This window comes from Microtus pennsylvanicus, chromosome 13, assembly GCF_037038515.1.
Source record: "Microtus pennsylvanicus isolate mMicPen1 chromosome 13, mMicPen1.hap1, whole genome shotgun sequence".
NCBI classification, from domain to species: domain Eukaryota; kingdom Metazoa; phylum Chordata; class Mammalia; order Rodentia; family Cricetidae; genus Microtus; species Microtus pennsylvanicus.
The window spans coordinates 54,778,063-54,920,246 of NC_134591.1; the positions used below are offsets into that span (position 1 = coordinate 54,778,063).

At 47.6% G+C, this 142,184-nt stretch overlaps 3 protein-coding genes, 1 long non-coding RNA gene and 1 pseudogene across 9 annotated transcripts; 3 read left to right on the forward strand and 2 right to left on the reverse strand.

Moving 5' to 3' along the window:
* The first annotated feature begins 1,491 nt into the window (after positions 1-1,491).
* Ppt1 (palmitoyl-protein thioesterase 1) lies at positions 1,492-23,513 on the forward strand. The gene is made up of 9 exons (XM_075946356.1): positions 1,492-1,896; positions 8,685-8,794; positions 9,136-9,263; positions 10,337-10,407; positions 12,061-12,163; positions 17,678-17,768; positions 18,599-18,697; positions 20,193-20,264; positions 22,121-23,513. Exons 1-9 carry the CDS (start codon positions 1,773-1,775, stop codon positions 22,241-22,243), a joined length of 921 nt encoding a protein of 306 aa, XP_075802471.1. The 5' UTR covers positions 1,492-1,772; the 3' UTR covers positions 22,244-23,513.
* Positions 23,514-23,570: 57 nt separating this feature from the next.
* On the reverse strand, positions 23,571-51,982 carry Cap1 (cyclase associated actin cytoskeleton regulatory protein 1). Of its 5 annotated transcripts, none has more exons than XM_075946354.1 (13): positions 51,741-51,982; positions 37,719-37,840; positions 36,740-36,840; positions 34,998-35,075; positions 32,885-33,028; positions 32,712-32,797; positions 30,245-30,350; positions 28,971-29,148; positions 26,650-26,834; positions 26,355-26,478; positions 26,148-26,230; positions 25,688-25,831; positions 23,571-24,663 (listed from the first exon to the last, which is right to left on the reverse strand). In XM_075946354.1, the coding sequence occupies exons 2-13, from the start codon at positions 37,828-37,830 to the stop codon at positions 24,580-24,582; spliced, it is 1,425 nt and encodes a 474-aa protein (XP_075802469.1). In that variant the 5' UTR covers positions 37,831-37,840; positions 51,741-51,982; the 3' UTR covers positions 23,571-24,579. The 5 variants fall into 5 exon arrangements, with proteins under 5 accessions (XP_075802469.1, XP_075802467.1, XP_075802468.1 ...); XM_075946352.1 differs by having other exon boundaries at positions 51,722-51,979; XM_075946353.1 differs by having other exon boundaries at positions 37,719-37,843; positions 51,722-51,861.
* Positions 51,983-100,167: 48,185 nt separating this feature from the next.
* On the reverse strand, positions 100,168-115,649 carry Mfsd2a (MFSD2 lysolipid transporter A, lysophospholipid). Of its 2 annotated transcripts, none has more exons than XM_075945929.1 (14): positions 114,902-115,649; positions 113,207-113,338; positions 110,271-110,395; positions 105,189-105,327; positions 105,003-105,081; positions 104,364-104,521; positions 103,844-103,934; positions 103,601-103,722; positions 103,342-103,425; positions 102,882-102,965; positions 102,667-102,779; positions 102,318-102,461; positions 102,049-102,225; positions 100,168-100,627 (listed from the first exon to the last, which is right to left on the reverse strand). In XM_075945929.1, the coding sequence occupies exons 1-14, from the start codon at positions 114,992-114,994 to the stop codon at positions 100,564-100,566; spliced, it is 1,605 nt and encodes a 534-aa protein (XP_075802044.1). In that variant the 5' UTR covers positions 114,995-115,649; the 3' UTR covers positions 100,168-100,563. The 2 variants fall into 2 exon arrangements, with proteins under 2 accessions (XP_075802044.1, XP_075802045.1); XM_075945930.1 differs by having other exon boundaries at positions 113,207-113,335; positions 114,902-115,137.
* A 15,241-nt stretch (positions 115,650-130,890) lies between these two features.
* LOC142833899 (uncharacterized) lies at positions 130,891-133,327 on the forward strand. The gene is made up of 3 exons (XR_012907465.1): positions 130,891-131,120; positions 131,741-131,803; positions 132,109-133,327. It is a non-coding gene; the product is annotated as an uncharacterized LOC142833899 (long non-coding RNA).
* A 223-nt stretch (positions 133,328-133,550) lies between these two features.
* Positions 133,551-135,017, forward strand: LOC142833326 (cytochrome c, somatic pseudogene; annotated as a pseudogene).
* Positions 135,018-142,184: the final 7,167 nt, after the last annotated feature.

Below are 142,184 nucleotides of genomic sequence, written 5' to 3' on the forward strand. Positions count from 1 at the left end.
ACAAAAAAGAGAGAACTGAATGGCCAAGAGTGAGGTAGGATCAAGAAAAGAAGAGAAGACACTTGGGGCCAGCTGCCCAGCCGCACGGCCACCAAGCCACACAGCCATTCAGCCACACAGCCCCCAACCACCCAGCCACTCAGTCACATAGCCACACAGCCACACAGTAAGAGTGAAAGTAAGCTATACAGAAGTAAGAAAAGGAAAAAGCCCAGAGGCAAAAGGTAATTTAAGTTAATAAAAGCTGGCTAGAAATAAGTCAAACTCAGGCTAGGCATTTATAAGTAAGAATAAGCCTCCGCATGAGTGTCTTTTTTGAGAGCTGAGTGGCAGCCGCCCCCTCGCCCCCCCAAAAAACCTAAGAAGCAAAGAGTAATTCATGAGAGTAAGAGACAAACACAACATCTCCCTAGCCCCAAGGCTATTTTCCTTTGTATTATGTTTTGTTTGTTTACTGTATGCGTTTATGTGAGGAGGGAGAGGGTCACTGTGGGTTTACAGAGGTCAGAGGACAACTTGCACAACTTGCTTCTTTCCTCAAGCTATCATAGCCCCATGAGGAATGGATCAGGTCACCAGGCTTAGTGGCCAGTGTTTCATCCAGCTGAATCACCTTGCTGGACCGAAGCCTATCAAACTGTGCACTGTATAATGCTTCTTAATCCTGTATTTAATTGGCTTCTCAACTACCTAGTAACTACTAGTTTCAACGGTGTGGAACAGAAGGGTTTCACGTGGGTGTGCGACCGGTTTTTCTTCCAGATTTTTCATGTCACTCTCTGTAAGACGACTTCATTCTCTACAAAGCTGGTGCCAAAGAGCCCACTGTAACCTGGACACATCCTACTTGACAGGTTCATTTGAACGTTTTCATTGTTTTTCTAGGGGGGAAATGTTTGACCCCATAATTGAAATGCTGGGGCTGGACTGAGAGAAGCTAGAAAAGAGGTGGGGGCAGAGAGGGCAAGAGCCTCTGGCTGTAAGCCAGGGTGTAGCTTGGCTAGGAAGTGGCCATGTTTCCATCTTCCTGCTTCACCCCTCACCTGACAGGCCACGCCAATCTGGAAGCCCTGACTGGATTCCTGAGAGCTTCCTTTCTCCCCGCAGGAGCTAAAACCTCTTCCTCCCTAAGTACATCTTTGTCCCGTTGAAATCCTGTATTTCCTTCAAGACCCAGAAGAAAACCCACCATGATCTAAAGAGCAGTGGATGAAAATCAAGTCTCTCTTCTCCAGTTCCAAGACACAGCTTTCCTCCCAAGGGCAGTGGGTACAACACAGTACTGAATAGTTTGCTGCCTCTGTGGGCCTCCTTTCTTACACAGATGCACACGTGCTAAAATAAAATAATCTCCTCTGGGAAAAGCTCCTGCAGCCAAGCCTGATGATCTGAATTCTGAGTTCAAATCCCAGGACTGACAGTGAAAGGAGAGAACCCACTCCTGCAAGCTGCCCTCTGACCTCCACACGCACGCTGTGGCACGCGTGCCACACACCTATAAACGCCCCCACACAAAATAAAAATAAATTAAAGCAAAAATGAGACCGTTGTTAGAGAATAGACATGTTTTCAAATCCGTGGGGAGAAATCGTCACCTGGGTATCCTTGGGTGTAAAATGAGAGCAGTGCATAGAACAATTAAAAGATGGAAAGCCGTTGGACAATAGCAGCGTCTGGTTCGTGGTAGACACTGCCCGGCGGGGGCGTGGTCACCTGGGACCCTGAAAGCCTTGGTCCTGGGCGCGCGCTCGCGGTCATGTGACTGGGCTAAGATGGCGTCCCCCGGTTCACGGTGGCTCCTGGCTGTGGCTCTTCTGCCCTGGTGCTGCGCCGCCTGGTCGCTGGGGAATCTGAATCCGCCTTCGCCGCCACCGCTGGTGATCTGGCATGGGATGGGTGAGTGAGCGTGGAGAGGGGCATCCTTTCCCCGCCTGGGTTCACATCGCAGAGCTGGAAGGGCGAGGACAGTGATTCCACGGCACCCGCCTGATCTAGGTTTTGGGATTTGGGGGCTCTCTGCACAGGAAGGAAGGGAGCCAGGTGTCTTTAGTGAGCGCGCAGGGAGAGCTGTGCACTGCTAGGGTTTTAGGATGAACTTATTAAAATCCTAGCAGCAATGGCATCAGCTATCAGCAACTGACATCGGACCATCGGTCCCTGCAGAGCTGGGCGGCACACTCATGCTTTCATTCCTTCACTCTTTGAATGGAGATCTACTAGGCACCTGCACGACCTTTTTACAGTTACTGTACAGCAGGACTACATCTGAGCATGAAACAAACTGAATTCTTCATACTTCTGGAGCTTACTTTCCAGTGGCGTGGGGGGGCATACTATAAAGAAATAAGGGAGATGTGTTGAATGTTGGTGAGTGCAGTGTGGACAGACAGAAAGCCTAGAAGATAGAGCTGGAGGTGTGAGCATGCGCTTGAAGAGAGCACTGTTAGGAAAGGAGTCACCCAGAGAGAGAGGCAACCGAACCCGTCTAAAGTGGATAAAGGAAGATGCCTATATGGATGTGTGGGCAGAGGCCCCTTGCTGAGCGTGTGAGTGTCCAGATCAGGGTAGCAGGAGCAGAGGGAACAAGAGAAGAGGAATGTGAACCACCATTCTAGCACACCATTCTAGCACTAGGAATGTACCCCGCAAGAACAAACCACTGAGCCTTCTCTCCAGCCCCCTGACTTACATTTTTAAAAGATTGTTCAAACGCAACACAGTGGGAGCCTGTAATTCCAGCACTCAGGAGGCAGGCAGGAGGATTTCTGCAAGTTTGAGGCCTGTCCTATATGGCAAGTTCCAGGTCAGCCAGAGTTACATGGGGAGACCCATAAATAATAATATATATTTAGCTAAAGTTAAAAGTGAAAACAAAGGGTTGTTCTGTTGGTGACCCTAGATGGTCATGCGGACCCTTCTATTGGTCACTAACACAAGCAGTGTGGCTCAAGAGTCCTGGGGAGAAGCTGTCATTAGAAAGAAAGGGACAGAGGAGAAGGGTTAGCTGTGACCACAGGGAATCCAGGCTGCTTGTCCACAGAGGTGACAACCGGCGAGTCCCAGGGTCTTTGGGGATGTGGATTTATTAGCTGTGAAGACTGACTTTCTCGAAGACTCCTCTTAAGGAGAGTCCACATGTAAGATTCAGCTCAGCGGCCTGTTTGTCCTGGAGACCCCCCTGACTCTCCTGTAGCTAGTCAGCTGTTCTATTCCTCCTGTGACAAGGTGAACAGGGATCAGGGCCAGGACAATTCCACAGACTGAAGAAAAGGAGAAGAGAGACTCCGTGGGTCAGACCTTATGGATTCAAGACATGACAGCCTGTCTGCCTTGTCCCACTGTGCCCTTATTTTTCTGGTTTAGTTTCTGTGCTGAGAAGAGATTGTAGGTGTCACAGAGCTCTGCAAGGGGACACTGCAGTCCCTTAAACCTAGAGATGGCTGTGGCTCAGAGCCGTGTAGCGACAGATGTTTGGTAACAGGAAGTATAAGGAAGGCTGGAACTTTGACACACTTGAGGGTGGCATCGTGGGATTTAGATATGGTGTGAAAGACCAAGGGGACAAAGATGACGCCATCGTTTCTGGCTTGAACAACTTGAAAGTGAAGTTGTCTTACCAAGAAGGGGTAGCTTGGAGGGGAGCACACTTGGGGTGTATATACGTAGTCAGAAAACCCAGTAAAGTAACGCACACTGGTGCTTGGAGCCCCCAGGAAGCTGAAAGAGTAGGGTCTGAGCCCCAGGCCAGCTGAGGTACATAGCCAGACCCTGTCTCGAAAGAAAACAAAAGCAAAAGCTTTTGCTTCTTTAATGTAGGAATTTGAAGGGTGTGTTGTTATTGTTTTAGTGTATTGCTTAGTTTCATATGGGGACTTTTTATTAAAGTATTTTTTATTATTGTGGGGGGTACCACCTACACCATTGCGCACACGTGGAGGTCAGAGAACAGCTTGCAGCAGTCGGCTCTCTCTCCCACCGAGTGGGTCCCAGAAATCAAACTCCAGTTGCTTGGCAGTGGGCATCTCTACCCAAAAGACATACATCCAGACCTAGTTTTTGACTGAGACAAGGTTTCATGTAACACAGGCTAGCTCAGAATGTGCATTTGTTGTCTAGACAAGAATGACTTTGAACTTCTGATCTTCCCCTACCCCTCCCACGCGCTAGGACTACAGGCATTTGCAAACAGGCTGGGCTCGTTTGGTATTTTGAGACAGTATCTTTCGTAGGCCAAGCTGTCATTGAACTAGACATATAGCCAAGGCCCCTTTTTGTCCCTACTTATTACATGGTGGATGTTGTTAGGAAAGAAAGAAGTTTCTCTGGGGCGGGGTGTTTTCTCCTTACATTTCCCGTCCAGCTGAGATGCTGTGCTTTAAGTGTAAAGTGGACACTTCTCGTCTTGGTGGCTAGTTGGCTTCCTGTTCTTAGGTCTGATTCTTTGCAGAAAAGGGAACAATTCCTGGGCTAGGTAGAGGTGCTGAGGTTCTCGCTCTTGATTTGTACAAGTGGGAGGTCAACCTTTTCTTAAAGCTTGTAGATCTTTGGGCCTCCAGCTCACACACACACAAAAATGACATGGATACTTAATTAGGAAAGCTCAGCCTATAGCTTATGCTCGCCCCACTAACTCTTATAACTTAGATGAGCCCATTTATATTAATCCTATGTTTTGCCTCATGGCTTTTTACCTCTCTTCCATCTGTACCTCCTGTTCCCTCTCCATGTCCTCTGGCATCTCCCCTGCACCTCCTCCTCACCTCCTCTTCCTCTCTCTGCCTGGAAGACCCACCTAACCTCTTCCTGCCTAGCTATTGGCACTTTAGATGTTTATTAAAAACCAATCAGAAGGTGCCTTGGCAAAGACACATCTTCACAGTGTACAAAAAGATTCTTCCACCACAGAAGCTCACAGGGCATATTTCATTGAATTTTGTGCCTCGGGTATTTCATTGACCTCCATCATGGTCCCTGGGGTTACAAATGTGTGGCACCACACCTGGCTTTTGATTTTTTTTTTCTATTTTTTTCTTTGGCTTTAAGACAGGGATTCATGCTGCTCAGACTAGTTTCAAATGTCCCTAAGAAGCCAAAGAATAACCTTGAAGTTCTAATCCTCCTCCCTCTGCCTTCCAAGAGCTGGGACCACGTGTGCTCAACTTTATACAATTTATACAGTCCTATGGTCCTGTCCTGGGCCTGGTGCATGCTGGGCAAGCACTCTATCAGTGGGATGACTTCTCCAGCCCCACGTGGCCCCTGCAGCTTGTTAGCACCTGACAGACAGAGCCATGTAGGAAGTGTTCTTTTATCTGTTCCTCCTAAGGGGACATTCCTGTGACATCAACTTCACCACTTTCAGTGCACAATTCGGTGGAGTTGAGCCTGGTCACAGCTGAGGCAGCCACAGCTTCCCTGTAGTTTCAGGACTGTCAGTCCAGGCAAACATCCGCATGGTTAAGTCCTTGTTTCCTCCCCTCCTCTCTCTCCTGATAACCTCCCGCCTGTTCTCTATGCTGTGGTTCCTTATTCTGACAGAACAGGTGAAGGAGCTGACAATCTGTCTATTGTGTAAGGCTAGTGCACGGGACATGCTCTGAGGGTCATCCAGGTTGTAGCATGCTTCAGTGCTTCATGCCTGTTCATGGGTGAACAGTATCCCATTGTGTGACCGCACCACAGGTGGTTCATCCAGTAATGGACATTTGCCCAGTTTCTGCCTTTGCTATGACCACAGTGCTACTGTAAGCATTTGTGTAAGGTTTATCTGGATGTTCGTTTTCACTTTTCTTGGATTTAAGGTAGCAGGGGAATTGCTGGGTCATTTTATAGTTACATGCTTAATTGTTTTTTCATTGCCATACTTCCCCGCAGGGATTGCATCAGCATAGTTCCACCAACAGGGTACAAGCATACCTCTTTCCCCAGGTCCTTGCCAACACTTACTTTCTAATTTTAAAAATGTTACTTTTTGCTAAGTGTGATAGTACACACCTTTAATCCCAGCACTAGGGAGGCAGAGGTAGACAGACAACTCTGAGTCCAAGGCCAGCTTGATCTGTGTAGGGAGCTCTAGGCCGTTCAGGGTTCTGCCTCAAGAACAATAACAATAAATAAGAGTTACTTTTAAGCCGTCCAGGTGGATACGAGGTGACACTTCACTGTTTAAACCACATCTAAACTACAGCGATGCTGCTGGAGACTTCCTGTCTTCTTGGAGAAACGTCTTTGCATCCTTTCCCGATTTATGTTTAAGATTTTTAAAAAATTCATGTGCATCTGTTTGACGACATATGTGTATGTGTGCCCATGGAGACCCGAAGAGGGCTTCACTGGCTCTCTGGAGTTAGAGTTGGCTGTGAGGTCCCAACATGGGTTCTAAGAACTGAGATCAGAAACTCTGGAAGTGCTCTCAACTACAGATCCTTCTCTCTAGCCTCTTCTTTCATTTTAAAAATATTTATCTGTATGTGTGTGCCTATGTAAGTGTATGTCAAGTACATGTAGATGCCCAAGGGGCTAGATGATGGATTTCCTGGATCTGGAGTTACATGTGGTTGTGAGCCATCTAACACGAGTGCTGGGAACCAAACTCGGGTCCTCTGACAGAGCAATATCTTGGTCAGTGTTCTGTTGCTGTGAAGAGACACCATGACCGAGGCAACTCTTAGAAAACATTTAACTGGGGCTGGCTTACAGTTTCAGAGGTTCAGTCCGTTATCATCATGGTGGGGAAGATGGTGACATGCACGGTACTGAAGTGGTAGCTGAGAGCTGCTACATCCGGATCCACAAGCAGAGACAGACAGACAGACTGCACCTGCTATGGACTTTTGAAACCCTCAGAGTCCACCTCCAACGACACACTTCCTCCAACAAGGCCACACCCCCTAGTCCTTCTAACCCTATCAAAGAGTTTCACAGCTTGACTAAGCATTCAAATATATGAGCCTGTGGGGCCTTTCTTATCCAGCCCACCACAAGCAGCGAGCATTCTCAATGGTTGAACCCTCTCTCCAGCCCGCCCCCATTTTATAATTATATTGTTCGCCTTGTTGAATTGTAAGAATGACTTGTGTATCTGGACACTCAGATACATGTTCCACAAGTATTTTCTCTCCTTCTGGAGTCTGACGTCTCAACTTTTGGCTTCTAACTTCTTACATTGTGGGTCAGAGACCCATATGGGATTATGTCACTAAATGCGGGGATCTCGAAAAGTGTGGCAACAGTATTCTGAACCCTCAATGAGCAAAATTTCATTCAATATCCAAGGATGAAATGAGTCAAGTTATTTCTGGCCATGTTAGCCTCTCCCACTCCACTGGGGCCTTGGTTCTGAACACAGAGCATGTGCACTTGGCAGTGTACATGCCGTCCTGCTGTGAACACCAACAAAATACCGCCTTCAGACACTCTGCTCAGACTCCAGGCTGCTGGTGTCATGAACCCCAGTGCTCTGCTGTGCACACGTCTTATGCTCTTATAGTGGTTCTGTTGCCAGAAATGAAGACTTAATATTTCCTTCAGCATGTAAGTACCAAATCAGCTTATCTTACTATCATATTGTGTTCCAATGATTAATTTTAAAATTGCCGTTGGAGAGGTCTGGAGAACTTCTGATCTTCAGCGGACTCCAGTTTGGTTCCCAGCACTCGCATGGTAGCTTACAGTTGCCTGCAACTCCGCTTTCAGGGCCTCTGACCCCCTCTTCTGGTCTCCACAAGCACCAGGCACACATGCGATGCACTTACATGCAAGCAAACCTCATTAACATCAGTTAAAATAAATAAAAATTTAAAAATTGCTGTTTGAGTTGCTGACTTGAGTTTCATCTAAAAATCAGTAAGTGAATTTTGTTTGGGGATTAGGACACACTTCCAACAGTTTCTGAAACAAGCATGCTTCTGATATTTGTGCTATATATTTGTGTCAGCAGTTTCAGTATTAATGGTTATAAAATCAATATATTGGTTAACTATGAGAAACACCGAGGATGCTCTGTGTCTTTCATTATCAACTATTCAGCCAGAGCTCAATTCCTGTTCGTTTAAGATGGAGTCTCTCTGAGTAGCTCTAGCTGTCCTGGAACTCACTCTTTAGACCAAGCTGTTCTCTTGCCTCTGTCTCTGAAGTGCTGGGATTAAAGGCATGCACCACTACAGATAGGGTCTTACTATATAGCTCTGGCTAGACTGGAACTCAGCATGTAGACCAGCCTGGCCTCAAACTTACAGAGATCTGACTGTTTTTGCCTCCTGAGTGCTGGGTTTAGAGCATGATCCACTATGCCCAGATTAAAATGTAATTCTCTATGGAAATATAACCAAGTACCTCTATTTTATAATTTTGTAAAATTAATTTCTCCCTTAATAAATAGTCAAATTTGTGCCAAAGAATTGTCTTATAATAAACTTCTTTATGATTTATTAGTAGTAAATATTTGATTTGTATACATACTTCATGCACCCATATAGCCAAGATCTCGTAAGCATTTCTAAGCTGAGAAGGGCGCCGTGTGGGCACAGCTGGAGAAGCCCTGCGGTAGACCATCGTTTCCAGGTCTCTCCACTCTGTATGCCGCCCTTTCACATCCTTGATTTCACCCTTTGAGACATAAAATGTTTCTGTTTCTCGAACAACGTTTTGATTTGCGAATGTCTGTCACCATTTTCCTTGGCCAGGAGACAGCTGTTGCAACCCCTTAAGCATGGGTGCCATTAAAAAGATGGTTGAAAAGGAACTTCCTGGGATTTACGTCCTGTCTCTCGAGATTGGGAAGAACATGATGGAGGTAAGATGGCAGCTCGTTCCCTGGGGGGTTTGCTGCCGGGCTTAATAAAGTGTGCTATTTGAATACTTCACTTTGCACTTTTAGCAGCAAGCCATAGCCCCACTGGTTCAGTTTCGTTTTGTTTGGGGATGGAGGGTTTTGCATGTAGCCTAGGCTGGCCTGGAACGTGATCTTCCTGCCTCATTCTCCCAGGTGCTTCCCTGCAGGGTTGTTCCTGGATGCTCAGCTGACACTTGAACTCCAGTGGTCAGATGAGGGCGTGGATCTGGGTCAGCCCCTGCCTTAGAGAAGACGCTATCTGCATACCGTTCCTTCCTTTTACCTCCCTGCTCCTTTTTTAGGATGTAGAGAACAGTTTCTTCTTGAATGTCAATTCCCAAGTGAAGATAGTGTGCCAGATTCTGGAAAAGGATCCGAAGTTGCAGCAGGGGTACAATGCCATGGGCTTCTCCCAGGGAGGCCAGTTTCTGTAAGTACCCTCCTGTGCCGTGCCATTCCTCACAGGGAACTGATGTTTCTGCTCAGGTCAATTGGCTGCACTTATTTGGGGATCCCCCTGTCTCACAGAAAGAAGTCAGTCTTAAATTGTCACTGTGTAAGCAGCTGTGTGGAACTTCTTTCTCTTCCTTCTCTGTGTGTGCACATGTATGAGCATGTGTGTGGAGGCCAAAGGTCAATGTGCAGTGTGTTCCTCAATTACTCTCAATCTTATGTTTTTCAGAAAAAAATGTTAAGGATTTTATTTTGGTATTAATTATGTGTGTGCGGGGTATGTGAACATGTGACTGCAGTGCCCTTAGTGGCCAGAAGGGGCATCTGATCACCTCCCACCTAGAGTTAGACATTATTGTGTAGGTGGTGGGAGCTAAGCCTGGGTCCTTTGCAAGAGCAGCAAGCGCTCCACCACTGAGCCATCTCTCCAATCCTCTATTTTAACTCAAAAATGTCAAAACTATATTCACTCTTTGTGGGTGTGCCTGTGTTTGTGTATGTGTATACGCACACATGCCCACACATGTATGCATGCCTTGATGCTGTGTGTGTAGGTCAACAGACAACTTTGAGGAATCTGTTCTCCCCTTCCAACACGTGGGGCCCGGGAACCAAGTCTGGTCATCAGGCGTGGTAGTGAGTGTTTAACCCATCTCCCTGGACAGCACTGGTGCTGCTGCTGCTATTGTGAACCTGGAGCTCAGGATTGAGCTAGCCTGGCTGATTGACAAGCCTCAGGGACCCTTTGTCTCTACCTCCCCAGTGCTGATATTCCCGGAACTGCTGTACCAGGCTTTTTCTTCGCTCTTTTTTTTTTTTGTAAGGGGGAACATGCAGTCCACACTCAGGTCCTTATGGCTTCACTGAGTCATCTTCTCAGCCCCTCTTGCTGTGTTTTCTGTGAAGTAAGATTTATATACAGCTAGGAGGAAAACCCAGGAACTCCGTGGTTTGGGAACCCATGGTGTAGTAAATAGCTTAATCTGTGAAGTGACTGTTGATAATTCCAATCTGACCATCAGAGCTGACAGCCACCTTTGACTTCTGCAGGAGGGCAGTGGCCCAGAGATGCCCGTCGCCTCCCATGATCAACCTGATCTCAGTTGGGGGACAACATCAAGGTAATGTTCCCCCTTGTCCCATGGTTCTCCTCCTCTTTTCAAACCCGTATTTAGCTGATGTTTTGTATTTCTTTTTTCTTTCAGTTTTTCCCTTCCTTCTTGTCTGTCTCTCTTTCTTTTCCCTCCTCTTCCTCCCCCTTCTTTTTAGATAAGGTCTTGTTTGGTAGCCTAGGCTACGCTTAAACTCTTAGCAGTTCTTCTTCAGCCGCCTGGGTGATGAGATCATAGGCAGGCACCACCACGCCGTGTGTGTGTGTGTGTGTGTGTGTGTGTGTGTGTGTGTGTGTGTGAGAGAGAGAGAGAGAGAGAGAGAGAGAGAGAGAGAGAGAGAGAGAGAGAGAGAGAGCGCTGCTGAGTCCATTTAGTGTTGCTCATATGTATATGATCACTTGGACTGGGTGACCCACCAGGGACTCATCCTGAAGACTGCTTCTCCTTCCCTCTGCCATCATTAACTGCTTCTGGTTCTTCATCTAGGGGTGGGGCCCTGTGTGGTTTCTCCCACCTGTGCTGGCACGTCAACTAGTGTTGTCATTACGCAAGTCTTGTGTAGGTGACCATATTGCTGAGATTCCATGGGTGTAACATCCCTGTCATATACAGATGACACTCTAACCAGCAGCTGTGCTGGCCCTCTGGCCCTTACGCTCTCTTGCCCCCTTCTTCCCTGTGCCCTGGATGTGTAGGGCTGGAGATGTGTCTGTTGCAGTTGGGCACCTCACAATCAATTGCTCTCTGCATTTTGACCAATAGAAATGGAGATTGCTACAGAAAGAAGTCCTTGTGATGAAGGGCGAGAGCTGTCCTTACCAAGAGAAGCAGGCGCTAAAGTCTCATCTCCAGAACAGGGCCTGGGCATGCAGAGATGGCCTAGATGTAGGCGCAAACGTGTGTGTACCCATGTGTGTATGTGCGTGTGTGTGTGTGTCTTCACATGTAAGGCAAGAACTCTACCTCAGGGCTGTACCCCAGCATACATTTGGCCTTCTGAATCCATGCATGAGTTCCCTGTCTGTTGATGCAAAGATCCACGGATGAGACCTCTTCTGGGAAAGGCCATGGTGGTTGTGTGTGCCTAGAATCCCAGCATTTAGGGAGTGAGGGCAGGAGAATCATCCTCAGAGAGCTTGAGTTCAACCTGGGCTCTCTTAGACTCTGCCTGTCTTCAGAGAGAGGGACAGGAGTGGGGAGGGAGGATATGGGAACTATCGCATCTGCACTGAACACGTAGAGACTTTGCTCACTCCCCAAACAATACGGTGTAATGACAGTCCAGGAAGTGCTTACACCGTCTTAGGTGTCAAAAGTAATCTACACAGGGATTTAAAGGAAGGGGAGGTGCATGGATGAAAGCATGACCTGGGAGGGGGAGGGGGACAGGGAGTCAGATGATTCCCAAGAAAGCGGATGAGGCAGTCATGCGCTGTGTGTAGCAGCCACACGTGGGTGGGGCTGAGGCAGAGGTCCCCGGGGGAGTGCCAAGAGGAAGTTGGTGGTGGTGTTAGTCTCAGCACTTGGGCTTTTTTGTTTTTTTGTAAACGAATTCAGATTCAAGCTCTTTGTCATTTTGTTTTTGTTTTCACGGTGCCTGGTACAGTGGGCATTCAGTGCATGATTACTGGAGTAATGCATGGTTATCTTTTACCTACACAGGTGTCTTTGGCCTCCCTCGATGCCCAGGAGAGAGTTCGCACATCTGTGACTTCATCAGGAAAACGATTAATGCTGGTGCTTACTCCAAAGTTGTCCAAGAACGGTGAGTGCGGCTAGCTGTCCGGTCCAGACTGGGGGAGTACCTTGCTGGCATTCACACTCGGTGACCCTAGGAATAATGCTAATGATGTCACAACTGTGCATAACTCTAGTCTCAGGAGATCTTGTGCCCTCTTACGGCCTCTGGGGGCACTGCCTGCATGTGGTGCACAGATATGCGTGCTGGTAAAACATCCATATACATAAAAATATAAATCTAAAAAAAATTGTTCTTAAAACATGAGACCTGATGTGATGACGCACGCCTTTAACCCAGAACTGGGGAGGCAGAGGCAGGTGGATCTCCGTGAGTTTGAGGCCAGCCTGGTCTACAAAGCCAGTTCCAGGCCAGTAAGAGTGACAGACACAGTGAGACTTTGTCTTAAAAAAGTAAAAATAATAGAAAAATAAAATAAAAGATAATAAAGGACTTAAAAGGGATAAAATTCACAGGGCCAAGAGAACAAGAGCGGAAATAAGAAGAACCAGTCCAGGTTTTTGAGAGAGCGAACAGGAGGGTGTAAGGACCGTGGGAGAGCAGGTGGAAGACTGTAGGCTTTACCTCTGCAGAAGGCACACTGCCATGGCCCATGCTCAAGCCCCAGGAGGGCTTGGGAACTGGGGTGTATAGTACGTGTGTGGGGCCCAAGCCAGGGCCTTTTCATTGAAAACCTAAGGCAGGAGCCGTCTGACTCCCCAGTTCCCTGATGTGCACATCCAGGGAACTGCTATTCCTTTACCATAGCAGGAGAAGCAAAATCTACTCCTTGCAGCGGAACCGGGAGACCCGGACTCGGAGCTAACCTTGTTACGTACGAGGCAGGGTTTGCGGGGTCTCTCCCTGGAGGAAATGACTAACGAAGGCTCCTCCTAACTACTGGGTGCTGATGTCTCCAGTTCATGAGCTCCAGCTGAGCTCTGCCCGTGGAGGAAGGGCTTCCAGTCAGCCTCCCTCTCCTTCCCATGGTAGGAGCTGGTCATAGAGGAGCAGCTTGCCAGGTAGGCAGTCTACCACTGAGCCACATTCCTGGTCAGAAAAAAGAAATGCCAAAATTGTCTTCAGAGAGAGGAAGATGCTGTTGCATCTGTTCCTCCAAGACAGATCACAAATAAAAGCAACCATCAGAGTGAACACTTTCGGAAACTGAAAATATCTCAACCATTTTTTTTTTAATTGTTAGTTATGTGGGAATCTAAAGTTGGGGAATCTTCTAGAAGTTAAAACAAAGATTCAAAGAGGTTGTGGTGGCTTGAATGAAAATGGCTCCCATAGACTCATATTTGCATAAGTAGTCCCCCCTTGGTAAATTGTTTGGGAAGGATTAGGAGATTGGCCTTGTTAGAGTAAGTGTGGCCTTATTACAGGAAGTATGTCATTGGGGGTGGGCTTTGAGATTTCAAAAGCCCACACCAGGCCCAGTGTCTCTCTCTCTCTCTCTCTCTCTCTGCTCCTGTGAATCAGGACACCGAGCTCTCAGCTACTGCTCCCACTCCATCCCCATCTTCCCACCATGGTGATAACGGACTGACCCTCTGAAACTGTAAGCCGGCCCCCAGTTAAATGCTTTCCTTTACAAGAGTTGCCTTGGTCATGGTGTCTCTTCACAGCAATAGTACCGTAACTAAAACAAAGGTAGGAAAGAGAACAGAGAGAAGCGGTTAGAATGTCTGGTGTGACTAACGGAACTTTCCAAGCAGAGGAAGGGTGAATTGGAATTAAAGAAGTAATACAAGAAAATGTCCAAGCTGTTACATGCATGAGCTTCCATACTAAACGGGCTTGCTAAACACCCGGTCAAGAGCAGAAGGAAAACAAAGCCACCCTGCAGCGCTTTCCTGTGAAATTCACAGCACCAGGCATGGAGAACAGATCCCAGCCAGGATGCGGCTGAAGAGTTCAATCTTGGGGCAGCATACCCAGAAGGCAGTGGTGCGGAGCTTGTCCGCTTGAGTCCTGTGTGCCTGTACCAAGGAGCAACCCAGTATGAGGGGAAATGAAGTAAAATAAAGGGAAAGGAGATGGCTTCTCAGGTTCTCCTCTGGGGGTCGCTGGAGAGCCCTCATTCTGTCAACAGCTGGCAGTGTGGCCCTGGGCACTCTGAACCTCTGTCATGAGATCAGTAGCATGCACTGATAAAGAGTCATTTTTAGGGATAAGCAAGCTGAGTATAAGCTATTCAGTGCAGCCTGCGTTCTCACTGCAGAAAGGTTTGGGCCATTGTCGTGGTTGGGCTATATTTAAAACATTCCGCTTTCTGTTTCCTTTGCTAGTGGCATTTTGTTTTCTCTTTTAGTTGCAGCTGTGAAGTCTGTGATTCATGATGTCATCAAATACTGAGTTACTATTTGCCAGACCTGGTCACAGGCTCCATAGACACCATGGAATAGAAGCTAGTTGGGTGCCTTGGTCTCGTGCTTAGTTGGGGAGAGGGAACAGGCACATCAGATGGGATCTGCAGGCAAGAAGGTGGTTCCTCCACTGTACCTCTAATCTGGGTGTGAAGGAGGAGATGAAAGGAGCTTGGGAGAAGCCAAGCAAAGAACGGCCGGCACAAAGGCAGGGACAAGTCGAGCTTGTTCTGGGCCAGGATGACTAGAGATCTGTGGGAAGATTGAGTAAACAAGCCGGGGCTGATTGAAGAACTCAGCCCGGGAGGGAACTGGGACTCCGGGAAGGCGTGCGGAGCTGTGGAGGTTTGAAGTTGAAGACTCTACTGCTGTGTGGAAAGAGGATTCTGAGAGGGCTAGAAAACCAAGAGACGAGCGCGTTGGGGCCTGTCGCGATAGTCTAGCTGACAGACAGTGGTGGCCTGGACACTAAGGTGGTGACAACTAGACAGAAGGAAAGGTGGCTTGAGGGGTGTTTTGAGCTCTTACGGCCCAGTCTGCCCAGGCTGTGCGCTCTGCGCTCTCAAGAGCTCGGTTGTTTGCCTTTTCTTTTTAAACTGTGTTTATATAAGCAAAGCCTCATCGCACAGATGGCCGGTGGGAGGCATACAACATGGTGGGGGGCGGAGGGAAGAGCGCGAAAGGAACGTTTCTTCCTGCCGCCTCACCGTCAGGTTTCCTCTCACGTGAGAGAGGATTCTGATGACCAGAAAGAAGCCAACTCAGGCCGCAGTAAACTTAAAAGGACTTTCCTGGGGGCTGAGAGACGGCTGAGCGGATAGCATGCTTGCTGTGCAAACGTGAGGGCCTGGGCGCACACTGCCAGCAGCTACACGCAAAGCTGGGTAGCATGCGTCTGTAACCCCCATACTGGGAGACAGGCGGACCCCTGGGGACTTGCCTGTCAGAGCTGTAAACTTCAGGTTTAGTGAGAGCCCTGACTCAAAGAATATGGTGCAGAGAGAGAGGAGGACACCCGCTGTCACCCCACAAGAACAGGGGTCATCCCCATACCTTCCCATATGAACATATATGTATACACACATACAAACTAGAATAGATTAATGGAATTTTGGTTTCCAGCACCTCAGAGAGCATGGTGCCTCACACCTGGAATGCAGTTTGAGGCTGGTATTGGCTCCATAGTGAAGGACCAAGCCAGTCAGGGTTACATACATAGCAAGGCCTTCCATGATAAAAACAAACTGAAACAGTCCGATTGTGGTGGCGCATGTCTGTGATCCTAGCACTGGGGAGATGGAGGCACGAAGATCGTTCAGTTGGGTCTATCCTGGGCTACATAGTGAAACTCTGTCTCGGAACACCAACCAAAGTGCGTAGACGTTTCTTTACTGCTGTGTACTGCTTAGTCAGCCTTTTCCAGTCTACCCCGAGTGGCACAAATTGACAGAGAGGCAGTTTCCAGTCTACCCCCAGTGGCACAAGCTGACAGTGAGAGGCAGTTTCCAGTCTACCCCCAGTGGCACAAATTGACAGAGAGGCAGTTTCTAGTCTACCCCCAGTGGCACAAATTGACAGAGAGGCAGTTTCCAGTCTACCCCCAGTGGCACAAGTTGACAGTGAGGCAGTTTCTCTTCCGTCTGTTCATGAGCCTCCTTCCAGGCCCTCCGCTCCTGTTCATCCTCGGGCCTCCTCTGGGCTGTGCCCCTTACAATGGAATGTCCCTGGAATCTTCCTGCTGTCTCCTTTTAGCTGTCTCCTTTTGACAGCAGACGCGTCATGGCGATGGTTGCCCTCACTCCACCCTTAGCCACTGGCCTCCTGGAAGTCAGGCCACCGGGAAGCTGGCTTGACTGGGTCCAAAGGCCTTCCTCATCGTCTCTTCCCACTGTGCTGGTGAGCCAGGATCGGTCACCTCGGAAAGATGTCCCCCTACATTTGAATCTGTGCCCTAGCCAGTGTTCTCACTCTGTGGCCTCCCTTCTCCTCACACCCCTACTCCAGGCACAGTTTGTCTCATGTCCTGTGTGAACCCATCATTTAGCAGACCCTTAGGACAGAGCGTCTACTGCCTGTCAAGGGCGGCCCTGTAGGGAGCAATAGCGAGCAGTGATACTCAAGCATGGCAGATCGGTACTGATGGCACTAAATAAATTGTCCGCTGAACTTTTCTTTATCTAATTATTTTTGCAGTGCTGGGGATCAAAGCCATTGCAGGTCAGACAAATACTATTATCTCTTAAGAATACCTTTAGCCCTGAAGTTTTTATTTATTCGTATATTATTCTTATTTTATGTGTCTGGGTGTTTTGCTTGTGTGTGTACATGTACCATGTATGTGGCTGGTGCCCAGAGAGGCCAAAAGAAGGCATTGGATCCCTGGGAACTGGAGTTACAGACAGCTGTGAGCCACCATGTGGGTGGGGGGAGACAAGCCCGGGTCCTCTGGAAAAGCAGCCAGTGCCCTTAACCACTGAGCCATTTCTTTAGCCCATACCTCTGAATTTTGAAGTATCAATGAAATTAAACTTTTTAGAACTTCCAGATACATTTTTTGAGACAGGGTCTCATGTTAGCCCAGGCTGACCTCAGATTTACTACATAGCTGAAGATAACCTTGAACTTTTGACCCCTACCTCCCAGGTGTTGGTATTTCAGGTGGGTACTACACCTCTGGCTCCAAATACATTTATGAACAGATTAGAGAGTGTCATTCTGATTCCTGATAGTCGCACCAGGATGGCTAAATCTCCTTGCCTGGCTGAGGAAGGATGGGGGTAATAATGGGGAGGAAGGGGCGTCTTACAGGATGACTAGGAAGCAAAGGAGAGTAGGGAGGTGGGGCTGTGCCGAGACAGCCTGGGCCACTGTGATTAGAAGGAAGCCAAGTATTGATGAATATCAAAAGCCAAAATCTTTGGAATTTGGTCCTTGATAGACAGAGAATCCCCAAATATTTGGGCTTTCTCTATCTTCCAAATGGCCTGTCCCCCTCTCAGTAAGATAGATGTCTTGTTGACAGGTCTACAAAGTCATCCCTATGAGAAGGCAAGGTTTGGGACATAGGGGCTTTGATCCTTCATCTTTTTAAGTCTCTTGGTTGCCTAGGCACTGGAGCATGCCCCGGGCATGCTGACAGAGAAGCACCTTCGTTCCTTCTCTTCCTCAGCCTGGTGCAGGCACAGTACTGGCATGACCCCATCAAGGAGGATGTGTACCGCAACCACAGCATCTTCCTGGCAGACATAAATCAAGAAAGGGTAAGCACCCAAACTGCTCCCGTGGTTAGGCGTTTCTTTCTGGCTGTCAGAAAGAAATCAACCAGTGCCCATTTACGAAAAATACCCCAAGCAGAAGCCAAGAACCAAGCAAGGGTTTTGAATGTGAGAGGCAGTACTCATGAGTTCCATCTGGCCCTCCTCCTCCCCGAAGCCCTCCGCTTTCTTCATGTTGAAGCAGCAGAATGAGGCGACAGTAGGTGGCCTGCTGGGCAAAGTGGGAATTCACAGCTGCTGACTGCACAAAGCACGTTTTTTTGTTTTGGTTTTTTTTTTCAAGACAGGGTTTTTCTGTGTAACAGCCCTGGCTGCCCTGGAACTCGCTCTATAGACCAGGCTGGCCTTGAACTCACAAAGATCCACCTGCCTCTGCCTCCAAGTGCTGGGGTTAAAGGTGTGCACCACCACCGCCCGGCTTAGATGGGACTTAAGAAACTCTAGAAAAGGCAGAGACTGTACCCAAGCATGAGCATGGTTTGGGACATTCTGGCCAATTGAATGGTTCATTTTATATGATGGCTAAGTAGAGGGCATTTGTTGTTTGAAAGCAAAAAGTTGAAGAGGACAATAAACAAAAAAAAGTCAGGAAACAATGCTGAATCCGGTGACAGAACAACCCAGAATTCTGTTTGTTTGCCTTGGTTTGAAGCCTGTGACCGAAGTGACTAATGTATATAGAGTACGTGGGCAGAACTCACGGGAGAATCCAGCCTGGCTGATAACACGCCAGTCAGACAGCTTTTAAGGGAAGGCTGAACTCTGAATCGCTGCCTGAACTTGACAGTAGCAACCCTGCACTACTGCTCTTCCAGAGTGTCAACGAGTCCTACAAGAAGAACCTGATGGCCCTCAAGAAGTTCGTGATGGTGAAATTCCTCAACGATTCCATTGTGGACCCGGTAGACTCTGAGGTGAGACACACGGCCACAGTGTGCCAAGAGACTATAGGGAGTCAATGGCACAGGCGGCGGCTGCTTCCTGGGCAAACCTGTCCTCCCACCAACTTTGCACCCAGGAAATCAGCTGCAATCCCCTAGTTGCACCCAGAATTTTAAGTAAATTTGGTACACTTTAGTTTTAATCAGGTTCTCAGAGATATGTCCCAAAAGGGATTCAGAATGACTAGCCCCATATTTATGAACCCCTAAGCTTGATGTCCAGGTCTGCCTTGATTTAGAGGTAACAATCTTTACAGCTTCGTCTCCCATATTTTTGTTTCGAAATGCCCCGAACCTGTTTGGAGGCATCTTTCATGAGCCTTCGTCTTTTGAATGCTTTCCCCTGGCTTCTCTCCCTGACAAACTCCTGTTCTTTTGCTAAGGCTAAATACAATGTCACTTCCTTTAGGACACGGTCCTACTCCCAGAATTCGGCTCTGTTTTAGTGGAGCCCTCACTCTGTAGCCCGGGCTGGCTTCAAACTCGTACTGATCCTTCTCCCTCTCCTGAGTGCTGGGAAGACGGAGAGGAAGAACCACCAGCTGCCTCAGCTGAAGCTCTGCGCACAGTCAGATCACAGCTGGGAGGGGATGGCAGCCTGAGGGCCAAATCTCACCGTATTTTTGAGTGGCCTATGATCTCAGAATTTTTTTTCTTTTTTTTAAATATTTATTTATTTATTATGTATACAATATTCTATCTGCAGGCCAGAAGAGGGCACCAGACCCCATTACAGATGGTTGTGAGCCACCATGTGGTTGCTGGGAATTGAACTCAGGACCTTTGGAAGAACAGGCAATGCTCTTAACCTCTGAGCCATCTCTCCAGCCCCTGAGCTCAGAATTTTTACATATATAAATGACTGGAGAAAAAAAATCAAGATATTTTATGCTATGAAAACTAGATGAATGCCAAATTTCCAAATGCATCCCATTAGAAATCCTTGCTCGTGCTCATACCGTTGCTCCCTTTGCATCACAGTGCCAAGTAAGAAGCCACAACCACGTGATTCTCTATCCGACCCAGTGCTGAACAACGAACTGGTTCTGTGCCTGCTAGACTGGGAGTCTGGGGAAGGGGCTTATGTGTTTATCCTCGAATGACTGGGGCGGCACGGGGGCTTTCATCTGCCGTCAGTGAAGGAAGCAGAAGTGGCAGGGAAATAGAAAACCGGAGAAAGAGTCCTCCCTCAGGATTGGCTGTTAAAATGAGATGACACAATATACCCGTATGTTACCTATGCTGGCACATGGCTATAGTTCTAGCATTCAGAAGGCTCAGACGGATAGCTTGCCAGGTTAAGATCAACCTGGGCTACACAAGGGAGTTCCAGGTCCCTAAAACCAAAGCCCCACTCCCATTCTTCCTTCTTGCTTATGTTGCATATACGACAGTGTTCATTTTGCTGGTAGTTTCGGGTGCTAGCTAGCGTCGAATCTGACCTATTCTTTTTCCTTCTCTCCTGCAGTGGTTTGGATTTTACATAAGTGGCCAAGCTAAGGAAACCATTCCTGTCCAGGAGAGCACTATATACAAAGAGGTAAGAGAGGGGGCTGGAGAGATGGCTCAGAGGTTAAGAGCACTGACTGCTCTTCCAGAGGTCCTGAGTTCAATTCCCAGCAACCACTTGGTGGCTGACAACCATCCATCTGTAAAGAGATCTGGTGCCCTCTTCTGGCCTGCAAGTGTACATGCAGTCAGAAAACTGTACATATAATAAGAAAACATTAAAAAAAAAAAAAAAGAGGTAAGAGAGGGAGTGATCTGCCTTGGGAGGTTGACACTGTTTCTGTCATCAGCCCTGGCTCCTGGAGCTGCTGGGCCCTGTTTGAGGGCAGGCCCTTGCCTTTTTGTCCTAGAACACTCGTGAGCCATCTGACTTGGGCCTTACTGAGCTGTTGCAGCTGTTGCTTGTCACACTAACTTCCTAGGTGCTGGTTTACAGCTTTCTACTGCATCCCATTTTAAACACAAAGAGAAGCTGCATCTCTGTTTTACTTTTGAAGAAAAGGTTTGCAGAGTTTACTACAAATTCCAGAAGCCTCTAAGTAAATGCAGACATGGGCGAGGTGTCAGGCTACTTTAAGATCTGGACCGGGGCTGTTTCTCAAGCAGATGTTACAGTGTTTCACCACATCCAGTGTGGCCTGCCACAAACTGAAGAGTTTATACTTTATACTGGAGATGGACTCAGGAGCGCCCAAGAATCACACCTGATTCATATTTAGTTGAGTGTGTCCCCGCAATTTCAGAGGCATGGTTTCCTCTGCTTTTCTCATACACGTGGTGTGCCTATGGGTGAGTGAGGTCGGAAGAAAGGGAAGCTAGTTTCTGGCAGCCTTGGAAATTACAGCCAAGATCCTCCTTATCATGAAACTCAAACCCAGGGATAGACAGACAAGCAGCGGCTTGTTCTACCACTAGTTTCTTCCAGCAAGAGACTGACAGCCTGGCTATTGGGGGATGGCACTCTAAACTGCAAGCCACTAACAGGTCCCAAGTTCATGATCCTGAGAATTGGATATGCTGTATCTTAGAACATTTGACCAGTTTTCTCCTGTCTTTGGCTCAGTCCCACTTCACAATAGCTGTTCTGTGCCAGGTTTGCCTGGGGCTTGTCCAGCTGCTTTTCAGAAAGCTGACTACAGGCACTGGGGTAAAGCTCAGGTCCAGGGGTTATTTCTAGCACCTTGCAGGGGTTAGGAGTGCAGCAGAATCAGAACAATCTCAGCTGCATATTTTAAAAAAACAACAACAACAACAAAATACAAAAAACAGCATCTCTATGTAGTTCTGGCTATCCTGGAACTCTTTATATAAACCCAGCTGGTCTTGAACTCAGAGACCCACCTGTCTCTGGCTCCTGAATTAAAGGAATGGGTCACTATGCTGGCTTACCTCCCCCCCTCTTTCCCAATGCATACGGTGCTTTATCTGCTAGTACACCTGCATGGCAGAAGAGGGCATCAAATGGCATTATAGAAGCGGTGTGAGAGCCATTATGCGGTTGCTGGGAACTAAACTCAGGCCTCTGGAAAAGCTGCCCATGCTCTTAACCACTGAGCCATCTCTCCAGCTGCCATGTATTTTTAATGCTTAGAGGCAGCTGAAGGAGCCAGGCATGATAGTAAAACAGTAAAATCCCCCTTGCCACTTAGGAGGCTGAGGCAGGATTGCTGCAAGTTCGAGGCCAGCCTGGGCTATAAAGCAAGACCTTAGCTCAAAAAACCAAAACAAAATCCTAAAAGGAAGCATCCTTCCCCCTCCCCCCAACAACACAGCTCTATTTTAATACTGAAGGGAAAAATGTACTTTGAGACGAATGCTGTACACATTGTTGTTAGTCTAAAACCTTCCATTAAGCCCTCGAGTTCATTATGGCCTTTCTCTCTACAGGACCGCCTGGGACTAAAGCAAATGGACAAAGCAGGAAAGCTGGTGTTTCTGGCTAAGGAGGGGGACCATCTCCAACTGTCTAAAGAATGGTTTCATGCCCACATCATACCTTTTCTTAAGTGAAGCCCTTGCGTTTTGCAGCAGAGCTCAGGAAAGCCCAGCTCTCCATGGCCGACCCTGATCTCTAACCTAGCTTGCAATCAGCCCTCCTCTCCTGTTATCTAACATGCCCTACTTGGAAAGATCTAAGATCTGAATCTTATCCTTTGCCGCCTCCTAGAACCATATGGTGTTGAATTCAAATTTAATTAGCTAATAACCATGGCGATTGTTTTACGACCTTGTGATATGGTCAGGCTTCCTCTTAAGAAGAGAGTCTGCTGTTGCAGATCAGTGATTGTGCCCAAAGGGGACAAGAAAATGAAGCAGGGAGACAGGCTGAGGGCATAAACCCACACAAATTTGGAACAAATAAAAGCCTGATGGTGCCGTCCTCACACAGCACTTTCTTGGCGCTGCTGCGGGCGCTGCTCGGACAGCATCGCCTGCACGTTTCTGCATCATTTCCTAAGGCTGTCTTCCTATCTAAGGGTTGCCTTCTAGTGGCTCCTAGCAGTCACTCCACAGGCCTGCCTTCGTGTCCCCACAGAACTCGCCTTGAACCCTCAGTGATAGAATTAGTCACAAAACGAGGGAACGGCTAGCAGGGTGGCTTAAGAGAAAAAATGCACTTTTTTTGAGACAGAATCTCACTCACTTTGTAGTCCTAGCTGGCTGGAACTCAATATGAAGAGTGGACTGACCTTGAACTCACAGAGCTCCTCCGCCGTGAGTGTTGGGGACCAAAGGCCTGCACACCACAGTGTGTGTCTTATTTACCGTGAGACGGTGGGGAAGTGGAAGTGGACGCCAGGTGGTGACTGTTCTGTCACTCTGGTCTTACAAAGGGCCCTCCATAGCTCTAGTGGCGTAAGTGTCGCTCACACTATTGCAAACAGGAGGAAGTCTGAAAAGGTGGGACTTTTACACTTCTGCCCCAAATCCTATTTACCAGCATACTCCAAGCTGCTGCTGACTGGGTTCGAGAAAGACTGAAGAGAATTGTAGACTTCCTTTTCCCACATTAGTATCCGGCGATGACTCTGATGGTTAGAGAGACACTGCCCCCACTTCATGTGCCATCTGAGCTTGGACCCGTTAGCACTCAGGCTGAGGCCGTAGCACTTTCTGGATGATACTTTTCATGAAGGCACCCTATTAGCACTGCAGAATCCACCCCTTGCCAGTTTTTCCTTTTCTCAAATCTATAATAACAAGATACGGGGTAGGGGCAGGCAGTGGGAGGGTGTGGCGCTCACTTTACAGGCTGTCTGAAATAAAGAGTAGTTTCTTACCCTTGTGTCGTTTCCAGTGTTTTCACATCTCAGTACAGATGAGGTGAATAACTGAACAAGTTTGGTATTAACTTTATTCTATTTTCTGTATAACTTTAAGTACATAAAGGTTTATTTCCACAGGCCTCAGGAAACGGGCAGAAGTCACAGGACAATCTCTCTTCCCACCAAAAACAAAACAAAAAACGTTGCATATTTTGGTCAGTGTGTCCTAGAGGGAGAGCTGGGATTTACAATAGCAATGCTGTGCAAGATTCGTATCAAGACCCAGACAACCTGCAGTGGAGGTCTCGCCCTGCTCAGGGGCCCGCAGTGAGGCGCTAAGCTGCCGAGCATGACGGGCATGGGCAGGGAAGAGGACCGCCAGACTCCTTGGAATGGTGTGCTGCTTTGCCTTGCTTTTTAAGCTGGCCCCGTGAGAACCAAGGTGGTCATCCCAGAGGGAGGAAAAAGGGTTGAGACTTTTTCCCTCAAAAATGGTACTGCTACTGCAGCTGAGAGCAGAAAACCTGCTACTTTGTGGTTGAGGCTGACCCAGAATGGAATGCAGAATGAAGGAATGCTTTTAGGAAACAAGTCTGCTTGGAATGCTGAGTGGCAAGCCTTAGCCTTTGGTCCAGTGCAACCCTGGCCTCACTTCTCAACGATGAACAATTAGATTGGTTAGAACCTTACGGAGTCACACTGGCTCCTGCTGCCGCCATGCTGGCTGTTAGAACACATTCTGATCTGTTTGTTTCCAGGATGTTTCCCCCCAAGGATTGTTTGTTGGTAGAATGACCCTCAAAGCTGAAAGCTCCGGCCTGGGCCCGCAGCTCTTAAGCATGGACTATGGTGCAGCTGCGCTGGTGCGGAGCCATGCACCTTCCCGCCAGAGATCCACTGACCTGCTGTCCCGCCCATTCTCAGCCTGAGGTATATTCAGTGAAGGCAGGTAGCTGGGCTTCTCAGAGCAGAGAAGCAGTTTAAGAGCAGAAAGGTAGAGGAAATCTAGAAAAGAACCGTCTCCATACAGATGTATCCCATGGTGTGATAGGGGAGGGCGCAGGACCCGCGGACATTCGCTTATCCAGCAATCTCTGTCACTGTGGTGACCAACTTCTGCCCATTCCACAAGGTCTTGAACTGCTCAGGGACTGGAAACTCGTTCTGTAAAAAAGAGGTAACAAGTCGATGGAGGTAGAGATGACTCAGTGGTTAAAAGCCCTGGCTGCTCTTGGAGACCTGGGTTTGATTCCCGGCACCCAAGGGTGGCTCCCAACAATCTGTAGTTCTGGTTCCGGGTGATCTGACACCCTCTTCTGACCTCAGGCACCAGTCACACATATGGTGCAACTACATAATACAGACAAAACACTCAGCCACAAAATAAATCCAAATAAATCCACAAATCAACAGACTTAGGAGGTAACATGTTGGAATCCTGCCTATTGAATGAGCTGGGCAGTTTCTGTTTCACACTTCACACTTCTGCCAACGCCCGGCTTCCACTTAACCTTGAGAGCAGTGTAGGGTGGTGTGAGACAAACCTCACCAGCAGCCATGCCGCACTGTGCTGCCCACTCTCTGATTTACGACCCTGACAGGCTTAGCCCTAGACACCAGCTTGATGGGGGGGAGGGGCTGGGCTCTGACTCTCAGTGAGCTGAGAAAGGCAGGAATGACCCTCCCCTTGGAGTCACTTCACAGAACTACCTGGCTCACAGAACTACCTGGCTTCTGTGTGCACTGTTTTGGATTTACCTACAGAATGCAAAATGTCCATCAAATAGTTTTCTCTAATTCCATAAGTCTTTGGTTTCAAGAGACAGTTTACTACGTAACCCAGGCTGGCCTCGAACTCAAATCCTCCTAGCTCAGCCTCCTGAATGTAGGGAATACATGTGTATACCAAGAGGCTCAGCTCATTTCTTCCGGTTTTAATGTCAAGTTCCTCAGGGATATACCTTAATTGGTAGAGCGCTTGCCTAGCATGCAACAAAGCCCTGGGTTCAATCTTCAGCAGCAAAGAAACGGCCCTGTGCTATATCCCAGCATGTGGGAGGCAGAGGCGGGAGGATCACCAAAGAGCTCCAGGTCGGCCTGGAGTACAAGAGGCTGAGGAAGAGGCACAGAAAGAGAGAGAGAGAGAGAGAGAGAGAGAGAGAGAGAGAGAGAGAGAGAGAGGACTTACAAAATCTCCGCCTTCTGTAGGAATGAGGACGTTCATCTCAGAAGATTTGGCACTGACTATCTCACAGTCCAGGGAGTTCTTGCTCAGGTAAGCATGGCAGCCATCTGTTTTGTTAATGGAAATGGTTGGCACTTTTCCCATCACCTGTAGAGAAAACCAAGACAACTGAGTTCCGGCAGAGAAGGGTAGACTAAGCTGCGGAGAGAATGTTCACTGTTTTAAGTGATTGCACTATTTCAGAAAAGAGCCCCCCCCCCCAGCACAACAGCTACTAAAAATGGATGGGCCGGGCTAAGTCCTGGAAAGAGCTTCCTTAAAGAGCCGACTTCTGCCACATGCAAACCAGCTCAGCTTACAGACTTTGGAGAATCAGATTCCTGCCCAAGGAGCATCTGTGAGTCTGCTGTATCTATCAATTAATTCCTCAGGGACCAAAAGGAGGAGCCGAGATATCATTTACCTGAACTTTGACATCTCTACTATTGATTATCTCCACAATGCCCACCACGTCATCAAACACCAGGCCGAGCTTCTTACAGTTATCTAGGAGAAGCAGATCAAGAGTGTAACTGCAAAGGACAGAGCGGAAGGACTTCCAAAGAGGTGGAAATGACTCCAGCCCTCTCGGGCTCTAGGTCAGAACCTGCCTAGGGCAGCAAGGACTCACCTACTGTAATGGAGTTAATTTTGCCCTTGATTTGCAATGTCGTGTTGACACACTTGTATATGTAAGCCACCTGTTTCAGCTCAGTGTCCTCAATCAACAGGTTGGAAACGTTCTCCTGGTTTTCCTATGAAGACACAACCCAGGATTCTTAGCACAAAGCACACATCCACAAAACCAACACCTCAGCCCAAACCTTTGTTCCTCGCTATAAGCCATCCCCTGCACACTTCAGCTGAATTCTGGGTAAAGCACCACTGCTCTGCCCCCTCCCCAGAGTCCAGCCCCTTTAACTCACCACTCGCCACTTCTTGCCTTCCAGTTCCAGCACAGCTGGCTCCTTCTTTGGGGCTGGTTTGGGGGAGGGGCTGGTTTGGGGTTTAGGTGCAGAGAAGGGTTTGGGGCCACTCCGAACTGGACCACTCTGAGCTTTCAGGGCAGGGTTCTTGTGAGTCTTCATGTCATCAGATACATGTTTCAGGGCTGTAAGAACACACAACAGCTACCTTGTTCCTAGTCTTCATACCAGAGCTGGGGCCAAGGCAATAAACAAGGCCTGCTATCACTAGTCCTTAGCAGAAACTTCAAGAACCCAAACTCGGGAGAGGCCATCTTGCAAGCAGTTTTGGAGAAGTGCTTTTATGGTTTCTCTTGTCCTCTCGGTTATATGGTTTTATTAAAAAGCAAAACAAAGACAGCTGTGTGTGTCAAAGGTGAGGAAGGAACAAGAATATGCAAATATATAAAAACAATCTAGAAAGGTATGTGTCAAGTACATACACATAGAATATGTATGTATGTCATAATAAAAAGAGGAAATTATGTCACAGTGAAGAAAATCTAGGAAAAAAGCCTCCTATATAGCAACCCCTCCTAATCAAGTGTGGGCATTTTGGTGGGTTTTTTTCTTTTTTTTTTGTTTTTTTGAGACAGGGTTTCTCTGTGGCTTTGGAATCTGTCCTGGAACTAGCTCATGTAGACCAGGCTGGTCACGAACTCAGAGATCCGCCTGCCTCTACCTCCCGAGTGCTGAGATTAAAGGTGCCACCACCGCCCACTGGGCATTTTGTTACTATGTATTAATTACACATATTTAAAGGTTACACTGTGAGGTTTTCATACATGTATAAATATGTTTTGATCATATTCACCCCATTACCTTCTGCTGTCCCCCGCCACTCCTGCTGCTCCCTTCCTTCCCCACAAGCCCCTTCTACTTTCACGTCCCTATGTGTGACACATGAGCTTCATCAGGCTTGCCTACAGGAGCATGGGTAAGAGTTTATTTATCTATCAGCTCTTTTCTGTGATCTAGTCTTTTTCTACTCATACTGTTGTATTTGGTTACAGCCATACAAATTGTTAATATTCAATTCATAAAAAACAACAACTCATTTTTTTAACTTTTTTTTTTCTTTTGGTAAGCAGGCTGGCAAAAGTATGCTGACTACATAAACCAAAAGTGAGTGCCAGTTTTAGCTCTACCACTGCTTGTGGTTGTAATATATTCACTTTTGGAGGTAGAAGCTGTTTTGTGAGTACCTTACAGCTGGTGGGAGGACTGTGCAATCTACCTTCCTCAGCGGAGCTGGATCTATGCATCCCCATAGCTGTTCCAAGAGGTAGTAGTTACATACTAGATTGTTTGCTCCTTAAACATTACACGGTTCCTTTGGTGGAAAAAGTGTAACATGGCTGCAGTCTGCAATCAAGAGGCCACACCTCAGTTAACAGCATTTCCCTAATGCTGTGTTTCCCTAACCACATCACTAGTGGCTTCTATAAATAACAGTCTATGACTGTTTCATATATTGTTACGGTGCATTCTTAGTCAAGGGTTGTACAATTTAGAATTCCACCAGCTAGGTAGAGAAGTGTTCACTTTCTCTGTAACAGTAGTCCTTTGTATGCGAATTTCCCATGAGGCAAGTATAGATCCTCTGAGATGTTAGCATCCCGACACAATGACTTCAGAGACCATGCGGTACGTACCATGCGGCGCAGGCTCCGGGAAACCTGCTAGCGCTGAGCTGGCTAAGAAGGTGCCCTGGACATGCTGCTCATGCTGCCCAGTGACTCACTCTCATTACCCATGTTGAATTTCTACTCTTTAAAATTAAGTATTCACTTTTGCATTTATTAGAAGGAGGGAGAGGGAGTCAGAGGACAATTCCCAGGAGTCAGATCTCTTCTTCCACCAAGTGGGTCTCAGGGGTCACACGCAATCCATCAGTCAGGCTTGGGGGTGAGCTCTGTTACCCACTGAGCTAGCTGGTCTTTCATTAAGAATGATTCTTGTGGGCAGGAGGGACTCATGCACTGTGTGCCTGTGAGGGTGAGCAGACAACCTGACACTTCTCTTCACTTTGTGGGCTCCAGGGACTGATTACCAGGCTTGTGCTGCAAGCACCTCTACCTACTGAGCCACCTCACTGGCCCTTCAATCACAACACAATTCAAGTTTGATGTCCCTTTGGGTAACTTGAAGGCAAGTGGCACCCCAAAATGAATGTTCCCACATGCAAGCCAGAGTTCTGGTTTAGAATAGCTGTTGTGTCTGGTTGGTGGAGTCTAATCCAAACAATTTGCTTTAATAACTGCTCCTGCCAAAATACTCACCATGTGTGATGCTCTCCCCCTGATTAATCTGTGCAAACAGCGCTGAGCGGGAAGCAGAGTCGTCGGAGCTGGAACTGGTAGGGACTGGAGGAGGAGGTGGGCCTGGTGGGGGTGGAGGGGGACCTGATCCAACGGAGGGTCCAGATGGCAATCCACTTAGTTCTTTTGCCACAGGCCCCTGAATAGGAAGTGCAGGGAATACAGTCATCCTTCTTTATTTGTTGTGCTCTGGGTATTTATTATAGCATTCAGCTTAGTAATTTATAATAGAGGTCTGTCTTGGTACTTTTGAAATTTAATTTATTTTTAAATTACTTTTTGGTTTTATTATTTTATGTACATGGGTATCTTGCCTCATGCATATCTGTGTACCACATGTGTGCCTGGTGCTCAGGGAAGACAGAGAGGGTGTTGGAATTACAGACAAAGTTGCCCTATGGGCTTAGAGAATCAAAACCAGGATCAGCCAGTGCTCTTTACTGCTGGGCCATCTATCCAGCCCCATCTCTCCATTTTTTTTTTTGTTTGTTTGTTTTTGTTTCTCAAGACAGGGTTTCTCTGTGGCTTTGGAGCCTGTCCTGGAACTAGCTCTTGTAGACCAGGCTGGTCTCGAACTCACAGAGATCTGCCTGCCTCTGCCTCCCGAGTGCTGGGATTAAAGGTGTGCGCCACCACTGCCCGGCTTTCCATTTTCTTTTTTTTTTAATAGATTCTGACTGGCTGTGATATGGGCTGATACACTTATTTACACATTTTATTGCTTTTCTGAGACAAGGTCTCATGTATACCAGACTGTCCTGGAAGTTACTATGTAGCAGAGGCATAGCCTTGAAATCCTGATCCTCAGATCTCTATCCCCTGGAATAACACATGTGTGAAGTACTCTACCGACTCCCAGAGCCTTGCATTTGTAGTGTCTGTGAGTCTGTGTGTGTGCGCATGCACTCACATGTGCATGCAAGGGAGCAGATGCACCTTTATTATCTGTATGTTTTAATTCCTTGAAAGCTAGGATAGCATGACTCATTCATCTGTATCTGTCCTCCAGCACCAGCCATTGTCCCTGATCAGTATTTAGCATCCAGGCCTGGGGATGGACTTCAGCTGGATGCTTGCCTGGTGTACATTAAATACTGGGTTCAAACCCCAGCACTCTTTAAAAGCTGTCGTGGTGGGATGTACCTGCCATCTTAGCACTTGGCAAGGGGAAACATGAGGATCAGAAGTTCAAAGGTTATCCTGGAGAGAAAGAGAAAGGAAGAGAACTAACTAACCGTCTTGCTCCAGGCCAGGCTAGTGGTGTGGAACTCCTTGATATAAGCCTGCAGTTCTGTCCATATACTCAAGTAAGCTTTGACCCAGTCGACATGCTTCTTATCCCTGGGGAAATTGAAAAAAATTTCAGAGAATGATAATAACTCCAGACCCCTCCCGTCCATGAGTTCACATCTTCCTACTGGGGTATTTCTTAGGCTCTGCTCAATGGCAGCTTCCCTTTCATCAATAATAGTTTTGTTTTTAATTATTTTATGTGTATGAATGTTCTGCCTATATCTTTGTATATATACCACGTGTGTGCCTGATGCCAGAGGAGGCCAGAATAGAGTGTTGGATTCCCTGACTGGAGATATGGATGGTTGTGAGCCTCCAGGTGGGTGTTGGGAATCAAAGCAAGAGTCCTCCCCAAAAGCAGTCGGTGCTCAGAACTGCTGAGCCATCTCTTTAGCCTCTTATCAATGATGTTTATCTTAAAACAAAACAAAACAAACAAAAAAACTGGGCATGGTGAGCACACCTTAATCCCAGCACTTGGGAGGTAGAGGAAGTAGATTTTTTTAATTCAATGCCAGCCTGATCTACAGATCAAGTTCCAGGAGAGCAGGCCTGGCGATGGTGGCGCACGCCTTTAATCCCAGCACTCGGGAGGCAGAGGCAGGCGGATCTCTGTGAGTTCGAGACCAGCCTGGTCTACAGAGCTAGTTCCAGGACAGGCTCCAAAACCACAGAGAAACCCTGTCTCGAAAAACCAAAAAAAAAAAAAAAAGTTCCAGGAGAGCCAGGGTTTCAAAGAAAAATGCTGTCTCGAAAAAACCAAAAAAAAAAAAAAAAGAAAAAGAAAAAAAAGAAAAATGCTGTCTCGAAACAAAACAAAACAAAAGAACCAAAATCAAACCTTATTCTCTTATTCTAACTAGAATAAACTCCAGAACAGGGACAGTGGGTTTATTTCTATCTTTGGCAGCAGTGTTTAATCAGTGTTTTTTTAGGACCAGAAATGTGTTTCTAAAAATATATCATAGGCAGAACCTAGTAGCAAAGTGGTAAAGGCAGACATTTGTGCAGGAAGTCACAGTGGAGCCAAGATTACTCAAGTATTGCCATGGAATTGAAGGACTGCATGAGCCCAGTGCCTTCTGTCAAAATGTGCTCCCAGCTGGGCGATGGTGGCACATGCCTTTAACCCCAGCACTCAGGAGGCAGAGGTAGACAGATCTCTGTGACTTTGAGGCTAGCCTGGTCTACAGAGTGAGTTCCAGGACAGCCAGGGCTACACAGAGAAACCCTGTCTCAAAAACAAAAACGGAACCATCAGTGTTTATTATAGAAGACACTGTGTCCAGAATGATCTTTCTAAATGTTAGCTGGAAGACTGTGTGATTACTTAGCCCAAGACCTACTTTGGTCAACTATAAAATGACAGGGTAGATTCCAGGCAGAGTATGGGTAATTCCAGGCTGCTAGAAATATTAAAGAAAGTTGTGGTGTTGTGGGATACACTTCACACAAATGAAGGCTTATTTCTTACACAGCTAGTCAACAAATGTCTCCTGACTGATCGTGGTCTGGATAGCTATAGAGCTAGTAATTGTAGTCACTCCAGCTCAAAATTAGCAATGAGAAGTCACTTAGGACTAGCATAACTATGTGGTTAGAATGCAATAACTCCCTTCTACTTAACACCGACGTTGGCTAGGCAGCCTTACCTGAATATGTGAATATACAAGATAATTTTCTAGTTAAGTCCTACTGACCCCTTTGCCACAATACCACTACTGAGACACACCAACAGAAGAACAAAATCTGATTCAAACAAGCAACTCCTAGGCCTGGAGAGATGGCTTGGTGGTTAAGAGCAATGGTTCCTGCTCCAGAGAACCGAGAGTCAGTTCCCAGCACCCACAAGGCAGCTCACAAGGTCTGCAACTCCAGCTCCAGGGGATCCGAAGCTTTCTTCTGGCCTCTGAAGGTACCAGGCACATACAAAGTGCAGACTTACACACAGGTAAAACACCAAATCAGAATAATAATTAAAGAGGGGCAACTCAAGCCGGGCGATGGTGGCGCACGCCTTTAATCCCAGCACTCGGGAGGCAGAGGCAGGCGGATCTCTGTGAGTTCGAGACCAGCCTGGTCTACAGAGCTAGTTCCAGGACAGGCTCCAAAGCCACAGAGAAACCCTGTCTCGAAAAACCAAAAAAAAAAAAAAAAAAAAAAAAAAAAAAGAGGAGCAACTCAAAAGGCATTAATCCATGTTATCTCCAACACAACCCCTAAAACTAAAACTAAAGACTAGAAGCTGAAGCGTGTCTGCATTCAGGGCGGAAAAGAAATGAAGGCCCCTGCCTGCAAATGTACTTTCTATGAGCTGGGGTCCACCTAGCTTCCCACAGAACAGCCCTGAAGTGGGAGAGCCAGCTCGGAAGCCCTCCACAGGAGCCACCAGGGCAGAGGCAGACTCACACATCTTTGTACTCCTTGAGGACGCGGTTTGTGTAAAACATGGCAGCATCAGTCATCTCTTTCACAAAGGGGCCGGGCTTTGCAGCCTGCGGAGAAAGAAGCAGTCGGTGACCGGTGACCGAGAGCCCCGGCAGCTGTAACTCCCTGCCCTTAGTCGCTCCCTCCCCTCTTACCAGAGCCACCCAGCCCAGGGCCTGGATGCTTTCACTGACAGCTGACAAGTGATTGAAAAACTTGCTGCCTCGGTTCTTCTCCCGGAAGGTTATGACTTCTTGGATCTGCTCCGAGATGGGTGCCAACAAATCAGAAAGCTTATTCTAGGAGAGATGAGGAAAGACTGTGGTTAGTATTTCTATAAGAGCTGTGTGTGCTCATCAACTCTTGATTCTGAAGGTAAGCTCTCTCCCTCTTTATAGAGACTCTTCTACGTAGCCTAGACTCCAGATACTCCTGCCTGGAATTATAACCATGTGCCAAAATACCAGATGATGCAAGAATTTGTTACGGTCTACAAAGAGCACACAGCTAGGCTTCGTAGCCCTCCTGCCTTGAGTCATATCGCTAAGACATTGCTCACACCCTTCCTCTGCATAAAGTTTCAACTCCTCAGGAGGGACTTTGTGCTCAGGATCCATATTCTCTACCAGGAAAGCCCACCATTCCGGCCACTTGTCTCTTCTGATCCACTAAAAGAAGATGCCACTTTATTTTTTTTTTTTACTAATGTTCTTTTTCCACTTATGCAAATGCTTCACGTGCAGCCACTGCAAGCGTCGATATCATGTGTCCCTATAAGCAGTCTTGGCACCTTACCATACACAGCACTGCAAACTGTCACTGGACCCATGAATGTTCTTCCTTTCCTTTGTTTCTCTGTGGGACAGGGTCTTATGCAGCCCAGGCTACTCTTTACGTAACAAAGGGTGTCCTTAAACTCCTCCTGATCTTCTGTCTCTACCTCCCAAATGCTAGAATTAACAATGTAATACCAAGCCTGCTGCAAATATGCTTTCCTTTTTCTGTGGCTTTGTCTGGGTTCTCCTTTGTCCTCAAGGCACCCCGCGCCACACAGCAGCTGCTGAATAGAGATCTGGTGTCAAATGCTGTCAGTGATGCTGCCTCTCCAAGCTGCTTAGCAAAATGGATGAATCTCATGTTTCCATTTTTTGATCCTCCCTTCAAAACTAAGTTTCCTAACCACGTCAGTTCTCAGCTCCTACATGCACACAGCCTAACAGAAGCCTGAGAACGTCTTCTCTTCAGGACCAGTCAGTAAATATCTGTTCCCAGAAAACTTCATTTCCAGCCGGGCAGTAGTGGCCCAGGCCCTTTAATTCCAGCACTTGGAGGCAGAGGCAGGCAGATCTCTTGTGAGTTTGATTCAGCCTGGTCTGCAGATCGAGTTCCAGGCCAGCCGGGCCTGTTTCACAGAGAAACCCTGTCTCAAAAAAACCAAAAAAAAAAAAAGGAAACAAAAGAAACTTCTTTCCATTCATGGGGAGCAGGTCAGATTGGCTTGCAACCTGTGGCTTTGCTAACCCTTGTCTAAAACATTACAATCGTCTAAAACATTACAATCATCTAAAACATTACGATCGTCTAAAACATTACAATCGTCTAAAACATTACAATCATCTAAAACATTACAATCATCTTGGCTGCTTTATTTATTTAAGAAAGTATGAGCTTGGAGAAGACTTAGATAAGACACTCTCACTGAAGACAGATATTTAAATTACCCTGCATTATTTTCACATCACTTAGGCGTGGCATGGATCAAGCGTTTTACTCTAGCTTTTAGCAAGGTTTGTTTATAAGCTTCTATGACTAGGAAAGCCTAGGACAGAAGAATCTTTCCTTCTGAGAAGACCCTCATTTCTCTAACTTGACTTTCCACATCTGGTAGCACAAAATGCCGAAGTAAAAGTCGAGTTAAAGGGAGACTCTGAGAGCAGTAAAGGAGAAAGGGAGAAAGCAGTAAAGAAAGTTCCAGAGGCTTGGGTGCTCCACTGCAGCCTTGCCCACCCATCACAAAACATCTGTTTGCTGACAGAAGCAGCAACGTCCCAGGGGCAACTCAAGTTATGAACAAAATGGCAGAAAACAAAAGTCAGCAGGGACCGGTAACTACCCAAGGCACCTCCCCTCGAGGGCGCTCGATGCGGAATGACTGGGTATTACTACAAGTATGATAGGTCTATTAGAGCATGTTGTGACAGCCGCTTGGAGGTTTCTCAGTTTGCCTTGAGCCCTAGAACAAACTAAACCACCTTGTAATGAACTTACACCGGCTGGCTGCTGGCACTGAGAAGCTGTAACCAGGAGAGCTCGCTCCAACTTCAGGCCTGTGTGGACCATCTCTGCCTGCAGGAGAAAACAATCAGCTATCCATGACACATGACAACTGGAGAGGTCCTGCTAAGCATAACTTCCATGTCCACAGGCTCTGGCAGTATCCAAGCCTAGCATGCTGTCTGCCTTGTGGATTCTAGAGTTCAGGGACAGATACCAGAATCAGTTTACTACTGTTCTTGTTGGAACTGTCAAGGTCAGATCGCCAGGGCTAGAAATGAGGATAATCACGACAGCTTAGGTGAAGGCAGGTCAGTGAGTTCATACGAGGTGCTTTGGGGTTTGTTTGGTGAGGAGCTTGGCACAGAACCCAGGGCCTGTGAGTGCTAGGCAAATGCTCTACCACCGATCTAATAATATCCCAGGCCCATGAAAATGTGTTTAAATTTATTTTTATTTTTATCCATGTGTCTCTGTATGCATACACTTCCTTGTGTACAGATCCCAATGTAGGCCACAAGAAGGCGTCAGACCCCCCTGGACTGGAGCCGTAAGTGGCTGTGAACCACCTGATGTGGACGCTAGGGAGAGAGCTCGAGCCATCTGCAAGAGCAGCAGCATCTCTCCAGCTCCTTACTTTAATTTTGATGTTTTGAGATGGGGTCTTACTTTCTAGCCTACCTAAGGAAACCTAAAGACTGTGGCATCCTCCTGCCTTAGTCTCCCAAGACTAGGATGACAGGCAGGAGCTACTACATACATCTGGATCTGTACTTTCAAGGATAAAAGTGACATATGTTTTGAAATTTTGTTCAAGGGGCTGGAGAGGACTCAGCAGTTAAGAGCTGCAGCTGTTCTTCCAAGAGACCGACCCACAGTTAATTCCTAGAACCCACCGGGGCTCACACCATCCCTAACCCCCACTTCTAGGGGATCTGATGCCTTCTTCTAGACCACGGGCACCATGCACACAAGGGGTATACAGTCATGCATGCAGGCAAAACACCTGGATGCATTAAAAAAAAAAACAAAACTTAATTTCTTAAATTCCTTCCCAAATGTTACAGAACTGTCCAAAGCTCCACAGAGCTGAGAGTTCTATACACTGCAAACAGCTAGTGTACAAGGGGCTCAGGGCCAGCCAGAAAGGTCCTCATATGGTTACTGTTCCCAGATGATCATTCAGTACCCCAGCAGAAAGGTGCTGGCCCCAGAGAAGCGGAACGTATATGTGAGTGTGGGATGGGATGTATATGTGCTGGTGGCGGTGACAATGAGGGAGGCAGCGCATGAAGGGGCGTGGGAGGACAGGCATCTGCCACTGCCTACTCTGGTTCTCACAGGGGACTATAAGTGTGACAGTAACCCATATTAGCATTAGCTAATAACTATCAAGCATGGCTTCATAAGTGCTAAATCAGGATAATGAGCCTTTTGAGTAAGCCACCCCCCGCTTGGTTATATAACACGAAGATAAGACCACAAATGCGTTCTTCACCACAAAGATGAACACGGCTCTATTTATGAACAAATAAGCTTTCTCATAAAAGAAGCACACAGACTATGTAATAAAAACAGGAGCCTAGAAAAATGAAATCGTTTCTGTGCCCGGACCAAAGAAGGTAGAAGAAAAGGAGTCAGGAGGCTCCAGAGGGCTCGTAAGCCAAGGGTGAAGGAGAAGTGAGGAAAGCCGCCAGTCCTTACACAGGAAGGAAAAGAAAGGCCCGCATCCTTACGTGTTTCTGCACGTCTCCCCCAATCTCCTTACTCATCTTCAAGTACTCTGCCACGGGATTGGCAAGCAGCGAGTCAAAGGCTTGCACATATGGAACGGCTCCTGGGGAGGCAGACACACAACAGGAACCATCAGTCACGCAACAGAAGGCTTAAAAACTTCCGTGGGTGGTGTGTGCTGGCACGTATGTGGACATCAGAGGACCACTTCAGGTCTCTGTCCTTGCCATCTGCTTTGACACAGCAACCCTTCTCGCTCAGGACTGCACACACCTGGCTGACAAGCCCACGAGCTCCCAAGGAGGCAAGCTCCTGTCTCTGCTGCCCATCTCAATACGGAGTCCTGGGATCACAGACACATGCTCCTGTGGCCAGCACTAAGTGGGGTCTGAGGATCTGAACTCGGGTTCTCAAGCTTGTTTGGCAAGCATTTAACCTGCTGAGCTATCTCCCCAGACCGGAGATGGTTCTTGAAAGGGGAAAGTCAAGGAGACACAGTGCAGAAAAAACTAGAGCAGCAGTCGGGCAGCGGAGCTCTGTCTCTACCGCCATCACTAACGGCCTCTGTGACATCCTTCCTCTCTAGGCTAATGTTCTTCATCTATGAAGTGAAAAGAAACATAATGACCCCCCCCCCCACCCCCGGATTCCTTCAGCTCCAGCGCTCTGTGTCTGTTACTGTATCGGCAAATGGTTAATCGGATAAATCATTTAGAAATAAGAAACTTTAATATCATTTATCATTTGACAGAATGACTAAAGTCATTCTGCTAAAGGACAGGAACATCACACAAGCAGGAAGTTCTTGTGTTAAAACTACTTAACCACAGACCTCCCTGTGCCAAGTCACTTCCTTCCTGATCTGTTCACAGGAGATGAACTACCTACGTTAAGTCAGGGAAGTGGGCTCTAAAGAAGAGAGCTCACCAGGACAGAAATTGAGGCAGGGACAACACAAGCACCCCCACGGGTCTGGCTTACCTTTTGAAGAGCTGTCTCCGTAGCCACAGTGCATGTCCGAGGAGTGGGACACTGCCTCCAGGCGGCCCACTGCCCTCTCCAATCTTTCTACAAGATTTTGCATGTCGGCCATAATGTTCCACCTGCTGGAACAGATCAGATGTTATGTGCTATTTTAATATTATACCCACATGGGGTGAGAAGGATGCCAGTTCTGCAGAACAGGATAATTTAGTAATAAAATACAGTGGGAAAGTCATCTAGAAAATTTGCAAAACTAAGCAGACTTCATTACGTAAGAAAACAACTCAGGAAAAAGTGTCCACTAATGCAAATCTTATTCAAATACTTATTGAGTACTTAGCATATACTAACAAATATTTGTGTGGGAATTTAGAATTTACAAAGTATGGTCATACAAATTTTCTCAGGTTAAGCCTCCCCTACAACTATCTGGGATAATAACAATACTCCTTTGGGGGTGGGAGAAGCCCAGGTCTTCAATGCTAGGCAAGCACTCTCCCACTTAGTCATACCCCCAACCCATTACTGAATTCTTATCTACTGAAATTTAGTTTTGAGCGACAGTCAATGACATGTCTCCAGTCACTGATCACCACAGAAGCCAACATTCAGATCTCCTGCTATATGTTTGTACCCCAACCCCAACTTTCTGCTGTCTGCAGTGGGACGTCATAGACCAAGATAAATAGCATCCTTGCTGACTTGAAGGTTGAGAGAGGGTATTTAACGTATACACTAACAACTACCCAGCGAATGGGAAAAGCTGAAGATGACAAAAGCTGCAGACAGGGCGGCATGGGGTTTCAGAGGAGGGCGAATGCATCAGCTGGGAGATCAGATGAGGCCATCATGAAGCTGCCATCTGAGCCAGGCTCCAAAGAGAATGGGTAGGGTCTAGATATGCAGCCAGGAAGAAGAGGACAGACCTGACGGTTTGTTATAGACTTGTCCCTTCCTGAACCAGCCTTGTTCACTGTCTAAGACCGTAAAGAAGGAGAAAGTTGCTGATCTAATTGGACTCTTACTCTACTCTCCCATCCAGATCACTCACTCCCTGGCAGGTTAGGCTGGAGGTGTGCAGTCCTTCTTTATGAACCATACACACTGTGCAACCACAGAGGGACAAGGGCCCCGACTACACACCCACGTGTGAAGTATTTCCTATCTGCACCATATAAGGTAACTGTGAGTGCAGAATTTCAGCTAAAGCCTTGACTTAAATTCCGATTAATCAAAACATTAAGTAGTTCAAATAAATGAAGCTGACCCGACTCAGTGACTCCCACAACAATTGTGATTCTTCCACAAAATCAGAGTTGGCACACCAGGTATCTCCCTCTTCCACACTGGCCTCCCTGTGCAGGTGATAAGCAGCTCGCCAGACAATACAGCCCCTGTCTGTTCTGTTTACAGGTCCTGTCTCTCTGGACCCAGGCGCTTGTTACCAAACGTTATTTAAGAGTGTTAGTGAGAAATCAACGCAGCCTTTCCGTTTCCTGACCTGAAGAAGCGGATAAACCTCTAGATCTAACCCTACTCACAAGCAGAGACCGGGGACAGCAGACACTCGCTCTCCCTCACGTTAGCAAAAGCATCAAGCAATAGCCATCCTGCTTCCCTGCTCCATTCTGGGCAGGGCACTCACATATGATCCACACTATAAATCTAGGGGAAGAAACCAAATCCCGAAGCTCTCATCCATGCACAGCACTCAACTGTACAATGTGCTCTGTCACACACAAAGGCAACCAGTGAGGCCAGCGCTAATACAGAAAATGCAATACAAGCTGCGTAGGACTGTATGTGCTACCACAGCTCTGAAAACTAGTATCATTTTATTTTAAGATTGGTTTTTATTTTACATGAATGGGTGTTTTGCTTACAAGTACATTATGTATGTAGATGGCCTTCAGAGGCTACAACAGGGGGTCAGATCTCCTAGAACTGAAGTTACAGATAGCTGTGAGCTGCTATGTGGGTGGATAATTGAACCCAGGTCCTCAGGAAGAGCAGCCAGTGCTCTTAACCACTGAGCCATCTCTCCAGCCCTGAACACTCATTTTAAAAGTTCAATAACTCTTTAGGAGCTCCATGGTTAAAAGTGTGTACTTCTCTTTCACAGGACCTGAGTTCTGTTGCTAGCACCACTTCAGACAGCTCCTAACTCCCTGGAATTCCAACTCCAGAGGATCCAGTGACTTCCGGCCCCTGGGACACATACACAAATACACATAATTAAAGAAAAAAAGAAATCATTTTTCCTCCAACTCCCAAGTTGCTAAAGGTGACTCTAAACTCCAAGTTCTCCTGCCTGCACCTCCCACATGCTAAGATTACAGGCATGAACCACCTACCTGGCTAAGGCTACTATTTATAGCGAATCTCTTCCCACTAACCAAACACGGAACCCCAGGGCTTCGGGGTTGTTTCTGTTTGTTTTGTGGGAATAGGGTGAGATCTGACATGTTATGGGAAGGAATGTCCAGAAGCAAAAGGACTGAAAGACAAACCAAATGATACAACTCTCTCCTCCCAAGAGCTCAGATTACAGGTGAGCCACCACTTCCGGCAAGACACACTTCTCACCCTATACACCCCCTTCAGGGTGGCCATGTCCACTTGTCCCTCGCCTTCAACTGCTGTCACTGTAGAAGCACACCCAACCCACTCGCAAGCACCATCCGTTAAAACTTCCGAGCAGCATATCCAAGTCAGGCCATCCTTCTGGGACTCAGAGTTAACTCAGAGCCACCTTCCACTTAGACATCTATACCTGACTGTCCCTAAGGCACCTCAAACTGAAATACAACCCCTCATCTTCCCAGCAATCCCTGTCCACACTGTCTCAGTGATCCTGCACTGCCCGGTCAGTGTGCACTGCCCAGCAGTCACATAACTGCCCAAGCTGTAACCTGGAAACTGTCAGCTTCATGAAATATTGTCTGAAATAAACACATTACAGCCTCTATTTTGTATATCTAAAGAACAGATAGATGTCCCTTGCCTTCATCCTGACTAGGAGAAACCACTGAGGCGTTCCGTGACTGCTGCCGTAACCTCCTAGCTAGTCTCCCTGGAATTCAGCACCACGCACGTCACCCATCTCACAGGCACATGTCATTAGGACCTATTTTTTATTTTGTGTAGATGTGTGTGGATATGGGGGGTGGTTGCAGAGGAGAATTTTTGGGTGTTGATTCTCTCCTTCTAGGTAGGAGGTTTTGAGGCAGGGTCTCTCAGTGTTTCTTGCAGTTGCATCATGTATGTGATCTTTTGTTGACTCTCTTGCCTCCGCCTCCCACCTTGCTGTAAGAATGCCTAGATTACAAATGTGAGCTCCAGCATCCAGCATGTTTTTTTTTTCCAATATGGGTTCCAGGAGTCAAACTCAAGCAACAGGTTTGAGCAGCGTGAGCGTTTACTCACGAACTATTGCCCTGACCCATAAAACTAACATGTTTTTATTTGATCCCATTCAGCTTTGCCCTCAGCATCAGGCTGAAGTCCAAAGAGCCTTTCCCTAAGCAAGCCTTTCATTCTCACCTGTGCTCACCTGGTTTCATCTCACTCCACCTAGCTCGACCACACTACGGCAACCAGGACTTTCTTGCATTTCTATAAAAAGCCATGTCTTCTTTCATTTATTGGCCTGGTTGCACTTTGCCCTATCTCAGGAACTCTTATTGTCCTTTAAGACTCAGGTAAGCTATCACCTACCTAAAAGAGCGTGTCCACGTATGTACTTTCATGATACTGCGCACTTATCTCTGCCACCACACAGAGGTTTAAAACCATTTCTTGTGTGTGTGTGTGTGTGTGTGTGTATTTGGTTTTTTGAGACAGGGTTTCTCTGTAGCTTTGGAGCCTGTCCTGGGACAGCTCTTATAGACCAGGCTGGCCTCAAGCTCACAGTGATCTGCCTGCCTCTGCCTCCCGAGTACTGGGATTAAAGGCGTGCGCCACCACCGCCTGGCTTTAAAAATATTTTTAAGTATTTAGTTATTTATTACATATATACCGTTCTGCCTGTATGCCAGAAGCAAGCACCAGATCTCATTATGAATGGTTGTGAGTCACCATGTGGTTGCTGGGAACTGAACTCAGGACCTCTGGAAGAGCAGTCAGGCTCTTAATCTCTGAGCCATCTCTCCAGTCCCCTAAAATCATTTCTTTTTTTTTTTTTTTGGTTTTTGAGACAGGGTTTCTCTGTGGCTTTGGTGCCTGTCCTGGAACTAGCTCTTGTAGACCAGGCTGGTCTCGAACTCACAGAGATCCACCTGCCTCTGCCTCCAGAGTGCTGGGATTAAAGGTGTGAGCCACCACCACCCGGCTTAAAATCATTTCTTAATAACCAAATGCAGGAGCTGATGAGATGGCTCACCAAATAAGGGCACTTGCCACCAAGCCTAATGCCCTGAGTTAGATCCCCAGAACTCACATAAAGGGGGAAAAACACTCCTGCAAGTTGTCCTTTAACCCCCATGCTTCTGCACAGATGGACAGGGACACACACAGACAGACATATGGACAAATGGACGACACACACAACAGCTAGCTAGATGGATGGATGAATAAAAGAAACAAAGATAAGGACTGCCAGACGGATGGACAAACACAAGAAAGAAAGAAACAAAGAAAGAAAGAGGGGCTGGAGAGATGGCTCAGCGGTTAAGAGCATTGCCTGCTCTTCCAAAGGTCCTGAGTTCAATTCCCAGCAACCACATGGTGGCTCACAACCATCTGTAATGAGGTCTGGTGCTCTCTTCTGGCCTGCAGGCATGCACACACACAGAATATTGTATACATAATAAATAAATAAATATTTAAAAAAAAAAAAAAAGAAAGAAAGAAAGAAAGGAAGGATGGAAGGAAGGAAGGAAGGAAGGAAGGAAGGAAGGAAGGAAGGAAGAAAAGAAAAGAGAGAGAAAGGAACCAGCAGGCAGTTGTCACCATGGGGCTGGGATCATAGCTTGTCTTTGGATCCAGCATTAGAAAATGACAGGAGCTAAAAATACAGCAGGCTATCCAAAAGCAGACCTCTGGATAGATGAACAATTTGAGTGGCACCCTACCTACTAATATCTAAACACAGGCCTGGCCTCTCTCCTTCCTTCATCTCTGTGGGGAAGTGGTTTTCTCCTTCTTATCATTCTTTGCTTGTTTTTACAAAACCTCACAAAAAATAATGTTCACCTAAAAATAAGTCCTGCCTTCTCAGGCACAAATCATATATAGAGATATCTTAAAAGTAAGTACCAGTTAAAAGTGAAATAATTTCTTATTAGAATATGTAATTTTAGGTCCTGAGTTCAATTCCCGGAAACCACATGGTGGCTCACAACCATCTGTAATGAGGTCTGGTGCCCTCTTCTGGCCTGTAGACATACACGCAGACAGAATATTGTATACATAATAAATAAATAAATAAATATTTAAAAATTTGTATGTTCATGTGTGTGTTTTCCCTGCATGTATGTCTGTGTACATGTATACCTGGTGCCCCAAAAAGCCTAAAGAGGGCATCAGATCCCCTAGGACTTGAGTTATAGACAGTTATGCGCTGCTATGTGAGTTCTGGGAGCCAAACCCAGGTCCTCTGGAAGAGCAGCTAGTGTCCTTAAGCACTGAGCCATCTCTCTAGTCCCCTAAATTTGTTTTTTTTGGGAGGGGCATAGGAATAAATTGAGCCATCTCTCCAAGCCTACTTTCAAGCCCATTTATTTTTTTAAGGGATCCATATGAGGCTAGCCTGATCTACACAATAAGTTCCAGGCCAGCAAGGGCTACATAATGAGACTTTTTCTTAAAAATAATAACATTAAAAATGAATCCTTTTAAAAAGTGATAGAAATAGGCTATTTAAAAAAAAACAAAAGGCTAGAATGCATAGGGTATGGCATATGGAAATAAGGCTGCTAAGCAAGCTAGGTCAGATATCCAGGGAAAGTCAGATAGTGTCTGGCTTGATATAATAATGAAATGAAAAAAGATAAAAGAAAGAAAAGTATTTCTAGGTACTATGTGGTAAATGGAACAGGATTTGAATGAAAGAGAAAAAAACAGAGTTCGTAAGATTATTCATCTTTTAGCTGTTCAGGAAAAAAAAAGGTTAATACAAAAAGATTTCTTTTTTTTTCCTTCTTTCTTTTTTCAAGACAGGGTCTTATGTGGTGTTGGTTGACCTGGAACTCACTATGTAGACCAAACTGGCCTCAAACTCACAGAGATCCACCTGCCTCTGCCTGGAGTGCTGGGATTAAAGACGTGCCAACATGCCCAACTCATCATAAATGATGTTTCAATGGAAAAAAAAAACCCTACAGTAATTGGTGCCTGGGCATTCAAACTAAATGAAAACCATCAATTAGCCTACAAACTTTAGGCAACTGGGTAACTAGCACCTAAATTAAGGGCTGGGATATTTTTCTTTAAGGTTAAAATAGTTTCCCTGCCCCAAAGGGAAAGCTTTCATAGAATCAGCGCCTCTTGATTAAAAGTCACTGTAGAAATCACCTTGGATGCCAGAACAGTCTTTTCAATGTTCTTAGCAATTAGCTGGGCAGCCTCTGACCAAGCACCTTCAGTGATGGAGAGCCTAGACTTCTGAGACAGCCATTCTATTTAACAGCTCAAAGTATTCCTTATATGGAGGCAAACTTGCCTCCCTGCAGTTTCCACCCACTGCTCTCAGCTCTGCCCTCGGAGGGCACACTGACAAGAGGAACCAGACAGAGAACAAGGGTGACCGTGGGCCTGACTGAAAGCACAACAGCATTCAGAGGAGGGAGAGAAAGGCAGTCTAGAGTTACAGGTATGGGGGGCTCAGAATGATGAGGCTAAGGCAGTAGCAGGTTCTATCCGGTTCTAGTGAGAGCCAGAAGATGATGTTCATTTTGGATGTACGGAGTCTGAAGAGAAGGCGAAGCTTCTGAATAAAAATGTCGGGTAAGTATTTAGAAAGAGGGCCTGGGAAAGGATCAAGGCTGGAGATAATGTTTACAAGTCACTGGCAAGAAGAACTTCATGACATCACCATGCAGAGCAGAAGGAAACGATGAGCTTGATTCTCCAGCAATTTCTTTTGTGGCCTGAAACCAAGAAAAACTAGAAATGGCTAGAGATTCTTGCAGAAGTTGCATCTTTTTCCTCATTCTGCATTTTGTAGTACTGGGGACAGAAGCCACGCCTGGCCTCGTACACGCTACACAAATACTGCCGCTGAGCTTCGTGCGAAAACTCTCAACCTGCCGGGCGGTGGTGGCGCACGCCTTTAATCCCAGCACTCGGGAGGCAGAGGCAGGCGGATCTCTGTGAGTTCGAGACCAGCCTGGTCTACAGAGCTAGTTCCAGGACAGGCTCCAAAGCTACAGAGAAACCCTGTCTCGAAAAACCAAAAAAAAAAAAAAAAGAAAACTCTCAACCTCTTCATCCCAACAACTTCTTGCTGCTCATTAACTCATACAGAAGGCAACAGGCTGGGCTACTCCAGCAGCTCTGGTCACAACTCCAGAGCCAGGCCTAAGAAATGGTTTCTACTTTGTCCCGTGGGAGTTCTAAGTCATCAACTCAAATAAAACGGAAATGAAAGCAACCGTCCAGTCAGCCTCTATTCCTAATAACCCAGCTGTCCTTGGACTTTCCTCTGTAAGTCTGCTGAGACTTCATCTTAAGAAAGGAACTATCGCGATGCAGTGGAAGTGGCCGCACCAAGAGGTTCACTCAGGGTTACCTATTTATTTATGTACCCATGAACAGTGACTGCGCCCGAGGTTCCTGGTTATGGGGAGCAGCTGAACACACTGAGGAGAAAAACAAATAAAGATTTACAGTGGCTATCACATTACGGTGAGGGACTTTTCAGCAAATTCTCCTTTTTTTCCAAAACTTTTAAAAAAAAAAGTATCACTTTTTAGAATGAAAAAAAGAGGGAAAACTTATTGCTGGGCGGTGGTGGCGCACGCCTTTAATCCCAGCACTCGGAAGGCAGAGGCAGGAAGATCTCTGTGAGTTCGAGCCCCGCCTGGTCTACACAAGAGCTAGTTCCAGGACAGGTACCAGAGCTACAGAGAAACCCTGTCTCGAAAAACCAAAAGAGAGAGAGAGAACGTCTTTAATCCCAGCACCAGGAAGCAGGGCAGGCTGATATCCGAGTTTGAGGCCAGCTGGTCTACAGAGTAAGACACTGTTTCAAAAAGGGATTAAGGGATGAGGGAGAACACTATCTCTCAGGACATCTTTTTCAAGCTACCACAAAGTTATATTATTTTCTTTTATCCCTAACAATACAGAAATCCTTAGGACTAGACTCTAGACATGCTAACAGGAGATACCTACCTACAGGCTGGTGTGCTGGTTGATTTTATGTCAACCTGACACAAGCTAGAGCTATCTAAGGAGGATTTCAATTAAGAAAAATGCCTCCATAAGATCCATCGTGATTGATGGAGTGTTCAACCCATGGTGGGGGGGTACCATCCCTGGGCTGGTGGTCCTGGGTTCTCTAAGAGAGCAGACTGAACAAGCCATGGTAAGCAAGCCAGTAAGCAGCACCCCTCAATGACCTCCATTCATTCCCAGCTCCTGCCATTGGAATTCCTGTCCTGACTTCCTTCAATGATAGACTATGATCTGGAAGTATGAAACAGAATAAACCCTTTCCTCTCAAACTTGCTTTCTGGTCATGGAGTTTTGTCGCAGCAATAGAAGCCCTAACTAAGCCAGCTGACTTAACCCAGAAACCAAAGAATCGACTCTGCAGAGTAAAGATGTCATCTAAATCTAACCGAAATGAGGAGTCACTGTTCTTCCCTAAGATTTTGGTTTCACTGATGATACCAATGACATTTAGTGCCCAAGTCACTGCCACCTGAGGATTAGATTAAAAGAGAAAAGAAAGGCCTATCTTCTAGGGAGGGAAGGGATCCAACCCAATATCAGGGCTTGTCTCCTATTCCCTCCTGCCATGGTCCTCTGAGACTCCACGAGTGTTAGGTGAAACGGGTAATATCGCCGAGAGCTGCGGTCAGACTGGGGAACCAGCTGTTTCAGTGTTTGGGGCTAACAGACAACTCTGTGTGGCTATGGGGCCCCCTCGCCCTCACCCTGAGAAGAGTATTATGAACATTCAGCAGGCCCTTGTTACCTCCTTGTTTATACTGCACAGCGAACAACCACACTGCTGATTTCTGCCTGGATGGTTGCTTTAATAGAACAGCATTCCCTGTTCACAAATATAAAGATAGATTCAAAGATGAAATCCATCCTTAGCCATGATTCAGCTACAACGAGAGATATGAGAAGATCTGCGATTCTAAGTCTCTAATTAACTTAAATATAGGAATTGTAACGGCCTCTGGAGGAAAAAGAACGGAAACACTCTCCCCCCAAAAAAGAACCTCAAACAAAAATAGCAAGGCTGCTTATTCCTTCCATTAAACATTTCAACTATTTTCCAGCCAAATGGAAAAGTTTGGCACATGTCTGGTAATAGAAGGCAAACAAAGCTGCACTGTAGCAGAGGAATATTTTCAGAGCTTTGGCTGGTTTTTTTTTTTAATTGGGCTTATATAATGGTATATCAAGAAGAAATAATTTCATGGTGAGTGCTGAAGTTATACTAATTTAAAAACAGAAGAACTACAAGCCTATCAGCTCTATAATCCCCATCCTCTAGACCAAGCAGGCTAGCAGTAGGAACACGAACAAAGCAGGAGTTTACATAGCCATGGCACTGGGAGAGGCAAACCTGCTAACCTGCAGGTAAGTAACGCAAACTTTGCTGCTAGCACCTGCCAATCATTGGCCTTTCTCTATGCAAAGATGCAACTGGGGTGCTGGAGAGATGGCTCAGCAGTTATGAGCACTTGCTGCTCTCAGAAAGGACCCTGAGGTTGCCAGCCCTACATCAGGCAGCTCACAACTGTTCGTAACCAGCTCCAGGGGATCCAGTGCTGCCTTCTGGCCTCTACAAGCAGCAAGAGTGTGATTTACATACATCACTTGGGCACACATCCACATAAAATAAATAAATGTTAAAAAAAAGTAATAACTGAAACAGAGGGATGCCCTGGAGGGTGGCAAGTTCTTTGAAGACAACCAAGGACTTTCTTGAAAGCACAATAACTTTCCGGTGCCTCAATGAAAACAAGTGATTCCTTCGTTCCAGAGTACGAAATGCTTATAATGTGCTCAATGCAGCTACAGAGCCTCCTCAGATCCCTAAGCGGAGGAAAGAAGCCCCTGAAGAAAGCACAGCTATGCTGTCTATTACACTTATGTATTGTGTGGGTGCGCACATGCTACAGTGCATGTGTTGAGGTCAGAGGACAGCTTGCAGGAGTCGGTTCTCTCCCACCACGTGAGTCCCAGGAATACACCTCAGGTGGCCGTGCTTAGCAGTAAGGGCCTTTGCATCATGAGCCATCTCACCAGCGCCTACGGAGTTGTCTTCAGCAGTTCTCCACCAGGAGAAATTCTTTCCTCCATAGAACATTTAGCAAAGTCTGAAGACATTTTTGGTTGTCACAATTGAGGAAGTGCTACCAGCATGCAATTGATAGAAGCCAAGGGTGCTGCCAAAACATCTTTATAGGACGGCCCCGAGTGTCAACTGTGCCAAGGCTGAAAAAAACTGTTCTAATATAAGAAGCATAAGGGAGTACAAATGACTCACATAAAATGCTAATCTGCGTTAGAAAGTCAAGTGTGCATATTAATTTAGGTAAGTGTCTGAGTGGGGCGGCTACAGCTCAGTGGTAGACAAGCGAGCGCAAGGCCCAGACTAATACCCAGCACTTCCAAAACACAACACAACATGGCACAGCACAACACAACTCGTAAGAGTCTAGTCGTGGAGACACCATAAATTGGAAAAGGAATTTAGACTTGATTCTTTGGGATGTGAAGTTTTCAATAATAACGCGAATAATGGACAGAGGCTAAAAAAACTATTCGTTTTAAAGAATTTTCAAAGACTCACTCTGGTGCAGAAAGCGGAATGGCAGGAACAGATAAATTGATGATGGTATCTAAAGGAATATCACAACCACTGGGTGAGATAAAGTATATGGCCCTCAGATTTCAAACCTTGGCATTAAATTTCAAACCAAAGGGTTTAACTTCCAGTAACACTCTGTATTTGCTTTTCTAAGCACAATGAATCTTGTCTCACAGAAAACTGAAATGAAGAAGTCGTAACTTTAAAGGCTCAGTCTCTGTTTTTTTTGTTTGTTTGTTTGTTTTTTGTTTCTCAAAACAGGGTTTCTCTGTAGCTTTGGAGCCTGTCCTGGAACTAGCTCTTGTAGACCAGGCTGGCCTCAAACTCTCAGAGATCCCTCTGCCTCTGCCTCCCTCCTGAGTGCTGGGATTAAAGGTGTGCGCCAAATCCCAGCACTCAGGAGGCAGAGGCAGGCGGATCTCTGGGAGTTCGAGATCAGCCTGGTCTACAGAGCTAGTTCCAGGACAGGCTCCAAAGCCACAGAGAAACCCTATCTCGAAAAGCCAAAAAAAAAAAATAAAATAAAATAAAGGTGTGCGCCACCACCGCCCAGCTTGTTTTTTTTTTTTTTAATCAACTAAAAGTTGCATGCACTATGAAGAACATGAATGAAGAGGTCCCAGTCAGGATGGAAACATTTCAAACACTGCCTCCTCAGAGCTGGATGCCCTAAGGGAGTCTACAGTGCCTGAAGGCTAGGCGATACTTTAAAGTATTTTATTGCTACCATTTTTATTAAACTTCTCTGAGTCATCAGTTATACTCAGGTGATCTCTGAAGTATTTCCGGAAGACTAGGAAATACTTTACTACAGAAAGCTCTTCTAGCTGACCCATCCAACCAGCAAACTGACAGCCACAAACTAAAACCCAAACCCATTCGGATTGGACACCGAAAGCCCCTAACAACCTGGCAGATCCCCCAGCCCCGGTTTCTGCCCAACTCCAGGTCTGAGTACTTCTCTAAGCAGTACAGACCAGCCCCGCTGCTGCCCCCACACCTGAACTCCTGCAGCGTGCTCTGCCTGGACCACCATAGGAGACGTTTTGGCCTGGCTGGCTGAACTACAAATACCTGGGAGGCTCCGGATTTTGTTCTGCTTGGTCACTCCACAACTTCAGTCCTCCTTCCATCGAGCCTTTTACATTCCTTGTCTGAATGGTACCACCCGGTTCCTTAGGCCAGAATACCAACAATTTCTAGACTATAACTACTTCTTCACGCCTAGAAATAACAAGCCTCCAGTTCTCTGGATTCCAGCCTTGATATCTGCCCCTGGCGGGACTTCAGCTCGTGACTCTCCTGCCTCAAACTGCAGGTGCTGACATTACAGACGTGCACTACTACATATGGCTGAGACTCCAGTTTGAAACTGCTAAACACAACCCCTCCTGGCCATTTCCACTTCCCCTCTCTAGTTCAAGTCCTGACATGGCAGCATCTTTTACATATTGGTCTAAGCAGTGTCTGGTCCCTTCCCATTCTGCCAAGTGAGAAAACCCTTCAAACCCCTCATAGCCTCCAGGCTAAAATCCAGTTCTTTAGCATGCTTCCAAGAGCCTCCAGAACGTGATCAGCACCTCTCATTCTCTCCAAAGTAGCACTGGAACTGAGCAAGGCTGACTGGTCACTGTCTTCCACAGGCTCAGGTCTCTATGTCCCATAGAGTACCCATAGTACTCTTTGCCTCGAGATGTGTTTTCTAGGTTCTTTATATGCCTAAGGAAATCTTGAAAGACTTAAGTCCTCCACTTCTGCCTAGAAGTGTGGCTCGGATATTTCTCCTCTATGCTCTCAGCAGCTCTGTGCTCACACAGTGCACACACTCAGCTCTCCTTGATTTGTTGGCCCCTTCCCATGCTGTAAACCCCACAAGTGTATTCCTAGCTACAAAGACTAAGTGCCTCAACTAATGTGTTTCACACATAGTAAGGTCCAATAAATTCTCAGCGAATGATGAATGTGCCGTCTGGCCTCATCCTGGAGCTTCCCTTCAAGGGGAACAGTACAAAGAGCTACAGCGGGCAGTTCTGATACTAACCTCTGTTTAAAATATCCTCAGCCCCATCTCATCTTCCACAGTGTTTCTGACTCTCCTGCTGCGTCCTTCCACAGCTCCCTCAACACATCTATAACTACTTCTTAACCGGCTTTGCCTTGCTAACTCCACGGGGGCAAGGACTAGACTTTTCAAAGCTGTATTGGACCAAACTTCCGCATTGCTGACATAGAATAAACACAATTTTGTTATCTGTTGAATTTAGTCCTGTGAAGAGATCAAACACCTCCACGTGAAAGACGAGCGAAACAAGGCATTAAAAAAAGTTAAATAAGGAATCCTACGGCTACAGGCACCGGACGACTGAGCCAGACCCAACCTGAACCATCTGACTTCGGATCCAGAAGTAGACAGCACCTCCCATAAAGTTAAGCTTGGCTTCCTATTAATAGCGGCAGTCTAAGAGCAAGGGGAGCTCTCTGAAAGTAAACGCAGGGCTTACTATTTTAAACAGGCATTCCAAAAATTTATTTATTTATTTTTTAGTTCCACAAAGCAGGTAGCCTTTAACCTGCAGCTGCCCAGATCGAAAGACTACCCCAAGTTAGAGCGGTTCCAAAGAAATGAACGTAGGAAGGACCCGAAACTGGAAATCTCTCTAAAATCAGATTCTTTTCTTCTCCGAGATCAATTTACCCATCCGTGCAATGGGAATGAGACCCGATCAGAATGAAATGCTAAGGTCTCGCAGAGTCCAGCCTCAGCGGAGGCTGTAGGCAGTGCTGCGAAATCGAGAGGAAAGTGGCTTCCTCGGATCTCCCGGCTCATTCTGTTACCCCGGCCCCACCTCAAGAGACCGCACCCAGGAACCCGAGATCGCCGAAGAACCACGGTCCCCTCTACAGGGCTCCCCATACACAAGTAGGCTAACAAGGCCATTACCAACACCAGGAACGGGTGGGCTCCAAAGACCACCCCAATCCTTATCCAAACACCAACCCTCACCTTAAGAGTTCCGCCTCACCTCCGGACTGCGATCAGCCGCTCTCCACTTCCGGCAAGAACCGCCCAGCGGTCTTCGCGCGACCCACTTCCGGGCCCTCACTGGGCGCGGCACCCCCACCGGAAATGAAGCACCGGCTGAAACGCTAGCCCGGGAGAGAGGAAGAAGTTTGGCCACCCGGCTCGTGACTCCGCCCTCATTCCCCGCCACCGGAGAGAGATTCCGGCCCAGGAGCACTTGGGGAAGGGCTCCGCCTCCATGGCGGAGGCGACTACGAGAAGGGGCGGGTTTGCAGATTGGGCACGCCCCGAAGCCCGGACCAATGAGAATCAGAAGTCCCTGGCCAAGCCCCGCCTCCGCAAAGGAGGACAGATGAGTGGCTGAGTCTCCTGTCAGTTTGTGCTCGGTGACTCAGGCTGGTCCGTTTTTTGTTTTTTTTTTTTTTTTTTTTTTGCCCTCACTCCGGAAGCGGCTCAGGGAACAACAGTAACGCTGAAGGCTCCGAGAGCCAGAGCCTCTGGTGGTGAGGATCATAGCCAAGCTCCACTCTTCGCTGGGCGTACAAACTTTGGTTTCCCTGTCTGTGGTGCGGAAAAGCACTGGACTCCCAGAGGCTGAGCGTAGCAGGCTCGGCTTTTGAGCGTCTGGGCATGCCCACCCTTGCTCGGCTCTGTGGCTACGGCGGGGAAGGTGGAGAAAACCTTCCACTCGCGCCCCCACTTCCTGTTTGCTCTGTGTGCTTTGTGACCATAGATGGTCAGGTCTGTGGCCGCTTGAAAGCTTCCGCCCCGAGGCTTTGGAGTCCTTCCTCCCATCCAGCGGGGTGTGGTCCCTGAGAATGAAATGAGCAGAATTAGAGATCTGTCCCATTCCTCAAAAATCTTGCTTTTGAGGCGTCCTCGCCCCAGGCTACGTATTCTCAGGTGCCCGCTAATGAATTCATGTGCCACTGAGAACTGTACCCTGCTGGGCAGTCCTCGCCTCCCTGCTTCTTAGACAGGATGTCACGTCTTTGTTTTCTCCGGACTTAACACTTCCCAACCGGTCATTATCCTCCCACAAAGATTTATTTCTAGAAAAAAAAATTAGTGAGCGCTGTGCTAGGGTTCTTACCCCTTAGACTGAGTGACTGACAGCTCCATGTTCAAGTTGAATGCAGGTGTTATATGCCAGAGTCAATCACTCAATAAACACAGTTCTTGTAATAATAGCTACCATTTACTGCGTGCTGACTTCATGCCAGGCTTGTGCTGAGTGCTCAAACCATTTTCATTTAATCCTAATAGCAATTCTCTGCGGTAGGTACCATTACATCCTCGGAATTTCAAAGGAGGAAGCTGAATAACTTGCCAAGGTCACAAAGTAGATGTTGGAACTTTGAAGGGAAGATAGAACTGATTCTTAAAACCAATGAGTTTAATTAACCCCAGTGATAGATCGATCTGGAATCATTTGAGGCATTAGATGCCTCTGGCTCTAGATACACATGGGTTCCATTCCTGATTTGAGCCCTTTACTAGGGGCCTGAATTCGGACACCTTACTGGCCTCTCCCAATTCTATGATCCTAGTATATTTAAAAGAAAAAATGAAGCCGGGCGGTGGTGGCGCACGCCTTTAATCCCAGCACTCGGGAGGCAGAGACAGGCGGATCTCTGTGAGTTCGAGACCAGCCTGGTCTACAAAGGGAGTTCCAGGACAGGCTCCAAAGCTACAGAGAAACCCTGTCTCGAAAAACAAAAAAGAAAAAAAAGGAAAAAATGACAACATGGCGAACTGACAAAGTGTATATTTAAAATATGTACATTTTGGCCGGGCGGTGGTGGCGCACGCCTTTAATCCCAGCACTCGGGAGGCAGAGGCAGGCGGATCTCTGTGAGTTCGAGACCAGCCTGGTCTACAGAGCTAGTTCCAGGACAGGTTCCAAAGCTGCAGAGAAACCCTGTCTCGAAAAACCAAAAAAAAAAAAAAATGTACATTTTGGAGGCAGGGGTAGTGACTCTCACCTTTAGTTCTAGCACTCAGGAAGGAGAGGCAGATAGACCTTTGTGAGTTCAAGGCCAGCCTGATACACATAGTGAGTTCCAAACCAGCGAGGGATTCACAGTGAGACCTTATCTCAAACAAATACATTTGGACTGGAAAAATTAATCAGTGGGGTGAAGACACCTGCTACAAAGTCTGATGACTTAAATCATGTGCCCTCAGTTCCCACACATAAATAAAATTTTTGTTTTGTTTGAGACAACTTCTCCTACCCTTGGCTGGCCTGGAGCTTACCATGTAAACCAGACTGGCCTCAAACTCACAGAGATATGCCTGCTTCTGCCTCCTAAGTACTAGAATTAAAAGGTGTACTGGTCAATAAATATTTTTTAATTTAAAAGTATATATGTGTATTTAACCAAAAATACTCTTTTTTTTTTCGAGGCAGAGTTTTCAGGCTGCCCTTGAACTCTCAGAGATTTACCTGCTTTTCCTTCCAAGTGCTGGGATTAAATGCGTGCACCACCACCACCTGATCAGAAATACTGTCTTGGCATCAGAAGATTAGGCAGGTATGGTGCATACCTGTGATCTTAGCTCTTGGGAAGCTGAGGTAGGAGGATTCTGAGTTTGAGGCCAGCTTGGGCTACATAGCAACAACCTATCTGAAAACAAAACAAAACAAAATTTAAAAGGTTAAACTTAAGTGTGTATGAAGCTCAGACCCAACACCCCCTCCCCCCAATCTATCCCACCCTCCTAAATCCCTTTCTTGAATAGGGGCAAAAAATGTGCAGATCATACATACATCTAAGAGCAATAGGAGAAAGAGGAAGAAAAGGGATAAACAGAGCCAGTGAGACAGCTCATGGGCTAAAAGTGCTTATGCATGCCTGAAGATGCCTGTAACCCACATAAAGGTGGAAGGAGAGGAGGCTGGAGAGATGGCTCAGTGGTTAAGAGCATTGCCTGCTCTTCCAAAGGTTCTGAGTTCAATTCCCAGCAACCACATGGTGGCTCACAACCATCTGTAATGAGGTCTGGTGCCCTCTTCTGGCCTGCAGACATACAGACAGAATATTGTGTACATTTTAAATAAATAAACATTTAAAAAAAAAAAAGAAAACAAAAGGTGGAAGGAGAAAAACCACCTCCCAAAGTTGTTCCCTGACTTCCACACACTTGGAATGGCATGTACGCCCACATACATGCATGCATAATGCATACATAAGTGAAAGACCATTTCCTTACCTAAACTGAAATGATAATTCATGAGGTTGCAATGAGAAATAGAAACAAGGACCTTTTTGAAGTCTTTTTTTTTTTTTTTTTTTTTTTGGTTTTTCGAGACACGGATTCTCTGTGGCGTTGGAGCCTGTCCTGGAACTAGCTCTATATACCAGGCTGGTCTCGAACTCACAGAGATCTGCCTGCCTCTGCCTCCTGAGTGCTGGGATTAAAGGTGTGCGCCACCTTCGCCCGGCTTGAAGTCATTTTCTAAGATTATTATAGAAAATGAACACACGACTTACAGCTTGTTTGGAATGCATACATAGATGCATGCACTTGTAAGTCCAGTCACAGAATAAAAACATTACCCATCGCATGTTTGTCTAGATATTGAAGGAAACGTATTCAGCTCTTCCTATGTACCAAGCGCTATGGTTTTTCTTCAAGTTCCACAACTGTGATAGAACAGTAGCTTCCAGGTTTCTTTTTCTCACTGATGCTGTTCTGCGCCCAGGCCACCATGTCTTGTCCACAGCCTGCTCACATCTAGCACGTATTTAGTAAGTGCCTTGGATGATGCTGAAGTGTCATTTCCTGAGCTAAGGCGGAGGAGTAAAACAGTGGAGACCGGAATTCGGCCAAGATGAGGTGAGTAGTTCCTGAAGAAGACGACTTCGACACATGGCTGGACGAAGAGGCTAAACCAGAGTCGAACGTGCAGAACTTGCTGCGGTCCAGTGCAGTCCTGGGCTGTGCCCCCACTGGCAAGATGGACTTTAATGGGAGGGCTATTCGGTTGCATTTTATCACTGTGCTGTAGAGCACGGACTCAAGTAAGCAAGACAGAGAGACAGGGGCAGAAAGAGGGCCAGCACAGTGACTCAGTGAGTAGGAGTACTTGCTGCAGAGACCTGGTGACCTGAGTCCTATCCCTGGAACCTCCAGAAGGGTGGGAGGGGAAAAACGCCACAAAACTGTTCTCCGACCTCTGCATGGCTCTGTGGCATGCATACACATAAGCATATGCATCACACACACACAAAACAATGATAATAACTTGATCATTTCTATTCTTTTTAAAGAGGACAGGCCCTGGAGAGATGGTTCAACAGTTAAGAGTTGCGCTTGTGGACCTAAATTTGGTTCCTAGCACCCATATCTGGTGATTCACAACTGCCTGTAACTCCAGCTCCAGGAGTATCTGACATCCCTGGCCCCCGTGAACACATGCATTCATATGCACATACCCAGAGATATATATACATGCACATAATTCTTAAAATATATAAATAATGTTTTTTGGGTTTTTTTTGTTTGTTTTGTTTTTCGAGACAGGGTTTCTCTGTAGCTTTGGGGCCTGTCCCAGAACTAGCTCTTGTAGACCAGCCTGGCCTCAAACTCACAGAGATCCACCTGCCTCTGCCTCCCGAGTACTGGGATTAAAGGCGTGCACTGTCACCACCCGGACCAATATACCATTCTTATGAAAGGATTATTGATCATGAGGATAGAAAGAGGATAGATGAATATGATCCTTTAGAGTACATTTGGTCCCCCAGGGCTACCACTGGAATTCCTCTAAAACTCACATAGAAACAATCCTCATCAATAGCAAGTGATGGACCTCTTAGGATATGATTAGGCTCTGAGAACTGTGCCCTTATGGATGGCACTGATGCCTTTGGAAGGCTTGAAACCTCTGCCTACTTGCTCTCCTATCTTCTACCCTTTAAAGACTTGGCAACAAGAAACCATCTCAGCAGCCCAGAGCAGGACTTTATCAGACAGCTTGAGGACTTCCAACCTCCAAAACTATTAGAAAATAATTTCTTAGTCTCAGGCATTTTTCTATAGTAGCTGGAAGGACTGACATTGCGTGTATATTTTTACTTAATATTACATTTCCTCCTCAGTGAGCACTATAATCCTAATTGTTGGAGGGGTGGGTTGCTTGCTTGCTTGTTTGTTTTGAGACCGAGTCTCACTATGTAGCACAGCCTAGCCTGAAAATCACTATATAAACCAGGCTGGCCTCAAACTCACAGAGATCCACCTGCCGCTGCTTCCCAAATGCTGGCGCAAGCAATTATCTTTGAATGTCTTTCTCCCCCCTGTTGGTTTCTTTCTCCTTGCAATTCTTTGTGTGTCTGGCACAGAATTGATAATAAATATTTATGGGGAAAAAATTTGACTAAATGAAAAGGGTAGGAAGGTGGCCCTGAGACTTGGGGTGCTGGTGATGGCAAGCGAGAGCAGAACAGGATTTGGGGGTTTGGAGGCTTTGAGTTTGAGAACTTAAACTCTAGTCTGGGGTGGGGGAAGGGAGGAAAGACTTGTGGTGGATCAGTTTACAAAGAGGAATTGCCCTCACTCTTTGCATATATTATCACCTCTTTTCTTTCTTTCCTTTTCTTTTCTTTTCTTTTTTTGCTGGGGTCGGGGCTGGGTTTCAGCACATTTTAGGTCTGCAGAATCGCTTTGTCTGGGGAGGGCTGGGTACCCAAGTCCCCTCCTTATCTCTCAGGGTTTCAGACCCAGAATTCTGACAGTTCATCTGGAGCTCTTCCCAGCCTGGCTCATGGACAGTGTGGATCCCTGCAGCCTGGCTCAGAGGACTGGGTGCATCTGTGATCTGTGTAGCCTGGCACAGCGCCTGCAGCATCCGGGCAGATCCTGTATCCTCTCCTAGGAGAGGCTGACGGCAGACAACAGTCTTTGGGAGACTGCCGTCCTTCTCCCCTTCCTAAGGCGGGGGGGGGGGGGGGGGGGGCAGGCTGCAGCCTGAGAAAAGGCACCCTCGGCCACACTTAGGAGTTGCCAACAGAAATAGCAAGGATGAAATGTGATAGTTAAAATTTGACTTCGGGGTCACCCGGACCTGGAAATGAATCCCGAATCTGCTACTTACTGTGTGATCTTGGAATTATCCTCACTTAACCTCCACAAAGGAAATTCATACCCAGCTGAAATGGCTGATAAAAATTAAGAAAGCAAATTTATACCGTTATAAAAACAGTTGGGTCTTAGGAAACAATGAATGCTAACAGCTAGTACTCAGAACAAAGAACCCATTGTCTGTGCCCCTGGTGAAGGCCACCAGAGAGCAAAATAGGATCTGAAGTGTCAACACACAGCCGGTGCCTCCAGAACTGCCAATGCCGTCTCACCAGAAAGATTTCTCCTAGACCAAAGCAAATCAGCTAGGAGTCTGAAATGCTTTGCCCACAAATAACAGAAAACCTGGCTGCAATGGCATTTAAAAAATGTTTTAATGGCTCAATTTCAAAGCCAGTATCTTCTGACCCCTCCCCTTGCCACTTTTTTTTTTTTAAGACGGGGTCTCATGCTTCAGTCTTAGCTGACCTGGAATTAATTCATCCACCTGCCTCTGCTTTCTGAGTCCTGGAATTAAAGGCATGTGCGTCCCCACCCCCACTGACTCCCATCTTTACCCCTTCAGCTGCAAGTAAGCTGCAGCAGCCGAAGCTGTCTTATCATATTTAAGGAAAGAGGAAAGAGAAGAAGAGGCAGTGTCTGAAATTGGAAAGCTGAAGTTTTCTCAAGAACCCACAACGCAGACCCTGTTTCCGGTCCCATAGCGAGATATCTCAGTGAGCTGAGTTCAGCTTCCCTGTCTCTCAGAGGGACCTTTCTGAGTTTCGTTTACACAATGTTTCCTCCCCAAAGGCCCTGAGCCCTCTTGCCCATAGCTATAACCTCTCATTCGCTGTCTTAGGGTTTCTATGGCTGCAATGAAACACCATGACCAAAAAAACAAGGTGAAGAGGAAAGGGTCTATTTTCCTTACATTTCTACATTGCAGTTCATCATTGAAGGAAGTCAGAACAGGAGCTTGAACAGGGCAGAAACCTGGAGGCAGGAGCTGCTGCAGGGGCCATAAACAGGTGCTAATAACTGCCTTGCTTTCCATGGCTTACTCCCTCTGTTTTCTTATAGAACCCAGGCCCACCAGCCCAGGGAAGGCACCACCTACCATGGACTGGCCCTCCCCCATCAATCACTGATTAAGAAGATGCCCTACAGCTGGATCTTATGGCATCGTTTTCTCAGTTAAGTTTCGCTCCTTTCAGATACCTCTGGTTTGTGTGCCAAGTTGACCAGCCAGGACACTCACAAATTCTGTGTTGTCTTTTCTCCCCTCGTTTGTCAGGCTGGAGGGGTAGCCCAGCTGGTAAAGTGTTTGCCTAACATGGCGGAAGCCCTGGATTTGATCCTCAGTACTGCTAAACCAGATATACTGGCACGCGACTCTAATCCTAGCCTTAGAGAGGTGGGGGCAGGAGGGTCAGACGTTCAAGGTCATCCTGGGCTACAAAGTGAGTTCCGGGCTAGCGTGAGATGCAATTCTGTCTTTAAACAAACAGGTCAGATAACTCAAACTCACTTGAACTCATTTGTCTTTGGGAACTCAGAGAGATGGTTCAGTGGGTAAACATACTTGCTGCAGAAGCTGGGTGGTCTGAGTTTGGTACCTGGAACCTACAGAAGTGGGAAGGAGGGAACTGATTCCACAGAGTTGTCCCCTGACCTCCACATGTGTACCGTGACATGTAGCGGTGTCCCTCCAACCTCCAAATACACATCCCACTAAATAACAGTAATTACAGCTGACTGTGGAAAGAGAGAATTAAAGGACGAGAGAAATGGCTCCGTGGTTAAAAACGCTTGCTCGCTTACAGAGGACCCAGGTTCGGTTCCCAGCACCCACACTGGATGGCGCACAACCACCTATAATTAATTCCAGGGGCTCCAGCAGCCTTTTTTGTCCGCCATGGGCACCTGTACACATGTGTGTACCTACAGACAAGGAGGCACACATACATACAAATAAAGTCCATTTAAGCCGGGCGGTGGTGGCGCACGCCTTTAATCCCAGCACTCGGGAGGCAGAGGCAGGCGGATCTCTGTGAGTTCGAGACCAGCCTGGTCTACAGAGCTAGTTCCAGGACAGGCTCCAAAGCCACAGAGAAACCCTGTCTCGAAAAAAACCAAAAAAAAAAAAAAAAGTCCATTTAAAAGAGAGTGGAATTGGTTGGGCCTAGTGCACTAGGAAATCCACGGTGAGCAGTGTCAGCTTTGGTAGTAGAAGGCAGCTGCTCTCAGACCCTCACACGTGGGATAACCGCCTGCTATGACTGAAATCTGGAATGTGCCTCCACAGGTGCTCCCTTTGAGCATACCTGGTCCCCGCTTGTGGCCCTATTTTGAAGGCTGTGGATGGAGCCTTTCAGTTGCAGGTTCTGGCGGGTGGAAATGGATGACCAGAAGGCTATCTTTGAAGGTCCTGCTCACCCACGGTTCTCATTTGCCTTCTCTGCCGCCTGGGTGGCTGCCATTGTGAACAGCTCTGCCATGGGATCCCTCCTCTGTGATGGCCACAGCACATTCCTGTCCCTTTCTGTTGTGATGGACTAAGATCCCTCTGAAACTGTGATCCAAAGTGAACCTTTCTCCGCTTCAGTTGTTTCTGGCAAGCAGTCTGAGACAGCAGCACAAGGCCAGTGTGAAGGGGATGCAGGTGACGGCCCCATCAGAGTGACAGATGTACATATGCTAAACCTTTCTGAGTGCCTCACATCAGCATACACCCTTCTCTCTATTCTTACAGTGCAAAAACTAAAACAACCCCCAAGACCTCAAACAATTCCTTTATAATCCAATAGCATGTCCCACACCCACTTTCTACCCTAACAATGGAAGCAATGCAAAGCCCCTTCCAGCATTTCATCCAGCAAGGAGTCCAGGGTCTCCAGGTAATGTTCATGCTTCTTCCAGTTCCATAAAGACCCCCACCTGCTCAACTATGTTCATAGCAGCATTGTTTGTCATAGCCAGAACCTGGAAACAAATGCCCCTTGACCATAGAATGGATAAAGAGCATGTGGTTGATTTACACAATGGAGTACTACACAGTGGAATAAAAATGACATCTTGAAATTTGCAGGCAAATGGGTAGATCTAGAAAACATCATATTGAGTGAGGTAACCCAGAACTAGAAACATAAATATCACATGTACTCTCTTATACGTGACTTTTCGACATAAAGCAAAGAAAACCAGCCTGTAGTTCACAGTCCCAGAGAACCTAGACAACAATGAGAACCCTAAGAGAGACATACATGAATCTAATCTACATGGGAAGTAGAAAAAGACAAGATCTCTTGAGTAAATTGGGAGCATGGGGACCATGGGAGAGGGTAGAAGGGGAGGGGAGAGGAAGGGAGGGGAGCAGAGAAAAATGTATAGCTCAATAAAAACAATCTAAAAAGAAAAAGAAAAAAGACCCCCCCCCACCTTCATGCTCTGCCAACTATGGACTTTAAAGTGAGCCACTCCAATATGCCACAACTGCAGTAAGGGACCAGGGAAGGAGGACAGAGTTAGGTCCAATGCGTAAATATTAAGCAGCATATCAAGAAACTTTCCAGTGACTGATCGCAAGGCCTCAGTCAGTAGCTTTTCACTGCACGCGTCCCCTGTCCATTCTATACTCTCTTCGTCTTCATTCAACAATGAAAACAGAAAGAAGACATGAAATAGGCATACCACGTCCTAAAAGCCCCACTCCTGCCATAGCACATATCCCTGTGTTTCTGTTGAATCCAGTAGAGTGCATTCTACATAGCTTCAGGTTGGGACAATGCTGAGTTTGTCATATGTGGACCGAATCCGTCTTTATCCATACATCCCCCTCTGTCTCTCCCTCCTTTGTGTGTGTGCGTGTGCGTGCGTGTGTGTGTGTGTGTGTGTGTGTGTTTCTCTGGCCTACTCTGGGTCCTAAATTCAATCCTCAGTGTTGCATGGAGGCAGGGCACAGATGATTGGTTCGTTAGGGAAAAGGAGCTAACACATTAATTACCCTTTTGGACTACCACTTTATTGGGAGAAAGGGCCTGGATCATGGTCTCATGATGGATGCTGAGATGAAACAGCATTAAAAAGAAAAGTACAATGTATGGACAACAGAGTAACAGGACCATAAAGGGAAGGAGAGGATTCCCTTTAAAACCTGGAGCTTCAGTAAGCCAGACAGCTGAAAGGAAGTAAAAGAGACAGTCTTCGTGACTGAATGATGGGAAGTCCCAGAGAAGGAACCCTTTAGAGAAATCCCCAGGACGAAGGAAACATTTGACTTCGTTTTATGAGCATCATGCCTGATTTTGTTTGCACACCACATGTGTGTCTGGGACCTGTGGAGGCCAGAAGAGGACGTGGACTCCTTTGGACCCTGAGTTACAGGTAAAGTTCTCTTCTGGAGTGCACTGCCCTATATCAGCATTGGCAACTTCTGTTTTCCCAGTCATCCTTTAAAGCTGGAGAAGCTCTGTCGCAATTGAATCTCTTGTCCTTTGCTGACTGGAATCCAGCTGTCTTGTGGTGCTGGGACCTGGGACTTCTGCAAGGGCAGGAAGTGCTCTTAACCTCTGAGCCACCTCTCCAGAGCAGATGAGATCGCAAATCAACTGTTTCTTCCCCCTTTCAGAGTTCCCTACTAGATATAAGTGTTATTGTTGTTGGGACGGTATTTTGTTTGAGTTTGGGTTTTTTTTTTTGTTTTTTTTTTTTTTTTTTTTTTTTTTGTTTTTTTTGAGACAGGGTTTCTCTGTGGTTTTGGAGCCTGTCCTGGAACTAGCTCTTGTAGACCAGGCTGGTCTCGAACTCACAGAGATCCTCCTGCCTCTGCCTCCCGAGTGCTGGGATTAAAGGCGTGCGCCACCACAGCCCGACTGTTTGTTTTGTTTTAAGAGTAAACAATCAAAGTTTATTTCAACTCCTGAGAAAGCTGATGAGGAGTACACCCTCCCGAGCCTGAGGGCAGAGGAAACCAAGGTGGTTTAACCTCTCTCTCTGGAGTGTTGTGATTAAAGGAACCACCTCTCTGAGCAGATGAGATGATTCATTTTTTTGTTTTTGGGTTTTTATTTTGTTTTTCAAGTCGGGGTTTCTCTGTGTAGCCCTGACTGATCTGGAACTTGCTCTGTTGACCAGGTTGGCCTTGAATTCACTAAGATCCTTCTGCCTCTGACTCCCAAATGCTGGGATTAAAGGCGTGGGCCGTCATCGCCGTACTAGGATTCATTCTTTTTATTTTGGTTTTTTGAGACAGGGTTTCTCTGTGTATCTCTGACTGTCCTGGAACTTACTCTGTAGACCAGGCTGGCCTCAAACTCACATAGATCTGCCTCTTCCTCCCCAGTGCTGGGATTAAAGGCACACCACCACCACCCAGCTAGGATTTCATTTTTTTTAAATATTTATTTATTATGTATAGAATAGTCTGTCTGTGTGTATGCCTACAGGCCAGAAGAGGGCACCAGACCTCATTACCTCATCATGGTTGTGAGCCACCATGTGGTTGCTGGCAATTGAACTCAGGACCTTTGGAAGAGCAGTCAGTGCTCTTAACCCCTGAGCAATCTCTCCAGCCCTAGGATTTCATTTTTAAAGATCCCCTCTTAGCCGGGCAGTGGTGGCACACGCCTTTAATCCCAGCACTTGGGAAGCAGAGGCAGGCGGATCTCTGTGAGTTCGAGACCAGCCTGGTCTACAAGAGCTAGTTCCAGGACAGGCTCCAAAACCACAGAGAAATCCTGTCTCGAAAAACCAAAAAAAAAAAAAAAATCCCCTTTATTTCTTGCTCTTTCCAGTAATGGCGCAACCTTGTTTTTTGTTTTATTGTTTTTTTTTGTTTTGTTTTGTTTTATTGTTATCTTTATCTCAGCTTCTCTCTGGAGTGTCTGATTTACTTAGGTAGAGCTCTACTTCTAGTTGCTGGGAATGACGTTAGCTAGCACACACTTAAATCGCCACAAGATGGCAGCCTTGCCAGTTCTGGCTTCAAGGAGTCCTGTAACCTTCAATATTAAAGAAGCTTCTAGGTCTGAAATCTTAAGACTTCTTGAGATCCTGTTCTCCTGAGTCTTTCAATATATAGAAGTTTTTGTTTTTAATTTTGAAAAATTTGGGTTAATCCCTTTTTCAGACAATGAAACTAAAGTTGACCTGAGTCAACTTAGGGTCTAAAATCGAAACCAGAGTTTTCTGACCCAAAGATGGGTGGCAATCTCCCACTAAAGAATTAAATTTCATTCTGCAATGGTATTATTTGAGCTTTTCTTTTCAATTACGTTAGGGAAAATTAATTCTGGCCAATCTGACAGAGCAGTGTAACCAGACTAACAAGAATGACGATCAAATAAAGACCCACATGTGGGGTTGGAGAGGTGGATCAGGGGTTGGTGGCCAGAGTGCCACCATCCCGTATCTCTGTGAAACCTTCACAGAGCTGCTCAGCCTGATCTTGATTGAGCTCATTCCTTAGCCAAGGCTTCAATCTGTCGTCCTCCTGTCTCGGCCTGGGTTTAAAGGCTCGTGCCAACGTTGCCTAGCTGATTTTGGACTCTCTTGCAAGGAAGATCATAAATCTAAAATGATGTATCTTTACTTTTTTTTTTTTTTTGGTTTTCTGAGCCAGGCAGTGGTGGCGCATGCCTTTAGTTCCAGCACTCGGGAGGCAGAGGCAGGCGGATCTTTGTGAGTTTGAGGCCAGCCTGGTCTACAAGAGCTAGTTCCAGGACAGGCACCAAAGCTACAGAGAAACCCTGTCTCAAAAAACCATAAATAAATAAATAAATAAATAGATAAATAAGTAAGTAAGTAAAATCCTCATCTGAAAAGGAACGGTCCAAAAGAGTCATGGAGGAGGGGCTAAAGAAGTGGCTCAACAGTTAAGAGTATTTGATGCTCTTTCAGGGGACCTGGGTCCAGTTCTTGATCCCCATGTGACAGCTCACAACTTCTGTCACTCCAGCCCCAGTGACTCCATCGCCCTCTCTTAGCCTCTGTGAACACCAGGCACACGGATCAGGGTGCATACATACACACAGGTAAAACACTCATACACATAAAAATAAATAAGCCTAGCTGGGCATGGTGGTGCACACCTTTAGTCTCAGTACTTGGGAATATGTAAAATATTTAAGGAATCACAGAGTACCTAGTTCTTCAAGGTAAAGATTGCTGAGTCATATCCAATGCCTCACCCCACTGTGTATCATTTCCTATAAACCAACGAAGCCTGTGGGCTCTAATTTCAAGACATGTTCTGAGTCTCATCACATAGTCATTTTATCGCCAGCTATCCGCTCCACGCCACCGTCATCTCCTACGTAGTCGATCATAATACTCCTTGGTTTGCCTCCTAGATGGACAGCCCTTCCTTACACAGTGAACTGAACAGACAGGTTTCTTCTGCCTCTTCCACAAACCGGAAAGGCATGGGGTAACCTCTGTAATAGTACCCTCAGAAACAGAGCAAACTGGGAGCAAAGACAATCCTGAAACCTTAGGCCTCTCTCTTGTCTGAGGGTCACTTCCTGTGGCTTTGATTCCAACATCTGGGCTTTCAGTCGCCCCCTCCGGAATCATCCCTTCTCTTCCAAAGGGAAACTAAGTTTACGAATGACTAGGCTGCTCAGTCTACTTCCTGCCTCTAGGAGGGTAGGGGCAAAGGCCTCCCTCACTTCATCTAATCTGCCCTAATAGGCCCTAGATGATAAAAACTCTGCCAGAGTAATTTTCTCTTTAAAGTTTGGTTATTAAATGCCCCTCCCCCACCCCCGTGCACATGTTTGCATGTTTGCTGCTTGGTCCTCAGATGACAGTTTTGAACAGGTGAGAAGCCTTTTGCACATGGGGCCTAGCTGGCAATCAGAGATACGCGTGTGGGCTGTGAGGGTTACAGACAGGCTCCACTTCCCACCTGAGTCGTCTCTTCCCTGATTTGCCAGAATATAGCAAGCCAAACTGCACGCTCCAGCTTCCAGGGTCGGGAGCTGCTGCTCTAGGCTTTATGAGTGCCACACACCTCCAGTCGTGACTGCTGAATTACCTACCTCCTGAACGGTAAATCTGAAATTTGGTATTGACAATAGTTGTGCAACCTTACAGATTTTTTTAATTTTTTTTTTGTTGTTGTTGTTTTGTTTTTCAAGACAGGGTTTCTCTGTAGCTTTGGAGCCTGTCCTGGAACTAGCTCTTGTAGACCAGGCTGGTCTCGAACTCACAGAGATCTGCCTGCCTCTGCCTCTGCCTCCCGAGTGCTGGATTAAAGGCGTGCGCCACCACTACCAGGCTTCACATACCCCAAACTTTCAAAAGAAGTACAAGCTATTGTCATCTGTTTTAGATTTTAGACTCAAACTAAAGCAAGGCTGGCGAGAGGGCTCAGCACGGAAAGGCGCTTGCCACCAAGACTGAAGACCTAAGTTCAATCCCCAGAACCCACATGGTGGAAAAAACGGAACCTGATCCCACAAGCTGTCCTGGGACTGCCACATATGTGCTGTTGTACACATGTTCCCACACACATACATATTCACATATACAAATAGATACATAAATGTAAAAAGGAAAGGCATCGCCTATGCACCTGAGATATTGGGATTGCTGTGTTAAGCATGAACGTGTCTCCAATTTTTCTGGTAGAGTTAAAGGAGACGCTGACTTTCTACACTATCTGTGCAGGCATTGCCCACATTTTGCAGAACTTTGTGTTACATTTGTAATTAGAACTGTATATGCTTTTTCAAAGTTAGAGGCTCGTAATCCATAATCTTGTTCTAGCAATAACCTCTTGGGCAGTGCTGGATATAGAACATGCGTGCTCGCGGAGAGCGCTGCTACTGACTGCATCCCCAAACCCTTAGGCTTTCCTTCTTCCTGAACAGTTTGATGGAAAACGACGGCGGGTGGTGTTACCAAAGTCCGCAAGCACTGGAATCACCTCGCTATCATTTCTGGTGTTCTTTATCTACACATAGTTCACACACTATCAAATTCACCCTCCCGAGTACATAATATGTACCTTTACATAAGGTTGTGCAACCACTGTCGCTATCAAACTCCAGGAAAGTTTTATTACCCCCAAGAGAAGCGGCAGGCTCATTAGCAGCCTTTCTCCGGTCCCTTCCCCTGGCACTCGGCAAGCTCCGCTCCGTGTCCCGCTCCACACTTCACGTTAGGAGTAGCGTGTAGTATGTGGCCTTTGTTTCCTTCACAATGCCTTCAGACTTTATCCATGTGTAGCGTCTGCCACTTCACTCATTTAGGGGCTCAATATTTCATTTAGGGGCGCTTACGTTTCTATACATCCATCAATTAATGGACATTAGGCTGTTCGTGCCCCGCCCCCTTTTGGGCCCGTTCACACCACAGTCTGCACCAGCGACACTTCCCTGAGGCTTTCACAGTGCATGTCATTATTATTCCTGTGTATGTGTGCAGAATCTGTGTTTGTGCCACCGTGCGTGCGTGGAGACCAGAGAACAAGTTTCAAAAGAGTTGATTTTCTCCTCCCACCGCAGCTTAGTTCCAGGGATCAAACTCTGGCCTTCAGGGCAAATGCTTTTTACCTGAGCTCTCTTGCCTGCCTGTGGCACCCAACTCATACAGGCACACCTTAGGGAGTAGCTCTCAGTACAGTGCGTCAGAAAGTTCTGGCGTCTTCCCAGAGCGCTTTTCTAACTTTCCACACTGTGGAGGTATGCCTGGGGAGAAGATTGCCATGCGCATATATTAGAGAAGCTCGATCATTATAATTCCTCTCACCCGCGTGTCCCCTTTGCTGTGGTATTCTCCCAGCCGAGCTAATGCCAACGGAGCAACTGGGAACTAAAGCTTTCTGGCTACAAGCAAGAGCAACCAGCTCTGACAAACTTAAGAAGGAACAGCCAGCCAACTTTGGTTCCTGCCCTCTAGTCCCATCATTCGGGAGGCTGGGAAAGAAGACTGACCTTAGTTTAAGACTGGCCTGGGCTACCTAGCAAGACCTTGCGTCAAAAATTAAAATATTTGTTGAAAGAAAAATGTGAACGATTCATAGACTCAAAACAATCTGGGGAAAATGTCCAAAGGGCAGGGGAGTATTCTATTAAAATATCCAGGGATGTCGGTAGTTCCCAATACACAGATCACAGCGCGACATCAGTTCCAAGTGTTTTGCCCTCTCGTCTCCCACTATTTTTTCCCCAAGAGGAAGAACTTCCAATTGGCCTGGTTGTGATGGGATAGCATCCTTTGACCAGGGGGGCTTTGAACGGTGACTGACAGCCCCACCAAGTGTGCAGTGGGGGAAGGGCTTCTCCAAAAGACAGCGATAGAAGGCTGATAGAGGAAAACAACAGATGTCCCCTGCATTCCAACCACGGGTTGCCAAGCAACATCTTCCCACGTTTTAAAATACCATATACGATTTTTAAATGCTTCTGCCTCACATAATATGATTATTTCAAAGGCAAACAAAAGACACACTCAGCTCCTTCCAAAAAGACACAGCCCATGCCCAGGAACGGCAGCCATTCCTCCCCACACACCCCGGGGTCGGTCAGGATCCTCCTCCATCGTAACTTGTGGGCAGATGACAGATTTAACCAATGCCAGCCCACAACACACGCAATTCTAGGGCAAGAGAAGGATAATTAGCTTTTTGGGAGGCATGGGGGCAGGGCGGTGGAAAGGGTTTGAGACAAGGTTTCTTTGTGTAGCCCTGGCTAACCTGGAACTCACTCTGTAGATTAGGCTGGCCTCAAACTCAGAGATCCATCTGGGATTAAAGGCGTGTTCACCATCACCATTATTCCCTTTTAAATATATCTAACTTTATGCATAGTATTATATATATGTATATATATATATATTTCAACTAAAAGCACACAAGTAAAAGAAGTCATGATACATAGTAAAAGAAGTGATAAGCTCCCCATTTACAGTTTCTCTTTTTGTTTTGTTTTGTTTTGTCTGGAAGGGAGGTATCCTTTTTGGGCTGGCCTGGAACTCAGTATGTAGACTAGACTGGACTTGAACTCACAGAGATCCTCCTGCCTCTGCCTCCAGATGGTTGGAATTAGAAGAGTGTGCCACCACACCTGGCTTTGTTTCTGTTTTCATTGTTTTATAAATTATATAATATGGGGAGGGAGGAAAAGAGTGCACATGAGTGCAGTGCTTCCGTAGGCCAGAAGAGGGCAGCAGATCCTTTAGAACTGAAGTTAGGAACCATTGCAAGGGCCCCCGCATCCCCCCACCCAGTATGTGGCTGCTGGGAATCTTACTCAGGTCCTCTGGAAGAGCAAAAAAGCACTCTTGACTGCTGGGACATCTCTCTAGCACCTCCTCCTGGCATTTGTAATTCTGTACTCCCACTCCCAATCCATACTGTCTGGCCATTGACTGGCCAGCACCTCACTTGATTTAGTGCTTTGCCAAGTGGTTTGTGGAACTCGGCCATCTCCTGATATTTACACCCTTGTGTGGCATTCTCCGGCCTGAAGTAGACCCTAGAATATTTCCAAATGTTGGGATAGCATTGCTGGGTCTTCTCTCACACCCAGCCTGGAGTTTAATTGCATTCATTCTGGACCTTGAAGAGTCTTCTGCATTAGAAATCACTTCTGTATCTCTCTCTCTCTCTCTCTCTCTCTCTCTCTCTCTCTTTTTGAATGACCAAAATCAAATCTTTATTTTTTTAATAACTGTATAAATGTGATCCAAATGTGTCCACCACTAGCTATCTCTTTTTAGCCAGTGTGGAACAAGGAGCTTTCCAACTTGTCTAATCTACAGGATTACTGAAGTTGGAAGACCCGAGTGTTTACTTTTCTACCTTTCAACTGGAAAGAAGGATCCAGAAGAGCCGGAGCTCACAGTCATGTCCAGGTGGCCTAGCACTGTGCCTGGTGCACAGAAGGGTTCACTAAAGGTTAGAGAATGAATAAGTGAAACAAGGAAGAAGAAATGACATAGCCAGCTGGGCATTGTCTCTCGTTGGAGAAGGGAAGCACATTTTCGCACACGAAGGAGACCATTATATTAATCAGCTAAATGAGTAACGGGAAGGCCCACAGAAGACTGCTGTCCCCAGGGTGTGGTTCTCTTTCAGAACTGCTGGTATTTATCCTTGAGACTTGCCTTCCAAACATCATCGTTTAAATTACAAATCAAGTAATCCTGAGTTTATTTCTTATACTTGTTTTGTTTTGTTTGTTTAAGATTGAGAGACCTTCCAGGGGAAGTGGAATTTGGCTGTGTTGACTTAGTTATAATACTGACTGGATGTGAATGTCTGCATGCTAGGGTAAAAGGAACAGAATTTACCTGCACACATATGCTCTTTGCATTGGTAATTCCAGAGCCCACTCCTGGACTGACCTGAAAATTCAAATTGTTTAGAGTCACATTCCACAGACTAGGACATTTGAGCTGGTCAGTTTTGTGATCAAAAGAAATTCCTGAGTCTGGAGAGATGACTCAGGGTTAGGAGTGCCTGCTGAACAGAAGTTCAGTCCCCAGAACTCATAAAGAGTCTCTGCAGCTTCAGTTGTAAGGGGTCTGATGCTTCTGGCCTCCACAGGCGCCTGCACAGACATGCAATACCCATACACAGACACACGTGCACATACCCACACACAGACACACGTGCACATACCCACACACAGACACACATACACACACACAGACACACATACTCACACACTGACACACGTGCACACACACAGACACACATGCACACACAGACACACGTGGACATACCCACACACAGACACACGTGCACATACCCACACACTGACACACGTGCACACACACAGACACACGTGCACATACCCACACACTGACACACGTGCACATACCCACACACAGACACACTTGCACACATTACTGAGCAATAAATATTTTTTAAAAAGGAAAAGGAAGGGGGCTGGAGAGATGGCTCAGTGGTTAAGAGCATTGCCTGCTCTTCCAAAGGTCCTGAGTTCAATTCCCGGCAACCACATGGTGGCTCACAACCATCTGTAAAGGGGTCTAGTGCCCTCTTCTGGCCTGCAGACATGCACACAGACAGAATATTGTATACATAATAAATAAATAAACATTTTTAAAAAAGGAAAAAAAAGGTCTGGGTTTTTGCTGTTATTGTTTTGTAAAGCTGGAAGCAATGATGTAGCCTACAATCCTAACACTGAGAAGTCTGAGGCAGGGTGATTTTAATTTGGAGGCCAACCAAAGCTACACTGGAAATGAGATCTCTCATTTTGGGGAGTGGGGAAGAGGAGGTTGAATTGATATTTTTCTTTTATACATATGTGTGTGTGTGTTTTTTTAAAAAAAGATTTACTTATTTTATTATGTACACAGTGTTTTGCCTGCATGTATCCCTGCAGGCCAGAAGAGGGCACCAGATCTCATTACGGATGGTTTTTGAGCAACCATGTGGTTGCTGGGAATTGAACTCAGGACCTCTCAAAGGGCAGTCAGTGCTCTTAACCTCTGAGCCATCTCTCCAGCCTCCAAGATCTCTCATTTTTTAAAAGAGGTTTATTTATCTGGGGACTCTGGAGAGACAACTCAGCAAGTAAAAACATTTGCTGGTCTTGCAGAGGATCAGGGTTCAGTGCCCAGCACCCACATAGTAAGTCCCGTTCCAAAAGACCAATTAATTGCTCTCGTGTGGAAAATGGAAACAAAATGCACTGTCCTTTCTATCAAACGGCTAAATAAAATAAAACTCCATTTTAAAACTGTAGAAAGGACACTTGGCAAAAACCCAAATGTCTCCAGGCAAAGCACTCCTGGAAGCATAAATATATGCTCAAGGCTGTATCCTGTTCTCGAAACTTTCCAAGGCAAATCAGCTTATCAGCCTTGAGTTAGCCTGTCCGCTGAGTAGCTGAGCGCTCTCTCCTCAGAGTGAGGCTCAGGACGCTTTGCATTAGGAATAAAAGAGATTGCTTTATGTTTTGTGAGCGTTTGCCAGCATGTTTGCCTGTCCCACTGTGGCCAGAAGGGGGCAGCAGATCTCCCGGAAGTGGTGGAGAAGGTTGCGAGTTAGTGTGTGGGTGCTGGGAACTGAACCCAGGTCCTCTGTTCTCAGAACAGCTGAGCCAGCTCTCTAGCCCCAATTCCTCTCTCCGTAAACAAATAGGACGGGGAGTGTGTGTGTGTGGGGGGGGACTTAGCTCAGTGATAGAACAGTTCCCAGACTACACAAGGCCCTGCTGAACAATATTAGCACACCAGAACTTCCTGTCATTCACCACCCATTGGCCAACTTTCTCTACCCCCACTTCTCCAAAAGAGAGCTCTCGTCTTTTTCCAAACGTGTGCTTTTCTGGAGTTTACTTTAGAAACAACCTTGAGCTCTTTTTCCCCTCTTGTCCCTCTGCCTCCACCCTGCACCTCATTCATCATTACCCCGTGGGCGCTTCCTTCCAAAGGTACCCAGAATCTGTTTCCCGGAAGTCCTCAGTACCAAGACTAAACCCCGGCACCTCTCGCCTCCACTACCCCAACCCATCCACCGGCGTTCATTCCTGTTCCACCAGGAGCTCTCCAAACCACAGCCAAGATCAGAGCACATTAGGTCCACCATAGGCCCGTTCGAAAAGTAGCAGGTACACTTAGCCCCGCCACTCCTGGCCGCAGCACAGAAGCCGGGAGGCCGTCCCATTAATGATCTAGTTATCTATTTATTAGCTGCCGCGGTGAAACCAAGGTCTCATGCATGCTAAGTATAAAATTCTTTCTCTACCACTGAGCCATACTCCCAGGCCCCATGAAATGAAATAAAAAAAAGGTCGGGCAGGGCGATGTTGTTGCTATAGGAAGTTATAAATAGCCTAGCTTGGCTCTTCTCCACGCTGCATTGTACGCTGCGAACAACTTCTGAGCAATCAGTGTGAGAACGCTTGGAAAACAGTCATAATAACCCGGATGTTTTCCAGATAGGTTCCTGCCATGTCCAGTTGCTTCTCTCGTTTCAAAGTCGGCCTTTGATGGACTAAAGAGGCTGGATTCTGTGACCCGGCTGCTCTGATGTTATGCCATCCATTCAGCAGACATGAATGCCATGGCCTTTGGTTCTTTTCCATGCTGTCTTCCAGAAGAATAGATGGCCAGAAATACAGTGGGCCGGAAGAGACTTTCTAAATCTCGGGCAGACTTGGAGGCATACTTACTGTGAAACTCGCGGAGTCTAATTTATGACCCCTTTCTTGTGTGACACCCTTCCAAGACCATGTACTTAACTTTGTATTCATATTTTTAATGTTTTCTTTTTTTTTTTTGAGACAGATTCTTACGAACCCTTGGCTGACCTCGACTTACTATGTAGCTGAGGATGACCTTGAACTCCTGGTCCTCTTGCCTCTACTTCCCAAGTGCCAGGATTACAGGTGTGTACCACCAAGCCAGGCTTTATGCAGTGCTGAGGATTGATTTCTCAAACCCAGGGCCTCATGCATGCTACACAGCTCTCTGTTAACTGAGCTATGTCTCCGTTCCCTGCGCTCATTTATTGTATGTGTGCACATGGTGTGTATGTAGAGGGGGCTTGTGTGTCACAGCATGTATGTGGTGGTCAGGAGGGCAACAGATTTGTACAGATGGTTTCTCAGCTGCTTCTTCTTCTTCTTCTTCTTCTTCTTCCTCTTCCTCTTCCTCTTCTCCTTCTCCTTCTTCTTCTCCTTCTCTTCTTCTTCTTCTTTTTTTTCTGACCAGGATCTCACTAGCTAACCCTATCTATCCTGAAACTTGCTCTGTAGACCAGGCTGATCTTGAACTCACAGAGATCTACCTGCCACTGCCTCCCCAATTCTGAAATTAAAGGTGTGTCCCGCTTCCACCTTTATGTGGGTTTCAGGGATCTAACTGGTCACTCGGCATTTGCAGCAAGCACTCTTACCTTCTGAGCACCTCACTGGCCCCAGTATTCTTTTTCCTTTAAAGAAAATGTCCCGCTTGGCTGAAGAGATGGCTCAGCGGTTAAGAGTACCGGCTGCCTTCCCAGAGGAGCTGAGTTTGGTTCCCAGCACCTCTGTCAAATGGGTCGCAACTTTCTTTGTAACTCAAGCTCCAGGGAATCTGAGGCCTCTGGTCTCTGAGGGCACCGGCACTCAAGTGCACATGCCAACAGATAATTAAAACCAGTATGGGCTGGAGAGATGGCTTGGTGATCAAGAGCGCTTGCTGCTCTTTCCAAGGACCTGGGTTTGATTCCCAGCACTCATGTGGCAGCTCACAACTGTCTGTAGTTCCAGTTCCAGAGGCTCCTCCTCCTCCGACTCTTCCGGTCTCCAGGGGTGCACATGTGGTACACAGATAGACATACACTCAAAACACCTATACCTGTAAAGTAAAAACTTATTTTTTAAAAAATTGACCCTCTTCCCCGGCTGTGCGGCTGCTCCCAGGAACAGGAAATTGAGGATCTGAGCAGTTCGAGGACACAGGGGAAGAGAACAGGGAGTAGAGTCCCCAAGGCTCTCCAACTGCTTGCCGGACAACCCTCTGAGAACTCTTCATCCTTCCGGGTCACTTGGCAACCACGCCCTTAATTCAGCAAACCCAAAAAGGGCTTGCTAAGAACTCTAAAAGATGTTACTGGGCCTGGTGGGGCATGCTTTTAGTCCTAGGACTTGGGAGGCAGAGGCAGGCATATCTCTATGAATTTGAGGCTAGCCTGATCTGCAGAGCAAGTTCTAGGACAGCCAGGGCAACACAGAGAAATCCTGTCTTGGGGAAAAACAATCCTGAAAGACTACAACATTGCTAAGGCCCCGTTAAGAAAGGTGTTTTTTTCCCCCCTTAAATATGTGTATTTTGCCTTCATGTATGTACATCTATGCGCCGTGTGCATGCAGATCCCGTGGAGGCCAGCAGGGGGTGGAGGATCCCCTGAGACTGGAGTTAGGGCTGGTTAGCAGCTGCACTGAGCCATCCCTCCCGCCCCGCCCCGTTTCTAGATAGCTTTTTTGTTAGCGCACTGGCCTCATCTCTACGGAACAGTGAGAGCAGTGTGCAAACAGCAGATGCACTTGGCCTACTTCCTTCCCGCTTACCTGGAATTGTGATTCACTGGTGTCTGGCGTGATGCAGTCAAATTCCACAGTACACAGGGAGACCTCTGGCTTCTTTAGCTTGCTTGTAACTGAGGCCTTTTGCTTCCGGCTCCACTCCAATTTCTGAATGATCAAAGCATCTAGAAACTGCCGCTACAGAGGTAGCTTTACCCCCATTTTTAAGTAAAAATTACCCCCAAGTAATTGTACTGTCATAGTTCTAATGAGTGTCTCAATAATGTCCTGAAGTTATGGGCTTTGATCCCCACAAAATGGCAACACTGGGGAGGTGGTAGTACCCCTTGGAGGCGGGGTCTTCTGAGAACTATTGAGGGGGTACCCCAGCTGCCTCTCTTTCTCTTGAGGTGAATGCAGTTCGGTTCACTGCTCACTCCTGCCATGTGCACCGTCCTCATCAGAGACTCACCCAGTCTCAGGGTGGCACCTCCAGAGTTGGGCACCCAGTCACAGTTAGCGTCTGATGGCCACTTGACACAACTTGAGTCGCTTGAGAGTTACCTCCGTCCGAGGGGCCAATGGGCAAGTCTGTGGGCATTTTCACCCTGTTGGGTTTTGATTTTGATTTGCTCTTATAACTGTGCTCTGATTTCTCCCTCTGGGAATAAGGAAGCATGTAATGTATTCTGGATGTTACAAGTGTGTGTTCCAGACCAGCTGGGGCTACATAGCGAGAACCTGTCTCAAAAAATAAATAAAATAAAATAAAAATCACAAGGAAGGCGTGCAAGACTCTGTCTCAAAATAACAACAGCACCAACAAGCAAAATCCCAAACCTAAGCTAACTAACTTCACTCCTTTCTGTGCTTTAAGGAGTGGCAAATTAAAGTGTTCATTTAGAGAGACTTTGATTCCAATGTAAAGAAAAGTCAATACACTCCTAATTAAACTCGATGTGCAGGAACACCTGTCTTTTCCAGCAGTCAACGCCACAGCCTGAGCTGCTAGTTTGGCTAAAGCTCACCCTCCCAACTCTGCTAACTGTCCTGTGCTTCCTCTATGATGAGTTGTACAGCCCAGAGAGTCACCAGAAAATGACAGCGCTGAACAAGACCGCATCGGCTGGGTTTCTTGGTCGACTCACCGTAAGCTAGATGACATAGCGTGAGAGAGGATGCTTCCCACTAACCACAAGACTCGACGCAGTGGACAGAGTTACCAGGGCTAAGGTCCGAACCAGGGAACTCTTCACTGATCTGCATGCCAGAGCGAACTAAACCTGAACTACAGAAGGCAGTCCTAGGACGGGGATGGGAGCAGAGGAAAGGGAAATCAGATAATTTTGAGAGATGGGGAAGTGTGCAACTCTAGGGTACCTAGGTAACTGGGAGGAACTTTAAGATGGAGTTCCTCCTGCTGCGAAGTCTAAGTATACCTCAGCTATTACAGACATTGGTTTCAGACTGAGACGGGCTTGCAGGAAGCTTTGGATTTGAGCCACACAAACAGACAAATGACTCTTCATTTTTCTTTCCCTCGGCCTCAAATATTTTTTTTACTTATTTATTAGGATTTATTTAGTTTTATTTTACAAATGGGATTTTCACGTTGCATGTATGTGTGTACATTAAGGACACACAATGCCCATAGAAGCCAGAAGAGGGCGTTGGCTCCCTTGGAACTGAAATTAGAGAGGTTTGTGGGCCTCTGTGTGGGTGCTGGAGATCAGAGCCAGATCCTCTGGAAGAGTAGCTGATGCTTTTAACTTCTGAGCCATCTCTTCAGCCCCCTCTAATCTTTTATAACACACTGATACCCACATGCATGTTTAGAACCAGTGGTACTTGTAAAATGTGGAAGTGCCGGGTGGTGGTGGCGCTCGCCTTTGATCCCAGCACTCGGGAGGCAGAGGCAGGCGAATCTCTGAGTTCGAGGCCAGCCTGGTCTACAAGAGCTAGTTCCAGGACAGGCTCCAAAGCTACAGAGAAACCTTGTCTCAACAGAAAAAAAAAAAAAAGGAAGAAAGTGAGTGAGCCTCAGGGAAGAACACACAGCCCAACTGCAGAGTACCTGCCTGGCACAAGCAAAGTCTTGATTTCCATTCCCAGCACCACAAGGAGAAAAAGAGACAGAATCTGAAAACCAGAAGGATGGCCCGAGAATGCAATCGTTGGGAATTCAAGATTCTTACTAAGAACAGTGTGGAATCCCCCACAGGGTTTAGGACTGGATTTGGAGCTGATTTGAAGTGACGTCTGAGGATAAAGAGCTTTGCACATTCATAGGTATGTCTGCATATGAGGGCGGGTCCCAGGCCTCACCCCTGTTCTACCTCCAGTTGCCCCTTCTTCTGACAGGTGTTTCTTTTTTTTTAAATTTATTTATTTATTAAGGATTTCTGCCTCCTCCCCGCAACCGCCTCCCATTTCCCTCCCCCTCCCCCATCAAGTCCTCCTCCCTCATCTGCTCGAAGAGCAATCAGGGTTCCCTGACCTGTGGGAAGCCCAAGGACCGCCCACCTCTATCCAGGTCTTGTAAGGTGAGCATCCAAACTGCCTAGGCTCCCCTGACAGGTGTTTCTTGCACTTGACAACAATGAGGACTGTCATGCAGGGTTGGCTGCTTAGCATAACCTTGAAGTCACACAACTGGCACCCTTCTTTCCAGACAGGGAGAGACAACACTCAGGGAGCAGACGCGCATTTATAACTTGCACCAGCCGCCCTATGGTATAGAGGTAGCCCTAATGCCACCAACTCTATCAGAACAGGAAGGGGAAGTCTGCACCTCCCACTTTTGGCCTATACTGCACCTCCTGGCCTCCTTTTCCCTGAAGGTTTCTACAACTCCCCGCTGGGACTTCCTGCCCTAGCAGCCTGACTCCCAGAATTCGCAAAGTTGCCTCTCTCACAAAGGACTGGGACTTCTCTGCAAGGAAGAACAGTTTTCTTTCTTTGATCCCTGTCCTTTTAAATCGTGCTCTTTTAGACCTGCTGGGAATACCGGGCAAGCCTATTGAAGAGTCAGGTACCTCTTAATGACTTCTCCCTTTTCTACACAATGGCACAAAGGCTCTGCCAAAGCTTTGAAACTAAACCCTGCTACTCCTCCAGGCTGTGCCTGTGCCATTATATAACAAGGAGCCAGGAGAAAGGGAGAAGGAAGGGGACAAAGCCTGTGGTTCTTTTGACTCCTTACCATTGTTTGTGTTTGCTGATTAACATGTGCGCAGGGCTCAGGGAGGGTCTCTAGCTTGCCTGTGGTTACACCCCTTACTGGCTTGTGAGCTGGGAGTCCATCAAACTTAGACCCTCGAATGTGCAAGGCAGTCTCTCTACCATCAAGTCCCAGCCCCAGCTAAGGTCTAGATTGGATCGATCCCTGTCTACGCCCTGCAACCGACCCCCTACCTAGTGAGTGTTTCCTGGGAAGGGGGCTGGAGCAGAGGTCCAGAGGTGTGTCTTAGTTCTGTTTTATGCTGCTGTAACAGAATTCCTGGGACTGGATAATTCATAATGAATCGAAATTGATTCAGCCTATGGGTCTGGAGCTTGGGCAATCCAGTATGCTGGGATCACATGTGATGTGGGTTTAATGTGGTGAAAGGTGCCACTCAGTAAGAAAATACGAGAAAACCAGGCCTGCATTGACGGTATACCTGCTTCTGGAATACTGTTAATACATTCGTGGCGGTTCTGTCCGGGAGACATCTAGTTAAAATTGTTTACTTATTATTGGTGTGGGGATGCGTGAGTGTGTTGGGAGGATGCATGTGCAGATCAGCGGATATTAAAAAGTCAACTTCCTCCTCCCACCTTCCCAAGGGCTCTCAGGAATCAAACTCGGGTCCTCAGGCTTGCATAGCAAGTACCTTTGCCCACTGAGCCATCTTGCCAGCCTTTTAAGGGCCCACATCACTTGAACACATCAAGAATTAAGTTTCTTTCTTGTTTTGTCTTGTTTTGTTTCGTTGTTTTTGGTTTTTCATGACAGCATTTTTCTGTGTAGCCCTGGCTGTCCTGGAATTCACTCTGTAGACCAGGCTGACCTTAGATTCTAAGATCTGCCTGTCTCTGCCTCCTGAGTGCTGGGATTAAAGATATTGGCCACCAAGCCTGGCAAGAAATGAGTTTCTAACACACAAATTTTTGTGACACATTCCTGCTGTGGTAGGGTACTAGGAGACCTAGTGTAGCTCTATGCCTGTACTCCGGATTGCAGAACAGGGCCAAGCTGCCCTGGCCTGCTCAGCTGGGACTCCATGCTTGTGTAACTAAGGAAAAGGAAGAACACTTAGTAATAATAGATTTGGGAAGTATTTTGAAGAAAAAAAAAAGAATCTCCAGCCAAAGATATTTGTTAGCGTTTGGGAATCAGGAAGTACAGAGGTCATGAGGCCCAACCACCAATGATCTCATCTGCCAGAAACACCAAAGGGGGTGATTCATGCTAACGCCTGGAGGCTGCACCCTAATTCCCGGCTGCTGAAAGCCTCGACTTCCTCAGCGATGGCAGAGTGGTGATGGCTTCTGTTTTCCTTCAGGCCTTGACTCTCAAGCTGATGAAGGGAACATCATCACTCGGAAAGCGCCTCGGTCAGGTGTGCAGGCCGTGTCGCAGTTGAGGCTGTGAGCCTCACGGCCTTCAGGAGACAGTCTGTGGCAACTGTGGGAGCCCGGCCGGCTGCAAGTACAACTGGGTTGCAAAGGCTGAGAGAGCAAAGGCTGCTGGGACTGTCGAGTGAAGTCCCGAAGACTGTCTCAGAGGCAGGCAGGCTTTCCGTAAGGGAGGGACACCTAAACCCAAGAGGGTGGCCGCTGCAATTTCAACAGTCGGTCATAAAAACTATCTACACACCCAGGACAAAGAAGAAAAGGTTCATTATAGTAGTCTCTATTTCCATACGAAGTCACATGACCGTAGTTAGACTGTATAACTGACTTCCTCTCCTTCTTAGTCCGTATTCTCTTTGCCTTCAGCCAAAGTCACTTTAAGGACTAGGACTTACTGGCCCAGCCACTGGGAGAGCTGTGAGTGGCAGCAGAGAAAGGAAGCAGTCTCTAAAAAGAGATTATTTTTTATGAATTTATAAATTTTCTTTTTATGAATGAGCTGTGTCAGCATGCTTTTACCCCCCTCTGGGGAGAGATAATAGTGCAGAAAAGTAGTAATGTTAAAAGCAATGGCCTTGATCTTGACTGGGGAAGAAGGAAGAGATTCTAGCAAGCAAGTAGAAAAATTGGCCCAAGCTTGGAGCCTGCTTGGTCTCCCTGGAACACAGCGGGCAGAGCTCATGGGTAGAGGTCCTCTGGAAAGGGAGAACAGATGACGTGATTGAAATGGGGAAATTCTGACTTCGAGGTTCTGTGCTTAAGAAAAATCTCTCGGGTTGGGGATGCGGTTCAGCAGTAGATGACTCGACCAGCATACATGTGGGTCCTGGGTTCGGTCCCCACCCCCCAAAAGTAAATAAAAAAGAGAAATGACAAGTCTCCATGGAGATCGTGTGGGAATAGATTGAAGCATGAAGACAGAAGGCAAGGAGACTTTAAAGAGTCAAAGCAACCAGAGCCGAGAGTAGTCTAGACCAGAGAGGGAAGAGGGCAGCGTGAGAGATGGCAGCATGAGAAACGTGTGAGCTGGGCCAGATGGTGCCTGCAATGTTCCCTGTTTCACTCAGAGTGAGAGCCAACACCTTTTCCATGACTGCTCAGACCCTGGGCCATCTACTCAGCTTTCTGATCTTGACTTTAGTTTATCTTTATTTTCTTGTTTATTTTCTTTTTTTAAAAATGTATTTATTATCTATACAGCCTGCATGTATGTCTGCACACCCTGAAGAGGGCACCAAATTTTATCATAGATGGTTGTGAGCCACCATGTGGTTGCTGGGAATTGAACTCAGAACCTCTGGAAGAGCACTCAGTGCTCTTAACCTCTGAGCCATCTTTCCAGCCCCCTCTTGTTTATTTTCTACTGGCCCATTGAGCCAACAAGCTCAGGTCTCCTGGGCTGGCCCACATGCACAACTATTGTCATCAACATGTCATGGAAATCTAGGCACGGCTTTTGTGCATCTGACAGTGATGTCAGTGCCTCTGATGAAGCTGTGCACAGTCTGTGCTAACTTACTTGTACAATGTTGTATACAGTTCACTAGTGTGAATGCTCACACATAGAGCTGTTTGTGGGTGTTCTCAATTTGTCCCTCCTGGTCCACTTTGTTCTTTACACCCCAGTCCCTGCCCTCAGAAACTTATTTAAGAACTCACTTGCCAGGGGCTTGCAGTTGGGTACAGTCAAAAGAGGTTACTAGTCCCCACCCTGTCCTCCCAGGCCTGTGGGCGGCAGAGACTCTCTTGCGCCTCATCATTCCTTGCTGATTCCCATAACTTTGCCAATATTTTATGACAATACTCCCTTCATCACACAGGTCTCAATCAGGCTGGGTTTGAGTACACCATCTGTTTCCTGCCAGGCCCTACTTAACACAGTAGACACATTTATTATCTTTGCGTTTCATTTCAGAACAGTACTGAGCCAAGTTACAAAAAGACGTGTTATAAAAAGGGGAGTTGGTCCAGAATGTGGAACATTTTACAGGTCAGTTGAAGTGCTTCTGCAGAAAACCAGTGGTTTAAAAAATAACGAGGGAGAAAGAACTGCAGATTAAAGAAACTGCAGGGTTCAAGTCAACTCGCTGTAATATACAGACCTTTCCTAAATCTAAATGGGAACCAACTCAGCCATAACGGGACCAGAGACTCAGCAGTGACAGGCTGGTCACTCAATAACACCAAAGAACTAACTTAAATTCTGTTAAACTTGACGTGGACACCATAGATAGGTAAGAAAATCATCTATGCCTTCAGGAAGTGCATAATGAGATATGCAGAGGGAAAGAAGACAGCACCCAGGATTTGCTTTACAACATTGTAACAAAGAAGCAGAAATCATGGAAATGGGCGGAGTCTTAGTCACTTTTCTATTACTGTGATTAAGACGCCATGACCAAGGTAGCGTCTAAAAGAAAACATTTAATTTGGGGCTCACAGTTTCAGAGGGCTAGAGTCCATGGTCATGCTGGTGAAGAGCATAGCAGCAGATAGGTAGGCATGGTGTTGGAGCAGGGCGCTGGAGCTCACAAGCACAAGGCAGAGAGGAAGAAGAGAGTGAGAGCTAACGGGAAATGGCACAGGCTTCTGAAACCTCCCCCAGTGACACACCTCCCATATGGCCACACCTCCTAATCCTTCCCAAACAGTTTCACCAACTGGGAACCAAGCATTCAAATATATGAGCCTATGGGGGCTATTCACATTCAAACCACCACAGGTGCAAGTACAGTTAAATATTGAATTCCGGTGTCCATGCCCATGAACACATTTCCTTCCATTTTGTATGTGTGTCGTGAAAAATAGATTACAAACCAAACATTCCTTGATTGGATCTGAGGCTTACTCCAGCCACGTAATGCATATCTCCGTCTATAAACCTAGTCAAAAGTCCGTGGCAGGCAAGGTTCTGGGGGCATGGAGGAGCATACTGTTATTGCTTTGCTAGACATACATGTTATCAAAACACCTTCTAAATATTTATGTTTGTTCCCTGTCTTGTTAGGACTTCTATTGCTGTGAAGAGACTCCATGGCCACAAGAACTCTTATAAGGAAAACATTTAACTGGGGCTAGATCACAGGCTTAGAGGTTTGGTCCGTTATTGTCATGGTGGGAAGCAAGGCAGCATGCAGGCAGATATGATGCTCAAGGAGGAGCCAAGAGTTCTACAGCCGGATCAGCGGGCAGCAGGAAAAGAAGAGACACTGGGCCTGGCTTGAGCATTTGAAACCTCAAAGCCACCGGGCGGTGGTGGCGCACACCTTTAATCCCAGCACTCGGGAGGCAGAGGCAGGTGGATCTCTGTGAGTTCGAGGCCAGCCTGAGCTAGTTCCAGGACAGGAACCAAAAGCTACAGAGAAACCCTGTCTCGAAAATCCAAAACAAAACAAAACAAAACAAACAAACAAACAAAAAAAAAAACAAAGCCCACCCCAGTCACACCCTTCCTCCAACAAGGCCATACCTCCTAATAGGGCCATCCCCTGATAACCAAGCATTCAAATCAATGAACCTCTCGGGGGCCATTCCTATCCTATTTAAATCAGTCAGTGCTGCCAGAGAAGCACATCTGCCCTGAACATCAACACAGACATGTAGGTCAAAGTGCTGAGGATGAGTGACTTTTGGATAGTTGGCCCTAAATGGGACATCTGCAGCAACAACTCCGCCAGGTTCCTGGAGGAAGAGTTGGCTGGGCAGAAGGTAAGAGCCAGAGGATGGGGGGAGGGGCTTGTCAAAGGCTCTCTTCTGACATTGTGTGGCGTTCACGAACTCACGAATGTTACCTTACAAGACCGAGACGAAGTCAAGCCCGCAAGATAGATCAGCCAACATCCCGGCGGGCAGCACTAACGGGACGCTGTGGTTATTTTAAGACAAAGGAGAAAGCATGAGGTGGTCTAGAATGTCTGTAACTCCAGTCCTAGGGCATCTACTGCCTTCTTCTGACTTCCTTGGGCACCAACTATGCAAGTAGTACACAGACATAAATGCAGGCAAAACACTCGCACACGTAAAATAGAAATTTAAGAAAGAAAAGAATACTACTTTCAGCATTGGGGATAGAGAAAAGGTTGAAAATAAAGCATAACTATACTAGGGAGACACAGACAATCAGCAGCTAGCCCTGCCTTCATGAGGGACCAAGATGAGCTCTCAGGTTATATAGACAAGGGACATAAGTGGCTAGGTGGGGGGGAGGGGTGACAAAAATCGTGCATCATTATGTCAATCTTGTCTGCTTGACTATCATCAGGATTGGTCAGGCAGGATCCTCTAGCGATAACAAAGTCATTGCCACGTGGGCTCCATTTCCAGCAGCTACTGCTGTCCGTGAAGTCCAGAGTGACGGCTGAGGAGCAAAGGAGATGAGTAAACTGGAAACAGAAACGTCAAGTTTTGTTTTCACTCATTTACTATACGTGTATTGGTGCTTTGGTCTGCATTTGTGTCTGTGCACCACATTACAGACGGTGGTGAGCTGCCATGTGGGTGCTGGGAAACATACCTGGGTCCTCTGGAAGAACAGTTGGTGCTCTTAACCTCTAACCATCTCTCCAGCCCCCAGAAAGGCCAAGTTTTAAATCCTGCTCTTAGCCACAGGACATTTGTAGGGCAGAGTAAAGAGTTGGTGCCTTTAGCGAAAGCAGACCCCGAGTCTGTGCATGTGTCTGAGTAAGAGCGTGTGTTTCATGTGCACAACGGTTCCAGCACCAGTGTATAAACACACAGGTATGAGGAACTTGCCAGGAAGGTGCCAGGTCCTGTGTTTTCAGCTGGGAGGCGGCTTCATGAAGAGCAATTGAGCTGTGTGGTTGCAATTTATATACCTTCCTATATGTAAATCAAACTACAATAAATTTAAAAGTTTTTATTATGGGCTGGAGAGATGGATGGCTCAGAGATTAAGAGCATTGCCTGCTCTTCCAAAGATCCTGAGTTCAATTCCCAGCAACCACATGATGGTTCACAACCATCTGTAATGAGGTCTGGTTCCCTCTTCTGACCTTTATTGTATACATAATAATATATTATGTATATATTATTATACATAATAATTATTATTATGTATAATACATAATAATAATATAATACAGAGTGAATATTGTATATATAATAAATAAATATTTAAACAAATAAATAAATGTGATAGTTCTTTTAAAAAGTTTTTATTATAAAAACATAAATGCACAATCCCACCGCCCACACACAAACAGAATATTAAAACAAGTGTAACCCGAAGAATAATAAATGATTTCATTTCTAGGAATGTGGTCTGACTTGCAGTAATCTGCTAGTCTTTAATGGGATAGATGGAGGATGCTCTTGAGGCAGAAGCCAACTGTCAGATCTAGACACTACGGGCAAGCCATGAGGAGATGCCCTAGCAACAGGGACCTTGAGTGAAAACTAGCTCCTCTTGGTCAGGAGGATGAAGTCTCTGGCTCTGTTGAACAGGTCCCTGACCTGGCTAAGGGAGCATTCTTTCTGTGTTAAAGAGGTGTAATGGAGAAAGAATTGGTCCGTAATGAGATAATGTGCTTTTCCTTCCCAGAATTTCCACCCCTTGCACAGGACCATGATTAGCTGGGTCTCCTGCCTCAAAAAGGTATAACTAATCTTTCTTCTTATCTTCTGTTTGTGTGTTGGGGGGTGGGGGAGGGGGGAGGGAGGAGAGAGAGAGAGAGAGAGAGAGAGAGAGAGAGAGAGAGAGAGAGAGAGAGAGAGAGAGAGAGAAGGGTCTCTCTGTGTAACTCTGGCTGTCCTGGAACTTACTCTTTCTCATAGAGATCCACCTACCCCTGCCTCCTGAGTGCTGGGATTAAAGGCGTGCCCTACCACTGCCTGGCCTTCTGTATTTTTTTTTCTTTGAGTGCTAGCCATAGCCTAAGATAATTTTTCTGGTACCTTACTCATACTTCTCCGAAGTCCTTGCCTCTGCCTGCCACGATGTAGCTGACCTCCACCCTGGCTCACCTCAAGTGAGCTGCTTCTCCATCTTCCCCCTCCCAGCTGTTGCCAAGATCTAGAGGTTTTTCTTTTAAATTCTAATAAAATTGCCCTTAAGCTTCCATTTGAGTCTGCTCTTAAATTCTCTTAGCAATGAGGCTAAAAACCCCAAGAGGGAGCCCTGATTTCCTGAGTATTAGTAACTCATAGGGGATTCCCCCCAAATTTTCAAGTCACAGAAATATGTAATACTCAAGACAGGAAGATCTTTTCAACACCACCCAAAGACAAAAGTCAGCCTTAGACCATAAAGAGCTGTCTGCCAATGGTGTATGCAAATAGGCCCAACCAGCTACCAGGAAGGGATGTTTGATCAGGCGAAGGTCAGTTTAGACAGCCCAGGCCTCTTCCTTGGCCACTGGATCCATTTAAAGACTATAGAGCAGGATCAACTCCTCCCTAATGACCAAGCCCATTTGCCTTGAAGGAAATGAAGGGCTGAAGAGCATTAGGTTTTGAAAGTGGGGGTGGAGAGGGAGTCAAGGGGACACTAAGATGGGTTCCTGGGGAATAAGGAGATTCTTGGAAGAGTTATGAATGCTATGGACAGACAGACAGACAGAGGGCAAGAGCATGGCAGGGGCTCTGAGATAGTTCAGGCTCCAGCTCCGGAGACAGACAGTAGGTGGGTCTCTAGAGTGACGAGCTAGAGCCTCAGCAGAGGACCGACCGAGCTGCCGGGCGCCGCGTAGGGATGGTAGTACTTCACAGCGAGAACACAGCCAGGCTCTCTGAGTCCCAGGCAGGAGGCAGGATGTGCTATGCTCGTGTCCCCTTTGATGTTGGAAAGAAGTTCAGGGTGGCAAGGAAAGAGTGTAGTCAGGGAGCAGAGGCAGGCAAATCTCTCTATGAGTTCAAGGACAGACAGCCTGGTCTACTTGGGGAGTTACAGTCCAGCCAGAGCTACATAGTGAGACCCTATTCTGTCTTCCAAAGAAACAACTCACTGTGGAAAAAGGAAACCCACAGACGGAAAATACCCTTGGTTTTGATTCCAACTGAGTCTTTCCTGCTTTGGCTGGGGTCTGACCTCACAGTCTTTCCTGATTGACTAGTTTTAAAAGGATCTAAGCAAAGAAAACGAAGGAAATCAGGAAATCAAGTCAGACAGTTGAGTCCTGAGAACACAGCAGGGGCTCTGCAATATAAATTTTACTGGGCGGGGGTATTAAAACATTTATACGAAGGTATTACGAGGTGGGTTGATAAAAAGATTTGAATTCATGCTATAAACTAAATGCTTTACAGTGTTTGACAGAAGCGACATTACTGGCAGTTAGCATTTCTTACCACATTAACGCACTTCCCAGGTGAGAATTCTGGCGCCAGGATCATCTCACAGGCAGAGTCTTAGTGGGAGCCTGAAGGTATCTGATGGGGGTAGAGACACTGCTGCATAACTGTGGTCTAAGCACAGACATTAAAAGTCAAAGGAAACTCCAATTCCCCAGACTCCAAAATGCAGCCCAAATATCCAGAAATGAGCTCAACTTGGATTATCGGAGGATTCCTGGTGGTTAAATAAAAGCCAGTGTACCTCAGGACTTACGAAGCCAGCTCCTGACTGTGAAAGGAGTCATTTCCCTTACCTCCGGCCGAAGGGATGTGCGCCTACCCGTGGCACCTGTCAGCATATTGGAGCTCATGGCCTCTAAGCTCCTTCAGTATGTTACACATTTCAAAGTCCATGCTAGCATCCTAGCCCTTCTTACTGAAAGGAAGGGAGGGACAGAGGGAGGGAGGGAGGGAGGGAGGGAGGGAGGGAGGGAGGGAGGGAGGGAGGGAGGGAGGGAGGGAGGGGAAAGAAGCAGGATCACTCCTCAGTACAGTAGAGAAGAAAATTTGTTATAGATATTGTGGGAGAGCATATTCAGAGGCAGGGAGGCAGGGACATCAGGGAGAATCCAGAGTGGACATGACCAGACTGAGCTATACCATGTGAGGAGAGGGGGGAGGGGAAGGGAGAGAGGAGAGAGAGGAACCAGGCAAAGCAGCTTGGAGGCCCAAAGGTACAAAGGGAGTGGGGTAACCAAAATGGTTGGATTATATAGGGAAGGGCAGCCCAGCCCTCTGGGCTGGAGAGTTCAGGGCAGGGGGCAGGTATGCCATCCAGGAGGTCCCTGTCACAGGTAGTGACTGAGGGACGCAGGGAGAACCTAGTAGCCGGTCCTTTGTTGAATAGGCACCTGGGTCATTTGTTCCAGGTTTGAAACCTAACATTTATCTTCTCCCCTATTCTAACCTTTCCCTCTGCTCCTCACTCTCTTTATAGCCTCACTATTCTTGCTGTGCTCTCTTTGCTTTGCTCCGGAGTCTTCTGCTAAGCTATCTTTACTCTCTCTTCCCTGCTATTTCCCCTCTCACAGAAAGCCCTGGTCAGGACCAGTCTGCTTCTTTCTCTCTGTGCTCTGGACTCTTCCAGATGCCTCTGGCTGTTCTTTCTCATCTCTACAATAAAAACCTTTCTTCCAACCATACATGGATCGGTCATGTCTTCAGTTTCTACACAGGCCAGATTCCAATGTCTTACAAGTAAAACACAACACAATGTCATGCTTGGTGCTCAAGGAAATAGCAGAAACATAAAAATTCTAGTGAAAGAAGTAGACTTTCCCCAAAACTATCTGACATTCTATTCTGCTTCTGTTCCCCTTCCCCTCTCAGAAACTGGAGGTGCCGGGGTTTTCCAGATTCCGGGGTCCTTGATGCTGCCTGGGAGTTCCTGAAGGAAAGGTGTTAGGACAGTGGTTGCTGTGACTGTCCGGAAAGATGAGAGCCCCAGAGGCTCTGAGTTTTGTACCCCCTAGGAAACTACCAGGAAAGCAGATAATCCTGTCTCCCTCCACTTCTATCTCCTGTTCCTTTAGGATATCTCAGATTCTTCTCAAGCCACTTGGCCACATTGTATCACCTAGGTGGCAAGGACCTGGCACACCCATCCCAAGCTAGTTTCAAATGGATTTCTGGCTGGGCGATGGTGGTGCACGCCTTTAATCCCAGCACTCGGGAGGCAGAGGCAGGAGGATCTTTGTGAGTTCGAGACCAGCCTGGTAGTTCCAGGACAGGCTCCAAAGCCACAGAGAAACCCTGTCTCGAAAAACCAAAAAAAAAAAAAAAAAAAAAAAAGGATTTCTGTCAACGGAAAGGCAACTTCCCTGGGAGGTGAACAGTCAGGACTCACCCAAGGCCAAGCCTCTTTAGAGCCCACGCCTCTCCCGGAACCAGCCTGAGGCCACAGCAATTAGGGACTTCCTTGATTGCTCTGTAGATAGGAGCCCCACACAGTCCGCCCCGGAGGAGAAAGGGGCTGGACTCTAGAATCTGGAGTTAGATCTGAACACACAGTCCCTTACGGCTTCTTATCTTTCTTTCTCTTTTCCCTGACTCCTACTGCCAGGCACTGATTTATATCCTAAGGACAATTTTCCTAGACCTTGCCCTAAGGAGCTCACACTCCAGCCAGGGAGACAAACCTTGTGCAATTGATTTTCATTTCTCTTCCTGTCTGTGCCCTAAAGTCTCCACAAGTAACAAATTAGCAAATACTAGACTGTTGATCTCTGGAGAAACATCAGGTTAGATTCCTGAAAGTCTCTGCTATTCACATCATTGTCAATTGATCAATGCATAACATGTGTGTTTCTATTTAAAGACACTATTGAACAAGTATTGTCGACTCGTTGATTTCATGCCTGAATGAAGCTTACTTCGCACACGAATTCTCTCTGTAAGGCTTTATCACCAGCTTCTTGTCAACAGCCTTTGATATTATGGTTGAGAGCCATTTTAAATAGTGAACTCACCCAGAGGAGCACAAAGATGCCAATCACACCATGGCACTAAACAGACCACACATAGAACAATGGTGAACATGATGGATCAGAAAGAAAGAAGTCAAGAGAATGCCCTTTTCTATTGTAGCTTTTACAAAGGTCAGGTCTGTCTAGTTGTCACTCAAAAGTCAGTACACAAAAATGTCATGTTCTTTCTCATGTGCGTGTATAAAATGTGAGAATGTGACCACCCCAAGGTGTGGCTGGGGAGGTGTCTTAGTTAGGGTTTACTAGTGCTGTGGAGAGACACCATGTCCACAGCCACTCTTATAAGGAAAACATTTATTTGACTGATGTGGAATGTCTTTCTGTACACTATTAATATGTGTGACTCTCATTGGTTGGTAAATAAAACTACTTTGGCCTATGGCAAGGCAGGATAGAGCCAGGTGGAAAATCTAAGCAGAGATACAGAAGAAGGGCAAAGTCTAGGAGATGCCATTCAGCCACCCATAGGACAACATGCTAGCAGACTGGTAATGCCACAGCTGTGTGGCAATACACATATTAATAGAAATGGGTTAACTTAAGTTGTAAGAGTTAGTTAGTAATAAGCCCAAGCCATTGGCCAAACATTTCTAAGTAATATTAAGCCTCAGAGTGCTTATTTGGGGACTGATAAGCAGGAGAGAAACTTCCAATTATAATTGAGGGTGACTCGATTACAGTTTCAGAGGTTCAATCTATTATAATCATGACTGGGAGCAAGGCAGTACAAGCAGACGTGATGCTGGAGCTGAGAATGCTACATCTTGCAGGCAACAGGAAGTCAACCAACTGTCACCCTGAGACAAGCTTGAGAAAAGAGATCTCAAAGCCTGCCCTCCACAGTGATGCTTTTCCTCCAACAGGGCCATACCTCCTTTGTGGGTGCCACTCCCTTTGGGGGCCATTTTTTTCAAACCACAGAAGGGAAAGTTTTTATTATAGATATGAGGGAGAGTACGGTCAGAGGCATCTGGAAGAGTCCACAGCAGGGAAAGTAGTAAACTAAACCAGGCAAGCACATGGACTATTGGGGGGAGGAGGAGCAAGAGAATTGAGGAGAGGAAGACGAAAGAGAGGTCAAAGAGAGGAAGACAGAAGACCAAGAGAGTGCATGGCCGAAATGGCAGGGTTATATAGGAATGAGAAGCTGGGGGAAGAGAAGCCAATGAGCTGGAGAAGTTTAGGGGTAGGGGGCAGGCTGAGAAAAGCTGAGAAGAGCCTTAGGGACTTGTGATACTGAGGGCAGCTGGAGGCCAGCGTATGCTTTAGTATGCTAATATGCACCACGTTTAGTCATTTGTCCAGGAGTTTCTTTTGGACCTAATAATGCAGATCCTGATTTACAGTGTCATCTATTAATGTTTGTAATGGATTAAGTAAAACGCTGCAGGATCCCTGGATCCCCAGTGGCTGCAGCAGCAGAAATGCTGCAGGTCCCCGAGCGGCAGCAGTGGCCAGTGGGCCTTGCGGCAGTAGGCAGCAAACAGCGGGTCCTGAGAGAAGCCAGTCCCAGGCAGTGACAGCACAATTCCAGTGGCTGCACCTGGCCATGAGGAGAGACCGATGGATGGGTGCACCACAAGACCACACTGCAGGTCTCCAAAGGTGGCTGGTTCCAGGCAGGGAGCCACGCAGTGGTGGGTGAAAGACAGAGACATGGATAGGCACGTCGTGTAGAGTGAGGCTGGATATTTATTTAGTGGGTTATGGAAGGGAAGAGGGAGAAGGAGAGAAGAAGAAAGAAAGAGACAGAGAGAGAGAGAGAGAGAGAGAGAGAGAGAGAAGAAAGAGAGAGGAGGAAGGGGGAGAAGTGGGGAGAATGGAGCAAAGCAGAAGCTGCCTCTTAGGGGAGTGATGGAAAAGTGATGCAAGCAGGAAGGAAGATCTGCCTGCCTCAGAGAAAGGGGGAGGGAGTGGGCAGGGCTTGTTTCTTAAAGGGACCAGACAGATCATTACAATGTCTATATGCCATGAGGGTAAGAGTGGGGTTAGACTATGAAACCAGCAAGGAGACCATGAGAGGAGGAAGGTTGTTGAAGAAGGGGATATGAGGATGGGGTAGATGACCTTAATTGTCAATTTGACACTGACTAGCCACTGAGAAGAGACTCCAGAGGAGGATTGTCTACATTGGGTTGGCCTAGGCATATAGTACAGGGCTATCTTAATTAAATTTATTGAGACAGAGTGTGCCGCCTCCTAGGCAGGGGATCCTGAACGGTATCAAAGTGGAGAAATCAGACTGAGCACAAGCAAGCAATGAGCATACCTGCACTTGTTTCTCTCTGCTCTTGACTGGATAGGGTGTGACTGTTTGAGGTTCCTCCCTTGACTTTCTCACAAGAGACTGCAATCTAGAATTGTAAATCTGAAGTAAATCTCTTTCTCCCCTAAGTCACTTTTTGTCCAAATGTTTTTATCGCAGCCACTGAAATGAAGGTGGAAAAGGGGCTATGAAGGGACAGACGTGGACAAGGGAGCTGGGGATGGCATAGGAGAATCAGCAAAACGATTTTCTTTTATTTTTAAAAATGTATTTATTTTGTATGTATGAGTGTTCTGCCTGCTTGTATGTATGTAGACCACATGTGTGCCTGGTCCCCTGGAAAATCAGAAGAGGAACGTGTCTCTTCCAGGACTGGAGTTAAGGATGGTTGGCTGTGAGTCACCATGTGGGAGCTGGGGTCTTCTGCAAGAGCAACAAGTGCTCTTAATCACTGAGCCATCTTTGCAGCCTAGCAAAACAATTTTTGCTTGGAATATCAGAAATATCAGCATACAGTATATGCCAATTTTAAAATATCATAAATAAAACTGATACCGATTTTAAAGAATATTCTTAAAGCCAGCACTAGAGAAATGTGAACTGCATAGAAAGGCAATTTAGTCAAGAGCCAGAATTCTTAAAAGATAGAGGCATGTGCTGGCTAGTTTATGTCAACTTGACACAAGTTAGAGTCTTTGGAGAGAGGAGGGAGCCTCAGCTGAGAAAATGCCTCCTTAAGATCAGGCTGCAGACAAGCCTGTAGGGCATTTTCTTAGTGAGTGATGGGGGAGGGCCCAGCCCATTGTGGGTGGTGCCATCCCTGGGCTGATGGTCCTGGGTTCTATAAGAAAGTAGGCTGAGCAGGCCAAGAGGAGCAAGCCAGTAAGCAGCACCCCTCCAAGGCCTCTGCATCAGCTCCTGTCTCCAGGGTCCTGCCCTGCTTGAGTTCTTGTCCCGACTTCCTTCAGTGATGAACAGCAATATGGAAGTTTAAACCTAATAAACCCTTTCCTCCCTGTTTTATGGTTTCTTTTTATGTGAAGAGACACCATGGCCACGGCGACTCTTATAAAGCAAAGTATATTTAAATGTCTTCCTTACAGTTCAGAGGTTCAGTCCATTATCATCATGGTGGGACATGGCAGCGTGCAGGCAAACCCCATACTAGAGAAGTAACTGAGAGTCTACAGCTTGCAGGCAACAGGAAGTGGTCAATCTCACAGGTAGTAGCTTAAGCATAGGAGACCTCAAAGCCCAATTCCACAATGACACACTTCCTTCAGCAAAGCCACAGTTCCTAATAGTGCTACTTCCTCTGGGGTCATCTCCATTCAGACTACTACCCTCCCCAAGCTGCTTTTGGTCACGGTGTTTCATCACAGCAACTGTGACCCTGACTAAGACAAGCAACTACCATCCTCAGCACCCCATCTTACAGAACACTGGCACAAGAAAACCCTGTTATAGAAAGGAAAGAGGGGCCAGGATCAGGAGACTAAATGTTTGGTAAGATTCTTATCAATCAGGACTTTTCTAGCTAGAACTTTTCTGTTACCCTTGGCCTTTCAGTGCTGGTTCCTGCTAGACAAACACATTAGTTCTCTGCATATTAAATCTCACAGCATTTTAACTGCTTTCCTTCCACTGCTGTCCAGGATAGAAGAACAAGGAAAGCTGTTGTGCTCTCTGTTGCTATCCGAAGGTCTTTTGTCTAGATTCTGCACAGCTGAAGAAAGATCGCACAGCAGTGAACGTTTTAATCTCTCTGGTGAAAATTCTCTTTAGAAGTTAGATTGCAGCCAGGCCATGGTGGCACTTGCCCTTAATCCAAGCACTCCGAAGCAGAGGTAAATGAATCCCTGTGAGTTCAAGGCCAGCCTGGCCTACTTCATGAGTTCCAGGACAACCAGGGATACACAGAGAAACCCTAACTTGTAAAAAAGAAAATGTTATTAGAGTGCTAGGCAAAAGGAGTGAATACAATCTTGCAAAAGACAACCCATAAAGGAATGGCCACTGTTGCAGCTGGAATGTGTACATCAGGCTATGCAAAGGTTTGGCTTTTCTGTGCCTGCCTATGACTATATGTGTTGGTTAGGCGCTACGCAGAAAAATCTTGTCTTGGAACTACACCCCCCTACACACACACAAAGTATTGGTTTTGGAGTTTCCACTAGTTTCTGCAAGTAGGCGACTTCACAAATATGGAATGTGCAAGTAATGAAGACCACTGTGTGTGTCCCCAGAGGAGTTCTGTGGCTTGAATCTAAAACACACCTGTTGAGTGTTTGACGCTGTTCGGGAGGCTATGGGAACTTCCCTAGGTGTGCTTAGCTGGGAAGGTGACTGGGGGAATGCCTTTGATGAAGGGTGTAGCTGATCCTCTCTTCCCTGCTCCCTGTCCACTGTGAGGGAAGTATGCTCTTGTGCTTGTTCCTCGTGTTCAGCTTGATCACAGGTCAGCATAAACAGAGGAAGCAACCGTGGACTGAAACCGTGAGCCAAAACAAGTCCCTTCTCCCGCAGGTTGTTTATGCCAAGTTTTTGTCACAGTGGTAACTGGTCTGATTAACACAGGGCCCTGGAAGAACCTTTCACCCAGGCTGAAGGAATCAGAGAAAAGTCTCTGTGTCGGGGCTGGAGAGATGGCTCGGTGGTTAAGAGCACTGTCTGCTCTTCCAGAGGTCCTGAGTTCAATTCCCAGCAACCACATGGTGGCTCCAAACCATCTGTAATGAGGTCTGGTGCCCTCTTCTGGCCTGCAGACATACACACAGACAGAATATTGTATACATAATAAATAAATAAATATTTAAAAAAAAAAAGAAAAGAAATGAAGTCCTTCTATTTCGCCGCGTCTCCTCCCTCGATCCTGAACAGTAAAGCCTTCTGCGAAGGCGGGGGGGGGGGGGGAGGGGGGGGTCTGTAGCCTCATGTAGCTATGAGAACCTGGAAGGTGAATCTATGTGACCGAGGAAATGAATTCTAATTTTTAATTGTGTTGAATCTAATTTAATCATAATGAATTTAACAGCCACAGTGGTAGTGGTGATTATGGCCCACAATGTAGTTACGGCCCATTGCGTGTTGTCTATGCAAGGGTACGCCTTTGTACGTTATTTCTGAAACATGTTCACCTTTGCAGTGGCAATGATACAGCTCCCACATATCCATTCTGTGCCCCATTTCTTACTGAGTTTACTTGTTTAGTTTTTCAGTTGATCTACTTGGATTCTCTTGGAATAAGCATATCTTTGACAAATGAAGGTAATTTTACCTAGCCTGGGTCACTTTTTGTTTTATTTTCTTATCCAGTTGCATGGGCCAGTGCAGTTATTTATGTTATTTGCTTTTGTGGTCCTGAGGATCAGTCCCAGAGCCTTGCTGAACAAGAGCTCTAAGGAGCTACATCTCCAGGGTCTTCTTACTGTAGCCCAATCTGGCTGTTGAGTCATGATCTTCCAGCCTCCTCCACACTGGGCTTACAAGCATGTGCCATTACTCCAAACATTGTCTAATGGAACTTACATATTGATATTGGCAATGGGCAAGACTGATTATAATTATCCTTGTTCTCACCAGTGAGTTCCTTCCTTCCCAACCCCCACCCCGCCTTTTTTTTTTTTCAGTGTAGGAATTGAACTAGGAGCCATGTGCACTGTAGGCACGGGCAGCGGAGCACCTAATTAAGTATGCTGTCTTTCCCAGTTATATGGAAGTGGTAGAAACGTGTGGCAGATACTCCTCTCGAGCTCAGTGCTCTTCTGGGGACTTCTGTGTCGCCAAATAGGGGTGCCACTCACTGTTTCCCGAGTTAGAACTCTGGGCACCATTTTCCCCTCTCCTTCCCTCTCTCTTTGCTCCCTCCATCTGCTCCAGGCTAACTCGCTGCCAAGCCATCCTCTCTCTTCTCTCCTGCCAGCACCCAGGTGGTATGTTCAGAACTTCATTCACTCTGGGAACATTGCACAAACAGCTTCTTCATTAAAAAAAAAAAAAGGAAGAAAAGGAAGAAGAAAAGTCTTCCTACTAGCCTGGTGAGATGCATGCGCAGATAAAGTACGTGCTGGGTTTCACAAAGGTAGAAGAACAGACAACACAAAGTTATCCTTTGCCCTTCACACACAATGCTATGGCATGTGTGCCCTCTCATGTCACATACGCACACACACAGATACACACAGACACACACACACACACCGTGATCAGTGTCATCATTTTAAAAATTAAAATATATATCTATATTTTGAGTTTTTCTGCTTTCTTTTCTTCTACTCTTGCTTCCTTGAGTCTTCCACTAGAAATAAGTTTGGGGTTCAAATAAAAGAGACCACAATTCCAACTGCAGTGTGTGGACAAGGAAAACTTTATTCCTGGTCAAGAGAGCAAACTCAGGGCGGAACCGTGTCTTTTCCCTATTGGCTGTCATCCACTTCATAGTCTTATCCAATTGGCTAGTCCCAAAAGAACAGGAAGTGAAGGAAGAAGGGAAAGGGATCTCTGCCCCAAAGAGGAAGGGGTCACTGCCCTAGGCCATCAGGTTTCTGGAATGCGATAGGAGCCTTTAAGGGGTAAGAGGGAGTAAAATATTTGCATACAAGTCTTACTAGGTGAGGAAAATAGAAAGATTTTACTTACTTGCCCTAAACACCAGTTTCATAGTCCTCGGTGTAATGGTAAAAATAAAATGCTGCGGGATCCCTAAGTAGCTGCAGTGGCAGAAATGCTGCAGGTCCCCAAGTGGCAGTGACAGGCAGCGGGCCATGTGGTGGCAGGCAGGGGGCAGTGGGTCCCGAGAGCAGCCAGTCCCAGGAAGGGATGGTGCACGGGACCACGCTGCAGGTCTCCGAAGGTAGTGACTCACTACCCTTTCTCATAAGAAGGCATGGATGGGGCTCCATGTCCTTACTGTGAGCTGTGTGTCACTACCCTGTCCCATAAGAAGGTGTGGACGGGGTTCCATGTCCCCACTGTTTTTGTTCTTTTGTTTTTTTTTGTTTTCGCGATAGGGTTTCTTTATAGCTTTGGAGCTTGTCCTGGAATTAGCTCTTATAGCCCAGGCTGGTCTTGAACTCACAGAGATTCGCCTGCCTCTGCCTTCTGAGTGCTGGGATTAAAGGCGTGTGCCACCATCCTCTGGTGAATTTTACTTGACACGAGGTCTCATTACATAGCCCAGACTGCCCTTGAACTAGCTGTGTAGATAAAGCTGGCCTTAAACTCACAGATCTGCCTGCTCTTCCTCCTGAGTGCTGGGATTAAAGGCGTGTGTCACCACACCCAGCTAAAGATTATTTTTCTTAATTTGGACGTGTGTGTGTGTGTGTGTGTGTGTGTGTGAATACCACATGTGTGCAGGTACCAGATAGTTCAGAAGAGGGTGCTGGGACTAACCTGGGTCCTCAGGAAAAGCAGCGAGCGCTCCTAACTGCTAAGCCAACTCTCTCGCCTCTAGAATTGTGTATTTCATTTTATTTTTAATTTGTCAGTTTGTTTGTTAATGTGTACTGTGAGGGACATACACCATGGCGCACATATGTGGAGGTCAGAGGACAACATGTGACAAGCAGGTCCCTTCTTCCACCATGTGGTTCCTGAGGATCAAACTCAGGCCAGGCTTGGTAGCGAGACCCTTTACCCACTTAGCCATCTTGCTGGCCTTACGTCCTGAAATTATGTATTATATTCTGTCGGTTTACTGTGGTTCTCTACCAGAAATTCAAGCCCTGTGCCTGTCCACCAATGTCTTTAGAGCCTGCAGGTGCATTACGTACGACAGATTCCCTGTAAACATGGAATACTATTTCAGATAAATGACCTGATCTGGACCTTTTTTTTAAAACAATGTGGCCGTCTTGTCCTAATATCCCAGTAGGTGGCGCCAAGAGCACACCTGGTCCTCTGCAGTGGTGGGAGCTGGTGCGGGGGAGGGGGATGTAAATAGTTGAGGGCTAGGCCCTGCGCCAAGACCGGTAGCTGCAGTAATGCGGGATCCAGACCGATGGAAGACAAATAGTGCGTCTTCCAATGGATGAGGAAGCGTGAGAGAGGGAATTGTGAGGGCTCTAGAGGGGCCTGGGTGGCCAGTGCCCCTAGAGGCCATTAGTGAGACTTCTGGATTAAGGCTTTCTGGAATCCTAGATGACTTTCCCTCTTTCACTAGGTTCTGTATCCGGTATCCAGCGCCGAGTCACTCCTGTGAATATAGAAGAGGCTTTTAAAGAGCATGGTACTTTTCTGTGAGCCCAGAACTGAAGAGAAGCACGGGTTGTCAGTTTAAATCTTCATAGGACATTTGGGGAAGTACCCAGACAGGAGCAAATTAGAGGGCCCGGAGGAACCAGATCTGGCCTTTTAACCTAAGCACTCTCCAGCCAGCTTTCATTCATCCACTTCCGCACACCCACCCTCCCATTCTTAGCCACAGGCTGTGTGTGAGAGACCACGCATGCACGGTAAGGGAGGCAAGGGAAGCGGAGGTGCCAGAACTGCCTCGCGGAGGGAGGCTTGCTGGAACCAAGACCTGTTGGGTGAGCACTGCAGGTAGCAGAGCTGAAGCAGGGGAATATATTGGATCAAGAGGTGGGCTAAAGAAAGGACTCAGATCTCAGGCGGAGGAGGTTGCAGGGCCGCAGAGATCCCCAGGGAGCGGGTGCATGAAGACCCAGGTGAGAAGAGGTCTGAGAAGTGATTGCAGCAATAGAAGAGGAGCAGGCTTACACAAATCATTTTTGTGGGTTTTGGTTTGCAGCGCTGGTGATTGAACAAGGGGCCTCCTGTGTGGCAGCCAAGAACTCTACTGCTGAACTATTGGCATGGCCCCAGGTAATAATTGTAGCTATTATTATTGCTAGTGTTTTAAAGATAAGCCTTAGGCTATGGGTGTGGTTCAGTGGCAGGGCATTCTCGAGCTTGAGCAAAGTCCTGAGTTTGATGCCCAGGGGCACCATAAATAAATAAATAAATAAATAGAGGCAGACAAGCCTTAGTGGCTACTGAGTAGAATCAAGGGAAGAGAAAACAGGAGTGGGTCTGTGCAAACATTATAAAAATCCCTGAGCAGCGGGGGAGGGAGAAAAATCCCTGAGTACACAGTTGCCCATGGCTCCTATCTTGTTAGGGAGCCTCTGAAGATGGCAGCTATTTTAAAGGCCGTGGGATTGGCCTAGTAGGATAGAACTCGTCATCAGTGAAGTGACTGGTGACAGACGTTGGGGCCTACAGCCAAACAGTGGACTTAAATCAACCCACCCATTTACTGATGACCTTTGTCAATCACTTAGCTTCCCCAGGCCTTGGCTTCCTCATCTGTAAAACCAGAATAATAGCAACAGCTTCCTTGTCGGGAACTCCTGACTAAATGAATTAGTATGTATGAACACGTATAACATAACAGGGCCTATTAGAAACACTTTATGAAGCCAGGCGGTGGTGGTGCACACCTTTAATCCAAGCACTGGGGAGGCAGAGGCAGGCGGAATTCTGTGAGTTCGAGGCCAGTCTGGTCTACAAGAGCTAGTTCCAGGACAGGCTCCAAAGCTTCAGAGAAACTCTGTTTTGAAAAACCAAAAGAAAAGAAAAAGAAATAAGCACTTTACGAAAATTATTATGTTTATCCATAACCACAGACCCTGAATCCAAGGACAAATCATTCCAGGACAGGCTCCAAAACCACAGAGAAACCCTGTCTTGAAAATCCAAAAATAAATAAATAAAAAGCCGGGTGGTGGTGGTGCACGCCTTTAATCCCAGAACTCGGGAGGCAGAGGCAGGAGGATCTCTGTGAGTTCGAGACCAGCCTGGTCTACAAGAGCTAGTTCCAGGACAGGCTCCAAAACCACAGAGAAACCCTGTCTCGAAAAACCAAATAAATAAATAAACAAGGACAAATCAATCCCAACACTTCCCTCAGGGTCACTCCTGGTCCTGCCAGCTTTACTCCCGTATTTTCAGAGCCTGACTTGGGTGTGTGCAACCCAGTGGTATGGTAGGGTGATCCTTGTGGACTTGTAAGAGCCAACTATTAATTTCTCAGGAACTTACAAGAGTAACTCGAATTGGCTACAGTGGGAATGTTACAGGCCTTCCCCCACCAGACTCACCACTACCCAACACCCACACCTGGACACAAATAGTCTCCACCTTTAACATTACTGACAACAGTTATGGGAAGTCTTCAGGGACACTACAGACCCACAACTAATACACCTAGCCCCACAGGCTTGGGTATACACATGGTGACAGACACACATGATTTTTCACACATGGGGATACGGGGAGCAGAGGCTACAGTGCTCAGAGGCTCCCAGAGATGACACGGAGCACCACCGACATCATTCTTTGCCATGTGACTTTAGCCACATCCCTTTCAATGCTAGAGCTTGGGTTTTCATCTTTGATCTTTAAGACAGGGACAAGTCCTGCCACGACACAAGGGCTCCACAGGTCCAATGAGATCACAATGAACTGTGTGGCAAGCCAGCACAAGGCACCTAAGACAGAGTAAATGTCAGTCAAGGCTGCTATCATGCCCTCAGGCGCACTGTCCCATTTCCCTGGCACCTGTGGCTTTGTGAGCCCACGGACTATCTGGGTCACAACAAAGGGCTCCATGGATGGTTAAGAACGGAGATAGAAGCAGGCAGCTTTGTTGTCCAGTTTTTATGAAAATTAATAACATTAATAGCTCACAGACATATACATACAAACATCACTATGTACATAGTCATTAAGTTATTAATTAGTCTCTGTATAAAACGTTTCTACATTAGTGTTCTGAGCTAGGCCCAGTCGGTCCTTGACATATTCACAGTTGCAGCCCTTGGGCTTGGCCCTGTGGGCAGGCGGTGAGGAGGTTACAGAGCGACCAGCCCTGCCGTGAGCACAGACGTCCTGGGCCGCTCACCCTCCATCCAGTCCTTGGTCCCTGTCTTGATACAGGAAGAATAGCTGCTCAGTGTGAGGACAAAAAGATCCCGTGCCTCATGCTGCCTGGTGCCCCGGGTCCTTTGTGTGGTAGCTTCAGGTGACGTGTGGCAGGTCCTAGAGAATGCTGGCCAGCTCTGTGGAGTCTGTGTCAGAACAACCTGAGCTGCTGGCTTCGTCTCTGCAACAGAAAAGACAGGTCAGGCCGAGCGTTTTGACCCTCCTCTGCTGCCACCCGCCTTAGGAATCTTGGCCCTGGAGTCCAAGTCAGCTGTCAGTCTTGTGTACACTATAGGAGTTTCCTCATTCCCACTGCCGGCCTGGAAACTTCTGGTAGCTCTTCCTGCCGAGCGAAGGGCACGGCACACAGAGAGCCAGTGGCTCTGGCTGGCTGGCATGGTGGCATGAGTCACTCCACCTTGCCCTATCACTTCTGGCCACACCGGAGGGCACCAGAGTACAGGCTGCAACTAGAACACAGGGCAGGGCTCAAAGCCTTATCCACATTTCCTGGCTCAACTTCAATTCCCTTCATCTGCAGGATAGGAATCGTAAGAATCTTGCCATGGGAGTGGCTGTCGTTTCAGCACCTAGAAGGCAGGGCCAGGTTAGCCTTGGCAACACAACTAGTTTGATGCCAGCCGGAGCTAAATAAATGAAACCCTGCCTCAAAGCAAACAAATCAACTCAGCTGCCTAGGAATGGGTTTGTTAGAAGGTGGTGGGTAAGGATGGGGTCTGGAAGCACACACTAAACACAAGCTCCTTCAAGACGGGAAGTTTTGTTTGGTTTGAGAGACAGGGTCTCTCTACATAGCCCTGGCTGTCCTGGAACTCGCTACGTAGACCAGGCTGGCCTCAAACTCACAAAGATCCACCTGCCTCTGCTGCCTGGAGTTCTGGAATTAAAGGCGTGTGTCACCAGGCCTGGCCTTTTTCTGTTTGTTTTGGTTTGATTTGGGTTTTCCTAACACAATGCTGGCATTCAGAAAGTGTTGGCCTGTGGAGTAACTACATACAAAGGCAGTCAGTGTAGTGCCTAGCGTGTAATTAAGAATGATCTGGACCCAGCCATCAGTGGCACAAGTTGAGAACGTAGACTGGCACGTGCACACACACACACACACATGCACGTGCACACACACACACACACATGCACGTGCACACACACATGCACGTGCACACACACATGCACGTGCACACACACACACACATGCACGTGCACACACACACATGCACGGGCACACACACATGCACGTGCACACACACACACACATGCACGTGCACACACATGCACGTGCACACACACACACGCACGCACGTGCACACACACATGCACGTGCACACACACGCACGTGCACACACACACACACACATGCACGTGCACACACACACATGCACGTGCACACACACACACACATGCACGTGCACACACACACATGCACGTGCGCACACACACATGCACGTGCACACACACATGCACACACACATGCACACACACATGCACGTGCACACACACACATGCACACACACACGCACGTGCACACACACACATGCACGTGCACACACACACACACACAAACACACACTCCCCAGCCCTCACCGTAGAGCCTGTAGAGCTTTCTTATTCTGTCGCCGTTTCTCCTCATCGATGGGGTACATCTTGAAGAGCAGCAAGCCCAGGAGGATGAGGATGATGGGAGCCATCGTCACCAGCATCTTCAGTGTAAACTTGACCTGTTCTGGCTGGGAGCAGCCCTGCTTCTTATACTTGGCAAAGCTGTGGGACCCAGAGGGCAAAGAATGGTGAGGATGGAATGCCTGGACCTTGACCCTGTCCCCAATCTTGCCCAAAACTCACAGGCCACTCACTCAAGACTGAGGGTAGAGACACCAAGGGAGACTCCAGAGGCGAACTTGGTGAAGAAGACATAGAAGGAAAAGAAGATGGGCTCGGTGCCAGGGGAGTGAGGGTGCTTCAGGTGGAAGTCATCGATGACGTCAGGCAGCATGGACCTACGCAGAGTGAGAGGTGGCAGACATGAGTGACCGCCACCTAGCTGCTAGCCCGTATGGTATCTGTGGCCACGAGAAGGAACTGCCTTCTGGGAACTTGCAAACCCGCCTCATCCCAGACCCATAGAAGAGCAGGGGGATAAGCCAGCAGAGCACAATCCCCAGTATGCTGGGGAATAAACTCTATGAGCCTGTATATACCTACCAGGGTAGCAAGAAGGCAGCCGCTACACTGACACCAGCTGCTATGGCTACCACGTAAGTGACGATTAGATTGCTCTTCATAAGGGCCACCAAGATGAGAAAAGGAACTGCTGACTGCAACAGAGAATGAGGAAGATGGGTTACCTAGGAGGCTCCCGTATGTAACCCCACCACCACCTAACCCAACCCAAACTCTACCCCTTGAGCCCCACTCACTGAGATCCCAACATAGACAGCTGTCTTCTTGCCAAACCGGGTTAGGAACCACTGCCAGATGGGAATGGTGAATGTGGCCGAGAGCTGTGAGTGACAGAAAAGGTGATGCAGGTGGTTTATTGCTGCAGAGGCCCCCAAAGATGCTCCCAGGTCAGCCACTGGCAGTGAGGAAGTTGACGGGCATGTCAGACGGCTTCCTGGGGGAGCCGAGAGCAAGCCATCCTCCCGGCTGTTCATAAATACGAACGCAAAGCTGCACTAAGTTGCTGGCATCCTGTTTTTGCTGTACTGGGCACCATAATCATTCAGACTCAAATCCTCCTTTTATAACCATCTCTAAGCGATTGTCGGTGAGGTCCGGGGAAACCCCCCCTCACCCCATCATGATTAGGGAGCAGCCTGAAAGTATCATCCAACTGTCCAAAGACCCATTCATCAGTACCATACGCCCTATACGCACCATGATGGCCAGGAGGAGGTTCTGGAACTCATTTCGGAAGCCCAAGGTATAGGTGCAGAACAAGGCGAAGTTGCCCTCCACCAGCTGGGGAAAGGGGCAGGACAAGGAAATGGAAGGGAGAAGGTGACTTGGGGATTCCAGAGACCTTGATGTGTCCCACTCCCTCCTGCCTGCCCCTCAGCCTCACCCCAATCCAAATCCTCTCCAACCCCATCCAATTAGACCTCCTCTCAGGATGAGCATCTCAGGCCCCACTCACCATGAACGCCAGGGAGGTAAAGAGAAAGCCCGCGATGAGCTTGACGTAGGGGCCGTGGCTCATGACCAGCCGGAGGCCCTGAAAGAAGGGCATTGACTCGGCCTGCTGGGCCTCATAGGGCTCTAGGGATCAGAAAGGATAATGAGAAGGAAGCAGAAGTCCCTCCCAAAGCCTGAAGACCAGGCAGAAGGGGACCACTGCTCCCTGGGCTGCGGGCTGAACCCTCCGCAGGATGTGTCTCACCTCTCTGCTCCCGCACGCCTAGAACCAGAATGATGGCGCAGATGACGTAGACGGAGGCAATGATCCCTGCTGCCAGCAGGTATGCATTTTGCTATGACATACAGAGACAGGGTCAGTCTGATCTCAGCCCAGCAGCCCCACTCCACGATCTCAGGCCAGGCCTTTCTCCTGTGGGGGCCTCACTGTCTCCATCTGTGGACCAGGGGGGGTCATCCTGGACCTGCTGCTGCTTCCCAAGGCTGGGCTAAGTCCAAGTATACAAAACGTTACACGGCCAGACTACGTAGTGTGTGAGCCCACAGCCCAAGTCTTCCCCCCATCTCTGCAACTCGCTGGGACCCCAGACGAGTTACTCAGCCTCCCAGGCTGTCTATAAAGTGGGTATATGTACATACTATTATTTATATTAACCACATGCCCACAAATTAGTAAACACTAGCTCTATTACTACTTTTAGGATAACTGCAAAGCGCCCCATTTGTTCTCCCCCAACAAAGCCCTGCCCAAGCAGGAGCCTCACCGTTTCTTTGAGGGAGCCGGTGCTCTGTGTGCGATTGACAGCCTCTAAGGCCACTTCAGAGTCGTTCTGGTCCTGAAGGCAAGGTGATTTGGCTTGGCCCACAATTTGTCCTTGGATCGCCGTGCCTATCACTGTACCCAGCACCTCCACAGTCATCCCTAGACAAGAAAAGGGTCTTTTTGGATGTGCCTCAAGGCCCGTGGGCCCAGGGAAGCAGGTCAGATGGGAACCACTGTTGGCTCCAGGTCAGTTGGGCTAGGAGACAGGGTGATAACATTTCAATCTACATTCATGGCCTTTCTCTGTGTAACCTTCAGAACAGTCCCTGTATCCCTCTGAGTCTCACTTGAGCAATAAAGGGATTGAAATATTTTTAATATGCTTTCATAGGCTGAGGGATATAATTCAACGGTTAAGTGACTGCTTAGGAGAGACAAGGCTCTGGGATCAATCCCCGGCATCGAAGAGACAAGGGATGGCAGGAGGGGGTTTTGCCTCCCCCACCTTCCCAGGCACACACATGAGTAGAGCAAAGAGCTGGGCCCACAAAGTACAAGGTGTCTGTGGTGGTAGGCTAGGAGCAGAGCGGTCCAGCCCCCCCCCCGTGGGCAGGGCCAAGCTGATGGGGAAGGGACTTACTGTAGGCCGTGGCAGAGTCGCGCTCACTCTGATCTGTGCTGATGAACATGGTGAGGGCTGAGTAGGGAACGTGGAAACACTGTTGTAGAAGAGAAGCTCTCGGCCAGTTAGAAGGATGGAGAGACACGCAGAGGCCCCAGGGCTCACCCTTGACTCCTGCCCCTCACCTAGTTACCCCACACTCACCGTGACCAGGGTCTCAAAGAGGCAGTAGAAAAGCAGGTACCAAAGGAACCCATGCGACCTTTCCATCCCTAGTGGGAAGTCAGGCACGAACCAGATGAGGAAGTAGGCAATGATGGCCAGGGGAGTGGAGAAGATGATCCTGAGGAAGGAGAGGGTCTGAGCGGAGGCTGGAGAATTCTAAGAGCTCAAATCTGTTCCTCAGGTGCCAATCAACAGAGAAGAAAATTTCAACTCTGAACCTCCCAACCCAGAGCCTCAGGGGAAGAGACTGAAGGCCTTGCCTGAAGGACCAGAGTGGGGCCAAGTTCATGAACCAAAATCCTGAGCAAGGAACTTGAAGGGGTCCGAGAGAAAGGAGCATGAGACATATCTTTTCTGATGCGAGAGTCCCTGTGAAGGGAACAGGCCTAGCACTGTCCTCTACCCTCCACGCTTCATTTGTACCCACACAGGGAAGCTAGAATGGGTGGGCGAGGCCAACTTGTGGTGAAGGAGGAGAGGAGAGCCACGCGGGAGGATTGGACCCAGTCACGGAACTATAAGGAGGGTGGGGACAAATGTCTGGCCTGCATGTGAGTTCACCTCATCATGAGAGGTTATTAATACCTCAGGCTAGACCAACTTCACAGCATCAGCAGAGTAAAAAGGTTAAAAGGAAGAAGGCCTCAGACCAGCTCAGGAGGTAAAAACGCTTGCTGCCAGGCCTAACAACCTGATATTTTCCCCTGCAGCATGCACGGTGGAAGGGAAACACAGGTTGTCCTCTGGGCTCCACATGTACCACGGCATGTGCACGTGTAGGCATACATACGTGCACACACACACACACGTGCACACACACACATACGTGCACACACACACATACGTGCGCGCACACACACATACGTGCGCACACACATACATACGTGCGCGCGCACACACACACACACACTAAATATTTTTAAGAAGAGGAACGTCCTGTGTTGCATATGCTTCTGGGACCCATTTCTGAGTCTGTCACTATAAAAACTTAGTCTTAGGCAAGTTACTTAACTTCTCTGAGAGTCACTTCCTCACATATGAAATGAAAACAAGAAATAATACACTGCCTACATTCAACATTTGCCCAAGTATTTCTGAAGCTCCATGATGTGCTAAGAACTATTCTGAATGTTGAAGATGTGTCCATGAAGAAAAAGAGTGTGTTGATCTCGCAGAACTCACTCTAGTGGTGAACATAAAACGGCATAGTCAGCCCTAAAAACAAAACTCTTGACACATGCTACAACACAGAACCTTGGCCTTCATAGGTCAAGTGAAATAGGACTGTCTCTAAAAAACAAGTATTGTACAGTTTAACTTATAGGGGAGTCACCAAATCCATAGTTTCATATTCATCCTGCAAGATACGTCAGCTGCTAAGGGTGCTTACTGTTCCTAATGACCTGAGTTCAAATTCACAAATCAACTCCTGAAAACTGTCCCCTGACCATCCCCCCCATATATCCTCCTTGAACCAAAAAAAAAAAAAAAAAAAAAAAAGGAGGGAGAGAGGGAGGGTTTGACAGGTTGACAGGGGGAAGGTAACGCAGGGATTCTTTTTTCTTTTTTTTTTTTAATTTATTTATTTATTAAAGATTTCTGTCTCTTCCCCGCCACCGCCTCCCATTTCCCTCCCCCTCCCCCAATGAAGTCCCCCTTTCTGGGATTATTTTTTGATGAACTCCAAGTTTTAGTTTTAAAAGAAGAAAAAGTATTAGGATACGCTGGGTGGTGGTGGCGCACACCTTAATCCTAGTACTCAGGAGGATCTCTGTGAGTTCGAGACTAGCGTGGTCTACACAATGAACTCCAGGACATCCAGGGCTATGCAGAAAAAGAACAACAAAAAATAATGGGATGGAAGACAGTGATGGTCACACAAGGATGTGAACGTTCTTAATGCTACTTTATTGGACATCTTAAAAGAGCCAAGTAGTGATGCCTCATGACTTTAATCCCAGCACTGGGAAGGCAGAGGCAGGTGGAGTTTGAGGCCAGTCTGGTCTATAGAGACAGTTCCAGGACAGCCAGGGCTACACAGAGAAACCCTGTTTCGGGACAGAAAAAAAAAAAAAGCTGGGCATGGTGTTACAGGACTATAGTACCCACATTCAAGAGACAGAAGCAAAAAGATCATGAGTTCAAAGTCAACCTGGGATACAGAGTGAGATCTCTTTAAAAAAAAATAAAGGGCACAGGGGCTATTGGGATAGCTCAGCAATTAGGAGCACTTGTTCTTGCTCCTAAGATTAAATTTTAAATAAGACCTAGATTAAATTTTTTCTTTTTTTTTCTCCCATTCAGGTCTTTATTAGTTGGTTAAATTTTCAGCACCCACATGGTTGCTCACAACCATTCATAACTCCAGTTTCCGGAGACCCAGTGTCCTCTTCGGACCTCAGGTACCAGGCACAGGTGTACATGCAAACAAAACACTCATACAGTTTATGTGTGTACACGCGCACACGTGTGTTGATGTATTTGTCACACACACATATGTTTGATTTTGCTTTTTCATTTTTTTTTTTGACACAGGATCTCTCTATGTGATCAGGTAGACCTGGCTGGCCTCTCAAGAGGCAGGCAGAAGCAGGTGGATTTCTGTGAGTTTAAGGGCTACCTGGTCTACATAACAGGTAGTAGGGCAGCCAGGGCTACATAGTGAGACCCTGTCTCAAAAACAAAGCAAACCAAGCAAGGGTTGAGCCTGGAGGGGATGACACATGACTATAATCTGAGCATTCAGGGGGTGAAGAATCAGGGGTTGGAGGCCAGCCTGGGCTACACGGAGGCCAGCCTGGGCTACACGGAGGCCAGCCTGGGCTACAGGGAACCTAGTCTTCAAGGAACAAAGCGAAGATCAAGGCTGTAGAATGTTTGCCTAGCATGTGCCAGGCCCTGCATTTGAGTTCTACCACAAATAAATCCATAAATAGGGTAAATACTAAGCTTGAGGTTTTTTTCATTGTCTTTATACAGTTAGACAACATATTAAAAGGTGGCAAATGCCATGGAGAAAAGAAAGTCGGCTACAGCAGGCTAGAGCTAACGCAGGCTAAAGCTTAACGCAGGCTAAAGCTACAGCAGGCTACAGCAGGCACGAGACTTGGGGTGCAGTTCACAGCCGGCTGAGAGGGCAGTAACTGAGAAGGCGTGGATGTGATCGGGGAGTCTGCATTGCAGATCTCTGAGGCAAGTGTGGGCCCAGGCAGGGGACAGTCAGTACAAAGGTCCTTAGGCAGGACCCGTGGGCTGAAGGGCAGTGAGCAAGGTAGATGGAATCAGGAGATAATGTGGAGAAAATGGGACACCTCACAGGCAAATGTAAGGACTTCAACTCTGTGGGTTGAAGTAGGCTCAAGTCTTAAGTAAGTTGACAGAAAAAATGTTGAACAGTACTTGGGGCATTAAGTGTTTGCCATGATCATTTCAGGAGGGCTCAACAGGAGAAGTGGTCTTCGGGAAACTACAGGCTAGAGCCACAAGTGGGCAATGCCTGGTAATCACTTCATCTCAGTCTCTCAGTGTGACCCTGCTGACGGGGTCTCACGGGTGGCCTTAGGAAGTTCTGGGGAAAGGAATGTCAGCCTTTCGGTGGTTTGCAGGAGGGGTTTTGGAGTAGGAACTGCACTAACCTGGGAGGAGACCCAGCTAGGGCTAACACTAACCAACCGGCTCAGACCCGGCCTCTTTATGGTCTCTGGGCCTGAGCAGATGCAACCTGGGAGGAATGCATAGGGCCCCTCAGCCTATGAGCCAGCCCATGCGTTTCTGACTCACACCCAGGCACTTGCTACCCAGACAGCAGCCTAAGGGGTTTCCAGCAACTTTCCTGGAGTAGCTATCACAACTGACCAAGCAAAAGTCCTCAGGTCTCCCTCTCACAGGGAGGCCTTGCTGGCCCTCCTCCTCCTTCCACCCCATCACATCGCCTCCTCAGAGAACAGAGCTCCTCCTCAGTCTTCCCCAAACACTCCATCCTCCTAGGCAGGCAGCTGAACAGCAATGCCCGCCTAGGAACCCGATTTGACTGCGAGTGACCCTGGGCGGCAGCGCATCAGACAGCGGCTTCCTATTGGCTGGGCCTCATGAGGCGATGTGGGAGCAGGGCCCCGCCCTCCACCAGCTGCCAGGAGGCCGGCATGGGGCCAAGTCTCACAGGCTGGCGCTCAGGGCTCCCTGAGCAGTTTGCCCAGGTAAAGAAGGCTCTCCTGCCCTCCTCTCCAGCCCCTTGGCCATGAGGTCTGGATCAAAGGCTCCAAACTGGGCTTCTGCCAGGGGCTGGCAGGATTGGGGTGGGTGGGGGGCCTCGTGGGAAAGGAAACAGTGGAGGTGCAGAAGCTGCTGGAAGAGCTTTGAAGGCCGGAGACCAGGTATGGGCGCCCCTGGGGCAGGAAGGCGCCCACTTAAGCTTGGATGGGCTGGAGATGAAAGGGGTACACCCCCCGCCCCCTGAAGCAGGATGTCCTGGAGGGAACCAGAGCCCCGGCGGCTTGGCCTGTCTTGTGCGTCTCCACCGCTGTCTGATCTATGGTAACTGCCTCCCACAACTTGCCCCACAGGCTGAATCTGGCTCCGCGATTCCATTCTCAGAATGGCCCCTACGTGCCCTACCATTAACCACCCTGGAGGAATGTCAACTTGCATATCAGTACCTGCCCGGCACTCTTTTGAGTGCTTTCCCTATTAAAATCCTCACCATACCTCTGTTTTACCTAAGGTTCAGAGATGTTAAGTAACTTGCTCATGACAGCACAGCTGTTGGTCATGAAGCTGCCATTCAAACCCAGGCAAGCTCCTGACCGGTCTAAAGACCTACTTCTGCCGCTATAGAAGTGCCGAGTGGGAGAAAGAAATGAGGGTTCCAGCTTCACCAAAATAACTGGCTGGGTGTCTCAGTGTCCATGTCTGGGGCCGCTAAGGCCTCAGCCTGGGCTTTTGACACCTTCGAGCTTTTGTGTCATTCCTTCCGCTCAAGCCCCAGACTGTGACAAGAGACAGGACCTAGGGCCAGAGAGCGAAGCCTGGCTTTCAGCACGTGGTAGAAGCGTCTCTACTTACCAGGGCATGAGGCGGCCCAGGCGGGTCCAGGAGGACTTGCTGATGCAGAAGCCCACCAGAGGATCAGTGAAGGCATCCCAGGCTCGGCCCACGAAAAGGATAATGGAAGCAGGGAGTGGGTCCACCTGCCACGGGGAAGAGGACAAAGAAGAGTCATTCACCTCAGCGGGGCTTCCCTCTGTGCCACAGCCAGGCCGTCAAGACCTGCTCCCACCTGCAGCCTTTAACATTTCCACTCAACCCTTTCTCTGTTCGAGACAGGGTTTCTCTGTGCAGCCCTGGCTGTCCTGGAACTCTCTCTGTACACCAGGCTGGTCTTGAACTCAGAGATCCACCTACCTCTGCCTCCCGAGTGCTGGGATCAAAGGCGTGTGCCACCCAGTTTCACTCACGCTCTTAATAGTGACAGAGGCGGATCCAGAGGTTTAGCTCAGTGGTAGCATGATTGCTTGCCTAGAATGGATGAGGTGTTGGGTTCAATTCCCCCACACTGTAAAAATCAATGACAACAGCAGCTGGGCATAGTGGTGCACGCCTTTAATCCCAGCATCCCGTGGTCAGAGGCAGGCAGATCTCTGTGAGTTCAAGGCCAGCCTAGTTTACTAGTGAGTTCCAGGACAGTCTACATAGAGAGATCCAGTCTCCCAAAAGCAAAATAATAGCAATAATAATAACTAATAATAATGATGGTGATGACAATAGCATCTCTCTGGTAATTGTATTATCAAAGTAGGATGGTTTGAAGCATTTCTGGATCTTTCCTTCCTTCTGATGCACTTAAAAACATCTTGTCAGGGCTGCAGAGATGGTTCAGTGGTTAAGAGCATTGACTGCTCTTCCAGAGGACCACAGTTCAATTTCCAGCACCTACATGGCAGCTAACGACTGTCCGTAACTCCAGTTCTAAGAGGATCATCTGGCACCTTCTTCTGGCCTCATGAGCACTGAACACATGGTACCCAGAAGTGGTACACAGACATTCATCCAGCCAAAATACCCATCCACATAAAAAAATCTCACCTAACAAAATGAACACAGAATAATTTCCTTCCTTCCCTCTCACAGCTCTGAGCCCTGACCCCCTGATGACAGAGCTAGTATGACTGGGCAATCACAGTGAGCCTCAGTTTCCCCAGCTGCATAAGAGTTATGAGTTGTAGTGTATTTTATGAGGTCAGGCTTTATCCTGGGTATGGTAAAAGGAATTGATAGGTGCTTTCTTCATCTTCTTTTTAAGAATTCATTTTGGGCCGGGCGGTGGTGGCGCACGCCTTTAATTCCAGCACTCAGGAGGCAGAGGCAGGCGGATCTCTGGGAGTTCGAGGCCAACCTGGTCTACAAGAGCTAGTTCCAGGACAGGCTCCAAAGCTACAGAGAAACCCTGTCTCGAAAAAACAAAAACAAAAAACAACAAAAAAAAAAAACAACAACAAAAAAAAAGAATTCATTTTGTTATTTTAAATCATGTGATTGTGTGTGTGTAGTGGGGGTGCTGTATGAATGAATACAGGAGGCCAGAGGTATTGGATCCCCTAGAGCTGGAGTTATAGGCAATTGTGGCTGCGAGTGGCCTAGCATGGGTACTCACAACTCAGGTCCTCTGAAAAAAGCAGTAAGCCCTTAACCATTGAGCAGTCTCTTCAGTGACTTCCCCACCATGACACTGCACTGCATGTGTGTGTGCACACGTGTGTGTGTTGTGCATGTGCGTGTGTGTGTGTAAGGGGGGCAGTCTCCTTTGTAGTCCTGACTAGTCTAGAACCTGGTAAGTAGACCAGGCTGGGCTCTCACTTGAAGGATCCTCCTCTTGGTTCTCCCTTCCCAGTGCTGGGATTGCAGATGTGTGTCACTATGCCTACCCTATAGATGCTTTTTAGAAAGTGGCTGATCACCTCCAAACACTCTAGGTTCTAATACAGAATTTCCGGTTTCAACCTCATCCATAAAACCTTGATTGATTGATTGGTTGACTTTTCCTTTGTTTTTGAGACAGGGTCCTGGGCTGGTTCTGAAATCCCAATCCTCCTGTCTTGGCCTCCTCCTAACCTAAGTGCTGGGGTAACAGGCTTGTGCTGCTATGTCCAGTTGTTATAACCCTGCTCTGGAAAGCTGGCAGCCTTCCCGAACTGTCACCCCACTTACTCTAACCCCACTTTATGCTCAACTGCAGGTTCCTCTTATTTATAACCCCCTTAGGGCCCAGCCATGGGAACTATTTGAAACCTAGCTACTGAATGGGTCTTCTGTCCTTTCTGGGGCTCATTGTTCCACACCTGCAAACGGAAACGAATATGCACTAATATGTCTCGCTTGCCCAGGGATGCTACCCAGAAGAGAGCCAGCAAGGGCACCCTGGAGCCATGGTTACTCAGTCTCCCACTCTCTCATCCAGACAGGGTGAATTCTTTAGATGCCAGGCTGCTGGCCAAGGCTTCTCAAATACACACAGTAGCCCTGCTTCTTCCGATGAGACCCCAAGTACGGGGGCACATTACATATGCCCGCACCTTCAGGTTTCCCTGCCCACCACGAAGCTGCCACTTCTCAGGTGAGGGTGGGATACAGTTCTTCCAAGAGCCTGGCAACACCCACTAAAAACCCTGAGCCAAGCCAGCTGACTGTCTTCCAGCCAGGGACATGGTGTGCCAGTCTCTTCTAAGAACAGCGTCACCAACGGGTCCCATTCTCCCTCACAGGCTCTCTTGCTCCTGCCAGGCAAGGACGAGTTGCCAGCTGTGGTTCCTGGGGCAGAAAGACTCCCCTTCCTGGACACTTCCTAAAGCCTTCTTTCTCATCCACTGGGGCCCTGAGTGGCAGCCAAGGAACACGATCTGGTCCTGTTTTGCCAACGGAGAAAACTGGGTGAACCTACCAAGAGGAGCCTACCACTTCCCACCTCTGCATATTGGAGGTGCCTAGGCCCTCAGGACACTCACCTTAGCCACATCCAGCAGGTAGATCTGCAGGAAGAACCCCAGGGCGCAGCCTGTCAGCTGGTAAGGGGCCCCTCCAACTGCATAACAAAGCTTGTTGCAAATGGACAATTGTTGCTTCTTCTTTGGTTCCTTCTGGGGAGAGAAGGAAAGACTGAAAATATGCTCAGGATTCTGGTCTCCAACCTAGAAGGTGCCAGAAGCACACAGCCCTTTCTCCAGCCAACTGGGCCAGGAGGAACGCCAGGAGGAACGGCTCCACCTTGGGAAATCCCACTTCCCCTACCCCAGAGGAAGTTGCCCTTAAACGCAGACTCCCCCACCCATCTCCAGACTCTGAGAAAAATTGTTACCCTCCATCTTTAAGGATCTTCTTCCTGACCAGGTGTGTTGTTACACGCATTTAATCCCAATACTTGGGAGGCAGAGCCGGACGGGTAGGTCTCTGAGTTTAAGGGCAGCCTGTCTAAAAAGTGAGTTCCTAGACGGGACTACATAGAGAAAACCTGTCTCAAACAAACAAACAAATACAAGAAAATCTCCTGGGCCCTCAGTCCTTGCTCCCTTCCAAGTTACTCAGAGAGAGCATGTTGAAGCAGTGGACCGGTTCCCACCCTGCACTAGCTGCCACAACCTGAAAATCCTCTTGCTGCCAAAAGCAGCCTGAGCCCAACCCAGGCTCCCTCCCCGACACCCCTCAAGAATCCACCTGCCTACTGGGTGAGGACACCAAGGCTGCGGGGAGGCCCCAATCGAGCCACTGCAGCCACAGCTGTTCCTTCCATCTGTCCCAAAGTTCCCGGGTCCCTGCAGACAGTCTTTAGCTCCAGACAAACCCTTGAGCAGTCCTACCCTCCGGCTCCCTGACACAAACCCATTCCAGCTCCTAGGGGACCTTGGAGAGGGGTGGAAAGGGCTCCAGGTGCAGGGCTCTGCCTTCTCCAGGCAGAGCACTAGGGGAGGCTGAGGTTGCCCGGGGAAAGTAGAGATTACTCATACATGGTAACAGCATAATTGCTCACTGGCTCCTTCCAAGATCAGTTAATAAAATTAAAAGGAAAAGTTAGGCACCTCCCAAGGAGATCTATTGTCAGCGATTCTTTTCCTGGGGCATGGTTTCACCGGGGTGGTTAAATAGATCCACAGAGCTGGGACCCGTCAGAGTCGAGAGACAAGCGACAAGCGATGAACGCTGTGCGTCTTGAACGCTTAGAGCCACACAAACGCTTTCGGTATGCGGCTCCTTTAAGAGCAGAGCCCTTGTTCTTATGAATGAACTTGAGTGGCCCTTCTCAGAGTTAAAACGTGAGAGTAGAGGGGGCGGCGGGGGTGGGGGAAGAGATCGAGAAAGAAGGGGACTCTCAAATTTTGGGGATCTCCCCAGATCTAAGGAGAGGAACAGCGTGGCTCAGCACAGGAGAACCTAGAGCTCTAGGGAGAGCCCCACGCCATGTAGAGTTGCCGCCGCTCTTGGCGCAAACCCAGCGTAGGGGTGAGCAAAGGGGCTATATATACAGACTTTCTCCATCACTCCCCGGTTCCGGAGCACCCCTTGGACTTTCTTCTTTTTCCAAGTCTCACTGTACCCTGTTACACCCCCCTCCCCTCAGTGTCCCAAAGACCAAGCCTAATCTCAGACGCCCCTGTGCCCGCCTCTCGGTCTGCCCACAACCCTTTACCCTCCTCTCGGCACCTCACCTTCACCTGGACCGGCCGTTCACTGGCTTGGAGGATGCCGGTGGGGAGCAGTCCGGCCGCGGAACCGCTCTCGGCGCCCTCTCCTTTGGCCATGACCCGCGGGCCACGCCGTCTGGAACCGGGACGCCGGGATGCTCCTGTGTTCTGCTGGCCCGCACTCTCCTGGGGCTCCCCGTTGTAGACGCAACCGCAGCTACCAGCACGCTCGTCAGCACTGAGTAAACTGCGAACGCCGGCAAGGAAAACTGGCGTGCCCCCTCCGCGCCTCTTAAAGGTTTGGTCCTGAAGCCTCCAGCCAATCCCCGCACGAGCCTGCCCTACTCGTCTGGCGGAGCCTAGCTGCACAGCCACGTTCTCAAAGCCGGCATCCGGCAACGCGTGCTCCTAACCATCTGAGCCAGGCTGAGACACCCACCTGACTCGCCCAAGGAAACTGAACCCCAAGGCTGAAAGTGACCTGCCCGAGGTCCCGCAGAGTGAGTTCTCCCCGAGTCGAGCCTGCTAGCCCATAACTTTTGAACCCCGATGCCCCCCCCCCCCCTTAACAAGCTGGAGTCAGGTGGCTTCTCCCTTCCCCCAAACCTGAAGTCATAGGCTGTAACTTCACTATCAATGTCCCTCTTTTATATCTCAAGATCGCTCATTCCTTCTTTTTGCCTGTGATATTTAGGGAACCTTTTTCAACGGGACAGGAAAATTTGCCAGCTCAGTGGCTGCCCTTTCCAGCAAGGAAGCTATCAAGTTCTACGAAGAAGTCAGGGCCACAGCAGCCTTTTATGGATAGCTTCTAAGAGGCTTGACACGATTTCATTGGGTGCTCATGAACTCCATCTGAGGGTGGTACTATTATTAACCCCATTTTACAGCCGAGGAAAGGGGGACCACAGAGAAGAGCAGCAGCTGTTATGACAGAGTGTACAGGCCAGGAAGGTTTTGTCCAGTTCCTGAGTCTGTGCTCATGACTCTCCTGTTCTGCTCCTCAGTATACATTACAGAAGGCTGAACTGGATATATGTGCTCCCAGACAGGAAGCCCTGGGAGATACAAGACTCCAACAGCTCTCTGTGTCAAAAAAGAAAGCTCTGAGAAAGAGAATACAGAGGAATGTGGTCCTTGAAAGAAAGGAGGACCTTCATCTAAACAGGCCAAGCATAGCTGCCAGCAAAGAACGGCCTTTTCTTCCACCTCTGCTAACGTCACCCCAGGCTTCCCAGATCCCCAGCAGCCTGGGTGAAGTCCAGCTCTCCTTCATCAGTGAAGTTACTGCTGAGATTCTTAGAGGCCGCTTACACAGGACCTGTGTTTCTCCATGCTGGGCTCCTCCTCCTCCTCCTCCTCCTCCTCCTTCTTTTTCTTTCTTTCTTTCTTTCTTTCTTTCTTTCTTTCTTTCTTTCTTTTAATTCAAATTGCAGGGAAGAGATATTGAGATCTGACTCTCCCACGATGACCACAGCACACTCCCTGGTGTGCCCTGACCAATCCCATCTGGGCACATCACTGTACAGAAACAGTGTAACAGTGAAGACCCTCAGAAAGTGTGGATGGGACTTTATATCCTCACTGTGAGCTGTGTGTCACTAACCTGTCCCATAAGAAGGCGTGGATGGGGCTTTGTGTCCCCACTGTGAACTGCGTGACACTACCCTGTCCCATCAGAAAGCATGGACAGGGTTCTATGTCCCCACGGTTTTGTTTTTTTGTTTTTTGTTTTCTTTTTTGGTTTTGGTTTTCTGAGACAGGGTTTCTCTGCAGCTTTGGTGCCTATCCTGGAACTAGCTCTTGTAGACCAGGCAGGCCTCGAACTCACAGAGATCCACCTGTGTCTGCCTCCCAAGTGCTGGGAGGAAAGGCATGCGCCACCACAGCCCAGCCCATGTTCCCCACTGTGAGCTATGTGTCACTACCCTGTCTCTCTTCCCTGCTCTAGTCTTGATTTGGCTAAGGAGTTCTCTCTGATCCCTCCCAGCCCTAAATTCTTCCCTGCCTTGAATCACAGCATTCCATAAACGATCTGAATCACCAGGCCAGAGCATGCCCTCCTTGCAAATAAAAACTCTATCTCTTTTACTTCCACATCCCACTAAACTCCAGGGAGTGAATGTGCAAAGACCAGAGGAGCCCATTCAGAAAAGCCACAGCGTCTCCATGCACCAGCAATCCAGCCGACCCTGGGCATTTCTGTTATCCTCCCTGTGTATGAAGTAGGGACCTGCCTAATAGGGTTGTTTGGGGGCTATGACAAGAAACTGTACAGGAAGCATTTAGCGCTAGAGATTGGGAGCTGAGGCTGGGCTGGTCCCCTCCTGGCCTGATTCCAGTCTGTCAGTGTAGCAGCGCTAAGATTCCAGATATGGCCTGACCAAGCCAGCACAATAGGCCTATTATGTCCCCCAGTCTGGACACGACACATTGTTAATGCAGCCTAAGACTGCTAGGCTTCAGAGCCTTCTCTCCCATGACTAGGTCCCATCAGGTTACGGTTAACTAAATCATTCAGACCCTTTGCACCAGAGCTTGGGGTCAAGTCGCGTTGCTTCACCATCCTCTACTTCAGGCTCTTAGCGGAAGAATGTCATCTCGCTTATTTCAGCCTGCAGAAATTGTTTTGGACTCCGGCTCTATGGCCCACGGTTTTCTTCCACTCTAAATTTAGGTCCAGCTTGCCCTTACAACTTCAGTTCTGTCCGGATTGGTCAGGACAGAGCCCGGTAACGCAGCACTAGAGACACTCATTCACCATGAGCTGAGTCAGGGCGGCTCTAACACAACAATTCCCAAGTACCACACACCCGCCATGCATGGGGCAAGCCTGTCCTGGAACTAGCTCTTGTAGCCCAGGCTGGCCTTGAACTCACAGAGATCCGCCTGCCTCTCCGTCCCAAGTGCTGGGATTAAAGGCGTGCGCCACCACTGCCCGGCTGAGTGAGTATATGAAGATCAAATGGAATGCTTAAAATAGTGAGTGTGACATACTGGAAGCCAGTGGTTTTCAACTCGTGGGTCCTAAGCCCTTTGGGGGGGGGTGTCACATAGCAGATATTCTGAATATCAGATACTTACATTGCAGTTCGTAACAGTAGCAAAATTATAGTTATGAAGTCACAACAAAATCATCTTATTGTCGGGAGTCACCACGCCATGAGGAACTGTATGAAAGGGTCTCAGCGTTAGCAAGGTTGAGAACCACTGCTGTAAGCACTTTATGAAGGGCTTCATTGTGGCTGTTGTTGTCGCCCCTATTTCTATACTGGGCCAAACCTCACTAAGCCAGGCTCTTTTCGCCTAAGAGATAAAATTTGCGTCTAACCAACCAGCTGTGTATCTTTAATCCCAGCACTCAGAAAGCAGAGGCAGTCAGATAGATCTCTGTGAGTGTAAGGCCAGCCTGATCTACACAGACAGCTCCAGGACAGCCAGGGCTATAGAAAGACCTTGTCTCAACAAGAAAACCTGTTTCTGTTGTAGATGGTTGGGGGCTAGATTACATCTAATGACTCAAGATGGTGTTTCTGGCCCAGGAGGATGCTGCCAGGGCAGGTTAGCAGGAGTTGGTACTTGCACGTATTTGTGGAGGGCAAGCGTCGCTGAATGCCATTGTTGCGCTCCGTCACTTAGTGGTGAGATTGATCCATAGTCCCAACCTGTCAGATCTAGGACCCTGACTTCTGGAGACGGCAAGCCCACGCTTTGCTCAACAACTCACTCGCAAATTTACATCCTGTGTGGGGATGCTGTAGGGAGCTGGCAGGTCCTGGAGCAAGGACTTCCTGGAGTAACTGCCCGTTTCTGATCTTGTCCCTTTGTCCCATGAAGAGGAGGTGGGGCCAGAAAATTAGAAGGAGGAAACTTTGAGGGTCCCAAGAGAGGCTCCTTGGAGAGGAAGTGTCTGAGGGCCCTTGAAGTCACTTGAGGCTGCTAGTTCCTGGAATATTGGTTAGGTAATTGTGGATCAGGAGAGGCCTCAAGACTGATCCATCTGTTCTACGAGGCCGTGGACCACTGCACAGGAACACTGTCTGAGCTGGATGACAGGTGATTCTAACCCCCAGTTCTCAGGGAACTGAGGGACGTGGAGAGTACACGGGGATTCTGTGGGACAATTGGTGCCCCTGCTTCCCGCTAGTGCCTGGTGGGGGGGTCTTCTCAGTCTGCCCTGTCACCAGTTCAAAGTTCCTGTCCCCAGACAAAAGAGACAGCCCTACTCCCACTGCTGAGGCGATGTAAAGATGAAGGAATGGCAGAAGCTGGAAGATGTCACCCTTGGCTCACGAGGCCACGCTCAGCCCCACCGTGCTGGGGAAGCTGCAGTGGTTTGTGCCAAGTTACAGATGTCCTCGGGGCTCATGAGATCAAATGAGGAGCTCCTTGAGCAAGAGCCCGGGCAGGTAACATCAGGAGAGAGGGTGAGGATTAGTGCCCGAGCAATACCTCTCCCTTCCTGGCTAGCCGGCATGAGGCCCTCCTCATGCTCACACCATGTCTCTGCAAGGAGTCCCTGCCCTACTTTGATAGCCTTGGCCCATTCATAATTGGAAGAGCCTAGACTCAGGTTAATTGGATAGGCAGGAACAGAGCTTGCCTGGAGTTCCTGGAGTCCTGCCCACTCTTTGGGCTTCCTTTTTATCCCTCTGAACAGATAGCTGTTTGCCATCTCCAGTTCATAAAAGGCATGCCAGGACCTTTTATGATAATGTTTGATCTCATCCATATTGATTAAAGGCAAGAAGAGATAATCACGTAGCTGGGACCCATCTAGGTTCGCCGGGTTCCGTCACCGGTTACATATGTGATTTGGGGCAGGTCACAGCTTCCCTAACGCTTCATGTATCTCATCTGTGCTTCTGCTTCATGGTGCTATCCTGATGATCTAGAGAGACAACGTTTGTGTTCAAAACAGACTTTGCAGGTCGCAACATATGGTAGCTTCTTTGCTTTACTGTCAAGATGTATGCCTTTGATTAGTAGGCACTGGGAGAACAAACTTCTTACCATGTTTTGAATTGTAGAACTTAATGCACAGTAGCCTTAGTGCTGTGAGTCGGTGGGTGGACAGAGGTAGGAGAGGTGTGGGCGCTGGAGAGCACGAAAGGATACTTAAAGGAAGCAGGGTGGCCTTGTGGGTACAGTCATGGAAGCCTTCTTTGAACCAGCAAGGAGATGAACAAAGTATGGTCCATCTTGTCTTTTCAGAGATCACATCTAGTTGTGGAGGGAGATGCAGGTTGAATATATCCACGTGGTAGGACCAAGGCCTGGAGAACTCTGTCCAGGTGCCCACACTTGAGAACCCCAGATTCTGTTTGAGGGATAGAGGTCTCGAAAGGCTTCCTGGAGGAGGTAATGACAGAGCTACGTGCTGGAGGCTGAGGCGAGGAAGTAGGATGTGAGACAAAGGGAACGCCTGGGATGCAGAGGCATGATGGGGTCCGAGAGTGCGGGAGCCGTGAGCAGGTTGCACTGGATAGTGTGGAGATTGGTGGTCTCTGAAGCTGCAATGGCAGGACCTTTGCATCCTATCCTACAGAGAGAGGGGAGCCCCAGGAAGAACGCTAAGCAGAAGACTGAAGTGACCGCAGCGGCAAAGGGAGGATTCCCATGCAGAGAATGCATGTTTGGGGCCTGAGCTGGGTGATGGTGACTGCTGCTGAGCCTCAGTTGTGTACTTGGTGAAGACACTTGCTCCTCTTCCTCAGACTCTCATCCCATCCTCCCAGATGACAGCGGCAGCATGTCAGTCCCTCTAATTCAAGTTTTCTTCTGTTTTCTTTTTGCCTTTTTGAGACTGGGTTTCCCTGTGTAGTCCAGAAACTCACCCTGTGGCCCAGGCTGGCCTTAAATTCACAGAGATCCACCTGCCTCTGCCTCCCGAGTGCTGGAACTAAAGGCGTGCGCCACCACTGTGCCCACCTCAATTCTCAATAATAATCAGAAGATTAAAAGAAATCTGAGTCAGACGGTGGTGGTGCACACCTTTGATTTCTCCAGCAGAGTCAGGCAGATCTCTGGAGTTCGAGACCAGCCTGTTCTACAGAACAGCCAGTGCTACACAGAGAAACCCTGTTGGCCTCCAACTCACAGAGATCCACCTGCCTCTGAGTTCTGGGATTAAAGGCTGCACCACCACACACAGCCTAAAGTTGGACTCTTAAATCTGGAGTTAAAATGGGGCCTGGCAAACCTGGCAGTGGTGGTGCACGCCTTTTAACCCTACACCTTTAACATGGAGGCAGAGGCAGGCAGATCTCTGAGTTTAATGCCAGCCTGGTCTACAGAACAAGTTCCAGGACAACCAGGGCTACATACACAGAGAAACCCTGTCTCAAAAAAAAAAAACAAAAACAAACAGCCGGGCGATGGTGGCTCACGCCTTTAATCCCAGCACTCGGGAGGCAGAGGCAGGCGGGTCTCTGTGAGTTCGAGACCAGCCTGGTCTACAGAGCTAGTTCCAGGACAGCTCCAAAGCCACCGAGAAACCCTGTCTCGAAAAACCAAAAAAAAAAAAAAAAAAAAAGATGGGGCCTGACCTGGTCTGGGTTCTAGGTTTGGAGGTGTGTTCTGAGCTGGAATCAACTGCTCTGCTCTGGCTTAGCTTTGGTCTGAATTCTAGGGCTTTCTGAACACCAGGCTTTGAGTCTGTGAGCTGGATTCAGCTTAAGACTGAATATAAAATCTGAGCCTTGGTCTTTGGCTTGGGCTGGACTTTGGGCCTGGTCCAGGTGGTTCTCCAAGTTCTGCAAGCTGGGTCCTGGGCTTGAGACTTTGAACTAGGGTTGGGCTGGCTTGGGCTCTGGGTTCTGGGCTCCTAGTTGCGTATTATTAGCACTGGGATGTTTTTGAGATCTGGGCTCTGGGTCTCATCTCTAGATGAACTCAGGGGTTGGGCAGGGTTCTAGACTGAGATAGTTAGCTGTAGTCTCTGAAGTGCAGCTTATGTTGGCTATAGCGGGGTACTCCTGAAGGGAGCAAGGCCTCTCACCCCACTCCTCTTGGGAGCTCAGTCTTGCTCCTATTGGGACAGTGGAGCCAAGCGAAGGTACTACTAGGTTCATTGAGTTGCCAGAAGGAAGTAAAAGGTAAGGGTAGGGCAAGTGGCAAGTGGAATGTTCTCGGGTGATCAGAGACCATCCTGCCTGCTGTCGAAACCCTTCCACTAAGCAGAGAATACCCTCTAGCCACAGTGGGGTTAAAGCTTTTGGACTTCACAAGCGTCTATTCCCAGGGCCTACTCATGCCTGGATCACTTCTCCCTTGTAACAGACGTGTGTATGTGTGTGTGTTGTGATGTGCATGCACACCTGAAGATGCACTTAGGCACACACATGGGAGTCAGAGGACAACTTTGGGTGTCACTTTCCACCTCATTTGAGACAGGGTCTCTGCTGTTCACAGTTCTGGGAGGCGGGTTAACAGGGCAGTTTCTTGTCTCTGCCTACCATCTCGCCACACGAGCACTGGAATGAGAGGCACATGTCACAGTGTCCGGCTTTCTGTAGGTTCTGGGTTTCCAGTTCGAGTCCCATGCTTACACGGCAAACCCTTTACTCCCCCTAGTCCCACTCGTGTTTATCCCCTTGGCTGTCCCCTTCCACCTTTCAGGTGCTCCAGGGGTGCCTGCCCAGTGAGATTCCCCTGCTGGTTCTGTGCACTCTCTTCCTTCACAGTGACTTCCAGGGGTTGGAGAGCCGGCCTCTTTGCTTACCCTACACGTTCACTTACCGCCTCCAGGGCAGGAACCCAAGGCAGCCAGCTTCACCGACATGACAGGAATTGCTGCAGGGAAAATGTTATTAATAAGAGATTTCAAACTGTGCATGTCAGCCGGGTGTAGTGACACACACCTTTAATCCCAGCACTTGAGAGGCAGAGGCAGGTGGTCTCTGTGAGTCTGAGGTTAGCCTGGTCTACTTAGTGAGTTCCAGGACAGGCAGGGCTTCGTAGAGAGGCCCTTTCTCAAAATAAACAAAAACAGACAAATTGCAGGCATCATTCCTCCCTAAGGGGGTTACAGCAGCATCACCTGCTTGGTTTTTCACTGCTGTCTTTTTAGGGGTACACTCAGTTCCTAACTTGATCCACCCCGCTGTCCCAGATCCTCTTTACAGTCCCGGGAAGATACCACGGTTCAGTTCTCCACCAGCAAAATCCCCAGTAGCCTCTGTACAGAAAACCATACTCCCCAACATACACGGGGCAAGCTCAACAGGAGAAGAAACGGTAGGAAACTCCCAAATTCCGTTGCTCATTCGGTCCAGAATCATCACAGCAGGATGACGGAGCGGAGGGAACAGGATGCAGCAGACAGCTTGGGGCAGGTGTGGCAGTTTTAAACTTCAAAGTTTTGTCCCTTTAAAGTCTTTCTGCCCATGAGAAATGACAAGCTATGCCTGCTCCTCATTGTTTAGTCTTGACCTTTTGGAACAAGTGGGGATGGCAGTGGGGTGGCTAAATGTGGATCAAACAGACACTTTGAAAGTGGTCCTTCTGTCCAGCAGTACAGTCTAAATCCATACTGAAGAAGAGCTACTTTCTGAAAGGCCTTATAATCCAGTACCTGCCTCGGGTGAGACTAGGGCTCACATCAGTTTTCACAGCCATGCCAAAGCCTCTGCATGTGCCCTTCTGTTATGAGCCTGTACCACCGCCTACCATGCAATAGCAAGAGATCTGGCAGCGAGCGTGAACCTGTGATGGTTCCTTTCAGGTGCATAGTGTTCCTATAAGAGCTTTGTAATGACCCTATCTTTACCACAGATCAGGGCACTATCATGTCTTAGAACTGGAATTCATCCCGCCGCTGATCACAGTGATCCAGAGTGTGGGCCTTTGGTTGTTTAAGTACATCTCTCTTCCTTTTGCCTCCGTTCCAATCCCCACTGGGTCCCATGGTCCTGGCAGCCCTGTTAATATGTTCTTAAAAAGCCTCAGGGTGTAAAAAAAAAAAAAAAAAGAGGAAAGAAAGAAAAAAGAAAAAGAAACAAAAACTTCAAGGCTCAAACCTCTGCTCTCATTTTATTTTCTTCCTTCTTCCTTTCTTTCTTCCTATTTTGTTTGGTTTTGTTGTTGTTTTGTTTTGTTTTTTGTTTTTCAAGACAGGGTTTCTCTGTAGTTTTTTGGAGCCTGTCCTGGAACTAGCTCTTGTAGACCAGGCTGGCCTTGAACTCACAGCAGCCTGCCTGCCTCTGCCTCCCAAGTGCTAGGATTAAAGGCATGCGCCGCCACTGTCCAACTCTTTCTTCCTTTTAGTATTGGGGATTGAACCAAGGAGTCACACATGCTAGGACAGGAACTCTACCGCTGAGGTACGTCCCAGAGCCCCTTTCCTTTAAACCGCATTTATTTATTTATTGCCTGGAGGGTGCACACACCACACTGCCAGCAAGTAGAGGTCAGAGGACAACTTGTGGGAGTTACTTGGCTCCTCTCCTGCGGGTTTCAGGAATTGAACTCAGGCTGACAGGCAGGGTAGCAAGTACCTTTACCCACTGAGCCATCTCAACCTCCTTGGCCCTTTTTAACTTGTATGTCTCTGTGTGCACGCACACCCACAGGCATTTAGAGAAATACGTTTGCGTCTTCCACCCTGTTTGCAGTGTCTTTTGTTGCTCACAGCTGCATAACCAGGTGTTATCTCTTGAGTTTCAGAGGATTCTCCAGCTGCACTTTCCATTTTGCCATAGGAGTATCCGCTTATAGACTTGGGCTACTATGCCTAACTTTACACGGATGCTCGTCATTTTAACTCAGGTCTTGACCCTTGTGCAGCAAGCACTTCATTCACCCAGCCATCTCCCCTCCCCACCCCCTATTTTCCCTTGTTATTTTGAGACTATCTTCATAAGTTGCCAGGCTGTCTTTGAACTTGCTCCCGTAGCCCAGGCACACCTTGAACTTTCAGCCCTTCAGTTTCTACCTTTGCAGTAACCGGGATTACAGGCCTGGATTTTGCATTTAGTGCTGACAAGTCTCATGTTGGTCATTCTGTCTTTCCGGCCATGCAGTAACTAGTTGAGGATGCCTTCACTCTAGACACCATTTGCTGAGCCATGTGTCGGCCAGAGTCCCTCAGTTCAGAGTCTGAGGGAGGGTAAACTTGTAGTTTTAAATCACTAAAGTAAGAGTAATTAAAAAAAAAGCAAAAAATAAAATAAATAAATAAAAAAAGCTAGGTGGTGGTGGCGCTCACCTTTAATCTCAGCACTGTGGAGGCAGAGGCAGGTGGATCTCTGTGCGTTCAAAGTCAGCCTGGGCTACAGAGCGAGTTCCAGGACAGGTTCCAAAGCTACAGAGAGATCCTGTCTCGAAAAACAAAACCAGCAGCCACAAAAAAAAAAGAGTAATAAAAATTACGACATAGGAGATAAAATAAATAAATAAATAGAATTTTTTTTTTAGATGATGACATAGGGAAACAGGAGAGATAGGAGTAAAGTTGCTGTATTGCACAGCCCGGGGCCAGATGGCTGGTTAGCTCCAAAGAGCTTGCAATGAGATGACCTTCAGCATGTGGGAACCCGTGAAGTTCCAGCCGGGCGCTGGTGGTGCACGCCTTTAATCCCAGCACTTGGGAGGCAGAGGCAGGTGGATCTCTGTGAGTTGAGACCAGCCTGCCTGGTCTACAAGAGCTAGTTCCAGGACAGGCTCCAAAGCCACAGAGAAACTCTGTCTTGAAAAAAAAAGTTCCAAAAGCAAGTTCTCCAGGTAGCTGAGGAGGTAAGGGCTGTCAGCGCAGAGCAAACTACGTGTACCGTGAGGAAGTCTTTGGAATATATTGGGGCTGATGCACTGAGCTCACTCCAGGGGAGGATGCCTAGTGCTCACTTGCTAAAAAAGTTAATGAATGCAAGAACCATAATACTAAAAGTCACAATCAGCAACCTTTGTTAACTACTCATCTGAGGCCCAGCACCGAGCTAAGGGATTCATGTGCGTTTTCTCATTTTAATTCATAGCAATCCCAGGAGGTAGACTCTATTATCTTATCTCTACAGACAGGGAAACTGAGACTTGAAAAGTTGAGCATCTTGTTGGTCCCAGAGCTACTGAACTATGGAGTCAAGATGCAAACCCAGGCCCCCTGACTCTAGAATCCTGTGTCTTTCTGTCAACACCAATGCCCTTGACTTTGGACAGTAGCCTCTGTGCAGACCAGAGATACACACCCGATCTCTAGTCAGGTCTTCTGGAGGTTTCTCAGCAACAGTGAGCCCCAGGGAGTATTGGCATTGATCAGGCTCAACTCCACTGAGAGCTTCAAAAGAGAGAGAAAGCAGGGAGGGGATTGTGGGAGCCCAAGCATCTAGGAAATGACTCTGGGATTCTTGGAGTTCTACAAAAGAAAACAAAACAAAACAACAAACAAAAACAAATAAAAAAACAACTATTTGGTGAGTTTATCTTGAATCCTAGCTTTGGTGAGACTCCATTGTGCTTTTAAAAGACTGTCTAGTTCTCAGCTCCTTTATGTGCACCTTCCTTCCCACATGGCCTGCTGCCTAAGCCCTTAGCACTCACCAGCCCTCTACCCCTCTGGCTTCAAGATTTTGTTATTGTTGTTGTTTGTTTGTTTGTTTTGTTTTTCAAGACAAGGTGTCTCTATATAACAGTTCTGGCTGTCCTGGAACTCTCTTTGTAGACCAGGCTGGCTTTGAATTCACAGAGATCTACCTGCTTCGGCCCCCCAAGTGCTGGCGCTGGGTTTAAAGGCATCCACTACCACGCCCAGCCTGTCTTCAAGATTTTTTTCCTGATCCTTTTCCCCAGGATGCTGAGACACCTGTCAGTGCCTTCTTCCACCATCTTGGGCCAGTTCTGAACGGTTCCTTTTGCAGCTCCAGACCATTGTGAACTGCTGGTAGAGATGATGGGGTCACACATACTCCGTGGCCTTTTGCCTGGATCTTGCCCACGCACGGACTCTCCCGCCCAGTCTTATTCAAAGACTCTTCTGCCTCAAGGTGTCCTTAAATGATAGTATTCAGAGGGCCTCTTCTCTTAATCCTCTTGTCTGCCTCATCCTCTTCCACCATCGCAACAACCATCTCGACTGTATGATCAACGGGCCAGATCTATAGCCTGTTTCTATCCAGGTACTGAAATGTGTATTTTATACTCTTATTCATCGAATTAGCATGTCCTTTGTTAGGACACGTGTCTAGAAGACAACGTGAACCTTAACCTTGTGATCTCAGGACCTAACAAGCAGATATATTAAACAGTTAGATTACAGAGTGTCTACAGAGAAAGCTGGGAAACACATGTTGGCTAATGTAAGAGCCTTATATCAGTTAGATTTGGCTATAGGTGACAAACTGAAAAGCTCAAATCCAGGCCAGTGAGCTGGCCCAGTGAGTAACGGCGCCTGCCAGCAAGCTCGGCTGATGGCATGAGTTTGATCCCCAGAAATCACATGGAAGAAGGAGAGAACCAACTCCCAAAAGTGTACCCACATTTTCACATGCATGTCTGTTCCCGCGTGTACGTATACATACACACAGGCATGTACACACACACACACACATTTCAATTAGTTGTAAGTCTGGAAATGAGTATTAGTTCAGAGCTAGTGCAATAGCTCCAAGGTCATAAAAGCCCCTGTTCTTTTTATTATGCCTCTCTTCCAACCCCTGCCATCCTGCACGACAGATACTTCCACCTCCAGGGCCCGATAGTCAGGCAGACTCTAGCCAACCTAAGGAGGTGGAGTGGGAAGCAGCGCGCGCACCCCCCATTTGTCACCAGTTCCCCAAAGTGGCACAAATGACTTCTGCCTAAGCTGTTGGCCAGGACTCAGTCACACAGCCACACCTAACTGCAAGGAATTCTGGAAAATAAAGATGTTTTTACTCCATGCCAGCCATTGGGGCAGCTACAAAATAAACTTCAGTGGCAAGTCCAGTAATGGCTCTTAAGGAACAGCAAGTAGTTGTAGATTCAGAAAGGCTCTGGCCGAGCTGACACTGAAATTGAGATAAGAGTCCGAATTAACCAGGCAGAAAAGGGTGTTTAGACTACACAGGGCATTCAAGGATTTTGTTTTCTTTGAGAGACAACAGCGAGTAACCCAGGCCTTGAATCAGGTCGCCAGCCGAGGATGACCTTGAACTGTCGCTCTACCCCGCTTCCCACTCCAGAGTGCTGAGAGTCCAGGTGTGTACCGCCCAGGTGTGTACCACCCAGGTGTGTACCACCCAGGTGTGCGCAGCCACGCCACTTGTGCTTTGCTGTGGGTTGAACCCAGATCTCTGTGCACGCGAGTCACAGCCCCATTCACAGGGAGCCCTTCTGAAAGTGCTGGTGCTTGGGAGGTTGGGGGGATGTGCCCCGCATCCCACTCTTTCCCCCTCTGCCCTATCCCCTCTAGATAAAATCTTTCTCTAATCCTGGAACTAGGCTGGCACCTGGAAAGTCCCAATGGTCCCTGTCCCTGTCCCTGTCCCCAGCAGTGCTGGGGGTAGAGAGACAGCGCTTTGTAAGGATTGCTGGGATCTGTGGGGGAGGCCCTCACATTTGAGCATTCATGCTTACCACTGAGCTATCTCCCCGGGCCCCAAGATCACACATTTTAGTCATCTTGAGAAGGGAGGAGTGGCCCCTGCCTGCTGGAGCAGAATTGTATTCCTGCAGAACGCAGCCCATGTACATTTTGGACCTAAGAGTGTCCCTAGATTTCCCTGGCACAGGCTTGAGTTTCAAGAGATATCGATTTGTAATTAGACCAAGTGCCCTAGGCAAGGAAGCTCTGGAAAGCCAGAAGCTGGCCACACGCGCTGAACGAAGAACCCAGGAGTGGTCACTGGCAGGATGGCCATTGGCCCTAGCACCTTAGCTGCTGGTCAACAGCAGGGCAATTTGTGGGGTGCTGAGGCTACACAAACTGCCAGTTGGGGCCTCCTCCCCAGACATATCACAGGCCATCCAAAGGTTGTGTTTATTTCCCTGATGTGGCCACAGACATGAGGGCAGGGCAGCCAGCTGGGCACAGCAACTCTGGCTCTTAGGAGTGAACTCAGTCCCCACAGCTCTGTCTGTACCGCCCTTCTTTCTTCCTATAACAAGTGGACAATGACTTTGGCTCAGGTCACCTCAGAAAGTTCAGCTGGACATCCCGAATATTTCAACACCTGCTTACTGCCTGACAGAGCGCCACAACTCACTGCTCCCTGACCCCTTCCACAAACAGGCATACATGGCATACAGACTTAATACACATGGACACCCAGGCCCTTATCTGATTCCATGTCTTCATAGACATACTTGTTCTCACATACAAGTCTCATCTGCCACATACCTGTGACATAAAGGCAGAGCCTCCCCCTAACATATCACATATAGACCCTATAGACTCCATACCCCAGCACATGCATTGCAGACATAGACACACTAAACATACAATATTCTAACATGTCCATGTTCTCTCTATATATTTCATGTTATATGTATGTATACCACACATGTACCTATAGCTAGCTACTCATTCACCCACACATATCCAGGCCTCTACCAACACTGATCCCTATGTTTTCGAAGCAAAGTTCCCAAGCTCTTTTTTTTTTCTTTCCAAGACGGACTTTCTTCGTGTACTCCTGGCTGTCCTGGAGCTCACTCTGTAGACCAGGCTGGCCTCAAACTCACAGAGATCTACCTGTCTCTTTCCTTTCAGTGCTGAGATAAAAACTTGTGCTGCCATTGCCTGACGTTTTTCTTTTGGTTGTTGTTTTTGAGACAAGATCTTTTTGTGTAACATGTAGCCCTGACTATTCTGGAACTCACCATGCTGGCCTCGAACTCACAGAGATCCTCCTGAGTGCTGGGATTAAAGGCATGTGCCACCACTCCTGGTGGCAAGTTCTTATATCCATAGGAATCTTTGCCCTTTGAGCTGGAAGGAGACAGAGACTCAGAGAGGAAGTTGGAGAAGAGTTGACAATGTCTCCATTACTCCAACCCAAACATATCTACATGGCCCATAGGAAAGAAGGAAGACTGGCCTTTCCCCTACTACCCTATGAACCATTGTGTGTTCCTGACGTCAGGGACATGGAGTTCTGGCAGGAGATCCAGCATGATGCCTGGGCTCTGTATCTACTCTACAAGATACCCTGGAGACTACAGTCCCAGTCAGCAGCCTGGAAGCCAACCTGTGCCTGGCCCACCAATGCCACGGGGGCAGAAGAAGCCCTTGTGCAATAGCAGTTGACCCAGGGGACCAGAGGCCAAGGCAAAAGGCTTCATAGTCCTCACGTTGCAGGCGCTGAACCTGGACAGTCACAGCTTGGTTTCCTGTCATTCCCACATTGGATCTCCTTTGCATCTTATTCTCTTCAGGCATGGAGGATAGAACCAGGGCCTGAGTGCATCAGGCCATAGAAATACACCTTTGCTCCTCTGTATCCACTCAGACACGGAGCCAGGGAGATTAAACCTCATAGCCAGTAAATGGTAGTTCCTTCTTCTTCTTTTTTTTTTTCTTTAGTCAGGGTCTCACTATGTAGCCTTGGTTGGCCTGGAACTCACTGTTGGCAAGGCTGGCCTTGAACTCACAGAGATCCACTTGCTTCTGTCTCTTTAGTGCTGTGGTTAAAGGCACCACCAAGCCTGGCCATGGTAGTCTCTGACATTGAACTTGGACTGTTGGTTCCCAGGGCACTCAGAGTATCCTGAGGGCTAGAATGCTGGCTGTGGCTAGGTGGTCCCAGACCGGGGTAATGACTGCAGGCTATGGGAAGCTGTTTTAGGCTTCTCATTTCCCATCCTCCCTGACTAGGAATACTGAGACAAGGGCCTTCTCCTAAGGGAAGTAAAATTGGGGATCAGGAGAGTGGGGAGACGCTTGGCTGTGCTAAGCTCTTAACAGACTGGGATATTGAGTCAACGCTGGCAGCAGGCCAAGACTAGAGCCACAGTTTGAGGCAGGTCAGGGCTAGAATCAGAGTTGGAACTAAATCAAGAACCAGGCCCAAAGCTACTGCCACTGGCTGGAAGAGACGCAAGCCAGGACAAGGGGCTGAACCAGACCTGGGAGGGAGGAGATGGAGACCCAGAGAAAGGTGGTCTGACCACGTGTTGGCGAAACCTCATTGGAATGTCAGGTGCAGCGCTGCGAACAGAGGGAGGAATGCGGGTGCTCACCTGTCTACAGAGGTGACGGGTTTATCATGGCAAAGGACCCTGCATGGAGCTACGCCTGAATTGTGGTCCAAATGTCAGTTGGCAGAGTTGGGTAAGAGAGATCAAAGCGGGAAGAAACCGTGGAAGGTGGAATCGGTGTTCGGAGCCAAGATCCTAAAGCAAGAAAGCCCAGAACAGGGTCTGTTCTGAAAGGGTAGGCAATCTTTCTACCTGGCTAATGTGCGCAGCTGGGCTCAGGACAGTGGCGTTAGCTCTGATGATAAGAACTCGCAGACTCTGGTGACTTGGTGAGGAATGTGAACTTTATTCAGAGGGCAAGGGGATATCACTGGCAGACGTCAAGGGTGGTGATGTGGTCAGAATCGTGTTGTAGAAGAGCCCTCTGGCTGCTGATACCAACAAGGAACTGACAGTGGGGAGACCAGAGAGGCAGCCAACGACACAGTCAGGCCAGGAGTCCCAGATGGAGAGTCACTCATACGTAATGGGAAAGAGGGCAGATGCTGGGTCTGTAGAGAGGCAGGATCTACAGGCTGTGGCGATCCTCTGGAGGTGGGTGTGAAGGAGAGGAAGGCTGGAAGCCCATTGCAGAATGGGGCCACATCGGGAGAAATTAGAGGGCAAGCTTGTCCTTCCAGCTCTGCCTTTCACTAGCTGTATGTCCTTGGACTGTGACTTCTGCTCCCTGAGCCTCAGTTTTCTCTTTTACAGAACGGGAAAAGTTCTATTGCCTCCAGAGGAAATGCACGAGGGCTAGACAATACATTTCTGAAGGTGAGCCATGAGGGTGAGCTGTGAGGGTGAGCCATGAGGGTGAGCCATGAGGGTGAGCGAGCCATGAGGGTGAGCAAGCCGTGAGGGTGAGCCGTGCATAGCCAGTTATTGCATCTGGTCTCCGGCTCCCAAGCAAGATGCCGGCTGACCGACCTCAGCCGTGTTCCTGAGAGCTCCGGGAAGTGAGGCACGAACAGTCTGAGGAGTTGGCATGGCAGCCCTATCACTCCTGGCTGAGAAGAATGTCCTGGAATCCTATTTGCTCACACTCCAGCCAACTGGGTCCTTCCCCCTCTTCCCAGCAGGGTCCCACAGCCCATCAAGTGGCCCTGGATGGCTGGAAGAGCACTCAGAGGTCATGAACTTGCCTGGAACCTTGCCCCACCTCATCCTTTGTCTGACCACAGCAGGACCCAATCAAAGTCCCCTTGGCCTACTCCATAGTCCACCTCTGCAGTGAGATACCAGGAGCAGCCCATTTCTGTAGGATGGAGATATTTCCAATGCCTCTCCTCCTTTGACATCTTCCCAATTCTCTTCAATATACTTTCTTAACTACAAATGGATTCTCATGGCTGGTCCTACCTGACTCTACACACAATCCTGGGGCTGGTGGTACCCCTCACTCTGTAGACCAGACTGGCCTCAAACTCACAGAGATCCCCCTGCCTCTGCCTGGGCTTACCTCTGTGCTGGGATTAAAGGTATGGGCCACCACAACCTGGCCCAACAATGACTCTTAAACCCAGCTCCCTCTCCTGGCCACTGGAGGTCTATTGGCCCATCACTCTCTGTGTTACTGACCCAGATTCTCTGCCCCTCTGACTCTCTCAGGCTACAAGGTAGACCCTTCTCTAGACCCTCAAAACAGTGAATGCGACCACCTCTTGCCCATTCTCCCAAACCAGAGACACAAACATCAGTCTCGCCTCTTCCCAGCTCCGTGTTCCGTCAGTCCTATTTTTTAAGCAGCTGTCTGTCTGCTGTCCTCTCCACTCCCCATGTGAGATGGCTACATCTCCCCTGTTACAGACTCCTGGCCTCAGGGCCAGTTGTGCCAACTCGGATCTTTTCCTTGGTTTGGGGACTCCCATGGGTACACACGGTGCCCCACTATGACATATTTTAAAATTCTTTTATTACAAAATTGTCCCAGAAGGCCATTTTTGAGAAAGGTCAACCATTCAAGGATCCCAACCAAAAAACAAAACAAACAAACAAACAAACCAGTGTTTCAAAATAATTTTATCTTTCAGATCCTTGTAACAGGGAATTGCCCAAGAGGTTTTCTTTAAACTTATATGACAATTAACATCATTTTGCAAGAGGACACTCGAAAATACAATATGAGAGAAAGAAAGAGAGAGAGTCGCCTCTAGGATAACCCAACAGCTTATAAAACACAGTCTTCCACATTTGTCAATTTTTTTTCAAAAGACCCTAAACTCTGAGTTGAAATTTCACAAATTTTAAATGTTGCATATCAATTTGAAAGGTTTTTTAAAAGCATTGTACAGCTTTAGGCTCTCCCACCAATGATCTTCTGTCATAATAAAAATAAAAATTAGTGTTGAAGATCCTTCCCTTGCCTGCTGGCGGCAGTGGATGTGCTGTGCACCGGATTCACCGATTCCAGCACTCTCTAGAGCAATGGAGCTCCCTCCACACTTTCCCTCCAAGGCAGAGAAATGTCTCGGAGCAGCTCAGAGTTCATTTGTCAGTTGCACGCTAGGTTGGTAGAGAAGCCATGATTCCAATCTACTCCGCGGAGACCACCTCCAATTTCGAAGAACCAAAGGCTTATGGGATTATGGGCTCTTTTGCGTTTACTAGTGCCTCTGTTCAGTGATTGACGGGTGAAAGAATAAGCGAACTCCTTGGGGAGTGAAAGAGTAGCAATCCTCTTCTGGTTCGGTCTTTTTCTGCTTGAGAACCCTGAGCAGGGAACTCCCGCCAAGAATGTGCTTAGGGGGTCCTGGTGGCTCAGCGGGGAGCGGGCCTCGCACAATGCAGGTGCTGGCTGCTCCCTCCCTTCCGTTACTTTGAGGCTCAGGACTGTCCCAGCTGCTGCTTCCTGCAGAGCAGCCTTGGGCCTGCCACATCCGGCTGCCTGCATCCCAGCCCCAGAGACCCAGGCAAAGGTGGAGGACCTGGCCATAGGGAAGAGGTGCCCCTTATCAGGCATGGAGCACGTGGCAGTGTCTTGGCTCAGAGAGCTCATGTCCAGACGAGGGTACATTTTCCCGGCTGTGTGACACTCTAACATACTCACTGCTGAACGTGTTAATTCCTTGTCTTTTGCTCTACCACCTCCCTTCTTCCTTCCTTGACACACAATGTCAGGGTAGTGAGGTGTGTCCCTTTAACTTAGTACCTTTTACATCACGGGGCACCTTGTTGGGTATGGAAACAGCCGGCTGAGAGCTTTGCTTGGATGAACTCATTGTGTCTAAGTGGAAGTCAGACCTGATGATACACAAGGATTTACCTGGGTTGGGGAGTGACTCAACAGGAAAGGGTGCCTGTCTCCAAGTCTGTTGATTAAGTTCAATCCCAGGATCCCACGTGTCAGGGGACTCCCACAAGTCACACACAGACAGACACACACACTCACAGACACACACACTCACAGACACACACACACAGACTCTCACACACAGACTCACACACACACAGACTCACACACACACAGACTCACACACACACACAGACTCACACACACACAGACTCACACACACACAGACTCACACACACAGACTCACATACACACACAGACACGCGCACACAGACACACTCACTCGTGATTTTTTTTTTTAAGAAGTGTTCAGAGAGCAGGACGTCAATCTCTGGGTCACAATGATTATGGCGTTGATCACCACCCAGGAGCAAATTAAAAACGGATGATGTTGAGAAAGGCAAGAGGATTTTTGCTCAGAAGTGTGCCCAGGGCCACATGGTGGACGAAGGAGGCAAGCATAAGACTGGACCAAACCTCCATGGTCTGTTTGGGAGGAAGACAGGTCAGGCAGCTGGATTCTCGCACACAGATGCCAACAAGAACAAAGGCATCACCTAGCGAGAGGATACCTGATGGAGTGTTTGGAGAATCCCAAAAGGTACATCCCTGGAACAGGAATGAATGATCTCTGGACTTAAAAAGAAGGGAGAGAGGGCAGACCTAACAGTTTATCTTAAAAAGGCTATTAAGGAGTAATTTATGTCTCATGATTTTTTAATGTGTACCATAATTTAATTCAGACACCAAAATTCAGATCACGAATGGCTAGGAGTGTTTCTGTCACCGTCTCAGAAACGAGAAGACTGGTCTGTGTTTCAGTGTGTACTCCCTGGTCTGTAGCAGGCAATGTCTAAATGTCAGGAAGCAGATGTCTATTCTTGACTCGATGCTATTTTAATTAGAATTCCCTAAGTCAAAGGATGCTGCCTTTTACTATTGAAAGGCACTTACAAAAAAAGAGTGAAAGAAAGAAAGAGAGAGAGAGGGAGGGAGGGAGGGAGGGAGGGAGGAAGGAAGGAAGAAAGAAAAGAAAGAAAGAAAGAGAGAAAGAAAGAAAGAAAGAAAGAAAGGATTCACCTTGTTTTTCCAAGTGGCAACAGACCTGGTCTGTTGGTTAAAGTACCTTTCTCTGGTCATACTGCTAACAGGTGGCACAGCTTAACTCCTACCACTTCACGGTCTCCTTGTATGCTGTGTAGGGTTTTCTGTTTGTTTGTTTGGTTTGGTTTGGTTTGGTTTTTAGGTTTTCAAGACAGGATCTCTGTGTATAGCCCTGACTATCCTGGAACTCACTCCGTAGGCTGGCCTCGAACTCAGAGATCTGCCTGCCTCTTCTTCCCTGGGATTAAAGGCATGCTCCCAGCACTGCTGTGCTCTGAGGCCAGCTTGGAGGCATAGATGAAGGTGGAAGCCAACCCTGGTCCTCAGGAAGCTGCCCTTCTGATGGGAAAGCATGTTCCATCCCAGGAGATGGCTGCAAGACAAGCAGAAAGGCAGGGCTGAACCGGAACAGGTCTCTGGAGCAGGCGGCAGACCCTGAGCCTGAGGCTAGCACCTTCAAGCCATGCTTGGACAATAATAGCACAGCTGTGACTCATTCAAGGGGCTCCCAACAGCCTGGCCTGATGAAATGGACCAATCCCTTCCCAGGGATATCTGTGAGTGTGTCTCTGCAGACCTAGAAAAGCCCAGCCTCTCAGGACAGTGGCTGATGTGAGAAAGACTTAAGCAGGCATTTAGATCAACTTATAGAGGAGGGGAATCAGAAATGGGAAACCCTGGTTTGTAGCTTGTGTGAGTTTGCATGCAGTAAATAGTCTTCCATGGCCAGTTTCAAGTTACCAGTTTTGAAGACAGACAGTAGCATACTCCTCTGTAAGACTCCATGCGTAACAGAGAGGTGGTACCAGTTAAATAGAATAAAAATTAAAACTTCATGTTTAGGGTCATTATATTATTTATTTTGAGACAGGGTGCCATGTGGTTTAGGCTGGTCTTGAACTCACTTCATGCCAAGCAGGACCCTGAACTTTACCTCCCAGATGCTGAGATGACAGGCGTGTGCTACCGTGCCCGCTGCAGTCATTTTTAATAGAGTTGATTTAAGTATAAGTTTGAATGGCTTAATTTTTAATGACTGTATTTAACAACCAGCTCCCATGAGCTCGGAAAATGCAACAAGTGGCTCTCGTCAAGCTGATACAAGCCAGCTCCCACACAGCACTGGGCTTGTATCATCACTCAGCTAGGCAGCTGTGGTCTCTCTGGCTTTATCAGCCTCCTGCTGGCTGGATTTCGCCGTCTCTCTAGCCTGGGTTTCCCTCTAGTGGACAGAAGAGTAATTTTCAAGTAATTCTGCACCTGTGCCCGGGAGCACAGCAACCCAGAGCAAAGTCATGACTCATGGGCAAGAGTTTCTTTCTTTAAAAAAAAAAATGTTTAAATTTATGTGCCTTTGTCTGAATTTATGTGCATAAGAAAGTTCCTTCAAGCTGGGCAGTGGTGGTGCATGCCTTTAATCCCAGCACTTGGCAGGAAGAAACAGGTGGATCTCAGTGAGTTCAAGACCAGCTTGGTCTACAAAGTGAGTTCCAGGACAGCCAGGCTTGTTACACAGAGAAACCTTGTCTCGAAAAACCAATAGATCGATAGATCGATAGATAAATTTCTTTAAGAAAGACCATAGTGCCACAGAGGTGACACACACCTTTTATCCCAGCACTTTGGAGGCAGAGGCAGACAAATCTCTCAAATTGAGGCCAGTCTGGTCTACAGATAGAGTTCCAGGACAGCTAGGGCTACCTACACAGAGAAACCCTATCTCAAAAAACAAAAATCAAGCAAATAAAAAAAGGACAATAGTTTTTCAGTTGTCCTGAGGCACTACACACCCGATATTCCATCCCTGTGGAAGGAATTATCTCCAGAATTTCTGAAACCGTACCCCTCAACTGGAGAAATAGCTCAATGCATAAAGCTTCTGCTATCCACTTGTGAAGACAGGAATTCAGATCCCTTGAACCCACACAGAGCCAAAGACATCGTATGTTTCTGTATTCCCAGAATGCCAGTGATGAGAAGGGTGATAAAAAAACAAGAGAAGCCCAGAAGGCCAAAGGGCAGCTAGTCTGGGCTAAATACCGTGATGTGCAACCCTCACACTTTTATCTCAAAGAAGGTGGAAGGGGCTGCCACTCCAGGTCCTCTCTGGCCTCTATACAAATGCCACGCCATGTAATCTAGTACCCTGTGTTGCAGTTCAGGATGGCTACACCAGCCCTTCGGGCTTGAGGGCCAGCCCTCTCACTCTGCTTGTCAAGCCTCTCTAAGAACGCAAACTGGAAGGGCCACTTTAGGAAGCAAGGCTGGATGTCCACATCGAGGGGAAAGGAGCCAATCAGATACCGAGCTGAGCTCAGAACAGCCCTTCCCTCACTGAGTTTGGAATCTCTGTAGTGATCTTCCCAAAGTGGAAATCCACCTGGCTTCTTCTGTCCGCAAACCCGTGACTGTCCCTCATTCTCCTTTTCAACTTTTCTGCCAAGGAGTCAAGCCTTGACTGGGAAATCGGCAGATCATTTGCCTCAATTCTCACTCCCCCTCCTGAAAAAAAAAGAGCAGAAAACTGACCCTTTGGAAGTTGTCTGCTCCAGGCAAGACAGCAGGCTAAGCAGACTGAGCTTTAATTCTGCATGGCACCACAGCTGGGGGGCACCATCTTACAGACGGGGAAACTGAGGATAGGTACAAGCTAGCCTAGTTTGACACGGCTTCCAAATGGAGACATCGTCTGGGCAACCTGCTTCTCTATAGGAAAGCTCTTGCTGTCCCGCTGGGCCTGCCTGTTTCCTCTGGTTGTCTGCAGAGCTAAGCACAGAGTCCCCAGAACCCTTTCCCACTGCGGCTTAGGGCAAGGCCACATTCCTTAGAGGGTTCTAAGGGAAGGGGTGCTTTGCAGGGAAACCCAAGCAGAGATAACAGAGCCACTAATATGGAGTGGAAAATTAGCCCTTAATCTGGTTAAATGCTCCAAATGTTCCTTTCTTGTTCTCTTCTACCTTTCCCTTTATTTCTGTTGGGAGACACGCGCGTGTGCGTGCGTGCGTGTGCGTGTGTGTGTGTTGTTTTGGTTTGCAGTGCTAGGCCTCAGACTAAAGCCTTACCCATTCTACATCCCCAGCTCCTGGAATCTTCAATATCTTCGAGGCTCAGATTGAATTTTCCTCCTCCAAAAAGCCCTTCACACTCCCTGGCCCAGTCTGCAGAATGAGAGGAAGAACCGCACTGTGAAAGGAAGAGCGGGTTTCTGGCTGAGTGTGAGGGTTGAGCACACACTATTTAACCCCACTCACTCCTGCAGTTCACCCGTGCCACAAACAGTTTGGGGAAAAGATGTTTAAACTCACAAGGACAAGATGAAAGTAAGACTTTAAAAAGTTAGACACATGCCTATTATCATATATGAAATAACTCATGCTGGGTGTCGTGTCTCATGCCTGGAATCCCTGCACCCCAGAGGCTGAGGCAGGAGGATGGAAAGATTCAAGCCAACCTGTGCTACATAGCAAGACCTTCTCAAACAAAGAGAAGATAGAGGAAGAGAGGGAAAGAAAATTCACATGGATCTAAATATAGGGGCGGGAGAGATGGCCCTGTGTTCAAAAGCTCTTTTTTTTTTTTTTTTTTTTTTTTTTTGGTTTTTCGAGACAGGGTTTCTCTGTGGCTTTGGAGCCTATCCTGGAACTAGCTCTGTAGACCAGGCTTCAAAAGCTCTTGTTCACAAGCAAAGGACTGGCGGTCAGGGGCCATCCAGGAGCCAGGTGCAGTCTCACACAGACCTGTAACTCCGCACTGAGAGGGGCAGATGCAAGATGATTTCCGGGGCTTGTTGACTGGCTGCCATGCTATCAAAAACACAAGTTCCAATTTCAGTGAGAGACTGTTCCTCAAAGGAAAGGAGGGATGACAGAGGAGGACACCCCATGTCTTCCTCTGGCCTCTGTGCACACCTTTCACACATGTGCATACCACACACATATAGGCACCACACACATGCATGCACCACACACACATAGGCACCACACACATGCATGCACCACACACACATAGGCACCACACACATGCATGCACCACACACACATAGGCACCACACACATGCATGCAACACACACACATAGGCACCACACACATGCATGCAACACACACACATAGGCACCACACACATGCATGCACCACACACACATAGGCACCACACACATGCATACACCACACACACATAGGCACCACACACATGCATGCACCACACACACATAGGCACCACACTATGTGTGCGGGTCAAAGGACAGCTTTTGGGAGTCAGTTTACTTCTTCCTCTGTGGACTCCTGGGTATCAAATTCAGGTGGTCAGGTTTGCATGGAAGTGTTGCTACCTGCTGAACTATCTTGCCCACTTGGCTCAGCTCTCTCTCTCTCTCTCTCTCTCTCTCTCTCTCTCTCTCTCTCTCTCTCTCTCTCTCTCTCCCTCTGTGTGTGTGTGTGTGTATGTATGTATGTGTGTGTGTGTTACCAGCCTGACTTTAGCTCTCCTTTTAAAACACTTCTTCAGCATTGAATTGCTTCACTTTTGTTTCTATGGACTTACTAGGTGTTGAAACACCTGCCTCCCATTCATACGAGACACCAGCTACAAAGATTACTTCATTCAGCCCAGCATACCGGGCTATCAATCTGTCAGTTACACTTCTCTTTTCTGGGAACCATTCGTCTTCCTATTGGAATCTGAACTTCACGGTTTCTTGGCCAGCTTCACCACTCTCAGGCTAGAACTTCCCCTCTCTCTGATCCTGGAAATCCCCGCTGCTTCTGCCCTGCATTGATGGCCTGTCATTCAGAACTCATTTCTTCCTCTTTCTTGATTTACTTCCTCACCCTGGTGAAGCACAGCACCCAACATCTGCCTGAGAAAGTGTACTTGGAAATAAGATTCTGAGATGCAGCCTTTCTGAAACGCTGTTTATCATAACCTCAATTTTGGTGGATAGTTTGGCTTGGTATAAAATTTTAGATTTCCCCTGAGAATTGTAAAGGTGTTGTTTCCTTGTTTCCTGGCACCCAGTGGTGTGCTGAGACATCATTTGTTCTACAAGCCTTTGTATGTCACCTGTTTTTTTAATGAACACTTTGAGGTTGTACTCTGGCATTCTGAATTCAACAATGTGCTCTTGTGTGGGTCTACTGTAATAAAGAATTTGACTAGGCTTTGTCCTTGCAAGGCAGGAAGTGAGTCTTGGAATTCCCCAAGTATCAGAGTGTGTTCGTTATTCATGGTGGCCCCCAGATAGTTTGTACTAATAAGGTGATTCGTGGTAGACCCTTACAAAGTTAAGATGACTCATGCCAGAGAGATCAACCATGTGATTAAAAATTGGTGCTTTGAGTCATTTGGTATCAGTCTGATCTCTGGGACAGGTGATACAGGGCTAGAGTTGAGTTCAGTCATTTGGATAATGGCTCTGTGATCATACCTTACCAGATCATGACCTCCTCCCCCGATTCAAACTATGAACAATGAAGCTCAGGATTTTTGTGGGGTTACTAATTTACCATTATAGTTTTGTATTTCTTAAATGTTTTTCTTCATTTCCTAAATATTCCCTCTCTTTCTCTTCTCTCCCCACTTCTTCTTTTCTGCTTTCATTTTATTTTGTTGTGTTTTTCAGACAGGGTTTGACTTTATAATAGTAGAGCCCAGGTTAGTCCCCTGCGTGCTGGAACCGCAGGTGTGGAACATGATGCTACACTTCCCTTAATGTTCTCTTTTGTAGCTCCCTGTTCTCCCAATAATTACAAAGCTTGAAAATTTTCCCTTTCCATCTGTTTTTTCTATTCCCTTTGAATTCTTCATTGTTTGCTATGCTATGTGTGTGTGTGTGTGTGTGTTTTTGTTGTTGTTTTGTTTTGTTGGAGGCCTTCCTCAAATGCATAATGAGTCTTTCTGTCTTGTTTTTCAATTTTTATTTAAAAAATTAGATTTATTGATTTTATTTTATGTGTATGAGTATTTTTTTTGTTTTTTTTTAATATTTATTTATTTATTATGTATACAATGTTCTGTGTGTATCCCTGCAGGCCAGGAAAGGGCACCAGACCCCATTACAGATGGTTGGGAGCCACCATGTGGTTGCTGGGAATTGAACTCAGGACCTTTGGAAGAGCAGGCAATGCTCTTAACCGCTGAGCCATCTCTCCAGCCCTATGTGTATGAGTATTTGCTTGTGTGTATGTGTGTGCACCACATATATACTTGGCACCGTAAGAGAAGTCAGAAGAGGGTCGATCCCCTAGTACCGGAGTTATAGATGGTTGCCAGCTACCATGTAGGTGCTGGGGATTGAACCTGGGTCTTCTTTAAGAACAGTGATTGCTCCTTACGCTGAGCCACCTGCCCAGCCCCTTTTCTTCTCACATTCTTGATAGTGCCTTGGATTCATAAAAGTTTTTTAATTATGAAAAATTGGCTTCATGGTATAAATTTTTATTTATTTTTAAGTTTTATTTTTTATTATTTTATTTTATGTCTATGGGTGTTTGACCTGCATGTCTCTCTGTGGGTTGTGTGTGTGGCTGGTGCCCTTAGAGGCCAAAAGAGAGCATCAGATCCCCTGGAACTGGAGTTACAGATGGTTGTGAGCCACCATGGGGGGCTTGGGAACTGAACTCCTGCTTCCTGGAAGAACAGCTAGTGCTCTTAGTTGCTGAGTCATCTCTCCGGCTCCTTTCCCTTTATGTAATAGTGAGGCAGTGGTAGTGGTTGGACACGCGTGCTGGAGCACACGTGTGGAGGTCAGGGTTGGTTCTCTCCTT

Bases quoted from the DNA above. Each gene is read 5' to 3' on its own strand.
- Ppt1 (XM_075946356.1), top strand. From the start codon at position 1,773: ATGGCGTCCCCCGGTTCACGGTGGCTCCTGGCTGTGGCTCTTCTGCCC. The intron at 18,698-20,192 runs GTGAGACACACG...TCTCTCCTGCAG, and splicing joins TGGACCCGGTAGACTCTGAG to TGGTTTGGATTTTACATAAG. The intron at 20,265-22,120 runs GTAAGAGAGGGG...TTCTCTCTACAG, and splicing joins AGAGCACTATATACAAAGAG to GACCGCCTGGGACTAAAGCA.
- Cap1 (XM_075946351.1), bottom strand. From the start codon at position 49,850: ATGGAAGGAGGACTGAAGTTGTGGAGTGACCAAGCAGAACAAAATCCG. The intron at 37,844-49,791 runs GTATTTGTAGTT...GATCTGTTCCAG, and splicing joins CAAAATCCGGAGCCTCCCAG to CAGGTGGAACATTATGGCCG. The intron at 33,029-34,997 runs GTAAGTTCATTA...CATCTCTCCTAG, and splicing joins AGTGCCAGCAGCCAGCCGGT to AATAAGCTTTCTGATTTGTT.
- Mfsd2a (XM_075945929.1), bottom strand. From the start codon at position 114,994: ATGGCCAAAGGAGAGGGCGCCGAGAGCGGTTCCGCGGCCGGACTGCTC. The intron at 110,396-113,206 runs GTGAGTGTCCTG...TCCCCGTGGCAG, and splicing joins ACCTGCTGGATGTGGCTAAG to GTGGACCCACTCCCTGCTTC. The intron at 103,426-103,600 runs GTGAGTGGGGCC...CCCTTTCCCCAG, and splicing joins TTACCTCCCTGGCGTTCATG to CTGGTGGAGGGCAACTTCGC.